The 144,179-nt window shown below is 39.6% G+C and overlaps 2 protein-coding genes across 2 annotated transcripts; both read right to left on the reverse strand.

The window, feature by feature from the left end:
* Positions 1-6,577: 6,577 nt before the first annotated feature.
* On the reverse strand, positions 6,578-78,607 carry LOC110196646 (guanylate cyclase soluble subunit beta-2-like). The gene is made up of 14 exons (XM_078146589.1): positions 78,541-78,607; positions 59,878-60,038; positions 54,222-54,321; positions 51,546-51,742; positions 48,522-48,633; positions 44,576-44,679; positions 39,391-39,607; positions 34,478-34,798; positions 30,478-30,626; positions 29,427-29,573; positions 27,133-27,287; positions 26,346-26,494; positions 22,326-22,421; positions 6,578-6,864 (listed from the first exon to the last, which is right to left on the reverse strand). The coding sequence occupies exons 1-14, from the start codon at positions 78,605-78,607 to the stop codon at positions 6,719-6,721; spliced, it is 2,121 nt and encodes a 706-aa protein (XP_078002715.1). The 3' UTR covers positions 6,578-6,718.
* A 34,062-nt stretch (positions 78,608-112,669) lies between these two features.
* CUNH13orf42 (chromosome unknown C13orf42 homolog) lies at positions 112,670-136,929 on the reverse strand. Its single transcript, XM_078146199.1, has 4 exons — positions 136,513-136,929; positions 116,572-116,719; positions 113,966-114,206; positions 112,670-112,844 (listed from the first exon to the last, which is right to left on the reverse strand). The coding sequence occupies exons 1-4, from the start codon at positions 136,927-136,929 to the stop codon at positions 112,670-112,672; spliced, it is 981 nt and encodes a 326-aa protein (XP_078002325.1).
* Positions 136,930-144,179: the final 7,250 nt, after the last annotated feature.

Genomic DNA, 144,179 nt, shown 5'->3' on the forward strand with positions numbered 1-144,179 from the left:
GCTATATAAATGCCAACTTATTTTATTATTGTTAGAGTAAGTGCTTGAATATTTACTCAGCTGAATAAGAGGTTCATTGCATATAAACATGTCATAATGGTGTTTATTGAGTCTGGCAAATTAATAAACTGTGTTTGTATCTGTCATTTTGTATTTAAGGCTTTTTTTTTATGCTGTTCTTATGATGTGTTAAAAACCCTGACAACATGGAATGAGTGCATTGAGAAACATTTTTAATAAAGATAAAAATGTTATGTTGATCAGTCAGTTGATAGCCATTAAATAATTGTGTATTTGGGGGGTTTTGATCATATAAACACCAACCTCAGTTCCTCCTGTTTTATTTCTCTTCCCCTTTATTTTTATTTTCTTCTCTCAGCAGAAGTCTGAATTTGGAGAGGCTGTGTCTTGATATAATGGAAAACTACTCAATAAAGAGCAGTCGGCACTCCTCCCAGCAATCTCACTATGGTGGTTGGCTTGTAACACCATGTTCTGGCTGTCTTCCCTTCCTACTGATTAATCCATTCTCAAGTGATTTATGTGTACACTTTCTTTTTGCTTCTGTCTCTGGGATTTTGAATCCTTTTTCATTAAGGAGTTTATCGATGGGGCAATTTAACAAAAATTTTGGTTTCTACCAATATAGAAATGTAAATGTGGAATATGTAAATGAGGAGGGCATTTGGACATTAAGAAATAGGCTTGCTCTTCAGCACTCATTGACTCTTAGTGGGTGTTTACTTTGAGGCTGCTGATGGGGAGAAAGATTGAGGTAATGACTGCAGGCCCCAGGTTTACAGATAGGAATTACAGCAAATCTCACCAAAACCAGGTCTGCACAGGCACGGCAGAAGAGGAAACTGTATGTCAAGTGACCTTTCTCTAGAGGTGCAGTTTCTGAATGACTCTTAAGGTTTAATTAACATATTTACTGAGTGACTACTGTGTATATGGCAGCTAGATGGTACAGTGGGTAGAGCGCTGGTTTTGGAATATGTTCATGAGTTCAAATCTAGCCTCAGACATTTGCTAGCTTTGGGGCCCTGGACAAGTCACTTAACCCTGTTTACCTCGTTTCTCATCTATTCAATGAGCTGGAGAAGGAAACGGCAAACCACTCCAGTATCTTTGCCAAGAAAACCCCAAATGGGGTCATGAAGAGTGAGACACAACTGACATGATTGAACAATAATTGTATATAAAGAATTGTGCTCAGCACTGAGGATGCTAGAAAGTTTACCTCAGATGTGGTTCCTGACCTCATGAACCTTACTGTTAGACCCACATAGGGATAATTCTAATACAAATATATATATATGTGGAGTCTATGAGCGGAGCAAGCAAAATGAGATCCCCTAGTGGGGAAGATCCTGACTGACTGGAGGATCTGGGAAGACTACCAAAGTTATACCTCAAGCCCCAACCCTCTTTTCTCATCTCCCAACTGATATTTAGGAGATAGCATGGATGGATAGAATTTTGGACCATATACTTCAGAGAATGAGATAAGGAATCAGTAAGGGTCAAGTATCAGAACTGTCCAGAAGTGGCTAGCTCTGTGACCTAAGCATAAATCACTTCTGCTTCTTGGCCTCAGTTTCCTCAGCTGTAAATGGATTGACCAGGCTCTATAGTCCTTATGTCTGTGAAGCTATATTTGTACTCCCCCAATCCAAATCAATTAAATGAGACTGTGAGAATATATATATACACATATATATGTGTGTGTATATATATACATATATATACATATATGTATATATGTGTGAATATGTTTATATATAATACGTTTAGATATATGTATGCAAATATATTTATATATGTTTAGATATGTGTGAATTTGTATATATATATGTAATTTTATATGTATGTGTGAATATATCATACAAATATACATATATATTTCTTTTTTAAAAAAATTTTTTTTGGCTAGGCAATGGGGTTAAGTGACTTGCCCAGGGTCAAACAGCTAGTAAGTGTTCTGTGTCTGAGGCCGGATTTGAACTCAGGTCCTCCTGAATCCAGGGCCAGTGCTCTATCCACTGTACCACCTAGCTGCCCCTATATATTTCTTTAATAACAGCCATGTTCCTCAAGCAATTCATCAATAAGCGTTTCCTAAGAGCTTAGTGCCAGGCACTGTGCTAGGCAGTGGAGATACAAAGACAAGCTGGAAAGCCTTTCAAGATTCGAATTTAAAATACAGAGATGCTTTTGTTCAATCAGGTGCCACTAGATCTACAATTTCGCCAGGGTCCTTGAGACCTCTGTGATGTCTACATACCCAGAAGGTATGTATATGCATGTATGTATGTATACATGTGCATATGGCAGCTGGGTGGCTCTTGGAGTCAGGAACATTTGAGTTCAAATTTGACCTCAGATACTTAGTACCTGTATGACCCTGAGCAAATCACTTAACCCTGTTTGCCTCAGTTTCCTCATCTGTAAAATGAGCTGGAGAAGGAAATGGCAAACCATTTCAGTATCTTTGCCAAGAAAACCCCAAATAGAGTCATGAAGAGTTAGACATAACTGAAGCAACTGACCCCAACCATATATGTGTATGTGTATTGTGTGAGTGCATATCCTCCATATATGTATATTATAAAGAGGAAAAGAAATAAGTACTGAAATACTTTGAAGCTTTAAGTTTGTAAATGGGGGCAAGGCGGGGGGGAGGGCAAAATAAAATCCAGATGCCTTATGAAACATTCGCCTATGTTTGAATGCACATTTAATAAGTTTTCTGATGCCTCTGTTACAAGGATGAGTTAAGTGATCTCGTTGACATGTCATTATCACATTTTGAAGTTAAACAGCTACAGGATCTATGAACTCTTAGCACACAGTTAATTACTTTTGGATTTTTCCATGTTCTTGAAACATATTCTATTTATTTAAAAATCCCTAGAGAGCCATGGGCTGCCTTTGTCACTGTGGCATGGCCAGTGGTGTAAAACCTCTCTACATCTGTCAGATTTCTCCATGTGAAGCCTAATTGCCTAATTTCCATTTGAAAGTACTGCCCTGACATTAAAACGACATAGACCCACCAATGATCACAATGATTTCCTGACACCTAGAAGGAAAGGGAGGGGTGGTGGTGAATAATTCAGCAATAAATATGTGTACAAAATGAAGCTTTGCCTTCAGAAGGGAAAAGTCTGAATTTATGGCTGCAGATGAAGTGTTCCTTGGGAGAGAAAAAAAAATAAGAAGAAAAAGAAGAAAAGGAGAAAGAAAAAGAATTGAGCAGATTAGCATCAGCATGAATCTACAGGGGCCAGATGGCTCACTATGGAAAGAGAGCTTTCTCCTGCTTTATTCCAGTAACCCTGACTAGCAAGTTGCAAGCCTGCTAACAGAGGAGAGAAATGATCTCATTCCTGAGCCCAGTGCATGTTTCTTCTTCTCTCGCTCATATACAACTTGAACTGAAGGAAATTTGGAAAAGGGAGAGTGAGAGAGATGGGAGGGGGAAGGGGGAAGGAGAGGGTTATTGAAAAGAATGAACAACTTTTACTCCGACCATGGGGGAAGACTACAGATCCAAGACAAGACTGAGCAAGGCTGAAACTGAGTTCTGATGTCCAGAAAGGATAAAGCAGTGACAGAAGGGAAGGGGAGGGAGAGGAGAAAGTATGTGGAAAATGCCAACTTTGTGGTTAACTTTGGCCTTCTTGATTTAATACCATGGGAAAGCCTAACAGAGCAAAGGCAAGGGGATAGGACATAGGGAATGGTGGGGCAATGCATCGTGCAATTCATTTCCCCGTGTAAAGGTACTGAAGGGTGTTTAAGGGTGCTTAAAAACCATTATGCCCATGTTTCCAGATAGGCTGGAGGTATTTGTAATAATCTGTGGGCTGCTATGCCACATTGGAGGGGGCAGGGCATGGCAGTGAGGGATATTTGACCAGCCATCTGTTTGGAACTGTATCTCCCAGGCAGCAGGGATAATGGCCCAACGCATGGAGAAGTGATGGCGATTTATCATTGCTGGGCAAACGGAACACAGCTCAGCTCCAAGACGGGAGGGAGAACTTTGACAAAGACTCCAAAGTCAGTTTCTGAACCCCAGTCAGGTTTCTGGGCAGTGGGCTCACTGCTCATAAACAAAATCTACTAATGAAGGTGGTGAAGAGTTTCTGCCAGCAGTAAAAGTAGAACCTTTAGCATAGGGGAGACAGACAAATCGGTGGAGGTTTTTGTTGCTGCTTAAAATTTATGGAAGACCACAAAGATGCAAACGCATCGTTCCTCAAAGTGAGTGCTAACAGACCTCCTTTGCACAGGAGCAATGATTGTTTCAATTTAAAAAGCCAGTTCTTGAAAGGAATGAAGGGGGACTATGAGTCCCTCTTTGGTCAAGATTTCCTAGGAATCTGACAGAACCATAGCAAGGCTGGGGAAAAAAAAAAGGCTTCTTTATTTTCAAAATGGCAGTTTTTCAATCCTCATCCTTCTTGACTTCTGCAGCCTTTGACACTGTTGATCAGTCTCTCCTCCTTGATAGTCTTTTCTCTTTAAGTTTCAGTGCCACTACTCTATCTTGGTTCTCCTCCTATCAATCTGACCACTCCTTTTCAATCTCGTTTGCTGGATCTTCTTCCAGATTATTCCTGCTAATGGTGTGGTATTCCCCAGAGCTCTGCCCTGGGACCTCTTCTCTTCTCTCTCTATGCTATTTCACTTGGTGATCTCATAAACTTCCATAGATTAAAATATCATTGCTATGCAGATGATTCTCAAATCTACTTACTCTAGCCCTAACCTCTCTCCTGACTTAGAGTCTTACATCATTGTACATCTTGAACTGAGTTGTCCCACAGACATCTTAAACTCAACAAGTCAAAACCACTCATTGTCTTTTCCCCAAAGACCTCTTCTTTTCTAAACTTCCCTATTACTGTTGAGGGTACCACCATCCTCTTGTCACCCTGGCTTACAACCTAGGTGCCATACTCAACTCTTCACTATTTCTCACTCTCTCTTATTCTCCAATATCCAATCTGTTCCCAAGTCCTGTTGATTTTACTTTTGTAGTATCTCTAATACGTATCCTCTTTCTCTCCCTTGACATTGTCATTATCATCACACAGGTAGAGACCCTCATCACCTCAAGTCTGGACTCTTGCAATAGTCTACAGGTTGGTGTTCTTTCCTCCAGTCTTTCCTTATTTAAGTTTATTCTCCATTCAGTTTTCCAAATAATCTTCCTGAAGTACAGATCCAACCACATCACCCTCCTCCTATTCAATAAACTTCAGTGACACCCTATCACCTCTAAGATATAAAAGGAAATTCTTTGTCATTCAAAGCCCTGAATCATTTGGCCCCTCCCTACACTTCCAGCATGCTTACACCTTATTCATTCCTACATACCGTGTAATATACTAACAATGGCCTCCATTCTGTTCCTTAAAAAAGACACTACATCTCCCAGTTCCATATACTTTCATCTTCATTGGCTGTTCCCTCACCCACCCATGCCTGGAATACTCTCCCTCTTCATCTCTGTCTTCTGGCTTCCCTGAAGTCACAACTAAAATCCACAAGAAGCCTTTCCCAGTCCCCCTTAATGCTGATGCCTTCCCTCTATAGATCATCTCCAATTTACTCCATCTATAGCTTATTTCTATGTAATTGTTTGCATGTTGTCTCTCCCATCAAATTGTGGGTTCCTTTAGGGCCAGGTCTTTCTTATGCCCTTATTCGAATCCCCAATACTTAGGACAATGCCTGGCACTAGAAAAGTGCTTAATAAATGCTTATGAAATGACTGACTTCCCAGGTCACTGATATTTAGAGGGCGTAAACATTGAACATACGTATTCCTTCACTATAGCTACTAATGACCCTACCTGCTCAACTGATTGCCCTGTTCAGGTCTAATTTTATTTTCACATCATGATTTGAGGGGCAGTTTGGCTGCTGGTCCCAGGTGGAAGTAGTGCTTGGAGGAGAGACAGGGACATGTCTTGAAAAACAGGCACCACCACCCTCCCTCCCGGCTACATGATACATCTTTGCTAACTCGGCAAAGTGATTGCTGCTTCTTTCCTTCTATTTGATTTTCAAAGCATCTCTCCGGCATTGTTTTTGTTCCATCGTCTCATTTTTTCCAAACCAGGGCTGGGAAAGATCATTATTTACTCTCCAGATTCTGGCTGGGCTCGGTGTACATCACGTGTTTACTATTAGCTGATTTACAAACTGACTGCTGGGCCTGGGTCTTTCTTGTGCAGCAGCCCATTTTCAACCACTTATCCAAAAGAAATTGCAAACCCTATGTCTTCAGTATCACTGCACTTTCTTAAGAACAAATACTTCAGTCTATTACTCAGGAGAAAGTTTCTCTGCAAACTCTGTAAGTGACCATGGGAAAACAATGCCTTTCTTTCTTTCTTTCTAGGAGGAGAGAGGGAAATGAGCCATCACATCTCAAAACATCATTTGGGAGATCAGATAAGTACTTGGAGACTAAAAACTTGGAGTTCCAGTTTTGAATTTAAAATTTAGAAGTAAATTTTCCTAAACTTGCAAGACTTTTTTATTTCATTTCTCAACTTTTACTCCCAAAGAGGAAGAGACAAGATAGAACTGTTGAACTGAAAAGTTGAAAGGAATTAGTTTTCTTTGCTGCTACAGTACATGAAAGTAAAAAGCAACAAGTTGGAGGGGAACGGGGGGGTCATAGATCATTGTCCTATTACAACAAAACACAGAAACTTGAGTGCATATTGTCACGGCCAAAGAGATGTGTGTTTGTTTGATCCGGACACTGCCGTTCATCACTTCTCTTCTTTGGGTTCTCTCCTTTGACACTGTTCTCCTCACTTGCTGATCTGTCATAGGCTAAAACAAAACAGAGGTGTGAAAAAATATCAGTCGACCCTCAAAGCAGTGAGCATAGCTATTCCACAGGGGGCATGATGCCACAACTATTGATAGTCCTTCCCAGGATTTCATAGTGTCCTGGGAGAGAGAACTCTTTCATAGCCAAGGTTGTTGGGCCCCATCTATGGTAATTCTATTGGGTGGATTTGATATCTTGTTAATGCAATATGTTTCTCTTGGCAAGGTCTCCATCATCTCATTTGTCAAGTCTTAATTTAATGAAAAGCACCACATTTCAAGATATAAACAGGCTGGCTAACTAACCTGTCTGTAAGGAAGGATAGGAGTTGCGTGGGATGAGGAAGAAGCTGGAATGACCCTGGAGATTGAACAAGGAGGTAGGGAGTCAGACTGAAGGAAAAGATCCAAGAAGTCAGGGAGGAGTTCTTAACCTGGAGTCTTTAAACTTGTATTTTTGTTTTGTTTTGTTTACTATTTTGAAATTTGTATTTCCGCATAATTGGTTTCCTTTCAAATCCCTAAGCATTTTAATTTATTCATTTAAAAACATTATTCTCACCCGATTGGCAAAAGGGTCCATTCCCCTCAAAAGGTTAAGAAGCTTTGATCTAATCTGAGGTTACTGTGTGGGTTTTCTTTTACAGTTTCCATTAGAAAGGCTAATTTGTGGAATTTTAAATTGATGACATTTCTATTTATTGCTACACAGTTGATACTATGAACACAGAGGCTATCTTATTTCAGAAGTTTGGGGAAAGTTCATAACTTAAAAACGGACATATGTGTATATGTTTATGTATGTATATTTATGTGTATACACACACACACACACACACACACACTCACCCATGCTAATAAGTATGATGCTCAAGAGTAGCTAGGTTGCACAGTGGTTAGAGTGCTGGACCTGAAGTCAGGAAGACTCATCTTCATGAGTTCTAATCTAGCCTCGGACACTTACTAGCTTTGGGACCCAGGGCAAGTCACTTCCTGATTGCCTCAGTTTCCTCATTTATAAAATGAGCTGAAGAAGGAAATGGCAAACCACTCCTATAGCTTTGCTAAGAAAACACCATGAGGTCACAAAGAGTCAGACACAACTGAAACAAGTGAACAAAACATAAGAGAATATGTTACTGCAAAGAAGAGATATAAGCATAATGCTTTGAGAAATTTGGGTAAAGAGCTGACTTTGAGCTGGGGGTGGTGTGTGTCAAGGAGAAGGTAGCACCTGACATAAGCTCTGAAGTGAGGAAGAACTTCAACAGGTGAAAATGCTGCTTCCTCTGCTCCCCTAAATTCCACTCCTCAGGCACAGTCTGAGCAAAAGCTCAGGAAGAGGGAGAGAGCAGACTAACAGTAGGACAAATGACAGTAGTTCATTTTGGTTTCAACATAAATTATATGAAGTGTGTGTTTGAGACAAAGCTAGAGTCAGATTGAAGAGGGACATCAATGCAAAGATTGACAGTTCATACTTTATTTAGTAGGTAAAGGGTAGCCATTGAAAGTTTTTGAGGAGAAGAGTTATCCAATCAGAGAGGATTAGGAAGGATGGATTGAATGGAGAGGGAATAGAATGGAAGGCAGGAGATCTGCTTAGAAATCTGGAGGCAGCTGAGGGGTGCAGTGTCTGGAGAATATAGTAAGAGCGTCCTTGTCGTTTGTCCTTCATTCTCAAAGAGGACTGTGGCATCAGGAAGGTGATGCCATGACTTGCCGCTAGTTAATTGGATTTAAGTGAGGGAAGTGTGCAAAGTTACCAGCCTGACTTACTCTTCTGGAGCCATCTGCATCCAGTAGCCAGATATAGATCAGGATGCCTGGAGATGGCCCCCAAGAAGAACTTCCTTACTTAGAGTAAAGAAGATGACTTCTGATTCTGCCTCAGACACTTACTAGCTGTGTGACCCTGGGCAAGTCATTTAACCTCTCTGAGCCTCAGTTTCCTCAGTTGTAAAACTGAGGTGGTAACACATCTACCTCCTAGTGTTGTTGTGAGGATCAAATGAGTTAACATATGTGAAGCCCTTTGCAAATCTTCAAGCACAAATGCAAAGTCTTGATAGCCCCAAATTTAAGAAAGCTGCAGTGAGAGAAGAAAGAATACCATTTCCAGAGATTTTATGAAGATGGAAACAACAGAACTTGGCGAATGGAAGTGTGATTACGTGTGGTATGAGGGAAGGATCAGAGAGGGTTCCTATGTTCTGGGTTTGATTGGTGAGATCTAGAATGGTGATGTCATCTATGGAAATAAAGAAGCTGGAAGGGTAGACAATGAGTGTAGCTCATGAAGGGGCAGAGCTAAGCAGAGATGGACAACCAGCTGCCTCAAGCCTATACTCAGAGGGCCCTTTTACAGTTGTAGCCATAACCAATATGCTGACAGCATTATCACCATCATTCTATTATTAAGCAGAATCTTATGCCATTTAAAAGAGATAGGAAGGACTATGTGGATTTTTTTTAATCACAGCAAATAAAACACTGCAAAATACATCAGGAGGCAATTTTTCCTAGTGAGAAGACTGGCCTCATATTCCCCTGGCTTGTTAGTAACTCAATGCCAGACAAAGAGATTTGGCTTTCCTTATTTTACTTAACACCTCTCTGCTTTAGCTTTTGTTTTTGTTTGTTTTACATATGTAAAACTGGGATAACGGATGCTTACACTCTACCTCCTAGGAATATTGAAGTAGTAAAGGAGAGAACATATAGGATATTTGTCCCACAAAATCTTCGTGAGGACAAGGAAATTAGCTGCCCTTTATTTTCTCTCTTTGATCCCCCCCAAACCACGGGGGGTGCCTAAAACAAATAAGCAAAGGAATACATCAAGTGATAAGTACCTGGAGTGCTAAGGAAGGAAAAGAAACCAGTTTCCTTACAAACCAAGAGATTTACTCCTTTATTCACAAGTCCTGTTCTCCTAAAGCACTATAATTCCTTTATACCCAATAATGACAATCATTGTTCTGGTGAAATGTGTTAAAAAGTCTTTATTAAGTCAGTCAACAAGCATTTATTAAGTGCTTGAAGCTCAATGTTATTAGGGGCAGCTAGGTGTACAGTGGATAGAGCTCCAGCCCTGGAGCCAGGAGGACTTGAGTTCAAATCCAGCCTCAGACACTTGACACTTACTAGCTGTGTGACCCTGGGCAAGTCACTTAACCCTGATTGCCTTGCAAAAGAAAAAAGAAAAACTCACCATTATTAAACAGTTTCACAGATCTTTTGGTCTCCCCTTAACTCAAAGCTTTTCTTTCATCTTTTTATTCCACCTGGTTTCTCATGTTCTCAAACTTTGTTTGGAATCACGAATTTATGCCTCTGGTCTCTATAGTGCATTCTTTGCTAGCTGGGATACTTTTTTAGTAGTTCATTCATATCTTCAATATCACCTTCATTCTTGCATATTTTCTTCTGTAGCCTTCGCATTTCCATTAAAATTATTTTCCTCTTTCCCGGTTCCCTTCCTCAGAGAGAAAAACTGAGCTATACAGGATTTGAAATGGAGGGCAAGAATGTCACCCTGATGACAGGATGGAAAGCTAAGCCGACCAGAAAAATTCATCCATGATAATAACACATTTTAAGTTTTACAATGTGCTTCCCCCACAACAACCCTGGAAGATGAGTGTTGCAGATTTTATTATCATTATTCATAGGCGAGGAAACTGAGGTGTTGAGAGGTTAAGTTACATGTCCAAAGTCACACGGGAAATGAGTGTAAGAGCTACAATATGAGCCCAGGTCTCTCTGGGCTGCAGGTCTAGCATTCTTTCCATTGCAGCTCATTGCTTTTCTATTTCATCAATGCCAATAGACAAGACACATAGAACTTGGTTATGATAATGATGATGATGAAAAACAAGATCCTCTCCAGATTTCTAGACATAATTGTATGCAGAGGTCATCAGAGTTCTCAGTTTCACTTTCCAAAATGGCAGAAGAGTTTTGCTATTCTCTTGGGAGCAATTCTCATTCAGTTTGCTTAGCTTCCATAAACTCATGGTTCAGACCCCAAAGCACTAGTGATTAATTCAGTAAGCATTTAGGAGCCTGCTATAACCAAGGTACCATGTCAGTGAAGAGGATGCAAAGATAAAAGTGAAACTTTTGCCCTCCAGGACCTCTGAGGAAATACAACACATTGACAGAGAGGTAAATACAGACCATATAAAAAGAGAAACCCAAAGTTAGTTTATGGGGTGAGTAGATATGACAAGATAGCATCTCAGATGAGCCTCGAATGAAGGTTGAGGTTCCCAGTGGTGGAGGAGAAAAAAAAAACATCACAGGGAGGAAGAACAGCAGCCTATGCAAGGTCAGAGACATCCTATAATTTGTTCCTGGGATAGGGAGCCACTGAAATTTATTGAGTATGGGGGGTGGAGTAACATGGTCAGATCAGTACTTCAGAAAAATCATTTTGGCAAATAAATGGAGGATAGACTGGAATGGGGAGAGACTTGTGGCAAGCAAACCAACCAGGAGGCTATTACAATAGTCTAAGTCAAAGGGCCACACTTGAGGAGCTAGAAAGCCACATGTGGCCTGGAGGCCGCAGGTTACCTACCCGTGGCTAGGCATGAGGTGATGAGGGCCACCAGGGTGGTGGCAGTATTTGAGGAGAGAAGGGGGTGGATTTGAGAGAAACTGAAAAGGTGGTTAGACTTATTAGAATAAATCTAATCCTTTTCCATATTATAGCCTTTAAAAATATTTTAAGGTAGCTACCATGTTCCCCTAGAGTCTTCTGTTTTCCGAACTGATATATATCAGTTCTTTTAAATGTAATGGTCCTTTATCATGTTAGTTTCCATCTTCCATGCACTATCTGGTATATCCAAAAATATAATACCCATAATTGAATACATTGAGCTACTAATGACTACTCTTTATATCTGAGGATTCAACTCATTTAAGTATATATTATAAATAATCATGTTTATAATGTTAACATTTAAATTATAAATTATTCTGTAAGTTTAATAAATAATCTCATTTATAATATTACTTTAATTAAAATAATTGTTTGTAATCCCGTTTATTGGCAATCCCTCAGGTAAATAAGAAAAAAATATGCCCTTATTTTCGTGTCTTGGTTTCGAGACTGACTCAACATCAGTAGGCACTAACAGAATTGGCCAGTCAGTGCAGTGAGAATTTTATGTGAGGGTTCATGTAGATTCCTGGAATGTTAGAGTTGGAAGGGACCATGTAGTCCCTTTAAGAAGATATTTAGAAGAGATCATGCAGTCCTTTATTTTATTGATAATGAAATTGAAACTCAGAAAATGAAAATGACTTTCCTAAGGTCATACAGCTAATAAATAGAAGACTTCCTCAACTTACTATTAGAGTATCTCTATCAACTGTTGCCTTGTCCCACACAAGCTCACTTCTTATTTTCTCAACATGACCCATTTGTTCCATCCAAGACAGTCCAGTCTCTACTTCCTCCCAAACAAACTTATTACACATCCCTACTTTCACGACTTTGCTTATGAAGGTACTTTTTCCTCCATCACTTCTCTGGGGTAATTTTCCATTGTCACTACCTGCACTACAAGAAAAGGTGAGGGAGGACATGGAACACGGAGAAAAGGGGAGAAGGAACCATAAATCTGAGGGGTGAGTTCTTTGGAGAATACAAGGGGGGCCTCCACAAGAATATAAGGTTTATAAGAAGACCACTGACAGTTAGTCTAGCAACTAAGACCCTAGTGACTCACACAACTCCTTTCAGAAATATCCTTTCCCACAAAAGTTCTACTTCTCTGTCTTACACTGGAATAGAGGTCACCCTTGGATCTTGAAGGTTATGCCAGAGAGTTCAAGATTTCCTCTTCTGGAAGGGCTTTGAATATGACTTTAGCAACAGACTGGACAAGTTCTCTGTCTGCTGTCTTGAGATCATCCTCACTAAGGCTGGAAAAGGTTCATTACTTTTCTGTATTAGATAAGACGAAACTTCCCTTATCTTCTATTAAATGCTAAGTTATTTGGCCATGAAGACCTATGAAACATAAAAATATCCTGGTGTTTCAGACAAGAAGTAACTCCCTGGAACAAAGGTATAGAGTTGGGAATGAGTGAAAAGATATATGGGAAGGAGAGACAATCTTGGTTAGCTAAAGTGTTGGGGGAAAAATCAGATAAGATTGCAGAGTTATATGGAGCAAGGAGGCAGTTGATGGAGACACTCCAATTGCCCATTAAACAACTCTGTTACTTACTAGCTGTAGGGCCTTACACAAGCCATTTTAATTTCTCTGAGCCTCAGTTTCCTCTTTTATAACAAGGGGAAGCTTGTCTAGTCTTAACCCTTTTTGTATCATGGACCCCTTTGGCAGTCTGGTAAAGACTTCAAATCCTTTCTCGGAATAATGTTTTTTTTTAATTAATTAATTTCTTTTTAGTTTTCAACATTCATTTCCATAAGCTTTTGTTTTAAATTTTTTTCCCCTTCCTCCCTGTCTCCCTCCCTGAGATGGTGTGCAATCTGATATAGGCTTTATATATACATTCCTATTAAACATATTTTCACATTAGTGGTGTTGTAAAGAAGAATTAGAACCAATAGGAGGAACCACAAGAAAGAAGAAACAACAAAACAAAACAAAAGGGCAAAAAAGAGCAAATAGTATGCTTTGATCTGCATTCAGACTCCATAGTTCTTTCTCTGGATGTGGATAGCATTTTCCATCATGAGACTTTTGGAGATGTCTTAGGTCAGAATAATGTTTTTTTAAAGCTCAAAATAAAATACATAGAATTACCAAGGAAAACAAAAGTATACTCAAAGTATTTTTTTTAAATGAGTTCACAGACTCCAGGTGGAGAACCTCTGGGTAACAGATCTTAAACTACAATATTCCATGAAAGTTTTATGAATCCAGACATAAGATCATAGAATTATAGATATAGATCTGGACAGGACTTTGTGTGCTTCTCTGGTGATTATGGAGGCATGGTGAGAAAGGGAGCAGAGAATTCCAAGAGAAGATGACTGTCCTATACTTACTTACATCCTTTCATTTCATGTATAAATCATTTATAGACCCAATTAGAGGGTAAGTTCCTCAAAGACAAAAGATTCTTCTTTTATGATTTCCCTAATATGTAACACAGTGCTTTGTCCACAAGAGGTTCTCAGGAAAAATGCTCGTTGAATTAAAGACCAGCCAGGAATGAAGCAACCTAATAATTGGACCATAGTCATCAACAGAACAAGATGTGTTCTAGTTTGCTCTTGGTATTTTAATGATGGTCATAAATGACTAACCTTGGATGCTAACTTTAATGGACTAAGGGTTCTTTTCATCACTGAGGGTGATTCATCATATAGGAAGAAATCCTTCATCCATTCCAAGATTTTTCTTCTTTCCAAGTGAATAAACCCACTTTAGGAAAACCAGGGGTTAAATCTTGCACCATTCATGGAAACCCTAAGGTTTTTCAGCTAGGGTAGCAAGATTAGGAAAACTTGATGGGAACCCTTATAGAGGCACCAAAAAGACTGATGAGAGGCCTTTGATGAGAGGACCAGTGCCCCAGAATTCCTCTAGTAATCTGGCTCCAAAACCATTCAACCCTGGCTAATTGGACAAGTCAGAGAAGGGGCCACTCTATCAGTCAACTCAAGAAGCAAGTAGCAGGAACCTTAGATAGTAAGTGATCGTTAAGCCCAATGAGGACTCATGGGGGGAGAGGAGGTATGCATGTTGTGGGAAAAGATCATCATGGGGAACTGCAAGAGGAGAGAGGATTTGAGAAGAACAGTTCAGGAAAATATTATGCAGCCAAGAAACCCCAAACTGACAAGAAAAAAAGAGACAGATACAGACAGATGTACCCCAAAACATGAGCATCATTTAAGAGGAAGATTGCAATTCAAAAAATATGTCATAAAAACAATTAGGATTAAGTTTAAGAAATTTCACAAGCAAAGTTAACCCACCATAAACTCAGATAGAGGACGGCACTGCCTGTGATTTATAAAGAGCAAATTTTATCCAGAAGGGAGTCCACAGAGGCCTTCCTACAACTCTCTCCCCAAGTCAGACTGGAACCCATTATTATAATAGCTCAGAGAATAAGTTAAGTAGACAAGTTGAAGTTTTTAAAAATACATTAACATGGAGCCTGATGGTCTGCCAAAAGAGCCTGCCAATATAGACAGCTGGAGGACTGATTTTTCAGTCAATCCTGAAAGGTGGCGGCTTGAATCTCTGAGTCAGCATGCTGACTTATCTACAACCCAATACTCCTGTTTAATTTTACAGGGTGACCTCATGAAGCGATACATCCAAGGACCAGATTCTTAATTCACTGAACAAAATGGCGCATGTTTGAAGTGCAGATGGGGCAGCATTTGCTCAGTCCATGTATATGCTTGCAGAGCTTACCTACAGAGTTCAGTGGGATTTCATGGGAGCTCAGATAATGCCTTTGTTTCCATTGTAAGTGAATAAGGGAAGGGGGGTGGCAGCATACCTTCAACTGACATAGAAAGAAGCAACCAAATACCTCTCTGTACCAGTTGCAGCCTTGGGTGCTGCCAGAGTATGAAGGCATTTGTTAGGAATGATGGTACTCAGAGTAACAGAGAAACAGTAGAAAACTCTATCTTGACTCTGCGGAGGGCCTACCCATGGAGAAGGAAGGAACCAAGGGATTATCATAATCTTGGCTTCCAGGTAACAACTGACTAATCAGGGCTATAACTAAGACAAGGTGACCAGGGTTTTGCCCCAGGGGGGAAAGTTGTTCAGTCATTTTCAGTCAGGTCCAACTCTTCATGACCCTATTTGGGGTTTTCTTGGCAAAGATACTGGAGTGCTTTACCATTTCCTTCTCCAGCCCATTTTACAAAGGAGGAAACTGAAGCAAACAGGTTAAGTGCCTTGCCCACGGTCGCATAGCTAGCAAGTGTCTGAGGCTGGATTTGAGCTCAGAAACTTGAGTCTTCCTGACCCCAGGCTCATTGCCCTATCCACTGCACCACTGAGGGTGCCAAAAGTACTTGCAGTGCAGAAGTAGATTTCAGTAACTAGTTAGTAAGATAAATTAATTAAACCAGGTGGTCTGTGGCTTTCCCCTGGCTGCTATTATACCTCAAGTGATCTTCTACCCAGTATCCTGACTTGGAAAGTCAATTTGTGGGCACATGTTGTATTTATTTCCTTGAGTGGCTTTTGCTGCCCAGGAAGCAAAAATTACTCATTACAACTCTGCTGCTAAGGTTGCTAGCAGGTTTGATTAATGAGATGAGTCTTCACTCACTCCCCAGTGGCCTTGAGATAGGGCTGGAGGCAGATCTCTGATGGTAGCAAGATCCACAGCCTAATCTTAGTAGTCCTTATCAGCTTGCCCCCCCCAGATGAGGCGGCTAGGTGGTGCAATGGACAGAGCAGTGGGCTTGGAATTAGGAAGATTCATCTTCATGAGTTCAAATACGGCCTTAAACATTAACTAGCTGGGAGTGACCCTGGGGCAAGTCACTTATCCCTGTTTGCTTTAGTTTCTCATCAGTAAAATGGGCTGGAAAAGGAAATGGCAAACCATTCTAGTATCTTTGCTAAGGAAACCTCAAAGGGGATCACCAAGAGTTGGACATAACTAAAATGACTTGACAACAATAAAATCAGTGTGAGCTCTTATTCTCAACATATTTTTTGGGGGGGATTTTATTTATTTCTTATTTGCAGCTTCTTGCCAAGAATGAGGCTCTCTGCAATGAGAGTCAAGGTGAGATGACTATAAATGAGTCCCCACCCCAAGCAGAGGGTGACTCCCATGTTCTGAACTGGCAAATTTTGCACATTCCATCCTAAGCAGTATACAATAGCAATGGTAGGGAATGAAAAGTTCCTAGTGGACACATTGCAGAGGTGTCAGAAGAGGGCAGAAAGCACGAGCCGATGAAACACTCAGAGCCAAGAGCAAGGCTAGATTCCATCACCAGTCACATCTGTCTACTGCAGGCCAAGTTTAATGGAAATGCCAGGATCTTAGCATCTCTGATTCAGCCATTTTTCAGTGTTCCATTTGAATGTAAGCTCCTTCAAGGTACGAATTGTTTCCAAATCTTTGTTTCTGCATCCTCATAATCTAGAACCATGTCTGACACATAAATGATGCTTAATAAAAGCTTGTTAAATTGAATTGAATTCTATTTCTGGGAGGAAAGTAGAGGGGGGGAAACAATCTGAACAACTGTGATTTTTCAATGGAAATGGGGAGGGAACAAACATTTATTAAGCTCCTACTATGTTCTAGGCATTGTGCTAGCTGCTTTTCACAAATATTATCTCATTTGATCCTCATAACCACCCACAGAGGGTAAGCGTTATTATTAACCTTATTTTACAATTAAGGAAACTGAGGCAGACAGAAGTTAAATAACTTATCCAGGGTCCCACAGCTAGTAAGTGTTCCTGACCCTATCCAGGCACACATCTTAAGGGACTCAGATCTCCTGACTCCAGAGAATGGAAAAAAAAGGCACCTGGGATACAGAAAATAGCCCTGAGATGAAAGAATATATTTCAATTCTTGCAGAATAGGACTGAGAATACAGATTTAAGAGACCTGGCTAAGCCAGGAAAACCCAAGACTTCTTAAGGTAAGGTCTCCTTTTTCCCTATTGATTGATTCCCTATCATACTTCCCACAAGAGCTTCTGTTCCAAACTTCTCCTCTCTTTCAGCTACCATCATTAGCCCTGCCTTCTCCCTCTCAGAAAATGGCTGCCATCTGCTGAGACTTCCCTGTTCTCTCCCATTTATTAGCCTCTTTTAAAATGCAATCTGTCCTCCTTTTACCAGAGCCATTTGTTGTATGTGATTTGACATTGAGTTCACAAGATTTTGACACATGCTTTAATTTTGCATCAGGAAGCTACTCATGTATCACACTGGACACTAGGTACAACTTGGACAAATAATTCAACAATTATTTATTAAGCATCTATGATGGTTTGTAAAGATGGCTAGATGGTGAAGTAAATAGAGTGCTGGGCCTGAAGTCAGGAAGACTCATCTTTGTGAGTTCAAATCTGGCCTCAGACACTTACTAGCTGTGTGACCCTGGACAAGTCACTTAATCTGTTTGCCTCAGTTTCCTTATGTGTAAAATGAGCTGGAGAAGGAAATGGCAAATTACTCCAGTGTCTCTGCCAAGAAAACCCCAAATGGGTTCATGAAGAGTCATACACAACTGAAAATGACTCAACAATTAAATCCACTCTGAGTAGTGTTCTTAACCAGTTTTGAGCTCCTCTCTTCCATGTAACAGGGTTATTTCTGTTACTGCCAATAACTGTTGACTCCCGTCTCACATCGTTGACCATAATGGCTGTGGCAAAGGCACTATTATGCACTGGAAGAAGTCCCAAGACATCTGGCTAGGATCAGGAAGAGTTGGACATGACGGAAATAAGTGAACAACAACAAATGGTTTGTAAATAATGGATAGGAGTTTGTGGAGAGTTGACCTGTGAGGTCCCCTCCCCAGATCTACATCTATAAATGTGCTAAGTGCTGGAGGAATCTGAACTTTGGATAAAACATGGTTAGATCTCATGGAGCTTATAATCTAGCAGAGGGCTAGACGTAAACATGAAAAGCTATAATGCACAGCATACATGCTAAGTGCATTAGAGAGTTAGAAAGTGGAGGTGAGGGACATCCAAGTCTAGGAGCAAGATGACTAGAGACGAGATGGGGGAGGGGGGCGGAATGAAGCATGGCTGGAGCAGCTGGCCTGAGATAGATCACCACACTCACCAGTCAGGACCTCAGTGGCCCCAGCATGACAGTCTGAAACTGAAAGAATGAAATCTTCTCTGGGACAGGAGGCAAGGCAATTAATGAGAAGATGGTGGGGAGCTCTAATGAGTGAGGTGCGGTGTAATGGATACACTCACATGAAAGAGCAATTCACCACTAAAATTCAGAACTGCTTTGGGTTTTAAGGTAGTTGGTCCTATGCCAGGTCACCTACTCGGGGGGAGAGAATTATTATCACTTATTAAGCTTATATTACGCGCCAGGCATTGTGCTAAATAATTTCACAAATATGATTTTACTTGATGCTCACTGGGAGATAGATGTTATTATTATTCCCACTTTATAGTTGTTCAGTTGTTTTTCAGTCATGTCCAACTCTTTTCAACCCCATTTGGGGTTTTCTTGGCAGAGATACTGGAATGGTTTACTATTTTTTTTTCTCCAGCTCATTTTACAGATGAGGAAACTGAAACAAATAGAATTTGGTGACTTGCTCAGGGTCACACAGCTAGTAAGTATTTGAAGCTGGATTTGAATTCAGTTCTTCCTGACTCCAGGCCCAGCATTCTAACTAGTTCACCATTTAGCTGCCTGCTACTAGTGGAAAAAAGAAAACAGAGGACAGAACTTGGGATTCTGCAAGCATGAGAATTTCACCATAGTGTCCCTCCTACTATTCCAACATATGATCTCTACTACCATAGATATATACATGAGGGGATGCCAAAGCCTCTAGTGAGTTTCCAATATAATTGCAGTGTGGACTTTGCTTTGTCTTACAGTCTTGGAGTTCAGATCATTTTTATTTAACGTGTAAAATGTATCAGCATAACCATTGTGAGGAACTGCTGCTGCTACTTCTGTTTAGCATCAGAAAAGGGATTTTGTTGTTGGTATTTCCAAACAAAATGGCACCAGACAAGCTATTTATAAATGTTTATAAACGCACACAGGGCAGAAGATGAGCTCCAAATCACCTGAGGCCCTAGAAGGATGAACAAGTACAACCTCAAGGACTATAGAATCTGAGAGGTTGTCTAGTTAAAAAAAAGGATATTCTCTATAGCATCCTCAAAATGTGGTTGTCTAACCTCTCCTTGGAAACTTCCAATGGGGGGGACAGCCTATCCCTCTTATGGATAACTCTCACTATTGGGAAGTTTTTCCTTATGTCAAATTTAAATCTGCTACTCTACCATTTTCACTCATTGCTCCTAATTCCGCCCCTGGGGTCAAGCATAACAAATATATAATAGCTAACATTTATATGGTGCTTTAAGGTTTTGCTCTGTGACTCTGTCTGTCTCTTCTTATTAAATTCCCACAGAAACCCTTTGAGATCTGGAGTTGCTATTATCCCCATTTAAAAGATTAGGAAGGGGCAGCTAGGTGGCGCAGTGGATAGAGCACCAGCCCTGGAGTCGGGAGGACCTGAGTTCAAATCCGATCTCAGACACTCCCTAGCTGTGTGACCCTGGGCAAGTCACTTAACTCCAATTGCCTCATATTAAAAAAAAAAAGAAAGAAAGAAAAGAAAAGATTAGGAAACAGGTGGAAAGGAGTAAAGTGACTTTCCCAGGGTCCTGTGATTAGTAAATATCTGAGGCAGAATTTGAATTCAGATATTCCTGACTTCAGGTACAGAACATTATCCACTGTGCCACCCAGCTGCCTAATAAATGCTTCCTTCCATTTGTCCTTCCCTCCCTCCTTTCTTTCCTTCCTTCTTCCCTCCCTTCCTCTTTTCTGTCCTTCCTTCTTTCCTTCCTTTCTTCTTTCTTTCTTCCTTCCTTCATTCCTTTTTTCCTTCCTTCCTGTTTGAAGACAGTTATCATGTCCCACTTCCCTCAGTCTTCTTTTCTTTTTGCTTATCATCCCCACTTCTACTTCAGGTGACACATGATCTGAGTCTGGACTTGAACTCAAGTCCTCTTTTCCTAAGCCTGGTGTTCTTTCCACTGTATCTTAAAAGGAAAAATCTCTCCTTTTGAGGGCCTTGGATACATTTTTGATTTCTGACCAAAATTACTATGAATACAGATATTTTCTCCAATAGCTTGGCTGGTGTCACTCTTCTCTGGTCCTAGAAATTCTCTCGTTTCATCTCCTCTGCCCAGATTTTGGCCAATGCTCTCTAAAGACTGTCTCTTATTCCTCCGCTTTTAATGAACCGTAATAGATTCCCCAGACTCCCCATCTTTTTCTCCTCTGCCTTTGATTTCTTAACAAACATCCTTTGGTTCTATGCAGATCTGCTCACAGAATGACACTATCCACCTTGACCTCACTGGGGCAACTGGTCTATCACATTTCCCTTCAGATATCAAACCTCTAGTGCTAGAATGGATTTCAGACACCATCTGGTCCAACTGCCTCATTTTTCAGATGAGGAAACTGAGGCCATAAAAGTAACCTTGTGCAAGCTTCTTAATAATAGAGATTATTTATATATATATATTCCTAGTGCCTGACACATAGCAGACATTTAATAAATGCTTAGTGATTGATTGCTCAAGGTCACACACCACATAGAGGGACTCACAACAAATACGTATCACCAGCTTTCTCTCTGTTTCATTCTCTTCCACCATCCTTAGGGACTCTAGTAGTCATACTGATGGCTGATAGTATGACCTCTCAGTTCCTAAGCTTCTTCAACAACCCACACTTTCTTCTTCACCTCATTTCAGCCCCACATGCACATGGGTCAGTCACTATTAGACCTCACCATCTCCTGGAATTAATTAAAACAACTCCAAGAGATGCTCATCAAAAGCCTGGTGATCTCCCCCTTTTCTCTCCATTCCCTTCACTTCCCCAGGCATTGACAATGATTAAGAGGAGAACTCAGGAAAGATGGGAGAACACTTAATTCTCCCCTGGGCAAGGGGGAGAATTGAGACCATCCAGCTCACCACTGGGGCAAGGGACATTGTAATGTTATTTTTAAGTTTTGTATGACAGCATAAGATCCGGAGGGAATAAAAGTGAGGAGGGCTTATATTCACTTAACAGCTGGGGTGGTGTTTGTCAAGGAGAATCATGTAGGTTCATTGAGTCAGGTGACTTTCATTTTGTGAGTAGGTGGTGAGTGAATATAGTTTTATAAGGATGTATTTGGAAGGGTCCAAGTGTCCTTTCTGGAAAAGGAAATGGCAAACCACTGCAGTATCTTTCCCAGGAAAACCCCAAATGGGGTGATGAAGAGTCAGACATGACTGAACAACAAAGAGTCCTTTCAGTATAAGAATCAGAGCCCTCCTTTGGACCTACGTCTAGCATAGCATCGTCATGTTTACCATTTCAGGAAAGGTGACAGACCTCACACCAGGAGAAGTAGAAAAACAGTCATGAAAAACATTCATTTGCTGATGAATCAGATCCCAAGTAGCCCTAGCTCTTGCTAAGGGCTATGTGTCTCACCTGATGAGTTCCCATTCTCTCTCTCTCTCTCTCTCTCTCTCTCTCTCTCTCTCTCTCTCTCTCTCTCTCTCTCTCTCTCTCTCTCTCTCTCTCTCTCTCTCTCTCTCTCTCTCTCTCTCTCTCTCTCTCTCTCTCTTCTCCCTCCCCCAGGATCTGTAAATTTGAATCAGCTGGTTTTCCTGAAGTGGAATAAAGTACCAGGAATATTTTGAGAGAAATCCTTGGTGTACTCACCATATGCTACATCAATGTTGGGGAGCAGATGCTGACTGTCTTCATACCTCCCAACAGCAACAGTCTGGCTGTCTTGAATTCCCAGAGCATTTGCTTCTTCTACAAAAAAAGCAAATGTAAAGAAACAAGTGACAATGTATACAACCTTTCTGTCTACAGCGAGGGATTCTGAAATAGTTGCCTGAAAAGTTGAGGTGGAAGGCTTTTCTTTGGCTCCCTGTAAACATAAGAACCCTTCCACTCTAGAACTGTCCTTCAGTTCAATTTCTTATAAGCCTTCAGGGGTGGCAAACCTGAGGCCACATGTGGCCTTCTAGGTCCTCAAGTGTGACCCTTTGACTGAATCCAAACTTCACAGAACAAATCCCCTTTAATAAAAGGATTTATTCTGTATAACTTGGACTCAGTCAAAAGGTTGCACCCGAGGACCTAGAAGGCCACATGTAGCCTTGAGACCACAGGTTCCCACACCCCTGGTTGCATATGGAGGGGTTGTTACTTTGGGGGTTGGATAAAAATACTTAATTTTAAAATGCTTAAAATTCCAAGACAGGAGATATTTAAAAGCACCTACTCGGGAGAATGAAGAGGGGAATGCTGTGGGTAATAAAACATGAGCCCTACTGTGTACCTTGACTATCTGCTTCTCCTTTCCCTCTATCTACCTTTTAGGCACAACCCACTGGCCATGCCCATGGGAGAAAAGGAATGGGGAGGGAATGCTGGAATTTTCTCTCTTCCTCAGCTTGGCAGCAGCCTAAGAAAAGGTGAGACTACTAAGGACGGGGGTCATAGCCACCTCTTTAGCAGTCACTCCTAGCTTTGGGGATCCAGAGCTGTAGGAGCTCCAAGAGGCTCATCGATGAATCATAGGAATGCTCATTTATACGGAGCTTTAAGGCCTATAAAGCACTTTATATGCGTCATCTCATACTGTCATCTCCATAACAACACTCTAAGGTAGTTGTTATTATCGCCTCTGTTTTACAGATGGGGAAACTGAAGCTCAGAAAGAATGACTGGCCCAGGGCATCACAGCTATTTGAAGCAGGATTTAAATTTAAGGCATTCTGATGCCAAGTCTAGTGTGTTTGCCTCACACAGTAAAGGGAGCCTTGTATTGACTGATTCAAGATGTCCTGCTGATTCAGGAAGGGATTTCACTAGAGTACAAGAAAGGCTCACTGAAATGATTTCCTTAACATCATGTCACCTTCACTCCACCCCAAAGAAAAATTAATGCAAAGAACTAGAAAGGACTTGATGACTACAGATGAAAAGCCTACATCCTAGACAGTTCAAACAAAGAGAAATCACTGGAAAGGCTATTATTATGTTGTATATAATACCTTTTATGTCCTTCCTCCCCATATCCCTACTTTTAAGAGACTCTGCCTTGCTAAGTGAAAAGCAGCAATGACCATTAACCATTGTCTGTTTCCAGTGTTTCCTTCCCCCTACTCCCCATCTCGCCACCCAAGCCTTTAAATAATGTGCTGGGGTATGGAATCACCCCCCATTCCACCCCAGGTTTGTAGCTCACATCTACTAGCTGCTCCTGAAATGGTTTCCATGGGCTCCAGAGCTCCCTGCAGAGCTCATTACCACTCTGGCCCCCTCTCCTCCCTTCTCTTCCTGATAGAGATCTCAGTTCCTCTTCCCCCAAGGAAGAAGTGTCAATGAGGTGCAAACCTATGGAGGGTGACACTGTTTTTCAGTTAGGGCTCAGCTCCTAAGCCCAGGCCATGAACTAGGGTCAACCAACACAATTTTGGTGAGAAAAAAAAATTGGGAAAAAATGTGAAAGGGAACATTGCAGCACCAGCCTAAATGAATCCTAATACAAGACCACCATCTCTACTACTATTTTTTCTCACATATCTCATTCAGCCACCTGATTTATCTATCTAGTTTTGAGTTAGGGATATCCTTCTTTCAGAAAAGCACCCTAGCCCAGTATATATTCAGAGGTGTGGTTCTGTGTGTGTTTCCAATTCAGGATTGTTGAACTTTTTATGAGGCAGCTAAGTAACACTCTGGATACAGTTGGGCCTGGAGTTGGAAGACCTGTGTTCAAATTTGGTGTCAGATGCTTAATAGGATTACAGTAGAACCAGTTATACTAAAAAACAGTTATCAAAATATTAAAAAAAAAAGTTCACAGACCTCAGATTAAGAACCTCTGGATAAGATCATTTCTAATGGCCCTTCCAGCTCTCAATCCTATGACTTGAGTCTCTCTTGCTTGTTTAGATCCTGGGGTCACATGGTTCTAGAGCCGGAACAGACCCCAGACTCCATCTAATCTGCTGCCCTGATCATTTTGCAGATGAAGAATAAGGAACAAACATGAGAAGTGGGATCTGAAGCCAGAGCCAATGCTTTTTCCCTTGTGCCTCAATACCTCACTGCATCTGGGGTCATCTCTAGTCATCCTGATTTATGTCTTGCCGCGGGACTCAGATGATGCTGGATGAGAGAGGGAGGCTGATGACTTAGTGATGCCTCACTAAGATCCAATTCACTTGCAAGTCAAGACATCACCCTCCTGATGTCATTGGTCCTTTGTGAGAGCAAAGGATGAACAAGCTCTCACTGAACGAGATTAATGTGACCAAGACACTGGAGTGTTGGGTTTGGTATGGACAAGCCCTGGGCTATCTCATTTGAACCTTACTGACAACTGATTGGATATAGGTGTCATGGGAGGGAGGAAAGCTAAGGAAGATACCAAGGGGAACTTAGGAGACCAGAAAGGTGGTGGCACACTTAAAAGAAACACAGAGCTTTGGAGAGACCCCTGCAAGTCTAAAATGGTACTTCATCCTTCCCTTATGTGGAGTGGCCTCCCTTTAAAAACAACAAATATAAGAAGTTCTGCTCATTTTGCTAATATTTGGGCTAAACCCCAGAGCATTTCTGGGGGAAAAGTTGCCAGAGACTGAATATATTAATGACTTAAATAAGGAACCTGTACACAGAGAGATGGCTTTTTATTAGCTTCTTCTACTGGCTAAAGATTCAGGCTTGTCTGAAGTAATCAGTTTATCCCCCTGGTTAGCTGCACCAGTTCAGAAAGGTTTAACTACAACAAAGTTCCCTGAGGTCAATGGGGTAGCACTTTATATTATATTACATGATATTATCTATTACATTATATTACATTATAGCATACATTACATTATATCATATTATGTTATATATTACTTTATATTATATTATATTATATAATATTACTTCATCATGCTATATAATTTTAATATTATATAATATTATATTATGTAATTATATTGCAATAGTATAACTCTTTACCAGATAACAGAGAATTTTGGGGACAACAGAGCTAGTCCACACCTTATAAAACTTTTTTCAAGGTAAAAGAGTCATAGGATCATAGATCTAGAGCTTTTGGAAGGGACCTCAGAGGACATCTAGTCCTGCCTCATCTTTTTCAAATTGTTTTGCAAATGAGGAAACTGAGACCTAGGAACATTAAGTGACTCACCTAAGATTAAGAGGTAGTCAGCACCAGAGGTAGGATTTGCACCCAGCTCCTCTGACTACAAAATAATAATAATAGCTATCATTTATATAGTGCTTACTATGTGCCAGGCACTGTGTTAAGCACTTTACAATTATTATCTCATTTGATCCTCACAACAACCCTGGCAAGTGGCTGCTATTATTATCCCCATTTACAGATGAGGAAAGTGAGGCAGGTAGAAGTTAAGTGACTTGACTAGAGTCGCACAGCTAGTAAGTGTGTGAGGTCACATTTGAACGCAGGTTTTCCTCATGCCAGGGCTAGTGCTGTGGGTACTATGCCTCCATCTGGCTGCTCCAGACTCAGTACTTTTTCTGCTGGACCACCCAAGAAGTTGAAATAATGAGTGATGGAGTAATTACATGTGTAGTCTATGTAAACACATGTACACAGAGTAAATATCATTGGAACTGCTCATAGACAAAAGATTAGCACTTGTCTGCTAATGGATAGTGCTGCTTACATAGTTTTCTTACCTTTATTTTCAAGGTTTTCAGTTCTCCCCATGATCTCATTTTCTGTGACCTGCAAATTCTGAATCAGGAAATAGGTGGTCATCTTCCCTTTCCCTTTCACTTCAATTTCACCCCTCTCAACGATCTCAAACCCATGATTTTCCAGAGCACTATAAAAAATAAAGAAGTCCATTATGCATCAAAGCCATCAGATGTGCAGGTTGGGCCATGGCACAAGTGTAAAGGATTGTCAGGCAGGAGATGCCTTGGAATCCGTGGCATATGCCAAATTACACATCCCTCTTACCAAAGGGCCCAAAGGAGAGGTGGAGAGAGGACAGGAATCTCATCCTTGAGAACAACCCTGTTGTTCCCATCACAACACAGAGTGATGGAGGAGGGTACTACAAGTGGCTTCCTACTAATCCTCTCTTCCTGACCACTTTCTGCCTCAAAGCTGGATCCTTCTTTTAAACAATCCCCCCTCTATTGAAAGAGAAATCACCGATGCAACACATAAGGGCATGAAATCATGTCTGAACATACCATTACTGTATATGGTTATGCTGACATCAGAACTTGTTTGATGCTTTCAAATCTCTCCATCCCTTTCCTCTGCCTTATCGGAGTTTGAAGTAGATGTTTCATTAAACATGTTAGATATAATATTGCTGGCTCCAAGAAAGATACAGTTACAGGATAAGGACAGAGTATGTTATCTTCTTTGTAATTCTATAAACCCCTTGAGGACAGGGACTGTGCTTTACTCAGGTTTATTGGAAGAATGAAGGAAGGGATGAATGGCTACCTGTATGCAGCGGGGCTGAGGTGTACTTTGTTGGGAAGCCCATGGCTCTCCATCCTGGAAGCTGTGTTCACTGTATCTCCAAACAAACAGTATCGGGGCATCTTGTCACCCACAACTCCAGCCAAAACTGGTCCTGTGTGGATCCCTACCCTGATCTAGAAAGAGAAGAATCTATTTAATCACAAATTACCTAATATTAGACACTTAAACTTTGTGAATTAGTTTTTGTCCCCACTATGAGATTATAAACTTATCAAGGACAAATAATTTGTTTTATATATCTTCATAACCACTACAGCACTTTGCACAATGACTGATACATCAAAGTCATTCAGTAAAGGCACAAAAGAGGTGCTTAATAATGTTTATTGACTGATTGGATAATCACTGAAAAATCAGGAATTCTCTGTAGGGGAGGACTTAGCAGCCTGCCTACTTCCACAAGATGTGACATCTACATGTAGAATGTAAGTTCCTTGGGGACAAGGACTGTTTTTCTTTTGTATTTGTATTTTTGGCATGTAGTATAGTAAATAGCACATAGTAGGTGCTTAATAAATATTTGATGTATTAAGTTGAGAGCATCTGAATTTTCTTCTTTCCTCTTTTGATTCCTCCCTCCCTTTGTTCCTTCCTTTCTTTGATACTACAACTTGAAGGCAAAGACTTTAAAGAGAATAGCAGGTTTAGGAAGTGAATAGCTAGTTAAGAAGTTGGTACCAAAAATAGAATTTGGATTTTTGGTTCATAGCTTAAAATACAAGAATGGCAGGCTCCTGGCCAGAAATGTATGGCCTCATAAGGACTGGTAAGAATGTCTTTGTGTCAGGCCTTGCTATACATGTCTGCACTCTTTCAACTGTTTTTCTTCTAAAATCCAGGGCTCTGATTTCAGCTCTGTTTATCTATCCTTGCCTTTCCCTCAAATTGCCTCTGACCTCTGTGTTTCATTTCAACTAAGATTATTTGGCTTATGTTTGTCTATAGCCACAAAAAATCCTCCCTCAAGTACACTCTGGTGCACTGGTGATTCTGCACTCTCGGAAGTTGTGCCAGCAGAACTCAAACCCTGGAAGATTCGGGGATTTAGAGCTGAAATGAATCTTAGAGGTCAACAAGTCTAACCCCCTCAAATTACAGATGAGGAAACTGGGTCCTGGAGAAGGTAACTGATTTGCTCAGAGCCATACAAGTAGTATGCCTGAGAGAGAGATTTGAATATCTTCCATTTAGGACAGGAAGCACAATGATTGAATTCTATAGCCATGCTCAATCCCCAAAAACCTTCAGTGGTCTCTATTCCTGCTCTAGAATCTATTGTGCTGTGTGCTGATGTCGTCATTTCCATAACCTTCCTGTCTAGCACTATGAAAAAGCTGAGCAGATGTTTCCATTAGTGACCAAGTGGTAGCAGCGAGGTCATCTGACTTTCTTACTACATTACTATCTCTGGTCCCTTTGGCTGCTGCCAGCTTCCTGTGTCAGGCCAGAACTGAAGATTATAAATCTTGATCTGTGAGAGACTTCAGAGGTCATGTAGTCCAACTGCATCACTTTACAGGTGTGGAAACTGAGGCCCAGAATGGTGAAGAAACTCGTTGAATGTAACATGTATAGTAAGTAGCAGAACTGCAGATTGAACTCAGGTCCTGCGACTCCAAATTTGGTGCTCTCTCCATTGGGCCGCACTGCTTCCTGAGCAATGCACATCCTCCACAAAAGGGAAATATTGATTTTTTTTTTTAGTAAATATGATCAACCCATGAATAAAATAAAGTAAATGTATGCTCTAAAACATGAAGTAGAAAGGACATGGCTTATGGTACGGTGGATAGAACTTCTTGATACTAGCCATGTAACCAAGGACAAGCAATTTTACCTCTCTGGGCCTCAATTTCCTCATCTGCAAAATGAAAGGATTAGACTAAATGACCCCCAATGTCCTTCCTAGTTCTAAATCTATGATCCTATGAGAAATAAGCCCTACATATCTCCAAATAAGAAAAAAGAACAGAGCTCTTCGATTCTGCCCTTGTTTACAGGAAATAGGATTCTTGCAGTGGAGTTACACAGAGATCTAAATATTCTCCAGTCACTTCCAAGAACCTAATTTAAGTTGTGGTGAATTTGGGCCAGCAACCTGCTAATTTCTCTGTTATTTGGGAGCGTGCTCCAAAGAGAGGGGTAGTCTGAACAAATCACACCGTTTCAAGACCTGCCTGTGCACCAACGAAGGAAATGCAATGCTGTCATGGAATGCTTCCCATCATGCTGAGCACTCATCTGCTTGGTACCTGGATGGGCTCTCTGGTGACAGGATTCATCACTTCTCTTGCAGAAATTCTCATCCCCAGGGCAAAATTAGCGACTCTCTGAGCATGGTTTTCCACAGGCACTGGCACCCCACCAACCACCATGTATGCATCGCCTATCGTCTCCACCTGGGAGGGAAAAGGGAGCCTGGTCAGCTTCTGTTTTTCACAAAAGACAGCTCGCATATTTCACCATTTTCCCTTGTATTGGTACCAAGGACCAAGTGACAATTTGTGACTCTTTGCTGAAGGGGAGGTGCAAAGGATATGGAGAGCCAACAAGGCCATTCTGCTTTTCACTGGGAACAAATCTTGGAGAAAATGAATTTCCTGGTGTGGCCATATGGTGCTCTACATTGAATAGCAAATTATGGGGAGTGGACCTTCTGCTAAACTGGAGGAGGAAGAGAACGCTCTCTGAGATTAAAGTGGTCTCTTCTAGGAGGCTCTTTAACTCTTCCAAGGCACAAGAATTACATTTGAGTGATGTGCTTTTCTTAGGTCTCCAAAAGGGGATCCTGACTGAGAGTCATAACTAATCATTTTAGTACCCAGTGAAAACAATAATAAATAGCCCTCCAAATCAACTTTGTAATTCAAGATTATTTCAGTTATTAAGAATGGGGAATTGGGTGTTATAGTGATTCATAGATAGATATTATGAACAACGCTGGTGATTAGTAGTTTCCTATTTTAACAAATTATTTTTGCCAACTAGATGCTAGGCTCCTAGTTAGCAACTAAATAATTTGGAAGAAGCACGTGTGTTAATTTTTTGTGTCCCCTAAATTTTGGCACACTTAGGCAAAACCCTGGTTGTGCTGTCCTACTTATGATTCTGTTGATAGAGTGAAATATCCTCATCCAATTTTTAAAAAAAGGGGGGAAGAGAAGGAAACAGAAGAGAAGGAAAGAATGAAAAAAAGAGAATAAAGGATGGCCAAGGGAAACTCATGGTAAACTACATACATTATACAACAAAAATGAATTTTATGGAATTTTAAAATCTACTACTTGGTATGCAAAATCTTACTTTGTAGACATCATGGACATTGGTTAACCGGTCAAATTTTGAGTACATTGAGTTCAACATATTCACTATTTGGATAGGCTCACAGGCAGCACATATATTGGTAAATGTCACCACATCACTGAAAAGAATGGTGCATGTTTTAAATTCTCCTGCAACAGAAATTGGATATTAGGTATCAATGTCTGAATAGTGGTACAATGGTTAAATATTCCAATATTAAGGCATTAGTTAAATTCTCTTGGAATACAATTCTTTTTAACAAAGTCTACTTGGATCAAGCATTAGTGGTTTCATGAGGGCAGAGGAGAGTAGAAGGAGAATGAGGAAGAAGAAAATGATGAAGAGGAAGAAACAAGCATTTATTAAGTGCCTACTGTGTGTGAGGCACTGTGCCAAGTACTTAACAAATATTATCTCATTACTTCAACCACAGGAGATAAGTGCTATTATTATCCCCATTTTACAGTTGAGGAAACTGGGGGAAACAGGTTAAATGATTTGCCCAGGGTCACATAGCTAATGTGACTAATAGCTAATAAGTATCTGAGGTTAGATTTGAACTCAGGTCTTCTTAATTCCAGGCCAAGCACTCTTTTCTCTGTACCACATAGCTGCCTAGGAGGAAAAAAGGAGCTGAAAGTAGAAGAGTGTGGGGAAGGGAAGAAGAAGGAGGAAACAAATGAAGAAGTAGTAATGGCGACACTGGTGATGACTTAGATGTGTGGGACAATGCTTAGGCTTGGCTGAAGGGAGAGCTGCTCTCCAGAGGGTCACATACTCCAGTCACCTGGGAACAAAGAGAGTGCAGCACAGGGCACATTTTGAAACAGAGGATCATGCTAAGAATGCAAGATGGCTCCCCAAACTGGTTGGAGGGTCATGTAACCTCTGCCCGCTTTGCCCAAAGGGCAGAAAGGAAGTACTTTCAAGAGCATTGAGAAAAGAATCTCTAAGTATTAATATATCCCTGTGCCCATTATGTTATAAGTACCTCTAATAATAAAGTTTCTAACAGCTAACTATGTCACTAGAATACATCAGCAGCCACAGAAATATTACTGTATGTTTTACTTGTCAATACCATTGTTCCCAAAAGTTTTCCCTTACTGAGCTGAGATTAACAAACTTTTATGTGTATGGTATGGTTTTTGACCCTTTCAAGTCAAGAAGGTACTATTTAATGTCCAAATTAATTCTACATATATTTTTATTAAATTTATTATTTCTACATATTTGTTTAATTCTACATATATTTGTTTATTAGATTTCTATTGATCCTTCCCTTCAAAGATGCAGTAGGAAATAGACCTGTGATTTCATCAATATAGAGAACTAGAGAAGGAAACTCTGCTACCAATGCAAATTACAGTCTTAGAGAGTTGTCTAGACACTAGAGCACAGAGAATATGAGGCACTTGCCCAGGGTTACATAGCCCATATATGAAGTGGCACTTGGAGGCAGGTCTTCCTGGCCCTGAGTCTGGCTCTCTGTCCACTGCCTCTCACATCTCTCCAAAGGTCTCAACTCAATGTCATCCAAGGCCTGAAAGAGCTAATGAACTTCTGAGAGAACCACCTTAAACATTGATCTAAAAACCCAGTTTTCTATTAAAATATTGGATTTTTAAAAATGGTTTGTTTTAGAAAAGCTACTGGCCTTTTTGAAACATTTCTTTTCTAATTTGAGATTTTTGTAACTGTGAGAAGCAAGTGATAAGAGTTAATAGGATCATAAATCTAGAGTAGGAATGGAGGCTATCCTCAGAGGTCATCTACACTTCAACCCTTCTTTTTTACAGAAAAAGAAGCTGAGGCCCAGGAAAGTTAAGTGACTTGCCTGAGTTTACATAGGTAGTAAGAATCAGAGGTGAGATTAGAACCCAGAACTTCTGATTCTAGTCATGCTCTTTCCACCACACTATATTGCCTCTCGAGTTACTAAGTCCTGATTGGATGCCAATTTCAGTTCACATGAGACCCGGCTAAGGGATTTTGAATAGAAATGGAGATGAGGGGTCATTTCAGATCTCTTTCCAAATAGACTACTGGAATGCTCCTGAATGTAGCATGAGAATGTTTTTGTGTGTTTCTAAGGGAGGCAGAATAGACATCTCTAGCCTCTTCTCTTCCCACCCTTCTCTAAAGGAGACTTTGGGGAAGCAGGAAGTTGGGGCCAGAAGCTGACCACTCTTCTCTTCTCAGAGAGAGGGGCATACAAATATATCTGTCTTATCTCTTAAATATTGTTAGTTAAAAGATACAATTTTCAAGTTCGAAATAAACTTTGGATCATTATTCATCAAAGAGGAAAGGAGGACCTCAAGCTTTATATCCAAGTCTTGACTTCCTTCCCAAATACCATTTCCACCACAAAATAGCAACTAGCAAAGATACTTATTTATCTACATTGATAGCAAAACAAAAATCAGAGAAAGTATAAATTGGAGATTATATGCCAGACAATACGGAATGAAGGAGATTTGGGTGCAGAATAACTTAGTTCAATCAAGAGAGAGAGTTCTAGATCTCACTCAAGGGGAGATATCCTGAAATTTCTAGTGTAGCAACATGGGGGTAAGGACATGATGGAGCCTGCCAACTCCTCTCATGTCATTTTCTTCCTACAGTCTTACTCTCCTTTCAGCAATCTGAAGTTGGATTAATCAAGGCTTAACATCATTCATCTCTCAAAGCTGGAGGCCAGAAGTAATCAAAGGGATGGTAGAGCCTGAAAAGGCTGAGACTTAAAGAAACAGACAAGACTGAAGAGATTTTTCTCTCTCTTCTCTCCAACTCTACACTATGCCATGTAGGCATGGAGTATTGATCTACACCAGTGAGGAAAGATTCTCATACCAATTAGCTTTATGACTTGGGTTACACTGCCATGGATACTTCTGATTCAGTTCAATTCAGCAGACATGTTAAATACTTTGTATTATATTATTATTATTATTGAACTTCCCCATAGTATTTTTTTATGATGCCCAACTCTAAATTGATGACCCTATATTATTATACCTCCTCATTGACATCAAATTAAGTAGGTGAAGAGAAATAAAGATGGAAAAGTTTCCTTAAGAATCATAGTTGTAAGTTGGAACAAACCCTAGAGTTTTATCTAATCTGACCTCTTCAATTTACAGTTGAGGAATCTGAGACTCAGAGAAGCTAAATGACCTACCCATCATCATGAGGAATTTAGTGGTACCCAGGACCTCTAGATCCACATTCAATGTTGTTTCCACTAGGAAACATTGTCTTGAAAAGAGTGAAAGTTTAGTGAGAAAAGATTCTACCTTGTTATTTACTTCAGTAAAACTTATTCTATTAAAGCATCATTTTTAATACTCTGAATTTGTAGTTTAGTGATACGAGAGGCAGTGTGGTATCATGTAAAGAACAGGGAATTTGGAGACAAAAGATCTGGATTTAAATTCTGAGTATGGTCCTTCCTACCTCCATGAGCTCAGGTACCCTCTGGACCTTGGTTTCCCCATTTGTAAAATGAGAAGATTGAACTAGATGATCTTTAAAATCCCCTTCAGATTAAAATCCTATCACAATATTAATCTTATCTGTTTTAATAAGGAGGTCCATGTTTGGAGGGAAAAAAAAAAGAAAAGACTGGGCAATCATCCTAATTCCTTTCTCCTAGTTACTCATGTTAAAATCTGAATGCTTGAGTCATGAGGCCATAAATAAGGCACTGTGCTCACTTGGTGGTAGTACCCTCATTGCAGTTATTTCCAAGGGGAAATAAATACTTGAGGGTTAAAAGTGAGATTATTTATGACAAATATCAAAGGCCTTCACCATCCAGGAATAACTTGCCCACCCAGATTCTCCCTGAGTTAAATTTGGAGCAATTATGTCATTTTCTATTCAACAAAGAAGGAAATTGAAACATCAATACGGTGCCACTCATGACCAGTCAGTGATAGAGTAAGCTTCCAACTCTAACCCTAAGTCCTTGCATGAGATGAATCAAATTCAGTACCTGCTGCTACCTTTTTGCCTTCTTTCAGCTGGTTTGCTATATGCTCAGGAAGCATTGCATACAACAATGTTTCCGTTTTCTTCTTTTCTATAGCTAAATGTTTGGAGAGGATCCGGAGCTCTTCTTTCTTTCTCTCAAGCTGGTTAGACAATTCAATTTCAGCCAATCTCTGCTGGTTCAGAAGTATAAGATCCCTGGTGGTATCGTGTCTGGCAATGTCAGAGATGTGCATGTTCCGCTCCTCCAGCTCCTGGAGGCTTCGGAGTTTGGGCGAGCAGAGATATATCATGCATTGCAGGGACTCCATCCAGATCATCTGCCCTTTGAAAATAGAACAGAAAGAAGCAATAATGTACTAAATGCCCACTACTGTTGGGAGATGAGGAGTACCACAAAGGTGAGCTTTCCAGGCAACTGACCCTTTTAAGTATTTTATAGCAATAATTATGAAATATAATATTTACTTCCCCAATTTATTAAATGAAGGCTCCTGAGCATAATTTAAACTTTTCTTAATGACAAGATTGTCAAGAGATGAGAGAAAGCCTGACACAGAGGAAAAAGTATATTGGGAGTCATAGGACCAGGGTTCAGAGCTCCACTCTTGCACGGATGAGATCTCAGGCAATTCACTTCACTTTTCTAGCCCTCCATTTTTTCATCTGTAAAAATTAAAAGGTTGGACCAGGAGATCTGTAAGGTTCCTTTTGACTTCTAAATCCTGGAAATGATTATGAACACTGTAGGATAATAAATTTAAAGCTAAAAGTGGACCAAGGAGCCATGAAGTCCAATCCCCTCATTATACAGGTGAGAAAACAGACCCAAAGCAGTTTAGTGACTGACCTAAGATCACAAATATCAGAACTGAGATTTGAACCCAAGTCCTTTGACCCCAAGTCTAATGTTACTTCCATTGTACCACCCTGCTTTTGTAATTCAGTGAATTCTTTGGAAATGATTAAAGGTTTGCTTCCATGCTAAATGGTTACATTCAATTTATGTTTTATATTGTATTTTGGTTTTCTTCTTCACTGTCACCTGAACTCCAGACCATATTTCTATCTATCGGGTATGTCCACTTACATGTTCTGCTAAATATCATACTCAGTACATTCAAATAAAATATTGTCCTCCCTCTCCATACTCTATTTTCTATGCTAAGACATAATAAGTCTTCTATTCACTCAGGCTTAATACTTTGGAATAATTTTTAACTTCTCCTTTACCTCTGATATCCTGTCAATCACCAAGTATTTTCACTTCTTCCTTCAAAACATTTCTCATAACTGTGTCTTCCTTTGCATTTCCACTGGCTGGTCCAGACCTGCATTGTCTCTCACATGAGTTTTTACAACAACTCTAAAGCCAGCCTCTCTGACCCCAGTATTTCCTGATGCAAATAATATATTTGGCTTTTCAACTAATCTTACTCAAACATCATTTTCACTAAGACATTTCTCTGCTTTGTTCAAAGTGGAAATATCTATCAGCATCTCCTACCATGTTGGATGGGCTATTTTTTTCCCTCAAACTATTCTTGAGTCTTTGTTGACTGAGGGGATTAAGGTTAAACTTGTTTGTGTGGCTTTCTATTCACCTAAATACAAAAAGCCATGAAGAACTCCAGCAGCAACCTGAGGGTTGACCAGCAGGCTACCATGGGCAACACAAAGACAGGGAATTATGTGTAATTGAATCAACATTCTATCTTTAGTTGAGTATCTTTTCCCAGTTCTGAATGTCTTTTTTCCTGCTAAGTAAATTTTGTTGATAATTAGATGGACTAATGAATATTTTACTTCATTCCTGTTTCTAGTTACCAACTTGACCTGATCAACCCAATCAGTCAGTCAGTGAGTATCTACTATGAAGCACCGTAGCTTAGCACTAGACTAAAGCTAGAGATACAAAAAGAGGCAAAAGAACTTACAATCTAATTGGGAGCTTACTATACTCCCTATTGTCTGCCTTTATTAAATCTAAAATTCCTTTTCCTGGTTTTCAAGGGCCTCTATAATTTATCCTCACTCACATTGCCTTTTCCATTTTATTTCCACTATTCCTCTAGTCAATGCTCCACCATATTATGAAACATTATGATCATTCTCACCTGTTACAAAGAGGCAGTATCATGTGGAAACAGCACTAAATTTGACACCAGAAAATTTGAGTTTGAATCCTGGTTTTACTTATTATTTGCCAATTCTTGGGCAAGTCACTTTCCCTCTCTAGTCTTTAGTTTTGTTATTTGTAAAATGAAGGGTTGGGACTAAATTATCTATAAGGTGTCTTTTAGCATGACTGTGATTCCATTTATGTTGTTCTTTCCACCTGGCATACTCTACTCCATGTACCCAAATTCTTTAAGACTGAAGTTACAGACCTCCTGAAAAACGTCCAGAAAATATAGAGCCTGGTCCCTCATTCTCTTCGATCCTCTCAGAAGATTATTTGGAAGCCATGGGCACAGTCCTTTATGTGGTCATAGTTTTTTAACATGTTTATCTTTCCTTAAGTCTTAAAACCCCTACCCTAGTTCTTTATCCTTATTATGGGCTCCAATGCCTTTACCCTCGACTCCTAATTTCTTTCCCAGATGATAACTCCTGTGTGGGCTACACTCTCCTCTATTCCTGACCTTGGGGAATTCACCTCCCACGGGGCAAATCAGTTCAATTCTACACTACTGTCTAAACTTAATTCCCTTGCTATGTTGCTAATTGTGCCTTGGACTACTCCCACTGTCTGCCTCTTTTGCTTCTATTGATTTCTATATCGATATATCCAGCCCTAGTTTCTCTCCTGAGCTATAGTCACACATCTCTAACTGCCTCTTAGACATCTTAAACTGAATGCCCCATAGATATAGCAAGTTAAATAGGTCCAAAACAGAGCTATCATCTTTTTCCTAAGACTCTCCTCTCTTTTAGACTTTTCTGTTATTGTTAAAGGCACCACCATTCTCCCAGTTCACAACCTTAATATCATCCTTGGCTGCCCATTCTCACTCATCCTACATATCTAATGTGTTGTCAAGCCATGTCATTCTACTCTCACAAATTCGGTTGTATATGGCCCTTTCTCTCCAGTCACAAAATTACCACCCTGGTACAGGCCCTTCTCACCTCACACCTGGACTTTTATAATAGCCTTCCAGTTGGTCTCCCTCTGTCTCAAGTCTCTCCCCACTGCAATCCACTCTCCACTCAGACACAGAAATGATTTTTTCAAAAACATAGGTCTGACCATGTCACATCACCTCCCCCCACCCACTCAATAAACTCTAGTAGCTCCTTATTACATCCAGAATCAAATATAAAATACTTGTTTGGCTCTTATAGCCTTTCACAGATTGACTCTTTCCTGCCTTTCCTATCTTCTTATACTTTACTCACTTCCAAAAACTGTATAATCCAGCAACAACTGCCTTCTTATTCCTCACACATAACACTCTATCTCTCTCAACCACATAGCTTTGCATTGGCTATCTCCAATGCTCTTCCCCTCTCCTCTACCCCTGTCTTTCCTGGCCTCCCAACTTAGCTCAAATTCTACCTTCTGCAAAAGGACTTTTTCCAGTCCATCCTATTGCTAGTGCCTTCCCTTTGAAATTTGTGATTCTTGTTTTTATATAGTACATATCTTGTATATTCATAGTTACTTGTATATTTTCTCCAGCATAAAAATAAGCTCCTTAAGGGCAGAGACTGTGTTTTTGCCTGTCTTTGCACCTGAAGCATTTAGCATGATGTCTGACACATAGTAAATGTTTAATGAAGACTAAACTGACTGACTGACTGAGTGGTTGATTGACTAACGGTGCTAGAAGGGATGTCCAAGGATTCAATGTCAACACTGAGGAGCCTCAGTGAGAGTCAGAAGATATGGGGATCATGAGAGGAATAGGTCCCAAATTAAAGGATGTTGACTAATAAAATATAGAATAAGAGTTCCAGAGGACATAGTGGAAGAAGCAGGCAGATACTGAGTGGGACATTGTGAGGGTAGGTTGAAGTAGATGAGGATGAGAGAGAAAGCACCCAATAATAAATTATAATAATAGCTTATATTTATGCAATACTTCCCAATGTGCTAAATATATTTATCACAACTGCCTTGAGTGGTTGATAGTATAAGTATTATTAATCCCATTTTATAGGTATGGAAACTAAGGCACAGAAATAATGGTAACATAGCTAGAAGAAACAAGTCTTCTATCTCAAAGCCCTGTGCTGCTTTCAAATGTTCCCATACATGTTACAATCAATAACTGTGGATTGATAGACTTATGTTTATTCATTCACCATGTTTCACCTCGTCTCACATGTGACCAGTGGTCTGCATTTGCAGTACATTTGACCGTGAGCAGGTCAGTCTATGGCCATGCAAAAAAGTGGAACTAATTGGTCTACATCCTGCTCCATAGTCAGAGACTGAATTGTTAATTCCACACTCACCAATATGTACCACAGGGGAAAACAGAAAAGACAGTGTGACTGAAGCAGTCCAAACCTCTATCACCACCAGAAAAACAAATTCGGAGTTCATGACCTATGAACTGTAGAAGAACAGAAGCATCTGGTTTGTACCAATTGTGGAGTGTTCATTCTGAAGACCAATAACAATCAAAATAATAATCTCTGTGTAGACCTATTAGAGTACAGAATTTTAGAATCCATTTACTTTACACACAGAATAAGGATGGTCTAAGCAAGGAGAGAAGTTAGTGCTTAACAGCTAGGTTTAATTGAGTGATCCAGAAAAAAAAAACTTTCAGTGTGAGTCCACACCCCACTTTCATCCAACATATAATGATAAAATTCTGTCTCTTCCTCTCTGATGAACCTCCTCAGACTCTGATGAATATGCCTCAAACAGACACGCAGAAGGGAATGGTGGTAACTCAATACCTCTGAGTTTGAGCGCAGGCTGTTTTTTCCATGCTTCTGGCATCATTTCTCTTCGAGTTTTCAAGACAAATTGACTATTGATAAACTTGCAGATGCTGAGAATGTTGAAGGTGACTTGGGGATGGATGATGGTGAAATAGTCATCAACCCGAATATCCTGGGTTTGGAGTCCTGGGACATATTTTTGAATGTTTACTCCAGCTTGCTTGACCCTTAGCTACTCACAAAGGACAAACAGAAAGGTTAATGAGTCAGGAAGTTAATTTGCAGTAAGAGTTCTTTCTTAGAAATAATATTCTAATTAAGCTTTATAACTCACTTACTTCCCCAAGGATAAAAAGCATCAAATAAAAAAAAAGAATCCTTGTGAAAGCAATAAGGATCTTTTTTAAAAAATCTGCAAATAATAAAAACTTTGAAAGAAAGAAAAGAAACAGGAAAGGGAAAAAAGATCAGTAAAACATAGTTGGGGTAAAAATAATTACTTAAGCCCAATTCTCCCCATCTAATTGTGCTGGGCACACGCAGTGTCCCCTCCAGAGGTACAGAATAAGATCATAGATATAAAGCTGAAAGGGACCAAGGAGGCCACTTAAGCTAGCCCCCGCCTTCAGCTAAGGAAACTGAGTCCTAGGAAGATTAAATATATTGCCTAAGGTCACAAAGTGAATAAAGGATCTGAATACAGCCACTCTGAGTCAAGAGCAGGTATTCTTTCTCTTGTACCATACTTGCCTCCCTGTTCTTTCAGACAGAGAAATTCTGTCACTTTTGCATAGATTCCATAGTTCACGCACTGGGTATAACAGAGCAAGACTGGACAATAATATCTCCATGGGAAGGTGAAAGTCCAGCTCAGGATTCATCAAAGACATTTATATGCAGGGTGCTTACATGTTTTCCCAATTAGAATGGAAGTTCTTTGAGGGCTGGGACTGTCTTTGCTTTCATATTTGTATTTTAGTTGGTACTTATATACATAATTTTGTATTTTGTATTTTCAGCACAGCCCAGTCTTTGCCATATAGTAAGTGCTGAATAAATATTTTTTTTCTTTCATTCATTTTACTGAGGAGATATCATATGCCCAGGCATAAAAGATAATTTATGGAGGGGTAGAACTGCAACAACTTGGTAGAAAAGGAAAAACTTTATGGAGGAGATAGAGTTTAGCTCTGAAGGAAGATGAAGATTCTGACAGGTAGAGACGAGGAAGAAGAGCTTTGTAGGCATGGAGTGGTGGCTTATGAAAGTACACGGAGGCAGTAGATATAATGTTAAATGTAGGAAATAGCTAGAAGTCATGTGGCTAACAATTAGAACATGTGAAGGGCAGGAAGGTGAAGTAAGATTGCAACTGTATGTAAGAGCCAGGTTGTTGGGGGCCTTGATTGTGAGAGTGAGGAGCTTGCATTTTATCCTAAGGCAATAATAGTGAGTCATTGAAGGTTTTTGAATGGGGTAGGGACTTGGTTAGATTGAAGCTTCAGTAGGAATAAAATTGATATATGTAACTTTGTAAGTGATCTCTGAGTATTTAATAATAGCTAGTATGAAAGTTGGCAAAACACTTTACAGATATTATCTCCTTTTATCTTTACGACAACCCTGAGAGGTAGGTGAATGAATCTCTTCATGAACAAATGTCATTCCATGTTCATGTATTTTATCCAAGGAATCTAACAAAGGCGAACCTTCAGAATCCTCACAAAATTCTGGTGCTTCACTACAATTATGGGGGGATTGGCATTTGGTTTTTTTTTTCACTTAAAAAGTGAATTTGTATTGTATTATTTGTAATGAGGATAAACTAAAAGCCTCCCTAGTAAGATCAAGTGTGAAACAAGGATGCTCATTTTCACTAACATTATTCAATATTGTGCTGGAAATCATAGCAAGAAGAGAAGAAAAATAAATAGGAGGAATAAGAATAGGGAACGTGGTAATAAAACTATCTCTTTTTGCAGATGACATGATGACATACTCAGAAAATTCCAAAGACTCAACTAAAAAGTTGGTTGAAACAATTAATAATTTTAGCAAAGTAGGAGGATATAAAGTAAATCCACATAAATCACCAGCATTCCTATATATCACAAACAAAGTTCTTTAAGAAGAGATAGTAAAAGATACCCCATTTAAAATAACTCTAGACAGTATAAAATACCTGGGAGTACACCTACCAAAACAAACCCAAGAACTATATAAAGAAAATTATAGAAAAAAGCTTTTATACAAATAAAATCAGATTTAAATAATTGGAGAAATATTGTTTATGGGTAGGCAGGGCCAATATAATAAAATGACAATTTTACCTAATTAAATTACCAAAAACTATTTTACTGAATTAGGAAAAAAATAATGAAATTCATTTGGAAGAACAAAAAGTCAAGTATATCAAAGGAAATAATGAAAAAAAATGTGAATGGAATGAAGTTTAGCAGTACCAGATCTTAAACTATATTATAAAGCAGCAATTATCTGATACTAGCCAAGATATAGAAACGTAGATCAACAAAAGAGAGTAGACATATAATGTATAGCAGCAAATAAACATAACAACTTTGTATTTGACAAGTGTAAAGACTTAAGATTTTGGGATAAGAATTCATTATTTGGTAAAAATTGTTGGGAAAACTGAAAAGCAATACAGCAGAAACTGGGCCTAGACCAAAATTGTACACCATATACCAAGATAAGGTCAAAATGGGTACTTGACCAAGATATAAAGAGAGATATAAGAAAATTAGAGGAACACGGAACATGTTACTTATTAGACTTATGGATAGGCAAACAATTTATAAATAAACAAGAAACAGAAAACAAAGTTAGGTATAAAATGGATAATTTTATTACATTAAATTAAAAAGTTTTTGTAAAAATGAGACAAACGTAGGCAAGAGCAGAAGAAAAGCAGAAAATTGGGGAAATATGTATAGACAATTTATCAGATAATGGTCTTATATCAAAAATATATAAAGAACTTTGTTAAATCTGTAGGAATACGAGTCATGCCCCAAATGATAAATGGTTAAAGGATATGAACAGGTAGTTTTCCAATGAAGAAATCAAAACAATTTACAGTCATATGAAAAAGTGCTCTAAATCATTATTGATTAGAGAAATGCAAGTTACAACAACCTTGAGATGTAATTTTACACTTACCAGATTGGCTAAAATGATAGGAGGGGAAAGTGACAAATGTTGGAGGAGATGTGGAAAAATTGGGACACTAATTCATTGTTGGTGGAATTGTGAACTGATCCAACCATTTTGGAGAGCAATCTGGAATTATACCCAGTTATTAAACTACCTATACCCTTTGACCCGGCAATACCACTACTAGGTCTATTGCCAAAAATGATTAGGTAAGAAGGAGAAGAACCTGTGTTCTCAAAATGTTTATAGCAGCTCTCTTTGTAATGGCAAAGAACTGGAAATTGCAGATTTATCCATCAATTGGGGAATAGCTGAACAAGTTGGGGTATATGATTATTATGGAATATTACTGTGCTGTAAGAAATGATGAGCTCAGTGATCTTAGAAAAACATGGAAAGACTTGCATGAAATAATGAAGAGTGAAATGAGCAGAACCAAAAGAACATTGTATAAAGTAATAGCAATATTGTTTTAAGAATGACTTTGAGTAAGGGCAGTTAGGTGGTATAGTGGATAGAGCACTGGCCCTGAAGTCAGGAGGACCTGAGTTCAAATTCAGACACATAACACTCATTAGCTGTGTGACTCTGGGCAAGTCACTTAACCCCAATTACCTCACCAAAAAAAATGATTTTGAGTGAATAAGTTGTTTTGACTATTATAAATGCCCAAATTAACTGTAAAGGACACATGAAGAACGCTATCTGTATCCTGAGAGGAGTATCTGAGAAAGAAGAGATCAAAAGCCTAGGGACATGGATGCCAAAGATTTAACTAAAAAACTCAAGGCAGATATCACTTGTTCCATCTACCTGGGCTACTTCACTGACCCAGTGACTGTCAATTGTGGCCATAGCTTTTACACAGGGTGTCCTATCCAGTACAGGGAGGGAGCCCATGAAACATTAACCTGCCCAAAACGCAGAGAAGTCAACAAATACAACGGTGACCTGGTGACCACAAGGAACTTGCAGAATCTGTCTGTCACTGCCAAAATGCTCAGCCCTCATTTACTACAGACCACTTGTGATCAACATGGGGAAAGGGAGGTCTTCTGTGAGGAATATCAGAGAATCCTCTGTGATTCCTGTTCACTAGCCCCAGAGCACAAGGATCACCAAGTTCTACCCTTGGAAAAGGCTGCTGCCAAGTGCAAGGAGAAGCTCTGGTAGATAGGGAGTATCTCACAAGAAGAGGAATTTCACATTGCATTAGACAGAATTTTTTTTAAAATTTGAAAATTGTTTAAAAAAATAAAAAAAGAAATTTTGTTTTGAATGGGACCTGTGATTTTGTGGGTACTGGGATGTCCTAGTGAAGAAACTTCCTCTGTCAAGGCAGATCCGCATCCATGCTGTAATTTACCTTGGAATGATGTCAAACTCAAATAGAAACAAATCTTGACTTAAAAACCACAAATTAACATTATCTACGTTGTATTGTATTTTTATTTGTTAAATATTTCCTGATTAAATTTTAATCTGGTTCCTGGACTCACTTGAGAGTTTTGTAAACCCTGCTGGCCCTCTGGAGCATTGTCTGAGATACTGAAAGATTAAATAGTTTTCCCAGGACCACATAAGCCAAGTGTCTCAGAGATGGAACTTGAACCTGTATCTTTCTGACTCCTAAGGTTAGCTTGCAAGCGACTGCCCCTTCTCCCCCTTCCCTTCCCCCTTCTCCTCTCCCTCTCCCTCTTTCCCTCCCCTCCCCCTCTTCCTCTACTTTCTGTATATGGAAAAACTGAGGCACTGCAGTATTACCTAATTTAGGTAAGGCTGAACACACAAGTCATACAAGTTTTAGCTAAGCAAAAACCCCTCACTAAGAGTTAGTGCTATGTGGTTTCGCTTTATGAAAAGCACCACTTAATTATTATTATTAAATTATTCAAATTTGATCATAATTATTAACAATATTATTTTTAAATTATTTAAAGTGCCACTTTTCATAAAGTGAGCCCTTTTGCTCTCACATCACCAGTAACAATCCAAAAGAAGGTTAAAAAAAGAGGGTTTCTCTTACTGTAGCATCAAAGACAATGTGGAAGGGAAAAGCATTGCAGAAAGTTTTCTCTTCAATCCAAAGCCTTTCTGGATACACTGGCTCAAAAATATTTTGTAGGTTCCCTGTAGGAGAAGGAAAACAAGTCCCAAGTTTCCCTATTAAACCTCTGCCACCTCTTTTTTTTTTTAACAGTAAAGATTGAAATGTCATTTGAAGGGAGGGTTCGGGAGCACTATAGAATCTCATTTTGGAAAGGATCTCGGAGGTCACCTAGTCCACAACCCCTAACCAAATCTTCATTGCTTTCTTTCACATCTGTAATAAGTGTAATAAGTCATCCAGCCTCTGATTGAAAATTTCCCATGGCGGAGAACCTATGGCCTCCTAAGGCAGCCCAGTACACTTTGGACAGCTTCTAATCCTTAGGGATTTTTTTCCTTAGGTTGAGCTGAAGTCTGTCTTTCAGCACAGGCAGCTGGGTGGTGTGCTGCCTGGAAGATCTGAGTTAAAATCTGACCTCAGACCATGACTAGCTGTGTGATCCTGGGCAAGTCACTTAACCTCTACCTGCCTCAGTTTCCTCATCTGTAAAATGAGAGTAATAATAGCACCTACTTCCCAGAGCTGCTATGAGGATCAATTGAGATAATAACTGTAAGATGTTTAGCCCAGTGCCTGGTACATAATAAATACTCAGTAATATAATAGCTAGCATTTATATACTGCTTACTACATGCCAGGCACCGCGCTAAGTGCTTTACAGACATTATCTCATTTGATCCTCACAACATCCCTAGGATGTATCTTCTATTATTATCCTCATTTTACAGTTGAAGAAACTGAGGCAGACAGGTTGACTTGCCCAAGGTCATATAGCTACTGAGTTTCTAAGACTAGATTTGACCTTATGTCTTCCTCGCTCCAAGCCCAGTGCTCTATCCACTGCATAACCTAGCTGCCCCTAATAAATGTTGTTGTTCTTCTTTTCTTCCTCTTCCTCCTTTCTTCTTCTTTTTCTCCTCCTTTTTATCCTTCTCCTTCTCCTCCTTCTTCTCCTTCTCCTTTATTCTTTCTCTTCTTCCTTATTCCTCTTCTTCCTCTTCCTTCTTCTTCTCCTCCTTTTCCTCCTCCTCTTTTCATCTTCCTCCTCCTTTTCCTCCTCCTCTTTTCTTCTTCTTCCTCCTCTTCTTCCTCTTCCTCCTCCTCTTTTCTTCTTCCTCTTCTTTCTTCTTCTTCTTCTCCTTCTCCTCCTACATCTTCTCTTCTTCTTCTTCCTCCTCTTCCTCCTCCTCCTCCTCCTCTTCTTCTTCTTCTTCTTCCACACATTGTTTCCATTTTTGCCCCCTCCCATGACAAAATGAGTCTAATTGTTCTTCCATATAGTAGCCTTTCTGCCACTCGGAAACACTGATTATGTCCACTCTCCCTAAGTCTTCTCTTCAGGCTAAATACCCACAGTGCCTTTTGACCAATCCATATAGGACATAGCTTCCAGTTCTTTCCTTGTCCTCTCTGAACAAGGAATGTGAGTATACAGTTCCTTAAATGGGAGGCCCATAATTGGATACAAAATTCTGCTCTTATGTCTATGCTTAAGCTCCCTTAAATTCACTTCTTAGTGTAAGCTCTTTCAGAGTCTCCAGATGGCCAGGGAGAATCTTTTTCCAAATTAAAACAAACAAAAAAATACTTGCTACTGGATTGAGAAGCCCTCCTGCCCCATGCCAAGTTTCTGCCCAGAGAAGAGGTTTGGGTTTTTTTTTTGGCTAATTGAATATCTTAATGAAAACAGAATTAGCATTGAAAATGCTGACAGAATAGATAATGATCGCACACGGCCCTGCTCCTGCTATTCAAAGCTGTCTCTGTGGTGCCTAGTCCAGCTTCGGTGACATTTGCCATGGGTTTTCTTTCTTTCTTTCTTTTTTTTCCTAGACTGACAGCATTGGGTAGCACATGAAATTTTAACCAACAGCCTACTTTGGCAGGGGGTAGCAATCCAAAACAGAGGCTTTTTGATATGAAAATCTTCTAGACAAAGGATTGTCAGTTGCACATTTGAATAGCCTGCCACGGATTGAAAGCCTCAAAATACAGCCATTTGGACTGTACAGACCTGCTCTCAAACGTATATAATCATGGCCATCAACATGCCCCATGGAGCGGTATGAAGTGCTCTCTCCTCTTAGGGAAGTTAAACTTGCATGTTTTATTCCTGTCTTTGTATACCTACCTCGTGCCTGGCACATAGTAGGTACTTTTTAAAAATGCTTGCTGATTGATTCCTACTGCCTGACCAGGAGGATCAGAGGATCATAGAATTGGGGGGCTGGCCTTGAGTTAATCTAGACATGGGTGACCCCTTGGCAGAAAGGAAAACGGAGGTCCAGGCAGGTTGGATAAATTGTTCAAGGTCACATAGCCAGTTAGTTCATAGATTCAGAACTGGAAGGGACCTTAAAGGTCATCTAGTTCAATCCCTTTACTTTACAGATGAGGAAAATGAGGCCTTGAGAGGTTAATTAACCAAGGTCACATCTAGTAATGATCTGAGGCAAGATTTGAACCCAGCTCTTCCTGACTCCAAGTTCAGCTCTCTACCTACCATACACAGTGTCCCCCTGGTTAGAGATAGGACTAAAATCCAGGTCTCCTTAGTCCATTTCTGCACCCTTTTCTCCACACTACCCTGCCTCACTATGATGAGACTTAATTTCCACACATTTTGCAACTGTCCTTCTAGAGCTGCTTCCCAGTATTCCATCAGCGGTGAAGATGGCCCTGGGGCTATAAAGGCAAGGGATATAGTACTGGGCAAGGCATTTAAAAAGCATTTTCCTAGACAGATATCAGGCTCCATGAGGACTCAATACTTGGACCTTTTCCTCAGAACCCTGAAAAACCATGTCTTAACACTGAACATGACTCTCTCCAAAGCCTCATCAGACATATGGATTGATTTTACATACACACACACATACACACACACACCACACCTGTCTATATGTATATATTTATAGGTATATATGTGCATATGCTATATATGTATGTATATATTTCATATATATGCATATATAATATCTATATACATATTATACATACTCCAGGCCCAGCACTCTATCCATTGTGATATGCATGCATGTATGTATGTATATATATATATATATATATATATATACACATACACACATATACATATATACACAAAAATATGTGTGTGTATGTGTGTGTGTATATATATATATATATATATATATATATGTATGTATGTATATAATCTCTGACACCAGATTACATATCTGAGGCCAGATTTAAGCTCAAGAAGATAAGCGAGACTCATCTTCCTGAGTTCAAATCTGGCCTCCAATACTTGCTAACTGTGTGACCCTGGGCAAGTCCCTTCACCCTGTTTCCCTCAGTTTCCTCATCTGTAGAATGTTCTGGAGAAGGAAATGGCAAATTACTCCAGTATCTTTGTCAAGAAACCTCCAAATGGGGGTCTTGAGATAGATAGATAGATAGATAGATAGATAGATAGATAGATAGATAGATAGATAGATAGATAGATAGATATAGGTAGATAGATATAGGAACCAACATAACTTATAAGTATGTATATGTATATATATATATATATATATATATAAAATCAATGTAAGTTGATTTTATATCTGTGGGTATATAGATGTATATATGTGTGTGTATATATATATATATATACATACATATACATATACATATATATAAATAAAAGGAAGAGAATATATATGTATGTACACACATATACACACACATATATGTATCTCTCTAAGTCAATCAATGATATCATAATGAGGGAGAGCTTTGCAGCTTAATTTCCTCCTCAGGGCTGTCACCCCCTGGGATAAGAGCCATTTCAAGGCCCAGCTGAGCCCCAGCCCTTGCTTAGATACATGTGGTGGGGATTAGTAAACAGACCACTCACCTTTTCCAAATATGACAATACTTCTCACAATATCCCAGTGGGATTTCTTCACTGGGCACACAGAGAGAGTCAAATATTTCTCCTTCATTCTCTGAAAAGCCTGTTCAACCTCCTGTAGGCAGGAAACGGAGAAGAAGCACATATATTTGATAAGGTCATTTCAGATGCAGTGATACTCCATATTCTCACTGCTTCTTTGTAGAGTAAGTTTAGAAGACTTAGAGATAGAATCTCATTCAACCTCAAGCTATTTGATTAGTAGAGGGAACGTGAGATACCAGTCCTATTTAGAGATAGTGCAAGGAATTTGTAGAGCAGGGGCACCAGAATCCTTACATGGAACCTCTGATCACGAGGCAAAAGTAGTCAAGTCTAACCCCACCTGCATCTCTAATGTGATGCCCTTGGTTGAATAGCCATCATAGTTCATGGAATTTAAATCTGTAAGAAACTTAGAGCTCATCTGGTCCAACCACCTGATTTTATAAGTGAGGAGGCTGAGAGAGTAAGAGAGCAAGAGACACAGAAAGACAGAGATAGTAACAGAGAAAGACAGAGATAGAGGGATAGAGACAGAGAAGTAAAGACACAGAGAGACAGAGAGAGTGCCAGGCATCTTGCTAAGCACTAGGGATAAGCTATAAGAAACCAGAATGGCCCCTACTTTTGAGACAGTCAGATTCTAATGGGGAGAGGAGAGTAACCTGCACAAGATCACACAGGTAGTGAGCGGTAAAGCTGAAAAGTGAACCTATATCTTCTGATTCTTCCTCCAGCAGATTTTTAAAACTGTAACACTCATGAAAAAGTGAAATCCAGGATGAAGTTTTCGTGTAAAGACTTTCACCAGAAGCATACTTAGGTTGAGATGGTACTCCATTCATCCAATTATTCTTTCACCCAACATCAGTTAAGTGCTGTTTGGGGAACACTGTTGTGATATGTAAGAATTGAAGTTTAGATAAACTATGGTCTCTCATAGATTTCAAAGTCTAGTAGGGAAATAGCCCCAAAATATACATCACTGCATTACATAGCATTCCAAGAGACATACATTAATAGGTTACAGAAACCAATAAAGCACTTTGTTCACATGATCAAAATTGAGCCTTGTAACAAATGCTGTGTGGTAAGCATTGCACACGTTAATCCCCACTTTATAGATGAAGAAACCGAGAGTCAAGAAACTAAGCAACGTGCCTACTGTCGCACAACTAACAAAAATCAGAATCAGGATCTGAAACCAGGTCTTCTTTTCTCTAGGTTTACATATAATCCATTATGTCATGCTACCTATATATTTACATGTTGTCTCCCTCCACAGACTGTAAGCTCCTGGAGGGCAGGGGCTGTTTTACTATTGCCTTTTGAATCTCAGCAGGTAATACTGTGCCTAATTAATTAGTTAATAATTGATTATTGAATGCCTAACTCTCAAAGTTCTATTTAAGGTTCAAAGGGGAAGATTATTACCAATGGGGTAAAAAGCACATGTGACCAGCCACGATATCTGTGTTTGCAAATCCCCCATACAGATTAACTGAAATGGGATTTACATTCCTCAAGATAGAAATCCTGTGAAGAGGAAATTATATTTATCTTGGAGCTTATACAACAGAGACACCCACATTCAGATGTCACGCTCATAGACAGTGGCTTATAAATTGATAACGTCTTATACCATGCAGCAAGAGGGGTAATATGATATATGGGAGATGTGGAACTTTGTAACCATTCTTCAGGTTATCATCATCATCATCATCATCTATCTATCATGATGATGATAGCTATTTTTGGAATGGAGAGAGTTGGGTTCAGATTCTGACTCTGATATTGGCTCTATCACAATAGGCAAATCCTACCACCTCTTTGAGATTATTCCTTTATCTGTAAAATGGGGATAATAATATTTATTAGGAACAGTGTATTACAGATGAAAGACTACTACATATGGAGTCACAAGGCTAGGGATTAAATCCTGCCTCTGCCATTCATTACCAAGATGATGATGATGATTGTATATTACTATATTGATATTAACATTGTTATTATTATATTATTAATACTATGATTTCACTATTATTTTGTGACCTAAAACAAGACATTTAACTTCTCTGGGTCTTGTTTTCCTGGTTTGCAAAATCAAGGAGTTGAATTGGATGACCATTAAGGTCCATTCTAAATCTAGACTCCTGAGAGCTTACTTGTACTGCCTACATCACAGAAGTGGTTTTAGGAAAGTGTTTTGTAAACCTTAAAGCTCTACATAAAAAAGGTTGAGAAGTGAACTTGTGATTCCCAGGTGAGGAAACTCCTACTACCAAGGCAGGTCACAACCAGCTCTACAACTTATTGTCTTAACTGGGGCACTGAGAAATTAAGTGACTTACCCAGGGTCACACAACCAGTAACTTTCAGGGGAAAAATTTTATTTTAGGCCCTCCTGGCTGTCCATCAAATTATATAATATTTGGGAAAATACTTAGCACAGTACTTAGCACATAGTAGACACCTAATAAATGCTTCCTCCCTTCCCTTCCTGCCCCCAATCCACTATATTGTATTGCCTCTCACTATATAAATATGGAATGTTATAATTATCAGAATTTTTTTGTGGCCAGGAAGTACAAAGTTCAAGTGGTCAGTCATATCCTTTTGGAAATGGTTCTAGACCTCTGGCTTGATCCTGAAGTCTCTAAAACTGACAGGAAGAATAGAGAATAGAGACCTGAGAGGTAGGCTTATGCCAACATGGCATGCACCGACTTGTATGTGGCAAGCCAACAGACACAAATTTGAGGTCCAGAGTAGGTTACCATGTCACTTACTGGATTGAGAAGTTAATAGGACAAAAATCCATTCCAGCCAGCTAGAGAAATGTTTCCTGTCCACCCTAACCAATACTACTAGGCACCATACTGAATCCATTCATTCTGTTACAGGGAGACCTAATAGACACCTAGCTCTGAGAAGACTCTCTTCATAGACGAGAAGGCACCATTGCCTAAAGAGCCCACTCAATACCTCTTGATCTTGCTTGGAATTTTTGCTTCTTTGGGACATCTTTGACCTTGCCTTTTTCACCTGCCTACCATGTTTCTGCACAATAAGAAATACAACATGCTCTTTCTTTCCAGTCCTCTCCTCTTCCTCACTCTTATTGAGAATCTCCATTGTCATATCCATGTTGAAGAAGTCTTTGGCAACTGCTTCCATGATGCCTAGGCCAGGAGAAAATACACTCATGAGTTATAGCTGATGGCAATTCAATTCAACATTGATTAAGCACCTACTATATCCAAGGCACTGTATGAGGGATTGGGATATAGAGACAAGAAGGAAGCAGTCTTTCCTTTATATGGAACTTACTACAAGGGAATTTTACGTGCACACAAGTAAATAAAAGGGAAAGGAGCAGCGAGTGGAGCTACGATTTCATTGAAGTAGGGAACTCCCAGATGTGCAAACTCCGTCTACCAACGTAGGCTTGCATCTACTCTGCAACTTAGTCTTAGATGATTGCCTAGAATACTGAGAAGCCAAGGGTACTCAGGGTCACATGGCCAGTAAATGACAGAGTCAAGACTCAATGCAGGTCTTCCTAGCTCTAAGTATGACTCTCTATCCACTATGTCAGACAGCAAAAAACATACAAAGTAATTTCCAGAGAAAGAGGGTGTTAACAGCTAGGGGTGAGGGCAGAATCAATTAACATTGCTTGTGGAAGGTGGTGTCTAACCTATACTTAAGATCACAGCAATAATAATAATATTAATATAGAATTTATATAGTACTTTAAGGTTTTTAGAGTGCTTTATAAATATTATCTCATTTGATTCTAATAACAACCCTGGGAAGTAGGTGCTATTATTATCTTCATATTACAGTTGAGAAAGCTGAAGCAGACAGAGGTTAAATGACTTGCCCAGGGCCACACAGCTAGTAAACGTCTGAGGCTGGATTTGAATTAGTCTTCTTAATTCTAGGCCTGGCACTCTATCCACTGTATGACCTCAGTGCCTAAAGGAAATTATATCAACAGACACTGGAAAGATAGGCGGGAATCGGATTGGGGAGATCTTCAAATACCAGGCTGATGATTTTTTAATTTTTTTCTGTATCTTAGAAGCAATTTGAGAACCACTGAAGATTTTGGAAAGGGAGGGAGAAGAAGGTATAACATGGTCAGATCTGCATTTCAGGAATATAAATTTTACAACTGTATGGAGGCTGGATTTGAGATGAAAGGTGTTTTTGGATAGAGAGACTCATTAATAAGCCACTGCAGTAGTCTAAGTTGGAGGTGATAAAGTTCTGACCCCTAAATAAATTACGAAATAATAAAGTCACAGCTCTCCAGAGGATCTCCAGAATTCATAGTACAGAGCCAGAATTCAGACAGGCCTCACCAATGAGAGGAAGTAACTGGTCAGTCGACGGCCATGTATTGACTTCATGCTATGTTCAGAGCACTGTGATGTGACAGATACAAACAGGCATGGAGGCAGTGAATGCTCCATCATTTCCTATTACTCTATTCCCTCAAGAGACTCATCAGAGTAAGACGACAAATGCTCAAGACTGATGAACACTCATGCTCAGGAGATTACCAGGAAAACAGAAGCAAAAGCAGACCCAAACCCTCTCCAATCTGCTTTGTCACTAATTTCAGGTCTTGACCTGACACCATGTTTCCAAAGGTTTATTGGATCAAGTATCAGACTCTGTGGCTTTCCATTACTGGATAATTCTTTGTCAATGCCTTGAGTTTAAATCAGTCTTACAAAGAGTCTCCAACAATTCATGTAACTATTTTTTTTAGCCATTCCTTAGAATTTTTTCCAACAAAATAATAATGATGCTCTAGGTTATATTTTTTATCGAAATTCTTACTCGCCTGTAGACTACTTTCTTTCAGACTTAAAGCTGTGAATCAGACCTAATATTCACATCTGGGCTGAATCTTGCACTTGAAGCAATGTACTCCAAGGTAGACTGTGATGCAGAAAGTACCATTAATCATATGTTGGGGAGCCTAGGACAGTTTTGTCACTTGATATCCTATTTCAGAATTTAAAAAAATTTAAGATAAAGTGTTTATCCTATCAAAATAAGAACCAGAGGCACAAAATCCAAGGACAAAATGATCAAAATGTCTGCTTTAAAAGTAATGCCACCTTTTGACACTAGGTCTTTAATTAACTTTAATTAAGGGCACATTTATTTATGGGAGAGATGAGGGCAGGTAAGAGGTGGCACCTGGATGGTTCTTTATAAAAATCCAGGATACCACCAAATGGAAACAGGAGGAGGCATTTCAGAAATGAGCACCATCTGAGGAAAGGCAGAAAAGTGTAAGGATGAAGACAGATGGCAATCTCTCAAGGAATATGGTTTAACGAGGCTTTGGGAGATGATGAAGTTAGATTACCAAGAGTTTATGGTGAGAGGTAGTTCCTAGTTTCAGAGACACTCAAGGATTCTTTTTTTTTTTAACTTATTTACTTAATTTTTAATTTATGAATAAAACAAGCATTTCCATGTGATAGTATAATAAAAAGATGATTGCATATGAAACTGCAAATCTATCATATATACCTTGCTATTCCTTTTAAATATATAATAAAGTTATGTAAATTTTTTCTCTACCCTCCCCCGCAAGGATTCAGTCCTCAAGAAACAGTCAACTTAATCTCCTACCTGGGACAATGTGGCACAGACCTCTTCTGTCAGAGTAGTAGTGAAGGAGCATTGTCCCATTTGCTCTTTTCTCCACTCTAAATGAGGGTGCGTTCATCGCCTAAGCGAAAAACAAAAAACAAACAAAAAAATTTTCCTCCATCAGTCTAATTTGTCCAAATCACCCTTTTAGACTTCCTGATTATATCACATGGTAGAATAATCCTAAAAACCCGACTCCTTTGGAGCATTGTCATCTCTGATAACACTCCTGTGCCTGGGTGATTTCAGGTCAGTGGTAAGATACCAGGAACCCTTAAATTGATCTCTCAGTGTTTGGGCGTACGGTAAGCTGTAATAGTCCCTCGACTTGGCAGATAGTCTTGTTCTGGCCTCTGAGAACAAGAATAGGTCTGGAAGAAGTGTCCCAAAGGAGAAATCATTCAGTGGCAACTCCCTTCTCACATGGAAAACTCAGGGCTACGTCAATGTTGGTAAGCAAGAATAATGAGAAAAAGTTGAGTCTGTTGGAAAGAGGACAATCTAGATAAATTAACACTTAAACATAGTTCGAAGGATTCTGGCTTCCTCCTGGAGAAAGCTTAGGGACTTGGGTTATAAAAAATGTCTAGCAATAGCACAAATTGCTATTAGACAAAAGGAAAAACACCTTGAATGTAAGTTTCCAAGGGAAGCTGTCGAATCTTTGTTGAAAATCATGGAACTGGGGAAGCAGCTAGGTGGCGCAGTGGATAGAGCTCTGGCCTTGGAGTCAGAAGGACCTTAGGTCACATCTGACCTCAGATACTTGACACTTACTAGCTGTGTGACCCTGGGCAAGTCACTTAACCCTGATTGCCTCACCAAAAAAAAAAAAATCATGGAACTGGAAAAGACCTTTAAACACACCATAAAATGTCCCTATCCTTTAATCCAGAGATTCTGCCACTAGGTATATTCAGTAAGGAGGACAAGGATAGCAAGAAAGGTCCAATCACTGTGAAGATGATTGCCAGATTTATATGCCCAGTCTCAGTATTTTTGCTGGGTTATACTCAGACATCTCCAGCTGCCTCTTGAATAGCCTAAAAATGAATGTCCTGTAGGCATCTCAAACTTAACATATTCAAAATAGAAATGTTGATAGAACAGTTGGGCAGAACTCATTTTCTGCCCCACCCTAACTAATAACTCCCCCCTTCTGAACCTCCTTATTACTGCAGAGGGAACCATGATCCTCCTAGGCACCCAGACTCACAATCTCACTGTCATCCTTGATTCTTTACTCACCCTCAAATTGTCAACAGTTATTAAACGCCTACTATGTGCCAGGCACTATGCTAAGTATTAGAGATACAGAGTAAGGTAAAGACAGTTCCTACCCTCAAGGAGCCCACAGCCTAACTGGGGAGACAACATGCAAGCAACTGTATGCAGACAAGATATACAAGATAAATTTGAGATGACCTTAGAGGGCATGCACTGGCATGAAGGTTGATAGGGAAAATTATTTTTGCAGAAGGCAGGATTTTAGCCGGGAGCTGAAGGAAATCAAAGAACCCAGAAGATGGAGATGAGGAAGGAGAGGATTCCAGGCACATTGTCTGGGGGACAGGCATCAGGAAATAGAGTGTGTTGTATGGAGAACAATAGCAAGGAGACCAGTGTCACTGCATTGTAGAGTATGTGGAGGGGAGTAAAAGCATAGGAAGGCTAGGAAAGTAGGAAGGGCTAGCTTATTAAGGGCTTTAAAAACCAAACACAGGTTTTAATATTTGATTCTGGAGGCAATAGGGAACTGCTGGAATTTATTAATTTTGTTGTTTGGTCATTTCTGACTCTTTGTGACCCCACTTGGGTTTTTTTTTTTTTGGCAAAGATACTGGAAATGCCTGCCATTTCCTTCTCCAGTTCATTTTACAAATGAGGAAACTGAGGCAAACAGGGTTAAGTGACTTGTCCAGGGTCACATAGCCAGTTAAGTGTCACAGGCCAGATTTGAACTCACGAAGATGAATCTTTTTTACTTCAGACCCAGCACTCTGTCCACTAGCTACTTCTAATTTATTAATGGGTGGGGGTGTGTTCTGCACTTCAAGAACATCACTTTAATAGCTTATCTCACATGTATAACCTGTTCCCAAACCTTGACATTTCTACCTTCATGACATTTCTCATATCCTTTACTCCATTCACACAATGACCACCATGTTGTAGACTCTTATTAACTCTCACCTAGACTAGGGCAATAGACTTCTGGTTGGGCCTGCTACTTCAAGACTCAGGCCAAATTGTTCCTTTCCGGGCAGACCTTTCTTGGCCTCCCCCAATAGCTAATGCCTACCCTCTTAATCTGCATATAGCTTCTACATATTGAGTTATTTCTTTGTGGTCTTCTCCATTACAAAGTGTACACCTAGAAGGTAAGAACTGTTTTTAGTTTTGTTTGTTTATTTTGCCTTCCTTTCTAGCCTTATCGCTTAGCACAATGTTTGGCACATTTAATAAATGTTTGTTGATTGGCTAATTGTCATTCTGTTAATTGTGTTCCTCACTCTTCTTATCTCACTTTGTTGAAGTTCATTTAAGTCTCCCTAAGGCTTTCTATATTCTTCATATTCATCATTTCTTATGGCAGAGTGGTATTCTGTTACATTTATGTATCACAACTTGATCCTTCTCCAGTCTTACATTTCCAACTTCCCATTGCGCATCTCTAACTAGATTATTGAGAACATCTTAAACTCATTATTTTTCATTCGGTCATTTTTTCATCCATGTCCGACTCTGTCCACTGTGCCACCTAGCTGGCACATCATATTTCAAATCTGAATTCATCATCTTTTGCCCAAAACCCTCCCCTCTTCCATACTTCCCTATTATTGACTGAGGTACCACCATGTTCCCAACCCAGGTATCAGCCTCTCTCCTTCCCTCTCTATCACCCTCTGTCTAATCTTTTGCCAAGTCCTGTCATTTCTACCTTTGTAACATTTTGCATATAAACTCTCTCCTCTCCTATGACACTGCCACCACCCTGGTATAGGGCCTCATCTCCTAATGCCTAGGCTATTGCAATAGTCTGCAGGTTGGTCTCCTTGCCTCAAATATCTCCAATCTGTCTTCCACTCAGTTGTCAAATTGACCTTCCTAGGCTTGACTAGGTCAAACACTTTGGACTAGTCACTTACTCCAAGAATTAGTTCATAGATATTTCTTCAATTCTACTCAAATTAACGAGCATTTGTTAAGTGTCTGATATGTCATAGACACTACACTAGGTTTCCAGGGTATAAACATGAAATGACATCACCTTTGCTCTCAAGCAGCTTTACATTTTGGAAAATGGAATTTATTAATCACCACTATGAGTCAGGCCCCCTCCTGGATCACTGCCTTGTCACGGCAGAGGGGCTTGTGTAACTAAATGAAACTATGAGCAATGCCATGGAAGGTTATTTAAGATAGGTCACAGTGGAGAGTTCAGACAAAAGGTGATCCACTGGAGGAAGGAATGGCAAACCACTGAAGTTATCTTTGCCAAGAAAACCCATGGACAATACTAAAAAGATAAAATATTTCCTACTTTAAATGCACAATGCAAAGATATAGAAGAAAACAAGAGAATGGGAAGGATAAGAGATCTCTTCAAGAAAATTAGAGATATCAAGGAAATGTTTCACACAAAGAAAAAAAAGACAAAATGGTAGGGACTTAACAGAAATAAAAGAGATTAAGAAGAGGTGACAAGAATATACAGAAGAACTATACAATACAGATCTTAACGTCACTGATAACCATGATGGTGTGGTTACTAATCTAGAATCAGACATCCTGGAGAATGAAGTTAAGTGAGCTTTAGGAAGCATTGCTAATAATAAGGCTAGTGAAGGTGACCGAATTCCATCTGAGCTACTTAAAATCCTAAAATATGATGCTGTTAAAGTGCTACACTCAATATGCCAGCAAATTTGGAAAATTCAACAGTGGTCACTGGATTGGGAAAGTTCAGTTTATGTTCCAATCCTAAAGAAGAGCAATGTCAAGGAATGTTCAAATTACCAAACAATTGCACTCCTTTCACATGCCAGCAAGATTATGCCTAATATTCTGCAAGTTAGGTTCCCCCAATATGGGAATCTAGAATTACCAGAAGATCAGGCTGGTTTTCAAAGAGCCAGAGGAACTAGAGACCAAGTTGCCAACATTCATGGTTTATGGAGAAGGCAAGGGAGTTCCAGAAAAAACATCTACTTCTGCTTCATTGACTGCACTAAAGCCTTCTGTGATCAAATCAGTCAATACTTAAATTAATTTAGATTATTCAGTGGAAGGACAAATACTGAAGCTGAAGCTTATATGCTTTAGATACATAGTGAGAAGGAGTGGGACTCATTGGAGAAGACCCTGATGTGGGGAAATATAAAAGGGGAAGGGAAATGGCAGAGGATAAGATGGATCGGTAGTGTCATGGAAGCAATCAACATGAGCTTGGACAGAGCTTGGGAGATACTAGAGGACAGCCGAGCCTGGTGTTGTACGGTCCATGGGGTCACAAAGAGACACAGTTTAATGACTGAACAACAACAACAACACTGTTCCAAGCACTTCACAAATACTTTCTTATTCAAAACTTGCAACAACTCTGTGAGGTAAGTGCTATTATCACCCCCATTTAAAGTTGAGGAAATTGAGACAGAGATTAAGTGACTTGCCCAGGGTGACGCCATTAGTAACTGACTGAGGCTTGATTTGACCTTGGTTCTTTATTATTTCAGGTCCACTGCTCTATGCACTTGGCCACCTACCTGACTCTGAGAGCTTACCTTCCATAAAGTGCCTATGATATGGACAACACCGTGTGTAAACACCAACATCTCACCCTACTCTCAGGAAGTGAAGAAAGCAATACTCTTTCCTGACTTCGTTCATATTAGCAGCTTAGCTGTGTGTATTCTCTGTTTGGGGACTGACAAAAAGGCTCACTGTAAGAAAACCAAACTGAAATGAATCCTCCCCTGATGGAAAGTTTTGGTTGTATAGAGAATGGTTCCCTCCATTTTACCTTTTGAAATATAGTTCTTTCTTCTTCAAAACATGAGGATACTAGGCAACTGCTTACCCTTTGATCTTTAAAAATATAAATGAACTCCAAAAGGAAAGGTCCCAATAGGGAAATTAGTTTCTTAACAGCTCAGCCAGTAATCCTGTTAGCTAATCAGAGTTGGACGGCTTCCTACACTGGCTATTGGTCCTGTTAGTTTCTCTTGCCTTTTGTCTGGCTACTCAACTCATTTATCATCCTCTTCCAGGCCAGCATCCCTAAAGAGAGAATCCAAAGTCCCTCTCAAATCTGATCACACTCTTGTCTTTGTTCTCTCTGTAAGCTCTCCCAAGGTTTAATTGCAAATCCAAACCAGTTCTAGGGGGAGAGATTTTTTCCCTCACCAGAAATTCGCTTTCCCCCAGTTTTTACTTTTGAATTTTTGATGTCCAGCTATAAAAAGACCTTAATTATTTTCTATTCTTTACTAACCTAATAAAGACTGCTAAATTATTGACATGATTTATTGACGTAGTGACAACAGGAGGAGAGCAGGGAGCTTACCCTCTGCAGATGTGTTCTGGCTAGCCATCAAGGACGTGGTTGTCAAGACACTCAAACCCAAAACTGTACCTGATAAGAGAGAGCAAGGTAACTGTGCAGGGCATCTAAATTTTCAATAAACTCCATCAGATTTCCTCCCAGGGTGCGTAACATCCTGTCATAGCCAGACATCTTGCAGAACTTAAAAAAGTATTCTCCAAACATCTTCAGAATAGCTTCCATGGAGACACCTACACGGGCAAAAGCATAGACCAACTTATCACTGAATACAGGGGAAATTATTGGGCTAGTCCATTTTCAGTGAGAGCCTGATACACTGTTTAAAACCTACATTTGACTTTCCTGGGAGGAACGTTTACGTGCTTGGGGAAAGGAGATATTTTTATAGGTTCTGTTTTATAATTTATTACTCTATCAAAGTGGTCATGATTATATAAGAAATGTTGCAAGCACAATCCTATTTTTCCAAAAAAAATTAATTTTTTATCATTCTGAGCTTGATAAATACCAACAAACACATTTCTACATGTGAAGAGCAGAAAAAGGGAATTGTTTATGAAACCATTACATTTTCACTATGCACAGATTGTTTTTTTTAAGTACATACTAAATTTAGCACATTAGTTCCTAAACTGCCCTACTTGTCTGAGCTTCCCACTAAATCTCCTATTCTCTCCTGTACATTTAAAAATGCTCCCTTCTTTTCTTTCTTTCTTTTTTCCTCTGCATCGCTACCACTATAGTCACCCTCCCTTTTAACAACAATTTTAGATATTGAGCATGTTCAAAAATATCTGTCTCATTTTGCACCTCTACTCCATCATCCATCTCTTTGTCAGTTTGTGGAAAACAGGTTTTTCTCAGTGGTCCTCAGGAGTCATTGTTAGTCGTTGCATTGACCTAGCCATGCAATTATTAGGCATATACTCAGAGATCAAACAGAGAAGGAAAAGAGCCATATGTACAAAAATATTTATAGCAACACTTTTTTATCATAACAAAGAATTAGTAACTAAAGAGGTATCCCGAATTTTGGAATGGTTGAACAAGTTATCTTGAATGAATGTGATGGAATACTGTTATACTATAAGAAATTATAAAAGAGCTGGTTCTCAGGAAATCTGGGAAGATTTGTATGAACTGATTTCAAAGTTAAGTGAACAGAACTAGGGAAATGATTTTTACAATGACTACAACAATGTAAAGAAAAACAACTTTAAAAGACTTAAGAACTCTTTTTAATGAAATGACCAATCATGACCCCAGAGGACTGATGCTAAAGAATGCTTCATACAAAGAGATTATAGACTCAAGATGCAGAATGAGACATATTTTTCAAGATAGACAATATAGGAGTTTCTTTACTTGACTATGTACATTTGTTACAAAGGTTTTCTTTTTCTTTTGTTTGTTGGTGGGGGAGGTAGAAAGGAGAGAAAATAAATGCTTATTAATTGAAAAAAATATATAATTTTTAAAAATATATTTATCAATTTAATGAGGATTTTGGGCATAGTTACAAATTGCTTCCTAGAAAGGCTGAAAATAAATAACTTCTTAGAACCTTAATATCTCTGAGAGTCATAGAAAAAAGTTACAATGATAGGAAGTCTATGGGTAGTTTTGTTCTATTTTAGTGGTCGTAGTTAAAACCAAAAAGGTGAGGAATACGGGACTATACTATGAAAGAAGGAAAGAAGAAAGGGAAGGAAGTCACTATTACATAAATATGATGACGTGATTATAGGCCCAATGGATAGGAGGAATAGGCATACCATGAAGCTCACTTTCATCTGAACAAGATAAAAGAAGATTGAAAACACTTATGCCTCTACACACACACACACACACACACACACACACACACACACACACACACACATGCATGCAAAATCATGATTTCAGATAAGGCTATGATAAACATAAACAAAATAAGATGAGATAAGCAGAGAAATTGCATCATGTTTAAAGATTATAGATAACAAATCAATATCACTACTCTGTGTTTAGGTATACCTAATAGCATACCATTTAAATACTTAAAGAAACAGTTAATCAAATTGGAGAAAGAAAATAGCAAAACTGCAATAATGGAAGACTTTAATGTAACTTCTTTCACACCTAGACAAATCTAACCAAAATATCAATAAGAAAGAAGTTAGGGACCTTGATAGAACTATAGAAAAATGAAAGATGATAGATCTCTGGCATTTACTGAACAGGCAAAGAAATAAACTTATGTACTCTTAACTGTAATAGTATCCTTCCTTACAAAAACTTACCATGTATTGGGGCACAGAGACCTCACCAAAAAAAAAAAAGGCAGAAAAACAGAAATTTTGAACACATCAATTACAAGGCAATGAAAAATTGTGTTGTATAATGGGCCCTTAAAGAATGAACATTAATAAAATTGAAAGCAAAAAAGACCATTGATTTGATAAATAAAGCTAGAAACTGTTTTTTTAAAAAAAAAAAACTAATAAAATAGATAAACACCTAGTGTGGTTTTTAAAAGAGAGAAAAACCAAGTTGTCTATATTAAAAATAAAAATGAAAACTTTTACTAATTCAAGATGAAATAAAGGAAATTATCAGAAACTAATTTACTTAATTACCAAGTTAATTAGTTGAACAGATTAAGTACATACCATATAGAAGCAGACAAACACAGTAGTGTAAGATTTGATAAGCCCAAAGACCTTAAATATTAGAAGAAAGATTCACTATTTGACAAAAAATTTGCTGGGAAAACTGAACACTCTAGTACATCCTCCACTCAATTGCCAAAATGATTTTCCTAAATTGCAGGTCTAATCATGTCTCTCTCTCTCTCTCTCTCTCTCTCTCTCTCTCTCTCTCTCTCTCTCACACACACACACACACACACACACACACACACACACACAACCTTTCATAACCTACCTCCCTTCCTACCTTTCCCAATGACACTGGCCTCCCTGGTGTCTCTTGAATAAGATGCTCCATTTTCCTACCCCAGGCATGTTCACTGGCTACCCTAAAATGCTCTCCCATCTTAACCTCTGTCTCTTGGCTTCCTTTACTTCTTTCAAACCAGTTGAAATCCTGCCTTCTACAGGGAGCCAATCCCTCTTCATTCCACTGTCTTCCCTCTGTCAATTATTTATTTGTTTTGTATGTAGTTTGTTTGTTGGTTTTGGTAAATAGTTGTTTGCATATTGTCTCCCTGCACTGGACTATGAGTTCCTTGAGGCCAAGGGCAGTCTTTTGCCTGTCTTTGCATTCCCAATATTTAGTGCAGTACCATATGGTAGGCACTTAATAAATGTTTATTGACTGCCTGTCTAGCTACCATGATAAAAATTACTATACATACTTTTACACATATAAATGCTTTCTCTTTTTCTTTGATTTCTTTGGCATATGGTCCTAATAATGGTATAGCTGAGTGTTTTGTGATAGCCTTCCTTCTATTGGGTAATAGCTAACCAAATGGTGGTATATGAATATAATGAAATACTATTTTGAGATAAGAAAGAATGAAATGGTCTGTTTCAGAGGAAACTAGGAAAACTACTATGAACTAGTACAGAGCTAAGTCAACAGAACTGGGAGAACAATTTATACAATCGTCACAACACTAGAGAGAAAAATAATTTTGAAAGACTTCAGAATTATGATCAATGAAATGATAAATCACAAGTCCAAGAGAATGATGATTGAAACATGCCACTCACCTGACAGACAAGTGATGAATTTAAGATGTAGAAAGAGACATATTTTTCAAATATGACCAGTGTGGGCATTTGTTTTACTCAACTATGCATCTACATATTGAAGGAAAAGGAGGATGGTGGGAGGGGCAAAAAAATTTTAAAAAGAAAAAAATAGCAATGAATATTTATGCTATGATACACAACACTTACTTCAATATAATTTATTGTTATGTGGTGGCGTTGCTCTGAATTAGAATTCAAGTAGAGCCATGATGCCAAAGAGGAAAGGAAATACATTGTTTCATCTTACTACTAAAAACTCTTTATGATGTAAGACTACTATTACTATCACCGTTATCAAGAATGAATAGGGAGCATTAATTTGAAAAAAAAAATAAGTTTTAGGTGCACAAGATTTAAAATGGACACCATTTACATTTTAAAATAATTATACTGTTTAAAACACAAATTTATGTACTAAAATAATTTTTTTTAAAAATCACAGTTGCTGGACCAATTCATAGTTTTACCAATAGTGCATCAGTGAGACTAATGAGCTTACTTCTATCTCTCCTTCAGTAATTTTCCTTGTTGTCATCTTTGCCAATCTGATAGGAATGTGAAGTGGGAACTCAAGAGTCATTTTCATTTTAATTTCTCTAACTACTTCTGATTTGGAGAATTCTTTTTATATGGTTGGTGATAGCTTGCTTTTTTCTTTTGAGAACTGCATTTTCATATTTTCTAACCATTTACCTTTTGGGGAATGACTTTTGTTCTTATATATTTGAATTGGTTCCTACACACACACACACACACACACACACACACACACACACACACACACACAAGCATATCTTAGATACCAGAAATTTATTAGAGAAACTTATTTATTAAAGAAATTTAGAGAATTACTAAAGAATTTATTAGAGAAACAATAAAGATTTTTCTTAGTCATTTTTTCCCTTTTCATTTTAGTTACATTGGAGTTCTGTGTGTGTGCAAAAACTTTTCCGTATTATGTAATCAGAATTGTGAATTTTATCTCCTGTGGGTCTCTCTATCCTTTGTATGGTCATAAACTCTTCCCCTATCCTTAGCTATGAAAGATACTTCATTTTTTGCTCTTTTAATTTGTTTATATCATGATCTTTTATATCAAGGTCATATATTAATTTGGATTTTATTGCAGCATATGGGTGGCGTGGACCTACTTTCTTCCAAGCTATTTGTCAATTTTCCCAGCAGATTGGGTTGAGTAGTTAAGGTCTTTAGTTTTACTAAACACTATGCTATTATGTTCATTTTCCCCTCATGCCCCACTTATGCATTTTTGGAGGTGTAGGTCAACACCCAACAATTTAGATGATTATTGCTTTTGAGGATAGTTTGAGATCCACCACTAACCCTGCCCCACCTCCCCACCCCCGGACTTCCCCATTCAGGGCACCACTGCAGGCTTCTGGCCACCCTAGAGCTTCCTGATCATGGTGCTGCTATAAACATCTAACCTACCGACCTTAGCTCTGCTGGCTTCAAGTTGTCTTTTTGTGAAGTCCTAATCTGGATGCGGGAGTTTGCTGAATTTCTTGATCATTATTTAACGTGGTACCCTTTTTAGATCATTGCCAGATTTAGTACATAAGTTTAAAAAAAGATACTTCAAAATTTAGGGACTAATTTATTAAATGTCACTTTCAGAAGTGAAAGTTAACAAGAGTCTATAGATATAGATACATGTAGATATAAATATGCATATACATACATATACGTAGGTAGTGTATGTATGTGTGTGTGTGTGTGTGTAGACGTAGATATAGGTGTGCTTTTAAACACATGAGGAAATTTTCTTAGGTGGGAAACATTCCTAAAACCGCATTGTAAAGGTAACAAATGTAAGATAAACTGCAATCTATTTGGACAATGTGATTTCACTGGTGCCATACTGTAAGTAATCTGGCCCCTTGTCTATATCCGGTAACTCAAAGGCAACTCTGGGAATCCCAAGGATACCAGATCTATAGACCTGGGCAGGGAATAGGGTGGAACCTAAGCGCCTATTAGAGGGCCTCCACTCTTGACTGAGGCTAGCTGGGTGGGCTCACCCCACCTTGGGTCCCCAGATACTTTAGGTTAGAGTCAAGGGTACCACAGAAGTTTTCTGCTTACCAAATAAGCCCCCTAAATTTCTTTTTTCGGGGGCGTGGGGCTAACACAGATCAGAAAGAAACCCTTAACATGGTCCTCACCAAGGAAAATCAGAAACCTGGACCTCTCAAGAGGCTTAGTTTCCCTAGCTAACTAGCTAGGTAAGGGTCACAGCATAGCCAAGCCTGCCCCTCCTTACTCAATAACTTTGGCCATGGTGCCCCCTACTGACTTGTTCCATTCAGCAGAAAGCCATTGATCATGTATTGGGCTCCAATTTCTTATAACACCACAATTGGGCAGGGGGAGGGGGGTCCTCCTCTTGGCTCTAAAAGGGAAGCATCTGAATAATCAGTCTGTTTTTGTCAGAGGTGAGTTACACCTTCCAAAAAAAATATTAGTCAGATGCTACAAACAAAACCAGTAAATGCAGGGGAGATATGAAGGGAAAGCAATTGCCTCAATTCCTATTTAACTGGTGGAGGCTCAGCCAGATGCAGACAGGAATCTAGTAGTTCTCCTATGCTACCTGACGACACTCCTAGGAGAATTGAATGGGCTTATATTAAATTCCTACCCAAATCCCAGCCAGTGCTTATGAGTCCCCGGGTGGGGGAACTCTTGAAAAGTGGTTTGTTCCTTCCTTCCTCCTTCTCCCCTCCCTTCCCTCCTTCCCTCTGTCCCCAGCTTGTCCAGGCTGAGAGAAAACAGCTGTACTTCCTGCTGGACTGTGCTGGTCTGAACAGGTGCACCTCATTACCTGCCAAGGAAAGCATATAGAAGGGGGGAGGCCTCCCCTGCTTCCTAGGACCTGCCTCATGAGGTGTTTGCTGACTGGAAGCCAGGTTAGTTTAAAGCAACAAAGATGGTCTGTGAATACAGAACTTTTTGCTTGTTTTTTTTTTCCATCTAGAAATCTATTTGTTGTTGTTCAGTCATTTCAACCACGTCTGACTCTTTGTGAACCCATTTGGGGTTTTCTTGGCAAAGATACTGGAGCAGTTTGCCATTTCTTTCTGCGGCTCACTTTACAGATGAAGAAACTGAGGCTTCTTTTTGATTCCACTATTTCTGGCAGTGATGCTGCCACTTGCCTAATCTGACATCTTCAAAACCTTTGTTTTGACTCTTCTCCCGTACCTCTAAAATCCAATCAGGTACCAAATCCTGTCTCCTGTACTTCTTTGTCAATGAAGAGGACTCCTCTCTGCCCTAGGACTCCCCAAGGCAATTCACAACTCCTCACAATTTAAACAGATGCTCTTCAAGAGTAACCATGACCAAAAAAAAAAAAAAAAGAAATCAACATTCTGTAGCCAACCTGGTTATGATCATCATACAGTCTATCACTGGAAGCAGACTTGAAGCCTTCCAAATTGAAGGTATGTCAGAGCAGGGAAAAGGACTTTAGGGGGGATTTAGGACGGGGAAAAGGACTTTGAGGATGGGAGGAGTTGTTTCAACTGAAGGATTAGAAAAAGCTTCATGAGTTTAACCTTAAAGGAAAAGGATTTCAAATGTCAGAGATGAGGAGAGAGTATATTCCAAGAATGGGAGAATTCAGAATAACATCAGAGAACGGTGAAAAGTCAGATTTCACTGAAATTTAGATTCTGTGAATTGGGGCAGCATAACATGATACTAGAAAGATAGGTTAGAATCAGACTGTTGAAGGCCTTTTGCTAGGATTTGGAGTTTGTATTTTTTCTACAGGTAAAAGGGAGACAGTGAAGCCTTTTGCTCTCTAGATAGGAGAATGATGTGGTTAAAACAACACATTAGGAAGATTATTTTAGCAGCTGCATGGAGGGAAGGTGGATTAAAGAGTGGAGAAACAGAACTCATATAAGATCCAAGTAGGAAGCCATGCTTGTAGTGAGATGAAGTCACTGGCTGGAGGAAATCTGGTAGTGTCTTTTGGAAATAACAGAATGAAAATGTTCATTTTGACTATTGTTGATATGTTGGGCAACTTTTGATGGAGACATGTCATCCTTGAAGCAAGTGTTTCTGCAACATGTTTATCTCTTTGGAGAAATGAGGGACACTTGGAAATTCCCAAAGGCAAAAAGAAAATTGTGAGATATTGGAAGTGACCAAAATACATACATGATCACACAGGCAACAGGTTCGCTATGTCTTTGTCCTCTGCTCTTGAGAGAAACTTTGTGTCTGCCATGTGAGGTACAAGGAGCATAAAGCCACCTCTGAGGCTTTCTGCCTATCCTATGGGCAAACAGCAATTTATTTTGAGAACTGGATTCCTAGGTTGCCATGGAGTGACAGGGATCAAGTAGTCACTGCAATTTGGCTAAGACTTTGGGATTGGAGATTGACAGGCAGTACAGGCTGTCATAGCCAGAAGCTGCAACTGGGATGTGACTAAGACCCCTGAGTCTAGACCAGTACTGTGGAGGTGATACCAACCTGGGAGAAAACTCAGCAACAAGAGCTTGAAGGGATCTCAGGTGATGGAAATGATCAATCATTGATTGGTGAGCCAGGTGTGGGGAGAATAAGCACCACTCTTTGGCTTTCCCTACGTTCCCTTCCTTGCGTGCAGCTCAAGTCCCCGACATGCTTCTCTTTCCTCCTTATTTCCTATCTATGATCTCTAAGTGAGTACAATTCAGAAATCTCCCAGTTGTATCCAAAGAACAAGGAGGGTAACCGGCAGGAGTTTCAGGAAAGAGTTGAGGCAAAGTGCTCTATATGGAAGTGCTTAATGTTTTCCTTTCATTTTTGTTAGGTTCAGCCAACCAACAAGTATCTATTAAGGGCTTACTATCTACGAGGTTCTAGGGATTTAAAAACAAATACATAATAGTCCCTGAATTCAAGAAGCTTTACATGACCACTTTATGGTGACTATCTGTGTACTGTAATTTCGGGGAGGGAGGGTGGAGTGGCTTATTCAAGTGAAAGAAAATTCCAGAGAGATGAGGTGGAGAAGAGCCATTGTTGTTGTTTTTAATATTTGGAGTAACATTTCATGTCATTATCTAGATAAATTCAGAATCTGACTAGTGTAGATTATAAACAACTCTGCACTGGGGCTCAGAACGATGAAGTACAATGTTTTAGAGGCTACCTTGTACATGCGCCAGAGGGACTCTAATGAGTCCTCTGGGCCAGTGGCTTGAGTAGAGCTCCACCTGGTGAAGAACTGAGATATTATATTCCCCCACTGAATAATTAACAGTGGCCTACCTTAGACTTAAAGAAAGCCTTTCTTTAGGTTTAAGAAAGGCAGCAGATGAGCCATCAGAGGCTGCTTACACTAATGCAAATGTCCCAAGTGTCACATAGTTTGTATACAAAGTACCAAGTGTCATAAACAATATTGCCAAGTTTTTCCTATCTTTCCTAATTTTATTCGTCTATGCAAACTTAGGAAAGCTTCCTTAGACTTGCTAATATTATCTTTGGTTTGGTTTTGTTGTCCTTGAGACTGGGTCTCTCTATCTTACCCAGGCTAGAAAGGCAGTACTTGACTTCATAGGACGGATCCCACAACTAGTTACACAAACACTTTGACTTGCTCCATTTCTGATGGGGGCAGGGACAGTTTGCCCCTCATTAGGCAGCCTAATGGCTCCTTGGCTCCAAGAGGCTCACTGTATTGGTGCTGGACTCACTTGATAAGCAGTAGCCCTACTAAAGCTAAATATTCCAGAGCTCTAGAAATCTATCAGCCTCAGTTTCCCTGGTAGCAGGGTTTACAGGAATTATCCACCATACCAGGTTGCTAATGTTATCTTACAGTTGAGTTAAGGCAGAAACTTAAAGAACCAGAGGTCATTTGCCTGACAAAGATTTCCTTAACTCCACTCCTCTTCCTCTCTCCTCCTATCTCACTGGACACTTGTATATCAGAGAGCATGTCTACTGACAGCCAAACATGCTATATTCATCCACAAACACAAATTCCCATGGAAATTGAATCCAAATAGCCCAGTTTGGTTTTCTTTTAGGATATTTTCATGCTATCACTTCTCCAGTGTTCTAATGAGAGAATGAACTAGATGGTTCATTACTACTTGTTCACTTTGACAGTTGTCATTTCCCATACAGAAATGGTCAGGCTTATTGCTTGAAAGCATTTGACTATTATATTCTTAGCAGTTATGGTATGGGTTGCCATAGCTATGGCAAATTACTGTGTGTGTGTGTGTGTGTGTGTGTGTGTGTGTGTGTTGTGTGTATTTTACCACTTCAGTTCACTAATAACCTACTTATGTGCTAAGTAGGCATTTATTCATATACAGAATAATTACTTATGAAATGCTCAAAGTGCCATCTGGTCCTGTCTTGAACTATGCTAATCAGAAAGCATCCTGTTGCAGTGGCCTTGAAAAACCTCAACAGCTGCTTAAAAGTAGTAGATTTAGGTCCCAGAGCTTTTTTTATGCCAGCAGAGAAGACAATGCAACTTAATTGTAATAATAATGATCCTTATAGCAGCTCTGTCTGTCGATCATAATATTCTTTATAGTTAACTGCATTGTAAATGGGTTTGAAAACCACAGAAATCAGATCTGTTCATATTCATCAGTCTTCTTTGTGGGGTTCAGAGCTTTGGAAAAAAGACATATATACATACTATTTTACATATAGCATTCACGACAACCCTGTGACATCAGTGGAATGCAACTTATAACCCATCTCTGACTTAGTAATTAATCCTAAGAAGTTAGCAGGAGCACATAGAGGTTAAGAAACTTACTACAGTTAACAAGAGTCAGAAGAAGGATTTGAACCTAGGCCTTCTTGACCCCAAGTCTTATACTCCATCTATTATTCCTCCTTTTGTAGATGAGGAAATTGAGCCCCAGAGAAATGATGGGATATGTCAGTGGTCTCATGGGCTATATAAGTGTCAAAGATGGGATTTGAACCCGGAATTTGACAGACTCCAACTCTAGCAGTCTTTCCGCTATGCTATACTATAATTTTCTTTAATCTTGATCACTTTTAAATCAGCTTAAAAGTGGAAAGCAAGAGTTCTCTTAAGTTTTATAGAAATCAATACTAGACAGACAAAACAGTGAAATAGCCATAATATCTTGTGGTAGACAGCTGGGAACAGAAGCCACAGGTCTTCTTCTGGTTTAATGATCTGCCCCCGAAAGCCGCCTGCTTCAATAATCCTCTCTAATAAAAGTGGTCTCAAAGACGTCACCACTCAGGTTGAGCCCTGATTTTTATTCTCCAAGCTCTATTAAAATCCATTTTTCCCATCCATGTTCGTGTGGTTACCTCCCAAATCCCTATTTCACACTTAATGATTTTTATCCTAGGCATAAAATCTTTATTTCAGGATATGAACTTTTATTCTAGATAAGAAAAAACACGTTTGTAGCACTAAATACAGCAATTTTTTAAAACTTAGACATTTGGAACCTCCCTTCTATCACCACCAGCTCCCCACCTGGGAATGATCCCTCTTCCCTCAAATCTCTCAGGCTACTTTTAACTCTTCCATGTATTTAATTATTCTATCTTGTATTATGATTCTTTGTGCACATACTGTGTTACTCCTTCCTTCTAACCTCTCTAATAACTTGGACAATGTAGGGTTGGTTTTTTTAAAAATTTTTATATGTCAGCATCTGGTGCTGTAACTTACATATACTGTGATTTATACATAGCTAACGAGCAATCCATTTTTGTTGATGCCCTGGCATCAACACACCTTAATCTAGGCAGGTAGGAAAGATCTTGCCACCTGGGTTACACTATCTCTGTATCTTTTCCTTACCTATTCATGTACATTGAAGAACAAAAGAGGGTTTTAGTCGAACAAACTGCAGGGAAGAGGGACTCTGAACCCCAGAGTTCATTTGTAGTTATTAGGTAAATAAATAAGAGTAAAGACCAGGTATAGTCTAGTCTTCAGAGATTAAAATCTGAAGTATACAGAGTGCTCACTATAAACTAGACTGAGGCCACCCTTGGAATCCTAAACCCAATGATCAGCAAGTTCAGTCCAAAGACAAGATTAAACCTGAGAGCATTAGCTAGCTGGGACAACTCTTCTTTTGTGATCTTATAAGCTTGGTGCCTAGGACAAAGAACTTCTGCTAGGGGACAGAAAAGTCCTCTAGCCAAGATTCTGGCAAGGAAGAAAAAGGCTACTCTATTAAGGAAAAAAAACAAAATAAAGCTGACAAAGACTACCTCTCCCACCTCCACAGTTTGAACTATCACTTGTCCCAAGGCTGAAAGAATGGCAACTGCTTTTCTAAAAGAGCCATAAAATCCTCTGGCTTTTGAATGAAAAGAGCTTGGCAGAGGCCACTCTTGTGAGGAAACTATAGTACTGTAGGCAAGGATTTCAACTGAAGACAGGAACTGAAAAAGCAGAGAAAAGCTCCATGTCCTTGTACCCAGTGGGACTGTGCTTGGAAGCCTCCAGAAGAGGCCATGCTTTTTGGAAGCCACCACTGAGTTGCAGAACCAGCAGGAGCAGCATGATGACATCACTAGAAGACATCAGTAGCAGTGGAAGTATGAGTGGCATTTCATGCATGTGCCCTGGCTACACCTGCTCCCTGTATGTATGCACTTCCATGAGTCTTGCTTGGCCACACATTTTCCATGTGCTTCCCTGCATGTGTGAACCCTTATATTTGTCCCTCCACATGTATACCTTGGCCACACATGATCTCCATAAGCACATCCTTGACTTGTGTCCCCAGTGTGTTTCCATTCTTCCCATTAATGCTTTTGATGTGTTTGTGGCCTTTCTTTTTCTTTTTTAAACTTTGTTACAAGGGGAAGTCTTGAAGGGAGAGGAGGACAATGATATAATCAGAAATGACTGTAATTTAAAAACAAAAGGCATCAACTTAAAAAGAAGGAAAGGTCTTCCCTTCTTTGAGTGATACTGGATGGGGGAGGAGAAAGTGAGGCTGGTGACTTTGCACAGCCCTCCTCACTTAGATTCAATTCACTTGCATGTCATGGCTGCACCTCCTTGACGTCATGGACCTCTTTGAGAATGAAGGACTAACAGCCACCAAGATGAACTTCCTCAATTTTTTTTAAAAAAGCACTATATTGCCAGCGCATATCACCTACCTAAGACCTGTGTGGAGCTTTGCATATAGTAGGAATAAGATTCACCCTGCAGGTAAAAAGTCTGAACTTGAGTCCCAGCTCTACCACTTATTAGCTACGTAACCATGAATGTGTCCCTTAGCCTTTCTTAGCCTCCATTTCTTCTTCTGGGCAGCCAGGTGGCACAGCAGAGCTAGGTGGTACAGTGGTCAGAGTCCCAGGACTTGGGAGTTCAAATCTGGCCTCAGACATTTGTTGGCTAGGTGACCCTGTTTGCCTCAATTTCCTCATCTGTAAAATGAGCTGGAGAAGGAAAGGGCAAACCATTCTAGTATCTTTTTCAAGAAAACCCCGAATGGGGTCATGAAGAGTTGGACACAACTGAAAAATAACTGAAAAACAATAACAAAAATGAGACTAGTTATATTTGTTCTACATCTCACAAAGTGGTTATGGGGACAGTGTTTTTAATACATTGAAGCACTATAAAAATGTGAGTTATTGCTGTGTGTTAGTAATGGTAAGAAGCATTCCTCCCCACATCCTCACTTTCACACACAAAGTGGGTACTAGCCCGGCTTCCAAATAATCACATATATGATTCAGTTTTTTAGCATGTCCTGCAGGCAGGGAACATTTACAAATGTACTACAGGGAGAAGTGTCCCTTCACACTGTTTTTTAGCTATTTCTTAAAATTCTAATCCTCAAATAATATTCCCTTTTTCTTTTTTTTATCAACTTTTTAAAAAATTTCTAAGGCAATTGGGGTTAAGTGACTTGCCCAGGGTCACACAGCTAGTTAAGTGTCAAGTGTTTGGTCTGAGACCGGATTTGAACTCAGCTCCTCCTGACTTCAGAGTCACCTCTATCCACTGTGCCACCTAGCTGCCCCTAATCCTCCCTTTTTCAGATAAACCATACACAAGCATTTGTGGTAGAAACCACAGTCTACCTAGTGAATTTCTGAAAAGGATGAAAAGAAAAAGGATGGAGGAAACAGGTATAATCCTCCAAGCCCTTTCTCCTTTTTCTCTCTAAAATTTCTCTTTGCTATCTCCAGCCTTTTTCCCCCCACCTTCACCACTCAAGAACACACATATATGTAAGAATCCCTGCTCTACATAAGAATCATCACTCTTGTTTCCATACTGCTTAAGATTGATGAAGTATTTTCTATAGCACATGTTCTTAACCTTTTTGTTGGCAGGCTGGTTCCCAAAATAGTGGGTTTTTATTTTTCAAATGGAAGGAAATGCTAACTTTCAGTTAGAAGTTAGTGAAAATGATGATGTCGTTTTCCCATCCAAAATGGGATGAACCACTGAATAGAACCACTGAAATCACTGTAGAAACTGAACTCCACTGAACTAGTGGATCCCAGTTTAAGAACTCCTGTAATAGAGACAAAAAATGGCTTATTTCCGGTGTCACTGTCCCTTCAAAGAAGTGTCCCCTTCTTTAGAAGATGGGAGAGCTTTACTTCTCTTGGAACCTCCTATGATTCCTAATAGTTGAGGTAAGCATCCAACGTGCACACTTTATTCTCTGAGCCATGACGCCCATCTTAGCCACAACTTGCTTTCGAATTGTCAGGGTTCTGGTGCCAAATGAACAGGGGTGAACACATTTCTGAATGGAAATGATTTTCCATGACCGTTCTATCCCCTGGATTTCTCCCAGTCAGAAGTCTACTTCCTTCTGTCAGCCTTCATTTAGGATGGCATTGCACAGCTCTGCCCAACTCCACTCCATTCGGAGTGCCTGACACAGCCAGACAAGAGCTCCTTAATTAGCACACTGATGGTGGCAACAGGTTGAACTAAAGCTGGTGTTGACAATGGTGGCAGACCATTAATGGCACATGCTTTGGTTTTGAAAGATTCAATTACTTCATCCCCACCCCTCTAAATTTCAAGAAGTCCTTTGGCCTCTCTCTTAAACAGGTTTTCTGTCGATTTTCTTTATCCGAAGAAGTCCAGGAAACTATAGCGGAGATACATGGAAGTAGCTGATAAGACTAGATGAAAAAGAAACCTGCTAGATCCAGAAGCTCTGAGTTGAAGTTATTTATTGCTTTAACAAAACAACAAAAAGATCAGTAGGTTTAAAAAAAATCACACGAAACAGAAATATGTTCAGTGCCTTCCCCAAGTATCAAGGGTGACTACTGCCTTCTGGGAAAGCCACCTGTCCCTATGAGACTCAGTATAGCTGGCTGACCGAATGTGTTAGCAAGAACTCATGCTTGATTAAAGATTATGCTTCCTGGGGCTGACTTCAAGTGCTACTTCTACACAAAGCCTTTACCACTCTCAGTTGTTTGTGCTCTCATTCCAAAATTACTGTGTAACTACTTTGTCTGTCTTTTTGTATTTACTTATCTGTTTACTTGTTGTTTGCCTCTATAACATATAAACATCTTGAGGTCAGAGATGGCTTTATTTTTTGTCCTTTTATCCCCAGTGCCTAACACAGTCTGTTGCACATAATAACAATAATAAATACTTGTTTAATGAATGGGTAAATAACCTATAACTAAACCAAGAGAAAAATCTAAAAACTTAGGGACTCAGCTTCCCAGAGGCATGATATCAACCCAACCACTGCAGGTATTCAAAAAAAAAGTGCTCTCTCCTTCCTTCTTTTTAGAACCTTCACTAACAAATACTCAAGTTTACCAGAAGCATAGCATCTGAAGCTTCTGACCCTTCCCACTCTCCTACAGGGGACCTTAGTTTGATCACATGCATGCCTTGTTTTCTTTGCCTTCTATAGGCCTTTTCATGGTCTCATGGCTCCTCAAATTCTATCATTCCTCCAAGTGTAGCTATGGAAAGTTATGTAGCCAATAAGGTGGAGAAGTAGATATTTTCTTCAGTCTGAAATGACAACAACAATAAATCACTTAAGCCTGTTTGCCTCAGTTTCCTCATCTGTAAAATTAACCAGAGAAGGAAATAGCAAACCACTCCAGTCCCAAATGGGGTCACAAAGAGACAGACATAACAACAAATGTGGAATAAAGGGAAATTGTACACAGAGACAGTTCTAGATCAAACTATTGAGAACGTAAATTTTGCCTCCTTTTATCATATCCATTGAACCTAAGTCTTCCTCCCATCCTCCACCGCCCTCTGCCATTTTTACCATGGTTATCTATTGTTGACATTGTGCTACCCCAAAATTTATTAATAGGAAGAAGAGGCAAGAAGATAGATGTTTTTCTTCTCCTAGGGTAAGATGTTATCCATGGAGGTACGACATTGTCTCAAAGGAGTGGTCCTCCTATGCACTAACTCCCAATAGATTAGATCCATTCTAGGATCTCCAACTCCAACTAAAGAATACATCTTCCTCCCACTGGAGTCTTGTTCATTGAGACCTCCATTGGGTGAATATTTGCCTCCTCCCTTTACTCCTATATCAATTCCATCCTGTGCTACCTCGCCCATTTTCTTCCAGTTTCATCTTCTTCCTCTCCTCCCAACTCTCTACTGAAAATTGGCTACTGTGTAGAAAGAGCACTAATTTTATTCTGGAATCATTGGACATATCCTTGCTCTACCACTTAATACCTGTGTGACCTGGACAGCTCACTTAACTTTCCTGAGCCTCAATTTCTTCATCTGTAAAATGATGGGTTTGGACTAAGTGGTTCCTTTCTGCTCCCTCTATCTGATCTCATGCTCAATCAGAAGCCCAAACAGGTAGTGTGTTGAAAAGGACAAGATTCATACACAATGATGGATGGCCCACTTACTGGAAGAAGTCCCTCACAAAAGCTGTACTTTTGTATGATAGGGGCCCAGTTCTCTTTGAACCCAGGTCCCCTTCACTAACCTATGACACAATTATCATTTCAGAATCAGTGACATTGATGGCCTAGGAACAATGAGGGTGTGTTTCTTCTCTACACGTGTGCCCCACCATGTGAGTAGGTTCCACTACATTTGTACCATGGCCACATGTGTTTGTTATGTATATGCCCTGATCACACATGTTTCCTGGATCTATGCCCCTCCATTCATGTTCCCTTTATATGTCTGCTTTTCCCCACTGATGGTTTATGTAATTTTAGGAGATTATGCCCCAAGTTTATGGGAGAAATGTTTTAGTACTTCTTTTCTCACTATATTAATTCATTAAATGTCTTTGCTTTAAACTAATCATGTTATCTCTCTCACTAATAAGAGTAAACACATTAGTGAGAGTTTGTGATCTGTGGTTTCTGATTGGATGAATTTGCATCCACTAAATCCTGAACCTTGGATAGCTTATCTAAGGGAACTTCTCTCTCTCTCTCTCTCTCTCTCTCTCTCTCTCTCTCTCTCTCTCTCTCTCTCTCTCTCTCTCTCTCTCTCTCTGTGTGTGTGTGTGTGTGTGTGTGTGTGTGTGTGTGTGTATGTGTGTTTGAGTGGCAGAGAGAATAGGACAGGACTGCCCTCACGTGACAAAGATAAGGGATATGATTAAATCAACAACCTGACTTAAAGGGAAATGATCAGCATAAATGGTCAAATATCAATAATATCGTAAGAATGATTAATGTAAATTAATTGCCATAGCAAGGAGACCAGACCAACCTAGAAACCTCCTCATCAAGCAAATACTTGCTCTCCTTGCCAAGTGGAAAGATATGGCAGCCAATGACAGCACCAGTTGACAACATAAAGTCATCTATAAAATTTTATGGAGAAGTATAGTGAAAGATTACAAGTAGTTTCACCTCAAAAGACAGGGAGAAGCAGTAGAAGAAAAACGAGCTTAAAAGAATGCTTGCCAAGACACTCAACCAAGTCTAACACCTTCACCTACTAGGATTAGTCAGTTGCCCAAGAAATGTATGTCCATAACACCATTTTGCTATGTATGCAGAGTAAGACTTGATTTCTGATCAGCTGAGAGACCTCTCTGAGCTAGGTTACTATGAAAGGCACACATTATGGAATAGAATATTGAGAGAGGTGATACATATATACATAGAGAGAGAAGAAGAAGAAGAAGAAGAAGAAGAAGAAGAAGAAGAAGAAGAAGAAGAAGAAGAAGAAGAAGAAGAAGAAGAAGAAGAAGAAGAAGAAGAAGAAGAAGATCTGATTATATAGTACAAGGGAGGCAGAGCCAATGGATAGCCTGTGTTGTCCGCTTATCTCAAAACATCAAGAGTACTTGAGGAAGGTCCCTAGTATGTTGGAGGGCAAGCTTATGGGCGAACATGCTCCAGATTTGCCTAGGAGGGACTGGCTATGGTAGGCTGTGATCTGCATGATTGGGATGAGTGACTACATAAAAGAAATTCTTTATCCATTGGTTAGCATTGGTTATACTGGAGTATCAAGCACAGAATCTACTTCAAAGATTTTAAAGACCATGGTGATAATAAAAACTGTTGTGATGTTGGTATTATGGTACTGTTCTACTAAAACAAATCAGTTTTACTAGAGTTGAAAAGGCCACTCCAGTACCATAACTAGCATGAAACATAATGGGGCTTTGCCCAAGCAAGTCAACATCCAATGAGGTACCCTTCCTCCTTGGGTCTCATGATCCGCCTTCATCCGACATCACCACACGGTATGACCAGGTATGACTGACCCACCACACCCCAAAGAGTCCCATGGCCATCATGCACCTATTGTGGGTTTGTCTTCACCTGGGTCAGACTATAGGCTCTTCCAGGGTCATTATACCAGCAGATTATCCTCTGTATGCTTTCTCCACACTCCTAACCCCTAACCCAAGAGCAACTATTTTTGCCCAAGGAGAAAATATCCTGAAATACAACTCTGAGTCACACCACCCCCCTCCTCTTTTTTCATACTTACCCAGAAGTTTGCAGGCTTCTTGAATCAGTTTGATTGTGATGGCATCATCATACACAGTATATGTCATGAAAGCATCTTGGATTTCTGCACATGATCTGAAATGGAAAGAATCATCTGATTTTTTCAGATTCACTTGAGTCTGGGCCCTAAATGGACCCTTTGGAATATAGTTTAGCCTCAGATTCATAGAATCTTTGACCCTGTAGAACACAGAAAAACTTATCATGGGTGTTGAAATATAAAAATGTGCTGGATAATAATGATAGCTGGCATTTATATATTACTTTAAATCTTGCAAAGCACCTAACAAATATTATTTCATTTAATCCTCACAACTACCCTGAGACATAGGTGTTATTATTATTACTATCCTCATTTTACAGATAAATAAACTGAGGCAGACAGAGGTTAAGTGACTTGCCCAGAGTCATACAGCTAGTAAAGGCCAGATTTAAAATCAGGTCTTCCTCACTCCAGATCTAGAGCTCTATCTTCTCTTCTACCTGGCTGGGTAATTTCCTTCTTATGAATGCTGCCTGTGTGAACAATTTAGCAGTAGAGAATATGGCCAAGAGAGAAGGAGGTATAAACACATATACCTCTTCCCCGCTGTTGAATGCAGAATCAAATGTGCTCAACTGCATGTGACAAAGTCATCTTTTCATGAAACAGTCAACAATGCAATAATGAAGCTCTTAGATGGCCCCAGTGAGGAAAAAAATCATCTCAGGATGATTCATCTATCAGATGAACAGGCACAAAAAGGTTGTTTAGATCCAGATCTAAATTCAGGCAAAAAGAATTTTTTTTTAAAAAAAGACACAATTGCCTTCATTAGATGAAAAGGAAAGTTTCTGATTCTCCCTCTGTCTTTTGGAAGGCCAATTTTAACAAATGAGGCATCGAGGCTGGGATTGATTCTAAAATTATTGAAATAAATTGGACGTGTCCCATTTGGCAATCAATAATTATACTTTCTGATGTACTCAAAGAATTATGTGAAGTTATAAAAGATCTGCTGGCAATTTTCTTCATGAGATCTCCCTGACCTGGCCAATTGCCCAAAGAATGGGCAGGGGGAAATGTAGAGCCCATCTTTAAAAATAAAATGCTACCTTAAGAGCTGTCCTTTACAAGGTGTCTTTCACACACACATGTTAATCATTTAATATTCCACAGTAGATATGACCATGGAGATAAGTTTGGTTTTCATTTGGTTGGCTTTGGGTTTTGTTAACATCATGTGTTGAGAAACAACATTGAGTGAAGCACAAAATAGGGATTATATATATATATATATATATGTTTACCTTAAGATATTGACCCAAGTCATGGAGGAAATACTGTGCAGAAACAAAAGAAAAGAAAAGAAGGATTTCCTATCCATATTGATGTCCTCACATTCTTCTAATTGCAGATAGCATTGTATTGTTGACATAGAGCCCTGGAACATGACAGACTCCTCAATGAAATTTGCATTCATTTGAAAGAGATTGGCCTAAAAATCCATGCTAGGAAAACTAAGTGGACAGAAAATACATGTGACCAAGATTACAATGTGCTGTTCGACAGGCAGTCTATTCAGTTAGTCCATTAGTGAGTGTGTATATGCATATATGTACATAGGTGTATGCATATACATATACATACACATACACATATATTGTATTTGGGAAAATGTACAGTGCTATATTAATTTACTTTTGGAATTGCTATTTATTTATACAGAAACTCTTTGTTTCTTTTTAGATTTATTGATACATTTTATTTTGACACAACAAAGATACTTTCTAGCAAGTATCTGAAGAAATTCTCTTATATTCCTCACTCCTTCACCACCCAAAATGAAAATAAAACAGTTCAATTGTTAAAAGAAAGGAAGATCCTGGAACTTTGGCAATGTGATTTTAACGTAATGGAGGGTCTGGTACCTGCATAGAACACCTGGGATAACATCTTTGCATTGCTGGGAGGCTGCTTCAAGGATAATAATTATGACATGTAAGACACTTGTCTCAGAAAGACTGGAACATTTATAGGAATTCTGTGACTGGTTCCAGTTGGCTAACCCCATGGTAATGAGGAGACTCTTTGCCTGCATAGTAATCAAAAAAGGCCTGTAAGATTCAGCTGCAGTCTTTTTGCTTCATTTGCTTCTGGGGGACTTCAGCCAATCCTTCTCTTATGGTGTCTGCATAAAGGGAGTGGGGTCTTCAACCCTGGGAGCTTTAAAAGGTTCAAAGGGCAAGCCACAGGAATTCAAGGGTAGGAGCCCAGACCAGGTATTGCAGTCAGCCCAACATCTATGCCACAGGGAACAAAGAATGATATTCTGAAGCAACCTTCTAAACCCATGCCAGCAAAATCTACAAAGAAGACTGATCTAGGAAAGACGCTATCTTTGGACTTGAACTTGGTGAGACTAATGCTATGTAAGAACTGAGTTAAGTTGGGCCTGTTTTGTTAGCCTTTCTCTGAAGTGATGCAGGAAGGGAGTATGCCCTCAAGTTTTTTGGGAGAAATCTTTGAAGGAATATCCCTTTGCAAAAACTAATTAACGTATCCTTGTTAAGTAGTCAAATAGGACTGGTTTTCTAGTTCTTGGTCATTTACAAATGGAGAGAGCACAGTTTATTGGCACCCAAGCCAATGGCAGTAGAGCATAGCCCTCCACAAATTCTTCAAAGTACCCTGAAATTCCAAGGGACTGACCTAGTGGGCCTGGCTCTGGAAGACAGGGCCATTTTAGCCTAAAAAATGACATCATCTTTGACTGGACTTTTGTTGCTTCTTCACATTGGTATTTTTATGTTGTAGCCATCGTATCTGTTATTCTTTTGGCTCTGGTTTCTTCATTCTCTGTCACTTGATACAAGTCTTTACATGTTTCTCTGAATTCATCATAATCCTAACGTACTAGGAATATTCTCTATTACATCCTAATAATAATGATTATGATAAGTAACATATACTGCTTACTATGTACGAGGCACATACTAAGGGCTTTATAATTATTATCTTATCTGATTCTCACAACACCCCTGGGAGGTAGGTACAATCATCCTCATTTTACAGATGAAGAAACTGAGCCAAACAGGAATTAAGTGACTTGCCCAGGGTCACACAGCCAGTGTTTGAGGTTGAATTTGAACTCAAGTCTTCCTGACTCCAGGCCCATAACTATGTACTGCCCTATTCAGCTACCCATATCATAGTTTGTGAAACCATTGCTCAATTGTTGGGCACATATTTTTCCAGAGTTTTGTTGTTGTTATTGTTAACAATGCTGCTATGAATTTTTTTTATGCATGGGCCTTTTCTCACTGTCAATAAATTCCTTGGGTATATCTAATTCCTGTAATGGAATCACTTGATCAAAGTGTGTGAACAATTTAATACTTTTCTTCAAACACCCATCTTTTTAACCATCGCTTATATCTAAGTGATGTCATATGGCTTTAAGTCATGAAAACCCATGATCTCAGAAGAGATCATGTTAATGATCCAAAATGTTGATGACATAAAACAGAAAGATCTATCACGAGTGAAAGTAAGTATTTTGCATGCAGTTTGGACAAAGCCAATCACCTGATTTACAGTAGACCTATGGTAAGTAGCCCAAAGGCATAGTATCACTGGATACTTCACTGCAAGAGCAATATCTTTTTTCCAAGAGAGGGAAAGCAGACACCTATGATGACGGAATATTACCTATGATGGCTTACATACAAGAAGTGATATAAAAGACATTATCAAAGATATGTATGACCAAAGAAGAGGGATATGCCAATCATGTAATAAGAGTGAAGGTTAATGATAGCCAGCCTGAGGTTTGCACCAAAATACACAAAATATTGAAATAACCAGAGGAAGTTGTTCCACTTATTCAATGGACAATCTTTGGGGAATATATAGAAAAGTATGCATAAGAATCACACAGCATAAAAATTTAGAGAGAAATTGCTGTTTGCACCAATGGAAAGTTCATTCACAATGAAGTCATCGAATCATCGAAAAAGTATTAAAGTTTGCACTGGATATTGGATAGATTCCCAAAGTGGATGATACCATCCCTTGGGGGGCACTGGACCAATCTGGGGGGTGGTAGTAGCCTTGGGTACAATTGGGGGGCATTGAATAAAAATAAGGGGGGTGGTGGAAGTATAAGGAAAGAAGAGAAGGGAAGAAAATTTTGAAAAACCATTTGTACATGTTTGATCTGTTGTATAACAGATTTAAAGTTGTAGTAATTACATTATTTTCCACCTTAACACACAAAATGCAAATAATAACTGATCAGTGGTCAAGTCTGCTGACAGGTCTTAACAAGTAAGTGTTGAGCCTGTTGCACACTGTCAGAATGTCCAGCATGCATGGGCAGGAACATGTGCCTGTAATGACTTGTTTACAATATAATACTGCATGGTTACATGATGCAATATTACATCATCAAAATTTCAATGCAGGAAAAAACCTCACAAATTTACAATAAATTATTAAATTTAAGATGTGACATTTAAAAATATTTTATATATTTTTGAAATGATGCAAATTTTTAAAAAGGGTTTAAGAAAGTAGATTTCCAAGAGGGTGTTGAGTAATTTTTTTAAAGTGGAAGTAGTAGGCCGAATAAGTTTGGGAACCTTTGAATTAGAGCTAAAAAATGATCTGAGAGGTCATCTAGCCCAACCCCCTCATTTTACATGTTAGGAAACTGAGACCCAGGGAGACTGAGTGACCTGCCCAACAAATAACAGAGCTGAGAATTGAACCTAGGTCTGACTCCAAAGCCAGTAGTCTTTCCATAGCACCATTTTGTCAATACATAGGGAACATGTAGTTCTATAGAACATGACTTCTAACTATAAGGAAGCATTCTCAGTAGTTCAAGAGCTAACAGCAGCATCATTCAGTGTGAAGTCCCTGGAGTATAACCTGATTCAACACACAGTACCAAGTACATTACCAAAAGGAAGGCCTTATTCACACTAGTTCACACCTCTAATTGATTATTTTCACCTGATCAAGATATAAGGGGTTAGCCTCTTGTCATTTACTTTAAGTGGAATGACTTGTTAATTACTTTAAATAATTTGTTGATTCAATATACCCCTCCCATTTATAAATGCATTAATAAATTAATCACTTATGCATTTATTATACATATGAAATTATGCATATTAATATTACAAATGAAAAAGCATTTATTAAGTACTACGAATAAGCACTGCGTTAAGCACTGGAGATACAAATAGAGGGGGAAAAAAGACTAAATCAGTCCCTTTTCTCAAGGAGTTCACATTCTAATGGAAAGAGATAACACATGAGAAAAAGTTTAGCTCCAGGATAGACAGAAAGGCCCAGAAGTCCTAAAGATGGGGGAGAGGAGTGGTAAATGGCAAGGACTAGGGGTCCTTAGACTATATAAATCAGATGTCAGCATCAGAGTTCAGAGAGAACATAGAGGCGAGGAGGGCAGCAAGGTCTGGAGGACTTTAGGAGGTAGTAGCAAGAAAGATGGCAAGGCTTGGTGGTCCTTGATATCCAAACCACGTGAGCAGTCAAGCAGCCCAGATGGATTCTGGGCAGTCCCTATTAGGGAAGATAGCAAAGGAGGAAGGCAAGAGGTGCTCTCAGGGTTGGTAGGTCTTCCCATCACCCAGCATCCCTGGTGTTGGAGGTTTATGCTGCTACCCAGTCATTGTGGATGGTGTTGAAAAGGTTCTTACTTGAACAGAAATCCAGTTTCCTTGAACTTCTGCCCCATGGTTCTAGTTTTGTCCTCTGAGTCATAGGTTAACTCGACTCCCTATTTTAACACAGCATTCTTCAGTTATATAAAGACATCTCTTATTTCTCCCATCTTCCATCTCTTCCTTAGGCTCAGCATCTTTTAACCTCAGTTTCATCATCAAACCTGCCCTGCCTTGGTTTCAGGACCAATATTGGGAATGAAATATGGTAATTGTCATTTGCCTATTTTTGTATCCTCAGTGCTTGGAACAGTGCCTAGAACATAGTAGGCATTTAATAAATGTTTATTAGAACTTTGAGAAAATGAGAAGCATTCTACAAATTCAAGATAATACTATACCAATAATGGAGGCAATATTGCATAGTGGATAGAGCACTGGATGACTTGGAATCAGGAAGACCTGAGCTCTAATCTTGCCTCAGACACTTACTAGTTGTGAGACCCAGCTCAGATCATTTCACCTCTCTCAGCCTCTCAGTTTTCTTGTCTCTAAAATGGGAGTAATAATGACATCTACATCTCAGGGTTGCTGTGAGGATCAAATGAGAAAATATATGGAGAACTCTTTGTAAACCTTGAAGTGCTGTATAAATGTTACTGTTATTTCTAGCTTATGACCTAGGGCAAGTCCCTCAACCTTTATGTATTTTAAGCAAATCTCTAAGTTGCTTGCTCACATTTTTAAAACATTCACTCATTGGAGAAGGGAGTTAGTGGAAGGGTAGATTAATGAAAATAAAATTAAAAATTAAAAATTAATAAAAAAACACTTGGTTTTGGAAAAATAAAAATAATAAACTAAAAAGAGGGGGTTGGATTCAATGGCCTCTGAGGTCTCTTATGTCTCTATTTTTATCATCTTCTGCTTTCTTGCTTTGTTCTAGTTTTCGTTTCTCTGTCTTTTCATGACCCTCCCCTCACTGCCTTGCAGTCACTGACAAAGAGGCTAAAACTCTAGAGAAAAGCTGGATGGGATGACTGGGGCAAGTCCAAGTCGATGGATCATAGATTTAGAGGTATAAAGGACCTTTGAGTTCTTCCAGATCAACTCCCTCATTTTACAGAAAGGAGAACTGAGACTCAGAAAAGTTAAGGAATTTGCCCAAATCCAGCCAATTAATAAGTGTCAGAGGTAGGATTTGAACCCAAGCCCTTTGACTGCAAGTCTAGGCTTCCATCCATAAGGTAAACCCTTCTCTGTTGGATCTGGAATTCAATACTGTTTTGTCACCCCACTCTTTCCAGGACCTGCCTAAAGGGGAAATTGGCCTTTTTTACCTAGCTGTCTACTTCTTCATCAGCAGAAGGGAAACACTGTAGGGAAAGTTCCTAATTAAAACTTGGCCTGTCAAAATTTCATCCCAGGGCTGCTGTCTAGAATACTTTGCTTCCAATGCCTCTGAGAATAGAGCAGAATCAAGCCATGGCCATTTGTAGCCATCTCTGGCCCCATTCATGGTCTTCTCATTCATTTCTGTTGAAGTATTGCAAACCTCTCTTTTCTGAAAACTGAACTTTGCCTCAAATATTTACTTGGACTTGTTTATCCGTTGTAAGTTGCTGGAATGCCAAACATGCCCAAACTGTTGTGACTGATTGCATGAAGATTTTCTGTTCTCAGTTATATCCTCTGATGTTTTTGGATATAATATTTTTCATTAAGGCATCTCCCACTCATCTATACAATCACTCAGATTGCTTCTATGAAGGGATATGCTGAGCCAGGGACACAATCAACATTTCCCAGGGTAATCAGTGATTTCAAAGCAGTGATAGGGAAAAGGGAAAGGACATGAAAAGACAGAGAGACAATAACTAGAACCAAGTAAGAAAGCAGAGGATCATAGAAATATAGCCATAAGGGTCCTCAGGGGCCATCAAGGCCAACCCCCTCAGGTTTTTTTTTTTAGTTTTATTATTTTTATTTTTCTAAGAACAAGTATTTTTCATTAGTCTGCTCCTTCTACCAACCTTTTTCCCCATTGAGCAAATGTTAAAAAAAAATTTCTGCATACATATTTACATAGTCTGGTGAAACAAATACCCTCATTAGCCATGTCTGAGAATGTTATGTCTCTTCCTTCATATTAAGTTCATTATCTCTCCATCTGGAGACGATTGGCATGTTTTATCTTCATTCTTTCTGTCTTTCTTCCTGTCATCCTACCTGTACTTCTCAGATCCATTTCCTAGATCTTGATCCCCTCATTTTACAGATGAAGAAGTTGAAGCCCAGGGAAGTTCACTGAATTGCCTCAGGTCATACGGGTAAGTAAACGTCAAAGGTGTGATTTGAATCAGGTCCTCTGACTTCATAGCCAGGCAGCAGTCTAAGAAAAGAAATATATATTTATATTGTGCCAGGCACTGTGCTAAGAGCTTTTTACAAATATTATCTTATTTGATCCTCACAACTTTGGGAGGTAGATGCTGTTATTATCCCCTTTTTAGAGTTGGGGAAACCAGAGGTTTAGTGACCTCCCCAGAGTCACACAGCTAGTAAGTATCTGAGGCTGGATTTAAAATCAGGTCTTCATGACCAGACCAGCACTCTAGTAACCACCAGCAGCAGCCTGTAGTGGAGGTACCACATATTGGCTGAGAATATTTACTTAATTGGCTTGATATAGGTTTTTGAACCAGGAGGAAGGAAAACTGAATTCTTCATTGGGGAGGGGGCATCTGAGCTGTACTTTGAAAGATAGAAAGGATTTCAATAGCTGGAGATGGAGGTGTGCAATACAGGTCATCTCAGCCAACATCTTTGGACTGACTTGGATTTTCGAAGACTTTCAGTAACAGCGAACTTGATAATTATAGCTCACTTTTTTCTTTTTTTTTTTTTTTGGTGAGGCAATTGGAGTTAAGTGACTTGCTCAGAGTCACACACAGCTAGTAAGTGTTACGTATCTGAGTCCGGATTTGAACTCAGGTCCTCCTGACTCCAGGGCTGGTGCCACCTAGCTGCCCCATGTAGTTCACTTTCACGTATCACTGTGTAGCTGAAAAAATGCTTTCCTCACATCAATTCTGTAAAGGAGATAGGGTGTGTCTCTTTTTAAAATGAGGAAAATGAGATGGAGAGTTCAAACTGTTTGTCCAAGGTCACAGATTGAAAAGGCTGAGATATCTTCACATCCCCTCCGTACTCTTCCCATCACACTGTGTTTCCTTTTATCTTCAATTTAATTCAATTCAACAAACATTTATAAAATACCTACTATGCATGGGGCGTTGCAATCAATGCCAGGTAGATGAAGATAAAAAATTATATGATTCATGCCCTTAGAGAACTTACTGTTTTGCAGAGGGATAAAACTTTCTTCAATACTTTTTTAAATTTGTAGAGGGAAGCTAGCAATAGGGTTGCTCCGAAGAAGAAGAAGAAGAAGAAGAAGAAGAAGAAGAAGAAGAAGAAGAAGAAGAAGAAGAAGAAGAAGAAGAAGAAGAAGAAGAGAAAGCAAAGAGGGTCATTGACTGCTTCTGTTCCACCCATTCTAGGATGGAAGGAAGTTCAGAAGGGAACAAACAGGACAGCTTTTAAAATAGCATGTTGAATTTACTCTGTCCTTTTAAAAAAGCAATCTGTACATAAAAGACTGTTGGTGTTACATATATTCGTTGGTGTTTGGTTCTACTTAGTAAATGGAAATTTTTTTTGTTGGTTTTTGTTCAATTTAGAATAAAAAAAGAAAAGAATTAATAGAATTCACTTGAATTTCAGGAGTGCAATTAGTAGCCTACAAATATAGCAGATGTGGGATGAACATGGTGAATAATGGAGGGTTAAGAGGTGATGCTATCTGATGGTTTGTTTTATACCAAATAAAATTGGAAGTATAAAGCATATGAATGTGCCTCACTCTGCTCAAAAGATGTGCCTTTAAAAATCATGTGTATATTAATTCTGAGTTCAATTTCAAATCTCATTTTCAACACAATGCAGAGCTTTTTATTTAAATGAACCACTGAAAGGAATACTTTTGTAATGCAAATAATGCCCTCCTTGTGTTTCATATTTTGGAATATCTGGGTTTTTTTTTTTCCAAAGCAGGGATCCAATAAAATGCAAATTTAATAGCTGACTGACCTTTAAATCTGGTTTTGTTTGTGGCTTAAAAATGCAGTTTCATTGAAATTTTGCAGTTTCTAACATCCTATGATTTAAAATTCCTTTTCAGGCTCAATTCAGAAGGGATTTGGCACATTTAGATTGCTGAGATAAAAAAGTGGGAGAGCTAGACAGCAGCTATCACCCAGTTGGGTTCAGTCTTTGTATTTATTTCTTCAAATTATATTATCCCTCTTCCAAGCTGTAGTGAAATCTCCTTTTTTACAAACTTTTAAAGTTCCTATAGTTTCCAGGATATCCTGTTTGTTCCCTCAGCTGAAAATGGTATGAGAAATCCTTTCCTGGTGTATCTCTTCCCTTTTAATGTAGTTTCAGCTAGTACCCAGCAGTGAAGCGCCTGCACCATCTACTGAAAAGGAAAGCTTAAGCAAAGTATTCTTGAAATCGAAACCAACTTGTAGAGAGCCAGGCAGAGAACAGCTGCTTTCCTTGGTGTCTTTGCTGGGATGGGCCGAAACAATAAACATTTATGTATGTGTCTATTGTGTGCCAGGCATTGTGCTAGGAGCTGGAGACACAAAGACAAAAATGAGACAATTCCTGCCCCTGAGGAGCTTACCTTCTAATGGGGGAAGGGTGACAACAAATACATATACAAGTATTTAGAGAATAAGGACAAAATAAAGACCGGTCACTAGGTGGCACAGTGGATAGAGTGCTGGGCTGAGAATCAGGAAGGCTTGTTTTCATGAGTTCAAATCCGGCCTCAGACATTTACTAGCTGTGTGATCCTGGCTAAGTCACTTAACCTTTTTGCCTCAGTTCCTCACCTGTAAAACAAGCTGGAGAAGGAAATGCCAAACCATTCCAGTATCTTTGCCAAAATAAATAAAATTTTAAAAGCCCCAAATGAGGTCACAAAGAGTCAGACACAACTGAAATGACCAAACAACAGCTACAAAGATAAGTTCTTTGAGGGAGTGAGGATCTAGCTATCGGGTAGATCAGAAAAGGCTTAATGTAGACACCAGCTCCACAGCTAAGTCACAAAGGCAATAAGGAATCCTATGCGGTGGAGATAAGGAGGAAGTACATTACAGGAGTGCAGGACAGCAGGTGCAAAGACATGGTAATGGAAAGACGGCATCTCCTACGTAAGGGCCAGCAAGAGGGACAGTTTGGCTGGAAAGCAGCATATGCAAAGGAGAATGATCAGTATAATGAGACAGAGGAAAGTAGGCTAGAGTCAAATTGTAAGGAGCATTAGAAATCATGCTGAAGAATTTAGAGTTTATAATTTATCCTAGAGGCAATAGGGAGCCACTATAGTTTATTAACTAGGGGAGAGACAAGGTCTGATCGGCATTAAAGGAAAATCACTTTGGCAGCTATGTGGAGATGGATTACAATGGGTAGAGATTTGAGTCAAGGAGGCCAGTTGGAAGACCGTTGTAGTAGTCCAGGTGAGGGATGATGAAATAAGGTGGCAATTGTATGAGTAGCAACTGGCATTATGGAGATTGAAATGAAAAAATTTGGCAACTAATATTGAGGAGCTGAGAATAATGAAGAAAAGTTAAACCTGGGAGTCTAGGAGGATAGTGATGCCCTTGACAGAAATAGGGAAATTTGGACAGTGAGTGTGTTGAGAGGGGAAAGGGTAATAATGAGTGCAATTGTTGATATGTTGACTTTGAGGTGTCTATGCTGTATATAATTTGAAATATTAAATAGGTAGTTAATGGTGCAGGACTAGAGCTCAGAAGAGAGGCTGGGCCTGCGTGTGTGTGTGTGTGTGTGTGTGTGTGTAGGAATCATTTGTATAGAGAAGTATAGTTAAATCCATAGGAGGGAATAGGTTCACCAAGTAAAAGTGTAGCAAGTATGGGTCAAAGGCAGGACTTAAATCCATGTCTTCATAGATCCAAGGCTGCTCAGTTCTCTATCCATTATACCATACTACCTCTGAGTTGAATAAACATTTATTAAGAAATCAGTGGTCCTACAGCCTGACAATCTGGGTTCAAATGCCAGTTCTGCCATAAATGGGGACAATGATGTTTGTACCACTCACTTCCCAGGATACTTTTGAGGAGCAAAGATCACTTAACCTAAAATATTTAGTAACCAGGAAAAGCTATAAAAGTATAAGCTACTATTACTTTCTATAGCTTCTTGCCTCCACAGGTTTGGTAAACAACCACCCCACGCACACACATACACACACTCGCCCTTGAAAACAGCTGCCTCACCAACACTTTTGTACCTTCTTCTGTTAAAATACTTACTTGAGGGGCAGCTAGGTGGCGCAGTAAAGTCAGGAGGACCTGAGTTCAAATATGACCTCAGACCAAACACTTGACACTAACTGTGTGACCCTGGGCAAGTTACTTAACCCCAATTGCCTAAAAAAAAACAAAATAAAATACTTACTTGAGTTTCTCCCAGGTCTCTTCACCAAATTTCTCAATCACGAGAGATTGCAGACAGGTGTTGATAAACCCATACTAGAAGAGAAACCAAGAAAAGGATGTATAATGAGGCACGAAAAACCATTTATAGACAACTTAATGGTTTCTCTTAGGGAAAGTGAAATGACATCCACTTTGGGAAACTAATTATACCTTTTCCTTTTTTCCAGTGAGTTTATTTGTTTAATAGCTGTCCTGGGACCCAGCTTCATGCAGACCTTGCAGCCCATGAGTAGTTTTGTTTCCATAGAGAATTTAGATTAACTAAATTTGAAACCAAATTATAATTAGAGAAGGGTAGGAAAAGGCATTCTGTGCTGATTAGATTTCTCTTGGAAATGGTAGTACTGGCCTGGTTTGAACAGTAAGTCCAAACTAGTTGGAGGAGAAGGTGAGGTGGGCATATGCATATGCGTTTAGGTGATCTAAGAAGCAGAGAGAAAACAAACATTTGCCCTTTTAAAAATTGAATGATGGTTTGGGGAGAGAGGGAGCAAACAGTAGAAAGGAGAACAAAGCAGAGCACCAGGGCCGGTTCAAAGAGGGCTCTTATTTGCCAGGTTTGCTTTTGAATCAGGATCACCTTTCATATTTTTTTTCATTTTTATGCCTCTGCTGCTACATCAGGGGAAAAAAAATAAAGACAGCATAGTCAGATGCTATGAGCATTTGGCAGATGTACCTCACTTTTCATAGGCATTCCTAAATGTGCAGAAATAGAATTTTGGTAAATCAAACTCTACAGTATTTTAAATAAGCATTGGGAACTTATCACAGGATCTGAGGTTTTGGGCTAGAAGGGATCTTAGAGGACATGAGTTCAACCTCATTCATTTTACAAATAAGGAAACTTAGGTCTAAGAAAGTTAAGTAACTTGACCAGGGTCACACAACCAGTAAGTGGTAGAGGTGGGATATGAATCCAAGTCTTCCTAACTCTCCCTCTCGCCTCTTTAGCCACTACTCCATACTACTTGGTATTTTCAAACACTTTTCCCTTCCCTCACCTCTTCTCCTCCCCACAAACGAATACTTTCAACAAAGGAAGAATATTTTTGTCATGTAAAAAATGCCATGTAATTTATCTGTTTTGTAAGGTTGAATTTTTCTATATGGATAGTTGTTTAAGGAGGATACACTTGTATTCAAGGAAGAGAGAAGAGCACTCTGAATTAAACATTTTGTGGGGTAAAAATTTTGCTAACTTTCCCATTCATCCTCCACTTGCACTCCCACGTCCCCTTCATCCATTCCACAGCAGTTAGTATTCCTGGTTGCATAGGCACAACAACTCTGTGAAGAACAAAGATACAACACCTGGTTTTTCCACCATCAAGAATTGGACACAGGTGGGGCAGCTAGGTGGGGCAGTAGATAGACCACTGACCTTGAAGTCAGGAGGACCTGAGTTCAAATCTGCTCTCAGACCAAACACCTGACACTCCTGTGTGACCCTGGGCAAGTCACTTAACCCCAATCGCCTAAAATTAAAAAAAAATTGGGCATAGAGGCAGCTTAGGTGTTGCACAGGATACAGCACCAGTCCTGGAGTCAAGAGGGCCTGAGTTCAATCCAGCCTTAGACACTTACTAGTTGTGTGACCCTGAGCAAATCACTGAAACCCAATTGCCTCAAAAAAATTGTACACAGGATTTGACAAAAGACGTTCTTTTTGAAAAGCCTCATTAAGGCATAGCCAGGTGGCACAGTGGATAGAGCACCGGCCCTGGAGTCAGGAGGACCTGAGTTCAAATCTGGTCTCAGACACTTCACTAGCAGCAGGATCCTAAGCAAGTCATTAACCCCTGATTGGCCCTCAGAAAAGAAAAGAAGATAAGAAAGGCCTCATTAGAAGTATACTTTCTTGAAATATGAAAGATGTTGACATGGACCCATTCCTGTGCATCTCACTCCCATGGCTAGGCTCTGGGGTCTCTCCTTCAGTTGTGAAGAATGCTGAGGGCTAGGGGCAGCTAGGTGGTGCAGTGGATAGAGCACTGGCCCTGAGGTCAGGAGGACTTGAGTTCAAATCCAGCCTCAGACCAAACACTTGACACTTACTAGCTGTGTGACCCTGGGTAAGTCACTTAAACCCAATTGCCTTAAAAAAAAAAAAAGAATGCTGAGGGCTCAGATACCTGACACCAGCTAGGGTATTGTCGTCAACATCCCCAGAATTGTTGTCATTTCCTTTTAGGAGTCACACTAGCACCCAGTGCCTCAACTCAAAGAACCAGGAGAGGGGTTCTTCACCTTGACCCAGTCAGTTCCCATTCTCTCTGTCGGCTCAGTCGTGGCTCACCCTAGGGCCAAATCCAACACTCCCTTCTCTTCATCCCCATGGAGCCAAATGACTCCTTGCATTCATCAACACCTTTTCAGCTTCCACAGTTATGGCCATGCCAGTGTCTATTCGAATTTGTGTAGTGGTCTGAGGATGGCTTCAGACTTGAAAAGCCTTGGTCCAAGTCCTCTCTCTCTGACTCAAAACTGGCTGTGGGATCATGGGCACATCATTTAACCACCCCCTCAGTGCACCAGACAACCCTCTAAGACTATGATTTACAGATAAATTTCTCATCTCCAACGGTGGGGGGAGAAGGAAACCTTCCATACTAGAGTTCCCCATAGGTAAGAATGAAATCATAGGTCCAAATCCCACCCCTCTCTCCCCTCAAAATGTATCAAGCTTTGGAAGGAACACAAAGATGAATGAAACATTGCCCTTGCCTTCAAGGAAGTTGCCCAGTAGCTGGAGACATTTAACACATGCAAAAAATCCATAAAATATAGGGGTTGTATTACTCTGTATGTTCCTCAGTGAATGGAGAGAAGTATTATGGGAGTTCAGAGAAAGAGACATCCTCTCTGGAAAGTAGAAATCAGGAGAGGCTTCAAGGAGGAAGTGGTGTTTACTCTAAGATTTGAAGAATGATTGGAGTGTTAATCATTGAAAATGGCTTGTGAGTGGGGAGCTTAGAAGAGAGAGGATCAGGAAGAAGGAATGGTGTAAGCAAGAGCCCCTAGACAAGTTGTGTTCTGGCAATGACTAGTGGGTCAGGTGGACTGAACTACACACCATGGAGTATTGTGGATATGGGAATAACATAAGATAAAACTGGAAAGGCAAATTGGGGTTAAGTCATGGGAGGCCTTATTCTGCAGGCAATGGAGAACTATTGAAATTGTTTGAAAAGTGGGATGTCATGATCAGATTCATATATTTGGAAAATTAATCCGATGACAATGTTAGATGGATTGAGGGGAATGGGTGGGAAGAAGAAAGAATATTCTGAAGGAGTGCAATTAGGTGCTAATACAATATTCAGAGAGAAGGTGAAATAGGCATGGTCTAGGGTGGTAGTTGTTAGAAAGGAAGCAATCCATAGATACTGTAGATACAGAATGAACAAGATGGATTTGGAGAATAACAGCATAATAGTAACAGCAAAAAAATAATAACTTACATATTGTGCTACATACATTTTTTTTCTTTTGTGGTATTCAACTCTGAGGCAGGGACTACAGATGTTTCTATCCCCATTTTAAAGATGAGAAAATGGAGCCTCATAAAGATTTGCCCACTGTCATACAGCTGGTGAGTTATCAACAAGAATTTATTAAGCACCTATGTGCCAAGCACTGTGCTAATCTGGGGATACAAAAAAAAAGGCAAAACTAGTCCTGCCCTCCAGGAGCTCACAGTCTAATGAGGGGAGACAACATGCAAACAACTATATATGAGCAAGATGCATACAAGATAAATTGGAGATAATCTCAGAGGGAAGACACCAATATTAAGGAGGATCCAGAAATACTTCTCGCAGAAGGTGGGGTTTTAGCAAAGAATTGAAGGAAACCAGGAAGTAGAGACGGATAAGAGAGAGTATTCCAGGCATCGAGGATGACCATTGAAAATGCACAGAGCTGGGAGGTGGTAGATGGTTTTTCCATTAACATTAAGAAGCCAGTTGCTGGACCATAGGGATATGGGCAGCTAGGTGGTGCCATAATGTGTAGAGTGCTGGGTCTAGGGTCAGGAAGACCCATCTTTGTGAGTTCAAATCTAGCCTCAGACACTTACTAGCTGTGTGACTTTGGGCAAGTCATTGAACCCTGTTTGTCTCTGTTTCCTCATCTGTAAAATGAGCTGGAGAAGCAAATGGCAAACTACTCCAGTATCTCTGCCAAGAAAACTCCAAATGGGGTCAACGGAGAGTCAGACATGACTGAAAAAGACTGAACAAGGTCTAAGTAAGGTATAAGAAGACTGGAAAGATAGGAAGGGGCTTTAAAAGCCAGACTGATCCTAGAGGTAGTAAGGAGCCACTGAACTATATTAAATATAGTAATATTTAATTACTTTGCTCTTTGTTCTAAGCCCTTCCTGGTGTCACTATGTCAATATAATTGGTTTCCTTTATCCTAAGGGATTTTATTTTATACATGTAAGAACCATATTCTAGGAAGAAGTCCATAGGCTTCACCAGACTACTAATGACAGAGGGGTGGTGGAGGTGGGGGGGCAGAGGGGATTAAATATGAGAGGTGGGCTATGAACCCAGTTCTTCTTGACACCAGATTCAGTGTTCTACCCACTAAGCCACACTGACTCTAAAAGGGGCTGAATGTAAGGCGGAGGGAGGAGTTGAAGATATCTGACATTTTTTCAACTGAGTAACCTCCAAACTGAGTAGCTACTATCCAGAAAATAGGACGTTCAAGAAATTTAGAGTTTTTAGCCGAAAAGGTATTGGAACATGGTGAGGAAGGGGAGGGAAAGAGATTTATTTGCAATTTACAGACTCAGAGAGTTGTCACACTGAGAGCTTAAGTGATTTAGTATCATAGAATTGTAGGAAGGGACCTGAGAGGTGATGAAGTCTAACTCTCTCATTTAATGGATGAGAAACTGAGGGCCAGAAAGGATAAGTGATTTGCCCAGAGCTACATAGCTAGTGTTGGAGGTAGAATTTGAATCCAGATGTTTCTGTCTCTGAGTTTAGCCCTCTATCCACTATACCATTCCCAAGATTCTTTGTCCAGATTAGAAGGTAGTATGGATCAGATACCTGACCGCCGATCCTGGACCCTGTTCCAAAGCCTGTCCTCTCTCCACTACTCCAGGTCATATCTCTGAAAGGGGCCAAAAGAGGTATCATAAGGAGTGACAGAACCATCAGTCTCTCAGGCCCTGAACTTTGCAGATGTTTCCTGGGTAATAGTTTTTCCTTGACTTTAAAAGTCCTTTTCCCCCAGAAACCAGGAAGTTGCCTACAAGACACTTCAATTTTTCAAAGTAAAATCAAGTCAGCAAGTATTTATTAAGTAAGCAATCAATCAATAAACATTTATTAAGCACCCCCTATGTGCCAGGTACCTTGCTAAGAGCTGGAAAGCCTCTACTGTCTTCCAGGCATGGTGCTGAACCATGCATAATATAATTATAAATTTTACATATATATATATATATATATATATATATATATATACATACATATATAGTGTAACTTATAAAATACATAGTTTATACATATATAATATATGAATAAGACACAGAATAAATAAAAAATTTCAATGTTTGGGTGAAACTTAAACTAAACAAAAGGCATTCTCCCCTTTAGCCCACCCTCACTTCTCCCTAAGCCCCTTACAACACCACAGATTCTAATAAATTCCACACTCTACCTTCCTACTGGAAAATGTCTCTAGAATTCAGAGATTCTTAACCTTTCTCGTGTCATTTCTTCCCCCCCCCCGCCCCACTGCCCCCTCCAATAGTAGGCCGGTGAAGCCTGTGGACTTCTTAGAATATGGTTCTTAAATATATAAAATAAAATCCCTTAGGATTAAGGAAACCAATTAATATGAAAAAGAAAAGAAACATATCAAAAAAAAAGAAATATGTATGTATATCTGTATATACGGATACATACATATGTGTGTCTATACACATATGCATATACACATACAATATATAAATGCATGCATGCACTTATTTATGCATATATACATACACACATACATACATATATTCAAGGCCCCCAGGCTAAGGATCCTGCAGTCTAGAGAACTTAGTGCTACCCCATCTGAGGAAGAAGCCTGAGGGAAAGAGCAGACTAGAAGAGCTGATTACCATGGTGGCTGTTGCTCTCGCTGCTGCTGCTGCCAGTTCTCACTGCTCACTACTTGGGCACAAAATGATAGATTTTCCTCATCCTCCTCCGACATTTAGCATCCCACCCATGAGAATCTTTTCCAACGCCTCAACTCCAGATGCCTAATGCCTATCAAGGGAAAATGGCCACACTCCATAGGGAAATTAGACACAGATCACTTTGTCGTACCCAACCTCTCTCCACGTGAAGGCCAACTCAGCACTTCTCAACCACCCAGAGGAACACTGGGAGGTCAAAAGGGCTTTGCTTATGAGGGGGTGAAAATGAGTGGGACTTATTGCATAATTAGCCCGAAGGGGCTGCTTTCTTGGTAGCTAAGACTCATGAGAGTTTCAGGTTGAAACCTGAAGAATCACTCCTTGGGGTAAACCCAAGTGGCAAAGCTTTTAATAGGCTTCATTCTCCCCACACAGACCCTCCCTCTAACAACTCTGGCTGAAAACAAATTGGAAGCAAGGCTTATATCCATGAAAAAAGGGATAAGTATGCTTTGTGATTATGGGGGGAGCCTGTAGTAATCAAGAGGTAGAAGGGAAATTAAAGGTCATCTAGTCCAATCCCTTCATTTTACAAATAAGGAAACAAAAGCCAGGTTTCCTTCCTCAAGGGTGCACAAAGCAGGGATTAGAATCCAGGACCAGATCCAAGCCTCTTTCCTCTAAACCTCAAGTACCTCCTTGTCAAGGCAACCCTACGTGCATGGTGCACTGGCCACTCTTAATAAGGCCAGTTAGATAGATGTAGCCCTTGTCCTTTCAAGATTTAGAATCTCTCCTCTCAATCTCTTTACATGTGAAGGACTCTGGGATTTACTTGGATCTCTCCTGACTGGGAGCTCCCTAGGTCAACCGCCATTCGGCTTGTGTGTAATGGTATAAAAATCCTAGTTGTTGCATGAGGCACATAGAGGTTAAATAGCTTTGCCCAAAGCCAGACAAGCTGGTGTCAGAGGCAGGATGTGAACTCATTTCTTCTTGACTCAAAATCTAACACTCTATCATATTGCCAAATTTTATAGCACTAGTTAATTCATCTGGGCAAGTCACTTAATCTGTTTGCCTCAGTTTCCTCATCTATAAAATGAGCTGAAGAGGGAAATAGCAAACCACTCCAGTGTCTTTGCCAAGAAAACCCCAAATGGGGTCACAGAGAATCAAACACAAGTGAAATGACTCAACAAAAAAGGAAGAAGGAATGGTGTCAGGTGAGGATAATAATCATTCTGTGATCATAGAATGCTAAAGCCAGAAGGGCTCTTGGGGTTCCACCCCCTTCATGTATCAGAGGACCAGAAAAATGAGGTCATTTATCCAAGGTTCCACACTGCTGCTGTTGTTTAGTTGTTTTCAGTTGTGGCCCCATTTGGGGTTTTCTTGGCAAAGATACTGGAGTGTTCATTTCCTTCTCCTGCTCATTTTCCAGATGAGGGAACTGAGGCAACCAGGGTGAAGTGACTTGCCCAGGGTCACACAGCTAGGAAGTGTCTGAGACTGGATTTGAACTCGGGGAGATGAGTCTTCCTGACTCCAGGGCCGTCAAGTCCAGGTTGTTGATTCTCAGTGTGTAGTGTCCCCACAAGCAATTATTAATTATCTTAGTTATTCCCCTCCATTTAAACCTGAGTCTAGAGGACCTAAACCCGGGGGTGTAAGTGCTGTGGGTTCATTTAGCAGCTGTTTTTGTGCACTCACTCTTTGCAAGGCATTTTATGAAATGCAGAGATAGAAGACCCTTCCATCAAAGAGTTCACAATCTTGTGAGTGAATGTTAGTTCACTTACTTACTAGTAGTAAAGGTAATTGATGTCTACCATGTAGAGATGCCTCGGTTGAGACTACCATATAATGAATATGGAGATCCCCATCTTAGAGAGAAGGAAAAAACAAAACAAAACAAAGTCTGGATTGGTCATTATGTAATATTTCTCATACTTCAAGAGTTAAACTCCCATGCAGGGAACCCAAGAAGACTCTTGCCTCATAATGAATCCTACTTTCTAGTCTTATCAAGTGGTCTCTCTTGTCCATAATGTCTTTCATTAACCCATTTTAAGGGTGGACACTAGTGGGTTATTTCCGATGGCATATTATTTTCCTCTTTGCTATTATTCTTTTTCTCATCTCTTCTGGCTCCCTCTTCCATCTGTTTCTTCCCAGTTCTCTTTCTGATGGTCAGTTCAGATTCTCTTCCCCCCTCCATTTCCCAGAAGCCAGTCTTGGAACTCCTGGGTACCTTTGTGTTACCAGCCCATTTTATTTGGATGCTCAAAGTTGATCCATGAGAGAGGGAGGAAGCTGACTCTCCAACACTAGTGTGGTGGCTGGGCCCTGTCCTTTTTGGATGAATTGAGCCTGCTGCGCTTCCAAAGAGGAGAGCCTGCTCAGTCTCAGACATCAGGCAGTGTATGCTATTTGTTACTCTGTAGGAGGAACATGTGGTCAGAGAGAGAGAAAAGGAACTGCAATAGGTGATTTCCATAATTATGCTTCCCAGTCCTTTGCAGTCACTCAACTGACATTGTGTCTTTCGCTGCCAAGTGCTTGCTCTCTCTCCCTGAACACACACGTGCGCACACACACACTCACATTGCACAATAAATGGATGCTAAAAATCCCCATTTTCTTTCCTGTGCAGCAGATGGCAGGTCTCAGCAACTGAGTGGAAATTAAGCTTTTGGATTTTCTAATAAATTTAAGCATCACACACACACAAAAAAAAGCCCGAGCTAATTTTGATTCTAATGTTAAATACCAGATGGCTTATCACTCTTAGAACCCAGCAGCTCTGTGAAAGTGCTCCATACCCAGGGCAAAATGGCCGGGAAGATGTCCCACAGAACACTTGCTTTGAATTTTTAACAACCAGTTGGATTCTTTAGTGAATACCATTTGTTAATAATATTGCATATGGTAATCTAGTAAACATCTCTTGTCAACTGAGTGTGTCCATCTACCTTGCCAGTTTGCTAATTACATCTGTTATACAACTAACTCACTTCAACAGATTGTTTTCCTCTATGTAAATACTCTCTCCACCAGAGCTGATTGCTACCTCTCCAGAATCCTAAGGTTTCATGAGTTGCTGTGGTCAAAAAAAAAAAAAAAGAATTCACATAGTAGACAGCCTTCTGAGATGATCCTCTTTGAACTTAGCTAGGTTGGTCCTCAGTCTGTCATCAGGACTATTCTTGAATTTGCAGTTTGATAAAATTTGTCACAGCTTTTCTTTCACTGGGATAGCCTTGGACATCTCAGGTTCACCCCCACATCATGGTGAAAAAAAGGAGTAGGACTTCAGCTATGGACCCCATAAACTACTTCTCACAATAGCCTTCGAACTTAGCCCTTTTTCAGTTTATGTGTTTGCGTTTTGCAGACACTGTCTTTAGCGGGGTGGGGGAAGTGGTGGGTGCTTTCTTTAGATATAAGCCCCTTTTCCCTTCCAGCATGTTATCAAGTCTTCCTGTTCTCATTTTTTCAAAGAATATTTTTTCACAGTCTCCTTTTGACCCAACCTCTTCGCAGAAAGTGAAATTTATTGTTTGAATCTCTTTCCTTAAACTATGTGTATACATATATATGCATATATATGTATATATCTTCTGATTTAAATATACCATACTTAGTATCATAGATATACTATAAAAAGGATCAATGAGACAATGTTGTCTACTATACCCATTTTACAGAGACGAAAACTGAGGCCCAGGCAGTAATGTGTCTTCACCCAAATGATGTATCAAAGGTAGGGTTTGAATGCAGGTGCTCTAAATCCAGAGGCTGAGTTTTTTCCACTGTACCGTGATGCTCCTTCAACATGGTCTGCATCAAATGCAGTAAAAGACACCTCTTGTCTCCCATGGAAGATGTTATTTGAGTAGGAATTCTTTTTAATTTTCTGTGGAATGAGGAGTCAAGAACTCCCTCCTGGACATGTCCAGCCATGCATGTTGTCTGCTGTCTCCACTCAACTCCACTGGGGTCATCATCTAAATTACCTTCCCGCCAGATAATCAGACTCTGCCCCTGGAACCTTCTTGGGCTTTGAAATACCAGATTTGATCTAATCTTGTTGGTTTCAGGCCTCCACAACTGTTCTTCCCAGACAGTTCCAGCCATTAACCCCATCTCTTTTCCAGTTCCCCATTGAGTATTATCTTTCCCTATTAGATTGTAAGCTACTTGAGGACAGTAATTGTCTGGCTTTTATTTACATCCTCAATACTTAGCACAGAGCTTGGCACATAGTAAGGGCTTTATTTATAAATGCTCTGTCTATCAATCTATGTCTAAAAGCATGAGATAGCAAAATGAGATTGCCAAGATAAATGTCCCCTAGTTCGAGAGAAAAAACTGAAATGAGAAAAATGTGAGAAATATGTATCAGAGATGAAGAGTTGCTCAAATAAATGACGCCCCAATCTTTTCTTCTTCATATTTCTAGGGACTTTCTAATCAATGTCAATGTTATCTCGCTCTTTGTTCTAAGCCCTTCCTGTTGTCACTTTGCTAAGTTCCCTTCTCTATCAAATTTTTTTTTTATCAATTTTTCATTTCTAGCCCTGGGCAAGGAAAAGGAAGGATTACTCGAAAAGAACTTCACCTGTTTCTTGGTAGTGTAGCCAAAAGAGTTCAGAATCTGGAGTTAGAAGCCCTGGACTGGAGTCTTGGCCCTATACCAGGGGTGGGGATCCTGCTCAACACCTTATAACCTAAGTGACTTTGGGCAAGTCATGTAAACATTCTGAACCTCAGTTTCCCAATGTGTAAAAGGAGACTAATAATACTTGTACTCCCTATCTCACAGGAGTGTTATGAAGTTCAAAAGGCTTTGTAAATCCCTAAATTCATGTGAGCTGTTATCATTCTATCTCCATCACAAAGTCACCCAGGGCCACCTTTAAGAGAATTACATGTAGACAAAACTGGGCAATTAGTAGGCTGTGAGTGTGCCTGTGAAATACATAAGCATGTTTATTTGTGACATGTTTTAATATTTGGGCATTTTATAGCCTGAAAAGACAGTCAGTCAAAAGTCTCGAGTTCACTTTTTGAGTTTCTAGAAGGGTTGTTTATCTTTTGAACTTCTATGACAAAGGCCAGCTTGCTTTTCTGTAGGGAGAAGAATTAAGAGAAGGCAATCAGAAGCTTGACCTGGAAGAAGAGATGTAAAGAATCATCTCCCTCTGGTTCTTCGGAGAGGTATGTTGAGAGGAGGTCCAGTCCAATACTCTCTGAGCCTAAGGGGCTGGGGGACACCACAACAACCCCCTCTCCTCAAAGGGCTCATCTGCTCTACAACCACACGTTCAGCCCAGACCATGTTTAATCATGGCCTCTAATGACAGCAGGTCTAAGTTCCTTTTTCTCACATTCTTTTGCTTATTAATATTTCATTCCAGCACCTCAGGGACAAATTAGCTAAAAATTAGGTTGTGACTCATTCTAGATCTCCCCAAAATGAAACAGGAGTAAAAAAAATACTCAATATAAAATGTAAATAATAATACTAATAGCTAACATTTTTTATAGCACTTACTACATGCCAGGCTAAGTATTTTACAATTACTATCTCATTTGATCTTTAAACAGCCCTGGGGAATAGAGACTATAATTAGCTTCAGATTTTTTACAGATGAAAAAACTGAGGCAGATAGAGGCTAAATGTCTTGCCCAGGGTCACGCAGCTAGTAAATGTTTGAGGCTGGATTTGAGCTTCCTGACTCCAGACCCAGTGCTCTATCCTTGTGTTACCTAGCTGACAGGAATTTCTATCCTGAAGCAAAAGAAATGCTAATGGACACAAAAGATTCGTAGTGCATATTGACAGAAAATTTGAAACAGGATTTAGTCATTTAAAACTACCATTGCACCCTCTCTGATAAGCTAATTTTCAAACTTCATCAGAATATAGAACAGTATGAAGGAAGGCTAATTAGGCATTTTATATTTCACCTTGGCTTTGCACTATCCAAAACGATGCCCATGTCTAGAAGTTAAAAGGGCCAGGGTTGGGCCAACCCTCTTGTCATTGGTTGTCTTCTTCAAGGACACTGGAGACTCTTCCTCCTTGCCACCAGATAGCTCTGACCTGATTGGACCCAAGACCTCCAGATCTCTCAGATTCACAGGTTCGGCTCCAACCCTAGACATATCAGTCTTGGGATAGAGATATTAATACAAGATCGAGAAAAAAACGAACATAAAAATGGTGGCCCAAACTCTGGCTCAGGCTTGCTTAAACAGGACATATGTTTTAGGTGCTATATGCTCATGAGCACATGTTAGTCTGAGTTATGGGACAGAGCCATACCACCCTCCCCCCCCCAATCTCCCACTTCCTTTGGGGGAAGTGGATGGAATCAGTCCTCACTTGATTCTCAGCCAGAATGAAAGCATCACCCTGAGAGTGTGAACACTTTCTTTAAAATATTCACCGAATCTTCAGCTTTTCTTGCTCAGTAGTGAACGGGAGGGGACTAGGCATCTCAAAGTTCAAATCTTTCAGCCAGTGCTGAGTTGGTGTTTAACAACCAGCTCTTGAAGAATAAAATACAAGTTTAATCTGTAGTATCAACATTTTCTCCATCACTTTTAAAAGTCTAGATAATCAACAAAACAATAAATCAAGCTCTAATTTGTGAGGTGAAAGCGCTCACACAGTTCAAGCTGACTCCAGGGAACCCCTCTGCTTGCTTTCACCTTTGAGTCACACAAATCCAGAAGCAGACCCCAAAGCACTGGAACCAGGCAAGGCAACTCTGAGTTTGCTCCATGGGGTAGCACTTGTCACTCATGTGCTTTGCAAATTGTAAAGCAATATATAAATACCAATTAGGCCTGTCCTAGAGAAAGATAATGCCTTTTTAAAAAATTTATATTTTGTGGAATAAAACAAGTATTTCCATAACATGGTATGATCAAAAATATGATTGCACATGAAACTGCAAATCTGTTATGTACAACTTGCTATTCCTTTTAAATATATAATAAAGTTATCATGTAAATTTCTTTTTTTTCTTTTTTTCCTTTTTTCCCCTCCCACCCTAGAAATGGCTATCCTAGACACAAATGTGTATGCATGTATGTATATATATACATATATATGTGAAATCATTTCTATTTCTTAGTCCTTTCTCTGGATGCAGACAGTGTCTTCCTTCATATATCCCTTGTAGTTAACAAATTGTTAACAAATAGTTAATTTGGGTGTTTACAATAGTCAAAATGACTTATTTGCTCGAAGTTGCTCTTAAAACAATACCGCTGTTACTGCATACAACATTCTCTTGGTTCTGCTCATTTCACTTTTCATAATTTCGTACAAGTCTACCCATGTTTTTGTAACATCATCGAGCCTTCTGAAAAAATATCTTTTTTCCAGCAAAGTCAGAAGTCACCTGCCTTTGTGTGTGTGTGTCTTTAATATTAAACCTGAGAATAGTCTTCAATCTGCAAAACTACTTTTTGGTTTCCAATCCCATTTTGTTGTTACATACAGATTGACAAAAATAAACTGGCCATATGACCCCCTGTCTCCAAGTTCGACACCAGATGGGTTTGACTCAGTTTTTTCAAAAGTGAACTATCTCCTTAGCACTGAGGAAACTCACAAAGGGAACTGAGGCACCCTCAGAAAGCATCAGCAGCCTGTCGATGAACTCAGTGCACCTCCAGCAAGCAACGCGAGGATGCCTGCAGCCCATCCACAGCAAGTCCCGTTATTAAGGCACACAATTAAGTGAAGAGAGCTCAGCCATCCTGCCTTCTGTTACAACTTCACATTCTTCAGGGATCAGCAAAAAGGAGGCCACAGATTCTTAGGGATCAAGCGCCACCATGTGGCCAGTGGATGGTTATACCAGCATTTCTAAGAAGGGGCTGAGAGCAGTCCTGCTCCATTATACCGCAGGCATCACTGCACCTGGCTTCTTAAACCTTAAAACCTTGACAGGCATATTTCCTTAAGGCCCAAAGGAAGCAAGGTGGTTTCCTGAAAGCTCCGTAGCCTCAGCCCCGGTTCTGGCATTATTCCCTGAATCGTAGAGTCATCACAGACAAACCACTTACCAGAGCTCCCATTTTCCTATCCGTAAAGAGGGGCAAATGATTCATAAGATCATAGATCTGGAACTGGAACTACGAAGGGAACTTGGAGACCATGTAGTCTACCTCCCCCTCCCCCCCACCAAATCCCAATGTTACATATGAGGAACTGAGGCCCAGAGAGGTCTTGGACTTTGGCTGAGGTCACACAGATACTAAGTAGCAGGGCCTGGATTAAAATCCAGATTCCATAACTCTAAAATCACGAGGCTTTTCCACTGTACCACATTGACTTCATTCATTCAAGCATTTATGAAGCACCTACTAAGTGCCAGGACTACGCTAAGTCCTGGGTATACAACAAAACTGAAATGACTCTACCATTGGGTGAACAGGATGGGATATACTAAATATAGGTTCTGGCAGGTTAAGACTAAAATTCCAAACTGTTAAGAGTTTCAGGATTCAGTGCACATACTGTGACTGAACTCGCAGGATTTCTCAGAGGAAAGCACTTTTTAAAGTATGAAGAGCCATGTAAACGGGTGTAATTATTAAATGTGAGTTAGTGTCTGATTCAGACACAGAATGTATGGAAGCATCATGGTACCGCAGCTCTTGAGTCGGGAAACAGGTTCAAGGCCTGCTACCTGTGTGGCACAAATCACTTCACTGCCCCGGCCTCAGTTTCCTAATCTATTAAAAAGAGAATAATGGCCTTTGAGATCTCTCACAACCCTAAATCTATGATCTTATCAGTACAACCCTGAAAGAAATTCTTTCGTACAGTGTCCTATTGTGCTAGAACCCGTCCAAGAGGGCAGGCTGAGAGATCTGTTAAGTCTATACATCAGGTGTAACTTTAAGGTAATGGGGCTGATGGGATATTAAACACATCTGAATAGATTCATTCAAGTAAGTGTTATATTCTTCAAAGCAGTCCCCTCGGAAGGATCCATACAAATTTCGTTGATGTGACCTCTATGCTCACCATTTAAGAACGGCCATCTGAGACTGTGGCACATTTTAAAGAGCAGATTTTTATGGTGGCAAATGGTCAACCTTTGAGGCTGAGTTTGGTTTTTTGAAACAGTTCAGGAAACAAATCTGATGGAAAAAAAATTGGGCAACCAATCTGGAGTTAATGAGGTGGGAAGATAAAGTTATGAGACAGAGTTCTTGTGTGACTTGTGAACACGTCCTAGAGGCAGGTCTGAAAGAACCGTTTCCAAAATGTTTCAAGCAGCGGTAACGTTGTAGGAATGAGTGGGTAGCCTCCCGAGTGAACTCTTTTCAAGGAACACTCATTTAAATGTGTCAGTCTCAGTACGTGTGTTAAAACATTTTATATCATTTTATAGCTAGAACTCATATATCACAGGGTCATAGAAGTATAGAATTCTATCAAAACACAGCTGATATTCACCCAGGATAGCTAGGTGGTGTGGTGGAAGGTAATGTAGGGACACCCAAATTAAAATCTCAGACACTGACTAGCTGTGTGTCCATGGGGCAAGTCACTTAACTTCTGTTTGACTCAGTTTCCTCATCTGCAAAATGGGGACAATAACATCACCTACTTTTACTGCTGTTGTGAGGATCAAATGAGGTAAGAATTGTAAAGTGCTTAGCATGTGGCACATAGTAAGGGCTATATAAACATTAACTGTTATTATCATTCATTGGTTAATGTCTTTCGAGAGTCAGCAAGGTCAGGTATGCTCTTGCATGTATTGCCACTTTTGTTTTCAACTCAGTTTACCTGAAAAGTGTTTTGTTTTTCCTTTAGAAGGAGTTAGTTCACCACCCTGTTTGCTGAGACTGGCAAACAACCAATTGTGTGAAGTTACATGAAAGAAAACTATGTGTGGAGTCAAGAGAGGCTTGGGTTCAAATTCCAGTGCAGTATAATGGAAAGAAGATTGGATTTGGAATTCATGCAGCCAGGTTCAAATCCCATTTCTGAAATTGGGTGTGTGACCTTAGACAAGACAATAAACCTCTGAGTTTTGGTTTCCCCATCTGGAAAATGGAGATAATGATAGAGGTACCAGCTTCCACCATTGTTGTAAGCAGTAAAGGAGATGATATCAAGCCCTATCTAAACCCTAGCTACTTACTATTTGGTTCTGCAAATTAATTGTTGGGTTTGTAACATAGACAGATTGGAGCAAGCCTCGTCACCCAGACAGGAATGGAGGACATGGAAATGGATGCACCTAGAGTGATTGATGATGCAGGGTCTTACTACAAAGGAATTCTACCAAGCTCTGCAGTTAGCCTCATCGGACCTGCTGGACACTGGTGCATTTGTAAGCAGCTCCAGGTTCCTAGGTGGTTCAGTAGAAAGAGCACTGAGCCTGTAGTCAGGAAAATCTGAGTTCAAATCTCAGATACATGCTAGCTGTGTGTCCCTGAACAAGTAACTTCACCTCTGTCTACCTCAGTTTCTTCAAATGTAAAAAAGGAAGGTAATAATAACACCAACCTCCCAGAGTTTTCATAAGGATCAGATGAGATAATAATTGTAAAGCACTTAGCCCAGTGTGTTTTCTTCCTTTCTTCTTATCTTCCTTCTTATTTTCCTTCCTCCTTCCTCCCTTTGTTCTTTCCCCCTTCCTTCTTATCTTCCTCTTCCCTTCCTTCTTTTCTTCCTTTCCCCCTCCTTCCCTCCTTCCTTCCTTTTCAAGATAAAACCACATTGTCCCTAGAATCTGTAGGACAGCCAGCATTCAGGCTGTTGATGTATGGACAGAAATGACCTTGGGGAGCCTTTCAATAAGCAGCTTCATTTTCCTTGGTGACTGGGGCCAAGTAAAAAGGCAGTGATGTAGTCCAAAGATGTCATGCCTCCGTCTTCCTGCTTTCTCACTGAGTATGGCTATGTGGTTTCTGTAGGGAGAATGGTGAGGTTTATTCAGGCACAAATTCAGCACAGAAGTCATTTTCGGGACCACCTAATTAAGGCAGGAATGGGAAGAAGCGGTGGGGCTGATGGCCCTGCTGGCTTTCCTTCGTCTTCCTTCTCACCCCTAGCTGTTCTGGTGTTGTCAACCAGGGAAGAGCTCGTGAGTGAAAAGCCTGGTTATTCCTGCTCCCACAAAGTTCCTGTGGGGTTTGTGGGACAGAGTCCTCAAAATGAGATTGGAGGATGACGACTCAAAATCAGGGATTTTCTGGAGTTAGTAGGAATTTCTAAGCCCTAGTCAAATGGAGTTTTTCTTGGGACTGAGGACCTCAAGGCTAAAAGGATCGAAATAATACATTTCATCTTAGCTTGAGGGGCTTCTTCTGGTTCGAGCTGGCTGCTTTTCTGAGTATAGCGACTCAGTCCTCTACTTTGCAATAAAAATACTACAGTTCTCCCTACCAAGAGGAAACTTTCTACCTATGTTAAGTGGTAATACAAAGCATTAGATAGCCTTGAAGAGGCTACATAGCCAAAGGGAAGGAAACAAGCATTTATTAAGCACCCACTAAGTGCCAGGCACTGTCCTAAGCACTTGTTTGATACTCACAACAACCCTGGGAGGTAGATGCTATTGTTAGCCCCATTTGACAGATTAGGAAACTGAGGCAGCCAGAGGTTAAATGACTTGCCCACAGACATACAGCTAGTAAGCTGAAAGCTGGATTTGAATTCAGGTCTTCTTGGCTTCTGTTCCAGTGTTCTATCCATAAGCTATCCAGCTGCCTCCCAGACAGTAGTTAAGAATCACTTGGGGCTATGATACCAATGGGCATGGGTGTGTGGGAGAGCAAAGATGTGATAACCAGAAGAGAGATATACGGTGGAGAGCCGTGCACCAAAATCACTAGAGGACATTGGCAGCTGGGAATGTGAGCCACTTTGGACATACACACACCCTGGCCACATATGTACCCCCTGCTTGTTTGCCTCATCCACACCATGTTCTCTGCATATACGCCCTCCCCCAGTGGTGGTCTAGTGATCTGTGAGAGAGCGGACTCCAGTGTGAATGAGGTTATCTTTTCCTGTCGCTTTATTTGCCAGGCTATTCGATTAAATGTCTTTTGTTATGAATTGCTGTGACATCCAGTTGGCTCATAAAAATAAACACATCACTGGAGGCCTGGGAGCTGACTTACAGAGTGCTGCATGGGAGAGGACCCCAGATGCTACAAATAAACCCTCATGTTAGATCAATTCAGAATGAGACTTTGCCTGTTGAGTGAGTTTATGTGGGCACTAAATTCCCCTAAGAAGGACAATGAGATAAATGATAAGGTTGAGAAAAGTAGAGTCATCTCAGCCCCAAAATATATTTGTTTGAGGATTTAAGCTAGGCTGTCATAATGCTATCTGCAATATGGTTAATGTGAATGTGGTCTCTGAATAGATCTCCTATGACTGGTTTATGCATGTGGAGTCAAGCTCAAGCTAGCCAGCCCCTCTGCCAGGGCATCTCTGTCCTGCCCCCAGCTGCATAGCAGTCCAATAAAGGACCAGGCACGGGCCATTTGAGTTAGAGGCCCCTGAGAGCCACCAGTGCATTTGAGAGCAGCAGAGAGACTTTCTAAGTGACAGTAGCTGGGGGAGGGGGGGGGTGGAAGGAGGTTTGGAGCTTAAAGAGAAGATTCTAGGAGTTTCTCCCTTCAACTTTTGTCCAAGGAAAGGCTTCCTTCAGGATTACTTTTGGTAGCTGATTTTGATGTACAATAAAATAACATTCTAAAGACAAACAACTTTGAAGTTAAGAATTAAGATCAATGCAGGCACCAGGCAGGAGTCCAGAGGTTTGAGCACAAAACATGCTCCCTGCTTCCTGACAGAGAAGTCATAGACTCAAGATGAGGAAGAAGACATTCACTTTTTGACATGCCCAATGTAGTTGTTTGTTTTGTGTGACTATACATATTTGTTACAAGGGTTTTTATTCTTTTTTCTAGGGTGGGGTGGGGGAAAAGGGTTGGGCAGATGACAGGAAGAAAAAATAAATGCGTGTTTATTAAATTAAAAAAAAATCTTCCTGATATTGTCCTGAAATTTGGGACAAAATGGAGAAGCTGAAACTACCCATCTAATTCAGTCAAGCAACTGGTGGATTGAGGGAATTGCTGGGGGGAGATAGAGGAGCACTGGCGAGTCAAACCAATGATCCTGGGGAATTAAGTCTTATCTATTCGGTGATGGTGCTCCCACCTGTGAGGATCCCCAAAGTCTTAGGGAACAGCATCAGTAGCTGAAATTCAGCACCTGAAATTTGTCATTGGTCTCATCCCCTCAGAATCAAGACACAAAGATCATCTCAGGGCATGAGTCTTCCATTTCTGCATCATGGGATTTTCATTCAGGACTATCTGTATACATTCTTACAGCAGGCAAATATACAAAACTTTAGAAGAAAGGGAAAAAACAGTTTCATTTCCTGTGAATAGTAGATGGGAAAAAAGACAACCAGGAGCCCACATAACCCCTCTCTTCCTGTTCTTTGTTGTTTTTTGCTTTATTTATAAAAGCAAACTATATGCAATACATCTTCTCCACGTGAAGTCCCAGTCAGTTTGGGCAAGATTGTGGGTGGAATAGCTTTGAAACAAAAGGAGGGTAAGATCTAGCATCAGGCGAATTTCGTTCAAATCCTCAGCCCTACTATTTGCTATCCGTATGCCCTCCGAGCTTCACCCCTTCTGGGGCTCAGTTTCCTAATCTGTAAAATGAGAGAGTCAGAATAAATGAACTCTCAAGACCCTTCCTGCTTTAATAATATTATCCTGGGGTTCCTGTTGCTTTGGTAGGGACAAAACTGAGACGAACAGTGATTTCTTAGTTACCATTCTAAGAAAATACTAATATTTATTAGGACATTAAGGTTTGCAAAGCACTTTACATATTTTATTTCATTTGATCCTCACAACAACCCTGTGAGGTAGGTGCTATTATTATCCTCATTTGCAGATGAGGAAACTGAGGCAAACAGAGGTTAAGTAACTTGCCCAGGGTCATACAGCTAATCCAAGGCAGGATTTGAATTCAAGTTTTTCTGATTCCAGGTCTATCACTCTATCTGCTATGCGAGTTTATGGGCTATGAATGACATTGCTGACTAATGCCTCTAAATCCTTCGAACATTTATTAATCAGAGGAAAATAAAATGTCTGGTTTCTTCAGGAATGTGTTAGTAAAAGCAACTATGTGTTAGCATAAGCAGTAAAAAAAAAACAACCAACAAAAACCCATCTTTGAAATTGGCACTCAAAAACAAAATTGAGACAAAATTAAAAACAGTTCCAAGAATTTTCTCCTTACTAATAGAAACTGCATAAAAAGCCAAAGAAGGCAGTAGATTGAAATGTAGATTAGTGCTTAAAAGAGTGAAAGGTGTTTGGGATCATACATTCAAATTCACAAAAATGAAAACTTTAAAAAACAAAACAAAACCCTGCCCAAGTCAATGTCATCTTTAGGACCCTGTGAGAGTCCTGAGGAAGTTACTTCTGTGCTCAGAACACCCTAAGGAGCGCTTGGCCCCAGGGAGATTAAAAGGAGGCCTTCTGTCCTGTCCCTTGCCCCTTGCCCAGAGCAGAAACAAAGGAAGGAGAGAGTTTAGCGTTAGTATATTCTCTGGTCCTCTCTGAGGCAAAGGCAATTAAAACATTGAATTCCTTTACTTCCCTATGGCTGGTGGGCCTTTGGGCTGCATACATCTTCTATGGATTTATTGAGTTGGAGGAGACTGGGAAAAGAGAATTAATCTTCCTTCCTACTGGTTCTCCACCCCCAAATATGGATCAGGGAGGGCTGGAGGGTGAACAGCAGTTATATAATAATGAAAAGACAACTTTTCCGTACAAAATAGAAGCATAGTTATTCTATGCTCCCTTGGAGCCACCAAAGAGAAGGAAGGGGTCAGCATTCCTTTGAACTCTAGCCAGAATGAAGAGGGAAATGTGGAAGAAGATCAGAGCTTGGGGGATAATTATATCCTAAATTTCCCCCCTCTGATCTGAGGGGCCTATGGAAAGAAGGAGGCCCCTCAGGGTACATGGTAAGGGTCTTTCTGGAAAGGGACAGTGGGAAGGGACGGCCTTAGCAAACTTTGCTTGGAGGACCAAAATTTAAACCTTTTTTCAGTAGATCAGAGGAAGGTTTCTTTCTTTGCACTTTGTCCTAGCCCAAGGCACTGTTGTTAATATCCACTTGGACATATAATGTGGCTTAGATCATTAGGCAGAACAAGAGAAAAATGATCAAGTCTAGCAAATAATGCATGAGAACAGTGAGTCTTCAAGATTGTGACTAGAGAGTTCTCTGGCCCCCAGGGAAACCAGGAGTTAGAGGTGTTCTTCCCCAAATGCATGTCTTCATTATACAAGCCATCAAAAAACTCAGGGGGTTCTAAGCAGGGCTATTTGGCAACAAGAGGGCACAAAGCCTTGGGAAGAGAGGGCAGGCTGCTTTGTGTATGACTCCATCCCAGGCCATTTTTTTTTGGTGGTTATTTTTTTAAAAGAAGCGTAAGTCTTTTTCTCTTAAACTGCCAAAAACACACCGTGCTGATTTGAGCATCAGATTGCTTCTCCCCAGAACACAGCTGAGGGACCAGGCCAGCTAAGGGGCAAGGGACCTAGGGCAAAAACTTTTCTCAGTACATAGTCTGTTGCCAAGGACTGTCAGAAAGGAGCCACTGTTGAGAGGGGACCTGTGTCTCGTAGCTTTCTTCTCTGGATGCTGCCATTGGCTCCAGGGAGAAGAACTCTGTATCCCATTCAGGCTCTTCATATGTTAGGCTGAAGAGAATCTGCTTGGAGGTCCCCAGGCTGGAGGAAAGAAGGCAGAGAGAAGGCAGTTAAGCCTGATTTGGGGCTGCCCTCTACCACCACAGATCCCAAGAAACCTTTGACTTTCATTGTTTCCTGGGAATGCAATGATCATTTTCTGAATGTTGGACTTTTCCACTGATCATCCATTGTTGGCATGGAGAGAGGGAAGTTATAGCCATGGGGGAAGGAAAGACTTAGAGTAAGACTTCAGACTCTAGCTAGTCCTCCGGGTGAGGCTGTTACTTTAAGGGGAAGGAAGGGCAGTGTAGAGACGCTGCTGCTTAGAGAGACAGCATGCTTTCCCGTGGAAAGATGACTTCAAATGGACATGCTGTCCAGTGGAAAGATCGCTGGACTCAAGAGTCGAAAGCATAGATAAAATTTCAGCTCAAGCTGTGTTTCTGTGGACAAGTAACTTAGCTTCCTCAACTCTCAGTTTCTCCATTTGTAAAATAGGATAATACTTGCCCAGAGTGGTTAAAGGGCTAGCCTCGGAGGCAGGAAGACCTGGGTTCAAGTCTTTCTCTGATAAGTGCTAGTTGTGTGATCATGAGGGTTATATTTAACCTCTCAGTGCCAGAGGAAGCTCACTGAGACTACTGACAGGGATGGAATCTGTGGTTTTACTCATGTAGGGAACTTCTGATTGAGAGGATTTATATTCTTCTAAAATTATAACTTACAGAAAAGTTGTTGATATGCGTCAGTGAAGGGAATTTCCACACTGGGGAAATACTGCTAAATCACAAGTCTAGAATTAAAAAACAAACTCCCATTCCTTACCTCTCAAGCTTGTTGTGAGGAAAATACTCTGAAAAAAACCCCATAAAAACAATGGGAACATAAACTATTCTTAGTCTTTATCTGAGGGCAGCTTAATGGTTCAGTAGATAGTGCTCTGGGCTTGGAGTCAGAAAGACCTGAGTTCAAATCTGCCCTCAGACACTGTGTGTGACCCTGGGCAAGTCACTTAACCCTCTTTGCCTCAGTTTCCTCATCTGTAAAATGAGCTGGAGAAGGAAGTTGCAAATTATTCTGGTTTCTTTGCCAAGAAAACTCCAAAATGGGGTCACGAAGAGTCAGACAGGAGTGAACAAGTCCTTTTCTTAAGTACTTACTCTTTTTCGCTGGCTTTGGGCTTAAATTTTAAGGTGTTGAAAGCACCCTCCACTGCCTTGGGCAAATAAATGGGATGCCTCTCCAGTCTTCTCTGAGTGCCAATGGTCCTCCTCTCAATGTTCTTCCGAAGATGACTTTCCACTATCCGAATGGTATGAGACGTGGTGTCTTCTGAGTGCCTTCGAGGGGCCCGAAGGATCCAGTTGGAGTGTAAGCTATGTTCCTGGGAGCTGGTGGCCACTGGAAGAAAGGAGGGGTGGTCTACAAGATGGCTCTCTGACCAGGCAAAGGTGAATCACAATGCGGGAATCAAAACATATGAAGACAGTAAAGAAAGGAGCTGAAAAGCTTAAGATATTTCCCATTTGGGGGCAAAAAAAAATGGATACCATTTATTGGTTACAAGGGAGTGCTTCTATGGGAGAGAGGGAGGGAGTAGGTGGAAGGTAACAAAGGCACCAAAAAAGGATAAAGAGTGTCAATTAAATATTAAGAAAACATACACTATGCACACAAATTCAGAAGGGGACAAAAACGGTGAGTTTGCTGTTGTTCAGTTACGTCCGACTCTTTGTGACTCCATGGGCCATAGCACAATAATACTCTCCGTGGGATTTTCTTTACAAAGATGTTGGAGTGGTTTGGCATTTCCTTCTCCAGTGTGATTAAGGCAAACAGAGGCTAAGTAACTTGCCCAGGGACACACAGTTAGTAAGTGTCTGAGGCCAGATTTGAGCTCAGGTCTTCCTGACTCTAGGCCCAGAGCTCCATCCACTGAGCCACCTAGCCATCTGTTAAAACTTAATTAAACTTAATGTATGCTTTTAATAAATTAACAGAAATTCCTAGTTTCATATACAATTCTCTTTTTTTGTATTTGGAATGTTTGTTAATTGTTAGGTTCATAAAAAAAAAATTAAAGTTAGAAAAAAAAGAACATTATTTCCAGATTTTGAGAGTCAAAATAAAGGTATAACTCTCTCAGAAACATCTCCATCGAACTCTAACAAATAACAAAATCTTCTCCAGATCTCAGCCTTAGGAAGTCCAGGGCAGGGGCACTGTTTAGGAACATTTTACAGAATCCAGAGGTGATCAGAATATCCTCCACATCGCCATGAAGGCAGAGGAGCAAAAATGTCAGCAAAAGAGTTGAATTCCCTTTGGGCATTGGATAAACTTCACAAGAATTGTGCAATAATCACACCAAATACTCCCATATCCCTAAATTGGTCTAGATTGAATTAAGACAGGAAAGAAAACACCATTTAATTAGACCACTGTTAATAAATCATATTTCAAAGCTGTTGAAAGGTAAATAGTAATTTAAAGTGAGCTCAATTCATCCACTGACTTCTGTCAGGAAAAGGCTAATAATATACCCTTCTGAGAGAAAAAAGATTGCCTCAATCTTTTCTGATACTGGGTAGTAGGGGGAGAGGGGTGGGGCAGTAATCCTTTTTAAATCCAAGTGCATGAAAAATAGTCCTGAACTTTGTCTATGGGAGGACTGTGGTTTTGCTTTTTTTTTTCCTTTTCTGTGAGGCAATGGGGTTAAGTGACTTGCCCAGGGTCACACAGCTAGTAAGTGTCAAGTGTCTGAGGCCAGATTTGAACTCAGGTCCTCCTGACTCCAAGGCCAGAGCTCTATCTAAAGCACCATCTAGCTGCCCCAAGGACTATGTTTCTATGGCAGCAGCAGATTGTGTTGGACCTGGAGAGACAGGAAGACCTGAGTTCAAATATGACCTTAAACACTTGATAGCTATATGCCTTGGGCAAGTCACTTAACCTCCATTTGTCTTGGTTTCCTCAACTGTAAAAATGGGATAATAATATCCTTCCAGGGTTGTAGTGAGGATCAAATGAGATATTTATAAAGTGCTTATCTCCCTGCCTGGTACATAGTAGGTGTTTAACAAATGCTTGTTTCCTTCCTCCCTTCTGCGTATACTATAGGTTTATGGATTAAGAGTTGTCAGAGGTCGCCTAGTTTAACACTCTCATTTTAAAAATGAGGAAACTGAGGCCCAGAGAGGTTATGACTTGTCCCGGGTCATAAAAGTAGTAAATTGCAGAGTTGGGATTTGAAGTTCGGCTCTCAAATCTCAAATCTTCAAATCCGTCGTTCTTTGTCTACTGTAATATGCTACTTCCTGTCCAAGTGGGTGAATGATATTAGTCTGTGGAAATGAGGGCAACAGTCAGTTATTTAATAAATAAGCATTTATTAAGCACTAATTATATACCAAGAACTGTGCTAAAGATATAGGGGAGCAATACAGCAGGAGCAGCCCCCAAAAAACCCTTTAAAACAGGGTCTGGTTTATTTTTTCTCTCATATTCGTAGTACCTCACACCATGAACATAGTAGGCGCTTAATAAATGTTGAATTGAATGGCACTGGAAGAAGAAGGATACGGAAGAGCTAGAATGGTAGTTGAGAGACTTGATGTGGGTGGGGCTAGCCAGGAAGCACTCTTAGGGTCCCCAAAGGGAAGATGGCAACACCAGCCTATGGCCTTAACCAAGCTCTGTTTCACCACCCACTCCATGTCCTTTGCTACCCAAAGAATTCCTTTTTCAATGTGTTAGGTGCATTTACCATCAAAGTCGACGTCTTCATTTGGGGGCTCTGCCCCAGGAACTCGGGGACATTTCTCTGTCTCCAATTCAGCAATGATGGAATCAAAGAAAGCAATGGCTTCCATTACATCTGCATTCAATCGTGGGGCTTTCTTCGGTGCTATTTTCTGTAATACAACAGAAAGAGAGGAGAAGGCACTGATCTACCATCATCCAAGAAGCTGAGAAAAAAATAACAGTCTCAAACTGAAATAAATAGTGAGTGTTCTATTTGCAAAATAATGAGATCTAAAGGATGCGTTTCAATAAATATTTGCTGGGGTAAAAGCAGGTATCACAGACTCACAATTCTACCAACTGAAGAATACCTATGTCTCAAGAAGAGAATGGGAAAGACATCCCAGAGCCTATAACTAGTAATACTAGCTAGCATTTATGTAGAGGTATACCTTGTTTTATTGCTCTTTGATTTATCGTTCTTCATATGTTTCTTTTTTGTTTGTTTTTTTAGAAATTGAAGGTTTGTGGCAACCTTGCATCAAGCAAGTCTCCATTTTTCCAATAGAATGTGCTCACGCTGTGTCTCTGTGTCACATTTTGGCAATTCTCACAATATTTCAAATTTCTTCCATTATGATTATATCTGTTATAGTGATCTGTGGTCAATAATCATTGATGTTACTTGTAATTATTTTGGAGCATCATGAACTGTGCCCCTCTGAGATGATGAGCTTAATACATATTGTGTGTTTTGACTGTGCCATCAACCTGGCATCCCAGCCTCTTTCCTATTAGGCCAACTACTAACCCTACAATGTCTTCTAGGTGTTCAAGTGATAGGAGGAGTCAACTAATGTGGCAAACTTCATCGTTATCTTATTTTAAGAAATTGCCATGACCACCCCAATCTTCAGTGACCACAGCAGCCATCACATCAAGGCAAGACCTTCTACCAGCAAAAGATTACAGCTCCCCGAAGGCACAGGTGATGGTTAGCATCTGTTCTCAAAAAAGCATTTTTATTAAGACATGTATGTTTTTAGATATAATATTATTGCACACTTAATAGACTACAATATAGTGTAAATATAACTTTTATGTGCACTGGGAAACCAAAAAAATTCATGTGATTCACTTTATTGCAGTGGTCTAGAATTGAATCCACAATATCTCTGAGCTATGCCTGTAGGACTTTAAGATTTGCAATGTCTTTACTTATGTTATCACATTTGACTTTTCACTGACCCTTCTCTACCAATGATTTACTAGGCCTGCCTAGTAAACAGTCTTAGTTGCCCTGAGACAGTTGGTATATTCCCTCCCCTCAAAAAGTGACAGTTTATGCCTTTTGAAGTATGCCGTTTCTTTAAGGTATACTGTTTTAGGCAGTCCTTGATTCATGGCCCCCAGGCTACTGCCTATTGCTTTGCTTGGGCCTTTTCCTCTTTGGATAACTATGAACTAGGATGCTGAAAGTTTTCCTTGGTGTATTAAATGGCCTCTCAGCCTCCTTGCATGTTAGATTTCTGTGCAGGCTACCGTTGTCACTGACAGAAGGAAAAGAGTCACTTCGCAAAAAAGTAGCTAGGAGAAAGAGTATTACAAAGCTTTATGACATTGGAGCTAGATTTGGAGTCGAAAGTTCTGAGTTGGTTTTGCAGCTTACTAGCTATGTAACCCTTGGTCAACTCTCCGAGCCTCAATTTCTACATCTATGAAATAGGTATCTCATCTATCTAATAGGTTGTTGTGAAGATCAAGTAAAATAATACATGAAAAGTACTTTGTAGGTGATGACATTTCAACATATTTCAGTTGACCTGGGACTTCACTGGTGCGAACAAGCCCTTCACTAGTGTGGATTAGACTCCCTCCATACTTTAGTAGAAGTGGTGTAATATAGTGTTGAGGTGGCTAGGTAGCACAGTGGATAGAGTGCTAGGCCTGGAGTAAGGAAAACTCATCTTCTTGAGTTCAAATCTGGCCTCAGACACTTATTAGCGGTGTGACCTTGGGTAACTTAACCCTGTTTGCCTCAGTTTCCTCATCTGTAAAATGATCTGGAGAAGAAAATGGCAAACCACTCTAGTATCCTTGACAAGAAAACCCCAAATGGAGGGTCAGACAGAGTCAGACATGACTGAACAACAATGTAGTATTATACAGTAAATGGAATGCTGGACTTAGGGTCAAGAAGACCTGAATACAAATCTTGTCTATGACACTTGCTAATTGTGTAGTCACCAAGTCATTTAACCTCAATAAGCCTCAGTTTTCTCATCTGTAAAGTGGAAATAATAGTATTGCCTACCTTTTGGGGCTTGTTGTGAAGTTCGGATGACATGATATATACAAATATAGGCAGACTTTCAGTGTTGTATAAATTTCAGTTATTGTTATGGACACCATGAGCTGCTGTGCCTGAAAAGGTCATTATTTCATAGGCAGTCTCCCAGCAGACCAGCCTCTGCAGATTCAGTTAATCTTATCCTCAGACATTGATTCTGACAAATACTTTATAAATTTCAGTTCTTATTACTGAATGAGTTGGAGTAACCAAAAAACAAAGAAAAAGAGAGGAGAGTTTTAATGGCTTTTCAGGAAAGGAGTATACAGATTAGAATACACCATGGGGGAATAAAATACTTTTAGTTGCTAGGTGTAAAAGTCACCAGTTCCACCAGCTTCTCCCAGTCCTTTTTAGCCTACCTCTAGAATTGTTTTCCTTGATAACCAGAGGCATTAGAAGCATTGAGAAGAATCTCCTTACCCCAGCTCCCTTGCAGTTTCATTAAGTGGAGTCCCCAGGACGACTTGAATTGAACCAGCCTAGTGACCCAGAAGTATGATAGGATTTTAAATGAATGTTTAGCCTTAACTTAAATAAGAAATTAGACTAAGAGAGTTGGAGTAACAGCAGGAGGGAAAAAGGGAGTTCAAAAAACAAACTTAAATGTCTAAAAGTTTCTCTAGCCAACTGGCTGGATACAGTTGACTAGGGCCTGAAATCACAAAAGGGCTAAATAGCCCTTGTTGCTATGCAATACAAAAACTATTAGACCTCTCCTTTAATGGTGGAAAAGTTCAAGCAGCAACTGGCCATAGAAAATATAGAAACATCCAGCAAAGAATAGTATGGAAGAAAGAATAGAACAGCACAGAGCCCTCATTCAGCAGGGACCATTAGAGGTCACTGGTGGCTTTCTGGTAGGGGAAGCAGAAGACTGAAGTGTGAGTTGTCCTGGCCACATTTCCCTGGCACGTGGTTCTTCTCCCACTGGTTGCAGGATCACCCATGGGAGAATAAAGCCTTTATAGTAAGAGGGAGGAGGAATCTTTCTTTTAGCATCCTACTAGACTGTTCAATAAAATGTCTTTTGGTGTGAGGTAATGTGTCCTCTGGTTGGCTAATAAAAGGAATGTATCAGTGGGGGCTCATGAGCTATAGTTTTGAGTGGTTCTTTACCCTTTCCCACAAAAAGGCCTTGAAACTGGGGCAGCTTTCAGGGGACATGAGGTGCTTTACCAATAGTAGTTCATAGTTATACATTGCTTTACAGTAATTTATCTCACATCAACCCCATGAGGTGGATGGTATTATCCTTATTTTACTAGGAGTTAAATGACCTAGTCAAGGTTGCCCAGCTAGTGGTGGTAGAGCCAAGATTCTAGCAAGGTTTTCTCATTCTGAATCTAGAATTTTTCCAGTATGTCTCATAACATCATGGGATTTATAGCATATATATAATGGATAAGCTACAATAGAAGACAAAAATAATAGTAATAATGATAATGACAATAATAATAATAATAGCTAATATTTATATAATGCTTACCATGTGCCAGACACTATGCTAAGCTCTTTATAATTATTATAGCATTTAATCCTCACAACAGCCCTGCTATTATTATCCTCATTTTACAGATGAGGAAACTGAGGCACACAAAGACTAAGTGACTTGCCCAATGTCACACAGCTAATATCTGAAGCTGAATTTGAACTCAAGTCTTCCTGACTCCAAGGCCCAGCTTTCAATGCACTGTGCTCCCTAACCACCTAAATAAGTAAATAAATGAATGAATAGATAGATAGATAGATAGATAGATAGATAGATAGATAGATAGATAGATAAGACAGAATCAGCATGTGAGGAGACCAAATGGGATTGAGGACATAATATAAATAGTTAAATCTAAAAAAATAAACAGAGGAAATGAGACTGACTAGAAATATTTATGAATTCAGGTTAACATAAGCAATTATAGATTTAAATTTTTAAAATTTCATTTGGGAAATGTAGTCTTAAAGCTGAACGAGAGTAAAAATTGTAGCTTGGCATGATGGGAAATGAGATGATAGTTCTCTGTGTGTGCATGTATATGTATATAAACACACATCTATGTATAAATAGGGGATAAGGACTGGCCTTGTGATTTCCTTGGTTTAGAAAGCTCCCAGTTAAGGAAACTTTCTACCGATGCATGTTGTCATCTTCTCTGAAATTTCTAGTCTTAAGGGGCTGACTACAGCAGGGGTGTCAAACTCAAATAGAACAAGCCCATAGTGACTTAGAAAATCATAAATTAGCATTATCTATGTTTTATTTTTTTCATTGATTTAAAAAATATTTTCCAATTGCATTTTAATCTGGTTTGTGCACCACTGGGGAGTGTTGGCCTCATGTAAGCCTTCAGCCCTCATGTTTGATACCTCTGGCCTAGAGGTCAAGCCCAAGACAATACAAACAGTATGTGTCAAAGGCCAGATCTGAACCCAGCTAGGTGGTTCAGAGTGCTGGGCCTGAAGTCAGAAAGACCCGAATTCAAATCTGGCCTTAGACACTTACCAGCTGTGTGACACTGGGCAGGTCAATTACCTCTGTTTGCATCAGTTTCCTCATCTGTAAAATGAGCTAGAGAAGGAAATGGCAAACCACCCCAGTATCTTTACCAAAAAACCCCCCCAAGGACAGCATGGTCCATGGTCACAAAGAACCAGACATGGCTGAGCAACAACAAATTTGTGGTTCCAAGGTTGACTCTGTATGGGCTCTGACATGCTGCCCCTCACACATGTCCAAATACATGAAATTCATATTTCTATGGAACTATTTTAAATAGATTGACTTGTTTTCTTTTATATTTGTAGAGTGTGCTCTTGGATTCAGACCACAGCTAATGACTTCTCTTTGTCATAAGAAAATAAAGAAAACATCGGTGAAGCATCTTTGCAGACATCGAAAGTTCTTTAGGTAAATTGAATCTTGCTTTAAAAGTCTACCCACAATTCCACACAAAAGGGGTAATTTGGACAGATTCCCTCCTCAACCAGATCATTTCCTAAGCATGTTTCATTGAATCATGAAACTGGAATAACAGCCTTTGGAGACATTTTTATTGGAAAAGGGGGGGGGGGAGTGAAACCATTTAAACACTCCAAGTTTTAAAAGCCAGCAGTGGTTTTACTGTAAGCCTGTTCAGATCCACTAGTTCTCATTTGCTGTATCTGGCATTCAATTATAACCGTGTTTCTGAACTTACGTCACAGATTATAGAACTTGAGAGCCAGAAGGGGACCTCAAGATGAGACCTTAAAAGAAACAGTGACTTGTCCAAGATCATTTATCTAATACGAGGCAGAGCCAGGACTAGGCCTTAGGCACAATGCGCTGGAACCAGCTCAAACCTGCCAGTGAGAGCTGGCTGTTAAATTTTCATTGTGAACATTTACACTTCAGAAATCAGCAAAACCTACAAATAAGAACTTGATTTTATTATTGCGTTCATTGCCTAGCGTAGACTTGAGAAAGAGGGGAAAAGTGTGAATAATGTAGATTACACTTTAAAATATGTCATGTATACATTTTCCCCCCAGAGAGCCAATTGTCAAACATTTGCCAGCACACCCCTGAACCCAAGTCTCCTGACTTTCTGTCTCTGTTCATCCCTTATTTTTGCTCCTGGCATTTCTTCATACTTTAAAAAAAAAGTTACTTTAATTACATTGAAATGTTACAGCTGCAGTTAAGTGATAGAAAAGTCTGTGGAGGATAAAGCAAACAGAGGGAAACATAATCTGAACTACTTAGGCTGACCCTACAGGGAAAAGAACTCTAAGTCCATAATTTCTTACAATGCTGGGAAGTCTCTGATAAAGGACAACCCCTTAACATGTTTTGTTTAAAGAAGATATCTCAATCAAGACAAAGGACATTGTGTTGAACCTGGAGTCAGGAAGACCTGAGTTCAAATCTTGCCTTAGACGCTTGCTGTCTGTGTGACCCTGGGCAAATCATTTAAACACTCTGTCTCAGTTTCCTCATCTGTAAAATGGGGATAACAATAGCCCCTACCTCCCAGATTTGTTGTAATGATTAAATGAGATAATATATGGAAATTCATTTTGCAAACCTTCAAGTTCTATATAAATGATAGTTATTATTAATCTTGCCTCCAGAGTATTCCATTTTAGCACCATAGGATCATAATTAGAGGCAGCCCCTTAGCTTAGAAGCAGGAAGATTTAGATACTAATGCTGCCTCAGACATTTACCATCTGGATAACTCTGGATAAGCTGATTAGTTTCTTTATCTGTAAAACAGAGATAATAATAGCACCTCCCTCCCTCAGAGGGTGGGGCAGCTGGGTGGTGCAGTGGATGGAGCTTGGAATTTGGAAGACTCATTTTCCTGAGTTCAAATCCCAGCCTCAGACACTTTACTAGCTATGTGACCCTAGGCCTAACCCTGCTTGCCTCAGTTTCCTCATTAGTAAAATGAGCTGGAGAAGGAAATGGCAAACCACTCTGGTATCTTTGCCAAGAAAAACCCAAAGAGTTGGACACACCCGAAAAATAACTGAACAACAAACCCTTAGAAGGCTGTTAAGAGCTTACAAAGCATTTGGCCAACCTTAAAGCACCATATCAATTGTAGCATTTATTATTGGAGATGTAGAGTTAGAAGAGCCCTCAAAAGTGATCTAATCCAACCGCTCATCTTATAGATACGGAAAATGAGGAGTGATCAAGTGACTTACCCAAGGTCATACAAATAGGAAACCTGAGTCTGGGTCTGAACCCCGGTCTCCTTATTCCAGAACCAGAGTTTCACAGAAACCCTGCCTCCATCATCCCAGTGGTTTGCCAATCAACCCTTCACTTGCCCTGGTCTATTTATTTTTAAATACCTGGAAAACTAACATTGGAACCAGACTCCAAACAATCCGAACAAATTGTCTTGTGTCAACTAGACCTGGCATGTGGATGCTTAAAGAAAACGAGTATTGATCTCTCACCTTTAGGAGACTTAACAAAAGAAACCAATAGGAGAAAGAACTTGGCCTTGTTGACTATTTACCCTGTTGGGTGGAAGCCAACTTTAAGTAACCTTGCTACTGTTGCTTCTCCAGATTCTTGTGAACCGCTTATAAATCATCTGGAACTATCCCTCGGGAGACATCTTTGTATGTAAACTTGTAACTAAATAAATCAGTGTCGGGCCATTGACCTATCTTCACATCTCAGCTGGGGCTTACCGCCTATATTGCCATCAGCCTTTGGGCTCTCAAAAGCTTGCCAGCCTGGCCTCAAAACTGCGACCCAGCCTATTGCGCCAAACATGGAACGTTTTACTGTCTTCCAAAACTCATTGGCTCTAAACCGATAGGCTTCAGGAGATCTCAGGAGAAGCTTCAGGCTTCTCATTCCCTCTCACTGTGTACCTGGTGCTGTTCCAGCCACACCTGGAAACTTAGACAAGTAAACTCACGAGCCGACCTAGAACAGACTGCTCTTCTGGGTCTACTTCAAAAGCCTCTGGTGGGCTACTCATCCCTTTATCATAATAAAACTTATTTCTCTTGGAAGAGCATTTGAATCCTGATTGTGACTGAAAAGTGAAAAATAGACAATCATACATCATTAACTGAACATTATTTATGCCTGACCAATCTGTACACTGAGGGGACAAGACTCCATTATTCAGAAATCAATCCTTCCCACAGAAAGATCTCCTCTCATAAATGGGTCATCTTTCCTACCCTCTTTGGCCAGACACATTGAGTCCAACTAATTTATCAGTCATCAGTTATCTGTAGCTGGATCCCCAGCACTAGAGTCATCTCAGTGGCATTGTGGATACAATTGGATTTGGATACAAGAAAATTTGAGTTGGAATCCTGCTTTAGACATTACTAGACATGTGACCCCATCCAAGTTACTTCACCTTCTCAAAATCTCAGTTTCCCCACCTCCAAAGTGGGAATAATCACACCAGACATACTAGCTTCTCAGATTGATCATGAGGTTCAAATGAGTTAATGTATGGAAAATGCTCTGCAAAGTTTAAAGTACCGTATAAATGCTGGTTGTTATTATGATAACAAGGCAGCTGCAGTGCAGAAACAAGACCACAGGATTTGGGAGTCAGAAGACTTAAGATGAATCCTGGGTCAGCTGTTTATTAGCTTTGGGACTATGAGTAAAACCACTTCCCCTCTCTGGGACTCAGTTTCCTCATTTATAAAATGGGGGCATTGGATTAGCTGCTCTCTAAGGATCCTTCTAGCTATAAATCCTATAATTATAATAGCTAAGGTTTTAGAAAGCACTTCCTATACATAAATAATAAATCTTAGTGGCATAGTAGATAGAGTGTTGGTCCTAGAGTCAGGAGGATCTAAGTTCAAATTTGATGTCAGACACTAGCTGTGTGACCCTAGGCAAGTCCCTTAACCCCGTTTGTCTTAGTTTCCCCATTTGTAAAACAAACTGGAGAAGGACACAACAAACTACTCTAGTATCCTTGCCAAGAAAATCCCAAAAGGGGTCACAAAGAGTCAGACATGACTGAAAAACTACTCAACAACAACAAAATATCGTGTGCGCACACACACACACACACACACACACACACACACACACACCCCTAGAGTCATCTGAGTTTCAAAATAAGCCTGTGAGGGAAGTACTGTGGACATGTTCCCATTTTGCAGAGAGTTGAAATGACTTTCCTAAGGTCATTTGGTTGTTATTTATTGGAGATGGGATTTGAATTCACTCTTCTGGATCCTTATATTTCTCTTTCCTGACCATCCCCAAGCTTACTTCAGTGTAGGTCATTTTTCCTTCCAAGCTATACTTCTGCATTTGTCCTAGTTAACTTCATTCTGTCTATTTCTGGCAACTTTTCCAGGTTTCCCCAGGGATATGAACTCTGTTCCTATCTCCCGTGGCATCTACAATGACTTTCCCTTCCTTTCCCAATCTGTTTTTATGCGAAAGAACTCACATTTACATAGTATTCCTAAATACTTTTCCCACAACATCTTACAGATGAGGAAACTGAGGCTTGGAGGACCTAAGTGACTTCCCAGTGGTCACATAACTAGTAAGTGCCAGAGATGAGATTTGAACCTGACTCTGCCTCCCAAGTTTAATGTTCTTTCAGCCACATCTACCCGCTTTTCAGGCTTTCTATTTATTATCCAGTTCAATGATGACATATCAAACCACGGAATTATGTTATTCAAAGCACATGCCCTTCCATTTCTAAGAAGTAACTCTAGGTGGTGGCCTTTAAGCTCTCTAAAGCTCACCTAGTTGGATTCAAAGCTGAACCCTTCCAGTCATGACCACAACAACCCAAATATATTTTGCTTTACAATACTTCTTTGTATGCACTTCATATGTAGGGATGGAGAATGGGGGGATAATAAAGGGCTGTGATAATGATGTATATAAATATACAATATAAACAATATACAATATATTGAACAATATAAAGAATTGGACAACACAAAGAATATACAAATGACACTTTAAAAAAGATACAGGAGACTAGAGAGGAGTTTGGAGGCAGTGGGAGACACATAGGCAGAGCAATGTTGGAAGTACCACGTAACATTTCATAGAGCAACAAGCTATAGGTTGTAGATTTGTGGTTTCCTGTATAATCACTCTATTCTGGACTTCTTTGTGTATGAAAATGTTTGTGTTCGTGGGTAATTTTCCAATTTGTTATAAAAAACTATTTAAAGGGGGGGGAAGCTGAGCCCTGGCTATTTAGTGTCTACATGGGCACAGTTCATTTGCTTCCAAAGTTGGGTGACCTTGAAGGATGGAATGAATGAATAGTCTCTTCCTTGTGATATGTCCTAGATTGGTGACCACTGAGCTTTTTCACTGTCCCCCCATCCCCTCTCCCAGCTCCTTCCTCTGCACCTCTACACCCACTGATCTTAGGATTCCTCCAAACTTACATCAGACCCCCATCAAAGGAAAGTATAACAGGGTCTACATACTGCCAAGAAAAGTGGAGAAAAAGGAATGCTTTTTGTCTGTTTTCTTATTGGGATAAAGGAGAATGTTTGTAGGGAAAAGAGACAATAGAGTGAAGTGATGTTGAAGTATAAGGTGACAGAGAGACGGGAACCCAGAGCGGGGGGTCATTGATTTAGATGTGAAGGGCCTCAGAGGTAGATGCTTGTTGACTTGTCCTAATGCAATGTTTATAGTATGGGGTGTCCCAAAGGTCTTAGTGCAGTCTCACTAGCTTAAAACTGGTAGTTTTAAGTTAACACTGATAAAACTCAACCTTAGGTTTAACTGCTAATTTATTTTAGTGCAGTTTTAAGCTGGTGAAACTGCACTAAGACTTTTTGGAACAGGCTGTATGTAGCCTGAAGAAGGAATAGAAGGAAACTCCTAGAGTCCAGGTCCTTGAGTGCGATAGCTGCAAAGATAACAATGGAGGGGCAGCTACGTGGCTCAGTGAATAGAGCACCAGCTTGGGAGTCACGAGGACCTGAATGCAAATCTGACACCTCAGACACCAACTGGCTGTGTGACTCTGGGCAAGTCACTTGACCCCGATTGCCTCGCGAAAAAAAAAAAAAAAGATGCTGATGAGCAGGCCCTCAGTCAAGACAAGACCCAAAGACCTCTAGTTCAACCTCTTGTTTTCTAGATAAAGAAACGAAAGCTTAAACGCTTTTTTTTTTAATGGGCAGGAGACTTTCCCATGGTCACACGGTTAGCAAGTATCAGAGATGGGGTTTAAACGCAGGTCTTCTTGACTCTAGATCCTTTGCTTTCTCCACTATGCTATACTATCTCTTAGTCGTTGTAACATACGTCAGAATAATTATGTGGTGCAGTAGATCAAGTACTGGGCCTGGAGTCAAGAAGACAAGTTCAAATTCAGCCTCAGATATTGATACTCAGACAGCTGCGTGACCTTGGGCAAGTCACTTAACCATTGTCTGCCTCAGTTTCCTCTGCTGTAAAATGGGGATAACAATAGTACCTACCTCCCACGTTCATTGTGAGGATCGTGAATGAGATCACAGTACCTGCTACATAGTAGGTGCCACATAAACGCTAGCTATTGTTATTACTATTATCAAGGCCTGGGGAGGATGCTTCAGGCACATCCAGTGTCCCTGTCAGCTATTGGAGGCTTTACAGCCCTGCACTCTGGGGTCCCCCCAGAATTTCCCTATGACCCCATAGTTAAAGGGCTATTTTTTCTAGATCTTGATATTTTGTGGGAGGAATCCAAGCCCTCGTGATATGCATTTTTGACATTTTCTGTTAGGTGGAATAAAGATCTACCTTACTTAAGGGACTTACGTTTATTTATTTTTTTTCTTACTTTGAATGGGTGTATGAGATCTGGAGAATTTTTATATCTGCACCTCTGGGAACCTAGACAAAAGTTATATCCAATCTGTGTTAGCCAAAGAGGCATGATTTAAGGAGTCCAGGGGTGGGAAACCTCTAAGACTGAACATATGAGCCCAGAGTTTTAGCATTCCAGTAAACAGGTTGTATACAAATAAAGAAACTGAGGCACAGAAAGGGAAGAAGACTTGCCCAAGATCAAAAGGCCAGTGAATGCCAGGAGATTGAACCACATGAACCTACAGCTTAGCATTCTGGTCCACAGATTACACACAGACAAAGAAACTGAGGCACAGAAAAAGCCTTGCCTAACCTAAGATCAGATGGCCAGTAAGAGCTATGTTGTAAACTTAGGTCTTCCGATGCCTTGCTCAGGACTCCTCTCACTGTATACCAGTATCTCTCTTATACAGAGGCTGTCAAGGTACTTCAGTAACTAAACTCCTCTAGATGGATGAGGTCCAAGGCAGGCATCAGCTATATTGAATTCACCTTTAGAACCAATACTGATGTGGGGAGTGTCCAGTGTCCATCCAAGACATTGCTTCTTGATCAATATTGCCTTTTCTCTTCCGCTTTCTCCCCTCCTATCTGGACTGCTGCCATGAGTTTATCTCTTCACTAAACCCAGAAGCCTGCATTCCATCTGCAGGGTTCTTAGTGTCACACTGAGCAAGGGGACAGTGTTCCATGACGCAAGGGCTCTTTCGTGCAACCCTACAGGCATCTCTAAATAGAATGGGCCTCTTCTTTGGCCGTATCGCATTACAGGCCCTTGTCCAATCTGCCATTCACGCTCAGCCTTCAGTGGTTTTCAGAATTGCCCCTTTCAAGCTTTCGCCTCCCCCTGCCCCCCACCACAGGTCTGCATTTCAAATTACCTTCTTTCACACACGTTAGAGCATACAGCTTTCCAAACCAAAGACCACTGGGTTTCTTGCCCAGATGTCTAACTTCTCCGGGACTGTCTGGATCCTCTTCCTAAGCTTGCTCTTTGCAGCTCATGCTCCCTGGTTTCACCCACTCTCCGAACCCTGGGCTCTTCCCTTCTCCAACACAGTGGGAGAACTAGTCAGGCCTGCAGAGCTGCCTCACGGCGGGGGGCCACTTGATGCCCTTGCAGGATCAGAGATTTAGAGCTACAAGAAGATTGTAAAGGCAATACAGTGCAACCAACTGCCTCATTTTACAGATAAGAAGACTGAGGCCCGGAGGGACAGTGACCTGCTCACGCATGGCTAATAAGTGGCCAAGATGGACTCCGACTCTGGCCTCTAATTCTAGTCCTGAGCTCTTTCTGCTCCCACACTCTGCACCGCACTGAGCATTTGCAAAAGGCTCATTGTGGTTCTATTCTGTAACTCTACCTCCTAATCTCATTACTTACCTGGTAAGACCATGCATACATATATGTGTATGTATAAACTCATGCTATTTCTTTCTTTTTTGAGACAATCAGGGTTAAGTGACTTGCCCAGGGTCACATAGCTAGTAAGTGTCAAATGTCTGAGGCCATATTTGAACTCAGACCTTCCTGACTCCAGGGTCAGTGCTCTATCCACTGCATCACCTAGCTGCTCCTGTTACTCTTTGTTTTCATGTTTTTCTCATCATTTACAAATTGTTTTTCATAGAAAATCATTGAGTCAAATTAGAAAGACCTGGGTTCAAGTTCTGCTTTTCTCTCTCTGTAATAGACCCAGGACAAGTCAATTAACCTTTAAATGCCTCTCCAGGGGATTTTTAAGAAAACAAGTTATTGATAAATTAGAGTCACATCAGTAGAAGAAACTTCCACACCAAGAGTTCTCTATACCAATGAACCCATAGATGTGGACCAAAAATAAAAACACACATACATAGACATAGACATAGACATAGATATAGATAGATATAGATATAGATATAGATAAGATATAGATATAGATATAGATATAGATATAGATATAGATATAGACATAGACATAGACATAGACATAGATATAGATATAGATATAGATATAGATATAGATATAGATATAGATATAGATATAGACATAGATATAGATATAGATATAGACATAGATATATACACATAGAAACCTATACATATGTACACAAACATCTGTGTAGTACCTGTGTGTATATCTCCTATACACACGTATACTACTATATGTAGTATATGTCATATACAATATAGAAGTGGCAGCTAGGTGGTGCAGCAGATAGAGTGCTGGGCCTGGAGTCAGGAAGACTTGTTTTCCTGAGTTCAAATACAGCCTCAGACACTTACTAGATGTGTGATGCTGGGCAAGTCACTTAACCCTGTTTGCCTCAGTTTCTTCAACTGTAAAATGAGCTGGAGAAGGAAATGGCAAAGCACTCCAGTATCTTTACCAAGAAAACCCCAAATGGAGTCACAAAGAGTCAAACATGACTCAAATGACTGAATAAAAATATGTGGTATATACTGTATACAGCAGTATACTATAAAACATTGAAAGCATAATATACATGTATGTACATGTAAACTATGAGTGTATGTGTGAGTGTATAATATGTGTGTATGTACCTATATATGATATAATAGACTATATGGCATATATAATATAAAACATATTATTTGTGTGTATAGTGTATGGATACATGTATACTACATAGTCAACTACATGGTATATAAATCTATAGTACATGTGCATATATGTATTCACTATAGATGTATATATGTGTGTGTACATACATGTGTATATATACATATGTATGTTTATGAAATTGGGGGAAAACAAAGATTAGCAGATTTAGTCCAAGAGATATTGTAATCTAATTGTTGTGTCTAGAAGAAAAACTCATGATGATAAAATCAAGAATTTGTTGAATATTAAAGTATATATTGGGTGTCCCAAAAGTCTTAGTGCAGTTTAAACTTTTAATAGCTTAAAACTACACTAAGATTTTTGGGATACCTTGTATACATATAGTCCTCATCAAAGTGGTGACTAGGTGGTTCTGGGTGATCTGATTGGGAATCCATTGTAACTTTAAAATATTTTCCAGTCATCAAGTCAACAAATGCCAGATATTATAAATTTTAAACATAAGGACTGTGAAGAGTCAAAGTAGAGTATTAATCGAAATTGGGTACAAATAATCAAAGAAAGCTTTCTGGAAAAGATGAGCTCTGAACAAAGTAATGGACTGGGGGAGAGAAGGCTGCTTGTCACATACCTCCCAGGGCACAGGAAGGAGGAAAAAAAAAACCTTCTCTCAGCCTCTCACCAATTCAACCAGATTTTTTTCCTAGAGAAAGGGAGATGGTGCCAACCACCAATGCTGTAATTTGGCTCCCCAAAAGCAAAAATAAAGAGAAGGAAGCGGGACAATGGTGTAACTGTTGGAGCGACCACAAGGTAAATGCTGATGATTCTGTTGTGTATCCCATGGGTTAGTGGAGTGGCCTCCCTACAAAACCCACAGTGTCCATCTCTATAATTTGCATGGAGTAGACTTTGAGGGGGAAAAAAATTGCTCATTGACTAATTTAATTACGTGAGAGAAAGGAAAAGAATGGGATCATGCTGGCAGACCAGGTTTAAAGAGTCTAGAGAAAAACATTCATGGCAGAACTTCCTGTGATAGTAAAGAAATAGTAATAAAGTAGGTACCTGTTGATTGTGGGAATGGCTAAAAAATTTGTAATATATGAAGGTATTAGAATATTATTGCACCATAAGGAATGACAAATATAAGAAATTCCAAGAGATATGGGAAGATCTATATGAACTGATGCAAAGTGAAGTTAACAGAACCCAGAAAATGATATACTCAATGACAACAATAATGAAAAGAGAAATAAAATGAAGATGAGCCCTGTGTAATTATGGTGATCCATCTTGTTCCCAGAGAAAAGACTGGGAGAGAGCATCCCTCTCTTTCCTAAAGAGGGGTATGGAATATTGTAAGTGATGTCAGCTGAATTACTGTGTTGATTGGTTTTCTTTAACTTATTTTTCTTTGGCTTGTTGGTGAGTACTTGCTGAGAGGAATGTTTAGAAATTACTATGATATAAAAGCAAAAAGGATCAATACTTTGATCCATTAATAGGCTGGATGAAACCTTTTCATTCCTCATTTCTCATATGTGACATGGTATGACCCAGGGCAGATGGCCACTTGGTCTATATCATTTAAAGTACTAGATCTAAGGAAAACTGTACAATAAATAAAATTTATCTCAAAGTCTCATTTAGCTCCTTTGTAATCCATCCATTTTTTCGAGGGATCAATGCCCTCATGACCCTTAGATATCTTAGTAATGTCCCCCTCTGGACAAGTGCAGCGACATGGAAAAATGGATAGAGTCAGAAAGTCCTGAGTTTAAATCCAGCCTTAGATACTTACTAGCTATGTGACCCTAAGTCACTATATTTGTTTACCTCAGTTTCCTCAACTGTAAAATGGAGATAACAATAGCACCTATTTCCCAGGGTTGTTGTGAGGATCAAATGATATATTTGTAAAGCTCTTAGCAAAATGCCTGGCACATTGTTGATGCCTAACAAATACTTACTTCTTTCCTTCCTTCCTCCCTCCTGCCATTTCTTTCTTCTTTCCTTCCTCCCTCCCTTCTTCCTTCTTTCCTCCTTGCTTCCTTCCTTCCTCCTCTCCTCTCTCCTTCCTTCCTTCCTTCCTTCTTCCTTCCTTCCTTCCTTCCTTCCTTCCTTCCTTCCTTCTCTGTCCCTTTCTCCCTCCTTCTGTCCTTCCTTCCTTCCTTCTTTCTTCTGTCCCTCCCTTCCTTCCTTTTTGTTTTAGAAATGTCCTAATTAGTTTTTTTGAGAGACAATGGGGTGAAGTGACTTGCCCAGGGTCACACAACTAGTAAGTGTCAAGTGTCTGAGAAAAGATTTGAACTCAGGTCTTCCTGAATCCAGGGCCAGTGCTCTCTCTACCCAATGCATCATCTAGCTGTCTCATTTTTTTAAAAAAAAAAGTGTGTGTGTGTGTGTGTGTGTGTGTGGTATTTTTTTTAAAGCAATGGGGGTTAAGTGACTTACCCAGGGTCACACAGCTAGCTAATAAGTGTCTGAGGTCAGATTTGAACTCAGGTCCTCCTGACTCCAGGCCTGGTACTCTAACCATTTTGTCACCTAGCTACCTCCCAAAATGTCCTGATTCATTCCCTGAATTATAACCTATTGATTCTGAGGTTCATTCTCTCAGGGACTCTGAAAGTTTGATAAATTAATTGGAGCTAAGCTTTTAGAAGTTCATTAATGAATTATTACTTTCAGATGATGTCAATATTTTTGCAGGTGATTTCCCACTAAAAATAGCTCTTCCTCAAGCTCTACAGCTCCTTCTGCATCTCTGGCATCTGTACATTCTCAAAGGTCATCATTACCACTGCTTAGAAAGCATTGTCTCCTCATCTCTGCTATTCAGAATGCTTTTCTTTCTTCCAGACTCAGCTTGAGTCTTAAGATTACCTTTTCTTATACTTATATGTGCGCAAGTCACATACCCTCACAAGGCTATAAGTTTTTTGAGGGCAAGAAACATTTCATTTTTTACCTTTTTAATCTCTAATGCCTAGTCCAGTGCTTGGCACATAGTAAATACTTCATAAATGTTTGTTCAATTGAATTAAATTGAACTCCTATAAGCCCCTTATCCTTAGCCAGGTGCAAAAAACTAAAACAACAGTATCTGACATGACGTGGACTGACTTATTCACAAAGTAGCTTTTGTCCATTTGGTTACAAATTACCAGTCTTTTTACAAAATATGCACATGCCTATTTCATATATATATATATATATATATATATATATATATATATATATGTGTGTGTGTGTGTGTGTGTGTGTGTGTGTGTGTTATATATATATATATATAACATATATATATACATATATGTGTGTGTGTGTTTTATATATATATATATATAACATATATATATATACATACATATATATATGTATATATATATACATGCCTATCCCTGTAACAGTGTCAAACGTTTTTTCAAGAGAACTATTAGCATATTGTTGTATCCTCTATAATGGGCTTACCACACACCATTTTGTGTTTTAACTATTTGTATATGTTGACTGTAAGCTCCATGAAGGAAAGGATTGCATCTTAATGAAGCTTTTTATCTCACCCATTGTTCTAAACACAGTTCACTCTTAACAACTATTTTAGTTAAATAGTTATTGAACCTGAGACAGGCAGGTCTCAGAACCTGTGACCTTGATTTTGCCATTCTGGAGCCCTTTCTAAAGTGCTTATCAGAACCTCAGGACATTGACAGTTTCTCCATGGAACATCAGAGGCTGTGAATGAATCTTGAAAAGAACACGGAGGATGGACACTCCCCACATGACTCTCAGGGAGGAGCTTTTTCAGTGATAGAATAATGCACTTAATTGAATTAATCGCAATTCAGTATTATTGGCCCTCTACTATTTGTAAAAGTCTAAGCTTGGCATGATGTGTGACATAATTATGAGTAAGATAGGATCCCTACACCAAAGAGCTTACAATCTAGAAAAGAAAATGAGGCAAGTAGTTACTTCGAAGCAGTTCACATAATTCAATTCAACAAATATTTATTAAACACTTACTACTACATGCAAGGTATTATGTTATATCTGGGAACTCAAAAATTAAAAACGAAATCTTTCCTGACCTCAAGGAGCTCATAATCTAAAAAGGAGCTACAAGGAACACCATGATGTGCAAACTGTCTTCTTTGGCCCCTACCAGCTGCTTCCCAGCAGACGACTAGCATGGAGCAAAGTGAGGTCATTTCTGAAGGATTTCCAAAGTTTTTATGTAATCTTCACTCCATTCCCCAGATTTCCTGTAAACTCTATCCTGTACCCTTAGCATGGTCCCTACTCCTAATCTACCTATTTCCCTTCAGAAGGACAGAGGAGGGAGAGAAAAAGGAAGAGGAAGTGGATTCCCTTTTGGCAACATATTGATATTTATCACTGCTGTCAATACTAATCAATTTTTTCTGGAAGGGAAATCATTGGATCATAGTTGTGGAGACACAATAGGCCTTAGAGTCCATGCAGTCCAACCGCTTCACTTTACAGAGGAAGAAACTGAGGTCAATGAAATTGAATAAATGTCCCAAGATCACAAACTTAGCATCAAAGGTATGATTTAAACCTAGGTCCTCTGACTCCAAAGTGGGCTCTTTCCATTGTAGCACACTACATCTAGAATGATATAGCAAGCGTGGCACCCCAGGAGGATACTGTAAGTCATTCTTTCTCTTCTAGTACAAGTGCCAAGGGACCTACTGGCCTATTCTCGGAGTGTTCAAATCATTCTTTGAACTGCTCATCTTTGGAGCTAAATATGGACAGTTTAAATTAGTAAGACTGACCCACAACACCTGAGATTTGGCAGTCAATCAATCAGCCATTCAACATTCATTCAGTGTGCGTTATGTGCACAACAGTGTAGAGAGTTACAGACAAAGTAGAAAACACAAGACCTACCCCAGAGTGGTTTATTGCCTAATCAGTGGGGTAAAGAGAAATGAAAATATAAAAAAGCATACAATAACAGATTCAAACCCATGCACATGATCGGTTTCTGGTCTACAAAGATGAATATGGGAGTGATGAAAGGGGTGATGCAATAGAAATCGTGTGATCTAGCATCTCTTTTAGTCTCTGTGTCCTCATCAAATGGGGATAATAACACCTGCTCTACCTACCAGTCCTTTTGTAAGAGCAAAATAAAACAAGGTTTACAAAGGCCATCTCTAAAATACAGAACATTGAATAAATTCAAGGCATTCCAACAATTATAGGTATCTCCAAATTTGAGTTCTCTTCCCTCTATGTACTGACTCTGGGATTCTATGTGAGTCACTGACTGTCTCTGTGTCCATGGAAATACCCTTAAAACACCTAGTTTAAAGAGGAGGTCTGAAGTTAAACTCTCTAGCTAGGTTTATATCATGACAAATTTGGATCCCTAGAAATATCTGATTTTATCTTAATTTTCACTTTTCATCCGAATGTTAGATATTGCGTAGATGCACTTATCTGTCTCTACTTCTCAAGTTTTAAAAAAATAAAGATGAGTATATCCTTCATTCCTCAGGTTGGGCGAAAGGAAGGAGAGTGTTCCGAAGAATAATTGGCAAGTGTTCAGAAATTAACTAAGTAAATAAACTGAACAGTGAAAGAGGAAAAATGGACAATGCTCAGAGGAAATCATGCCAGACAATTGGAAAGAAACTTATCTACCTATCATGGTGCAGTTGTGCCTACCTTATGTTCCTTAAGAGCTAATGGGCCAAAAGGCTTTTTTCCTCCATTGGAAGATTTGGAAGAAGTTGAAGAAATACCATGGGTGCGACTGGCCTTCAATTCATTGAGGCTGTTGAGATATTTTTTCCTCAGGGCTAAGAGGTCCTGTAAATACTGCAAGCAGTCTTGAGTCCGGGAGTAGGTCCATGCTTGATCCTCTTCATTTTGCTGGTAGTACATGCTGGTGTCAATGCTGGTGGTACTTTTGTATTTCTTTAAGGACTCACTGAATTTCTCTCCATTGCCTCCTACAACATATACAGAGCTACTACGGATCAGCCTTACAGTTGAGCTGGTTCCATCATAGTAAGGGCCTTCATCAGTCAGAGACTTTCTCTGAGTGTTGGACTGAAAGATGGAATGAATCCTTCTAAACATGGTGTGCTGCTTCCCTCTCTTGGTGACCTCTAGATGTCTCCCCTTCAGCCAGTTGATCTAAACTGGAGCAAGGCGGTCTGCTTCCATGCCTCTTCCTTTTACCAGAAGTTAGTCAGCCTCATGAGTCTCGGCATATGAAAACTCTTGTCAGGTAGTCGGCTGGAGCACGTGTCAGATATGAAACATTTCTATTTAATAACTAATGACAGCATGAACAATCCGAAAGCACCAAGTAGTGCCCAATAAGTGTCAAAGAAGACCTAAACATTTTTTGTGGCTTCAAAGAGATATTAGTGGAAATATCTTCTAGTTATCTTCCATCAAAAGGAAGCCAGAGAGTTCATTTCCGCTGCACTGTTCCCTTTCATTTCAGTCACTGTAATATATTGAGTACGTTGCCTGGATCAATTTTATTTCAGCTTTACAGGGCTGCATGTTCTGTGCTGACCATGGTCCTGAAGAAGTAATTCTTGGGTCCGAAATGAAATCCAGTTGGATAGGGATTAAAGACAGCACTAAGCTAGATCATAAGGAGTACCTGTTAGATGTATAAGTCATTCCACTAAGCTAGGATTGTGAAGGTTGGCATATGCAGCTTTTAGCTGCTGTTGATAAGTCCCCCACTCTGAGCAAGTGTTGGGCTGTCTTTAGAAGGGACTTGGTCATGTGCTATGGTAACCAGGAGATGTTAGCAGCTATCTGATACTACCCCATTGTTAAGGATTAGGTGGATTCAGATATCTAGATCTATTACTTTCTTAACAAAAGTTTCAATCAGCCAGAGAGGTGGCAAAAAGTATTGTACAGAAGTATTACTTTGCATGATGACAAGTGAATTCAAACCTAAAATAAATGATTTTTCTTGGCTGTTTTATAGACTAGAATTTTAAAGTTGTTTTCCATGAGTATTTCCATGAGTATCTCAAATAAATGATTTTTAAAAGATAGTCTATGTAATGAATGATCTTTGAATGTTTTCTATATGTTTTATTTCTCTTTCATAGAATTTAAGCCTATTTCCAAGACAGTGGCCAGAACTACTGTATCTAATACAGCTATTGATAATACTGTCTATTTTTACTATATTTACACTGTGTCCATGGAATCATACTAGACACTATAAGAACCAAAGACTATCCCTAGAGAGATTTAAGTTTTTAAATGTTTAATATTATTGGTATATTTTTTCCTTTATCACCTTAGTTTCCAATTATTTTTGTATCCCCTACTTAGAAAAGTAAAAAAAATTTTAAAATCCCAGTGCAGCAGAACTACCCAGCAAATCACCCAAGTCTAATGCTCTCTGTAATGTTCTACATGCACTTTGCAAAGAAGGGAGGCAGGTGCATTTCCTCTTTTCTCCTCCAAGGACAGGCTTGGCCATTACAATCACATAGCATTCAATTTCAACTTTTTGTTGTTGCTATTGTTCATTCCTTTGCACTGTTATTGTAAATGTGTATGTGGTTTTCCTGGTTAAGCTTACTCCATTCTGTATCAGTTCGTAAGTCTTCCCATGGAGAAATTTAAAATCTGATGTGATGATGAAATCACAGTATTAGGCCCTAAAGCAGTGCCATCTAATCCATTCCCCTGCTTCTTGAAATGGGAATGTAAACCATTAAGAAAGGAGCTCTAATTGCAGATACCTCATTATCCTCAGCACCCTTCAGCTTCTAGCACCCTCAACCTTGGTCATCATCCTTCCTGTTACAATCAACGAAGAAATCTACCTGTTTGACATCATTAGCAGATGAAAATTTATGGAATCATTTTGATTTTATTTTTACTGATTCCTTTTGGGTTTTGATCACCTTCATTTTTGAATATGTATCTTCTCCCTCCTCTACTTCCAGAGAGCTATTTTTTTTGCCTCTACTTCCTCTCCTCTAATTAACTTCTCAATCCTTTGCCCCTTGGTTTCCAAACTTACCATTCAAATGATACTTCTTTCCCCCAAAGTTACCAATGATCTTTGAACTGCCAAACCTGATGGCCATTTCTCAGTTCTCATCCTTCTTGACTTGTCTGAACCATTGAATACTATTGACCACTCTTTCTTCCTGGATACTTTATCATCTCTAGGTTTTCATGATACTACTCTCTCCTAGATCACCACTTACATTTCTGATCATTCTTCAGCCTCTGTAGCCTTAACTTAACCATCCCCTTAACTGTGGGAGTTCCCTAAATTTCTATCTTGTGCTCTCTTTTCTCTATATATTTTCTCGCTTGGTGACCTCATCAATTCCAATAGATTCAATTATCTTCTCTATACAGGATGACTCCCAGATCTATCTAGTCAACCCTACTGTCTCTCTTGAGTTCAGCCTTACCTTACCAAATGATTATTGGACCGTTAGAACAGGATGTCCTGTGGGCATCTCAAACTCAACATGTCTAAAACAGAACTCATTTATTACGTTTTCCCCAGGTTCCACCTTATCCCAAAGTTCCCAATTTTTCTTGAGAGCACCACAACCTTTCTGGTCTCCCATGTCAGTAATCTCAGTGTTACCCTCAACCCACACATCCAATTAATTAGTTACCAAATCTTGTCATTTCTACTACTTGACATCTCTGGACTCCATCTTTTTCTCAGTATTCACACAGCTACTTGTGGGAGAGTTGAGACTCTCATCACATCTTGTCTAAATTATTGCAAGAGCTTCCTAATGGGTCTTCCTACCTCCAGTCTCTTCCCTCTCCAATCCAAACTTCATATAGCTGCCAATGTGACTTTTCCTCAGTGCAGGTCTGATTGAGACATAACCCTATGCAGTCAATTCCAGTGGATCTTTATTGCTTCCAGGATCAAGTATAATTCCTGTCTTTGGCTTCTAAATCTCTTAATAGCTTGGACTCTACCTACTTTTTTCAGCTTCATTTTACATTACTCTTCTTCTTACGCTCTACAGTTGAGTCAAACTAGCTTTCTTATTATTCCTCACACATGACATTACATTTCCTATCTCCACACCTTTGCACAGGCAGTTCTCCATACCTTGAAAGTACTCCCTTCTCCCTTCTGCCTGGCATGCAATCCCTTACTTCCTTCAGTATTCAGCTAAATTTCTACCTTCTACATGAAGCCTTTGCTGATCTCCCAAAGTGCTAAGACCTTATATATTGTTCTTCATATACTTATGTATTTTATAAACTTATTTATGTTTGTGCTATTCACTGTCATTAGAATGCTAGCTTCTTAAGGACAAAAACCAAGGCATTTTTGTCTTTGCATCTCCCAAACCTAGCATCTGCCTGACAGATAGTAAGCGTTTAATACATTCAAGTTTGTTGATTGATTGAGAGAGCAAAAAAAAAAAAGAGAGGGAAAAAAATAATTCAGCAAAATCAATGAATGTATCAATCCTGTCTGACCTTGTATATTACATTCAACACCCATAATGTCCTATGTCTATAAGGGAAGGTGGTTAAAGTACTAAACAGAAAATTTGATTTTTAAATATAAAACTTAAGAGAAACATAAAAAGGTAGATAGTAAAGAGAAATCATAAGGGAGTCAAAGTTGAACTGTTTATATTTCTACATCAGTTGGTGATACTTGTAACTTTTAAAAACTTTGTCATTTTTATTGCAGTTATAAGGAGAATACATAGAAGGCATGGGTGTGAGTAGACTATGATGAGATGATATACAAAAAAAAATTAAGGGATAAGAAAAAGGAATTCACTAGAAGAAGGGAGAAGGGAAGGTTAGAACGGGACAAATCGCCTCACATAAAAGAAGCACAAAAGAGCTTTTATGCTGGAGGAGAAGATGAGGGGGTGGCAGGCAATGCTTGAACCTTACTCTCATTGGAATTGGCTGAAAGAGGGAATACTATACACACTCAGTTGGTATAGAAATCTCTCTTACCCTACAGGAAATTAGGAAGGGAGAGAGAAAAGAACAGGGAGAAGGCTGATAGAAGGGAGGACAGATTGGGAGAGGCAGTGGACAGAAACAAAACAGTTTTGAGGAGGGACAGGGTGAAAGGAGAGAGAAGAGAGAGAGAGAGAGAGAGAGAGAGAGAGAGAGAGAGAGAGAGAGAGAGAGAGAGAGAGAGAGAGAGAGAGAGAGAATAAAACATGGGAAAATAGGATGGAAGAAAATACAGAGTTAGTAATCATAATTGTGAATTTGAATGGGATAAACTCACCCATAAAATGGAAATAGATAGGAGAGTGGAATAAAAACCAGAATCCTACAATATGTTGTTTATAAGATACACACTTGAAGCAGTGATACGCACAGAACAAAAGTAAAGGGCTAGAACAGAATTTATTATGCTTCAGCTAAAGTTAAAAAAAAGGCAGGGGTAAGTAATCATGATCTCAGACAAAGCAAAAGCAAAAATAGATCTAATTCAAACAGATAAGCAAGGAAACTACATCTTGCTAATACTAAACACATATGCACCAAATGATATAGCATCCAATTTATTAAAGGAAAAGTTAAATGAGTGACAAGAGGAAATAGAAAGTAAAATTATACTAGTGGGGGACCTTAAATTTCTCCTCTCAGAACTAGATAAATCTAACCAAAAAATAAATAAGAAAGAAGTTAAGGTGATGAATAGAATTTGAGAAGTTGGATATGATTGACCTCTGGAGAAAATTGAATGGGAATAGAAAGGAATATACCTTTTTTCTCAATGATATATGACACGTATAGAAAAACTGATCATGTATTAGGGCATAAAAACCTCACAATCAAATGAAGAAAAGTAGAAATATTAAATTTATCCTTATCAGATCACAATATAATAAAAATTATATTTAATGAAGGGCTGTGGATAGATTAAAAATTAATTGGAAACTAAATAATCTAATCCTAAAAAAGAGTAGATTGAAAAATGAATCATAGAAACAAGCAATAATTTCATTAAAAAGAATGACAACAACGAGACAACATACCAAAATTTCAGCATTACTTAGGGGGAAATTTGTATCTCTAAACACTTATAAAATAGAGGAAAAGCCCATCAATGAATTGGGCATGCAACTAAAAAAAATCGAAGGAGAGACTAATAAAATTGAAAGTTAAAAAAAAAACCATTGAACTAATTTAATAAATTAAACTAGGAGCTGGTTTTGTGGGGAAAAAAACAATAAAATAGATAAATGATTGGTTAATTTTATCTAAAAAATAAAGAAAGAAGAAAACTAACGTGGTAGTATCAAAAATGAAAAAGGTGAATTAACCACCAATGAAGAAGAAACTAAAGCAATTATTAGGAACAATTTTGCCCAATTATATGCCTATAAATCTGATCATCTAGGTGGAATGGATGAATATTTACAAAAATAGAAACTGCCCAGATAACAGAAGAGGAAATAGAGAATCTAAATAAACCCGTGTCAGAAAAAGAAGTTAAACAAGCCATCAACGAGCCCCCTAAGGAAAAAAAAATCCCCAGGGTGAAATGAATTCATAAATGAATTTTACCAAACATTTAAAGAACAATTAATTCCAATACTATGTAACATTTTTTGGAAAAAATATGCAAAGAAGGAGGCCAACAAAATTCTTTTAAAAACACAAATGTGGTGTTGATACCTAAACCTGGAAGAACAAAAACAGAGAAAGAAAACTATAGACCAATTTCCCTAATGAATATTGATGCAAAAATTTTAAATAAAATATTAGCAAGGAGATTATGGCAATATATCATAAGGATCATAGACTATGACCAGATGGGATTGATACCAGGAGTGAAAGGTTGGTTCAATATTAGGAAAACTATCAATATAATTGACCATATCAAAAAACAAAACCAATAGAAATCATATGATATCTCAATAGATGTGGAAAAACCTTTTGACAAAATACAACACCCATTCCTATTAAAAAAAACAATAGAAATCATGGTAATAAATGGAGCTTCCTTAAAATGATAAGTAACACTTACCTAAAACCATCAGCAAGCAGTGTCTGTAATGAAGTTAAGCTAGAAGCCTTCCCAATAATATTAGGGTGCCATTTTCACCACTATTGTTTAATATTGTACTAGAAATGCTAATTATAATAATAAAAGGAAAATAAGTTGAAGGAACTAGAATAAGCAATGAGGTAACAAATCTGATACTTTTGCAGATGATATCATAGTATACATGGAGAATCCCCGAGAATCTAGTAAAAACTCATTGAAATAAGTAATAACTTTAGCAAAGTTCAGGATATAAAACAAACCCACATAAATCATCAGCATTTCTATATATTACCAACAAAGTCCAAGAACAAGAGATAGAGAAATTCCGTTCAAAATAACTGTAGACAATATAAAATACTTGGGAGTCTACCTGCCAAAACAAACCCAGGAACTATATGAACACAAGTTCAAAAGACTTCTTTTTCCACACCAATAAAGTCAGATCTGAACAGTTCAAACATATTAATTGTTCATGAGTAGAGTGAGCCAATATAATAAAAATGACAATTCTATCTATATTAATTTAACTATTCAGTGCCATACCAAACTAGCAAAAATTATTTTATAGAGCTAGAAAAAATTATAACAAAATTCATCAGGAAGAACAAAAGGCCTAGGATATTAAGGAAATTAATGTGAAAAAAAAGGAAGCTAGGTGGCCTAACTATACTAGATCTCAAACTTTATTATAAAGCAGTAATCATCAAAACAATTTGGTACTGGATAACAGATAGAGGGTGGATCAGTGAAATAGATTGGGTTCACAGTGCACAGCAGGTCATGACCATAGTAATTTAGAGTTTCATAAATGCAAAGATCCAGCTTTTGGAACAAGAACTTACTATTTGATAAAAACTACTGGGAAAACTAGAAAGCAGTTTGGCAGAAACTAGATTTAGACCAACAATTTACAGCATATACCATGATAAGGCCAAAATGAGTTTAGATTTTGAAATAAAATGTGATACCCTTAGCAAATTTGGGGAACATGGAATAATACATTTGTCAGATTTATGGAGAAGGGGAAAATTTTTGACCAAACAAGAGCTAAAAGGCATTATAAGATATAAATTGGATAATTTATACTACATTAAATTAAAAAGGTTTTGCAGAAACAAAACCAATGCAGCCAAGGTTTGTTTGTTTGTTTGTTTGTTTTTTAACAGCTAACATTCTTATCAATATCACACAAGCTTCTCAATTAAGCAAGTCACAGAGGTTTGGGTGTTAAGAGTAACCATTTGGAGAAGGTAGCCAGTGTTAAGAAGAACCAATGGACGTCTAGCACAACTTCCCAGTCTAATAGTTACAGTCA

The sequence above is a fragment of the Phascolarctos cinereus genome, unplaced genomic scaffold (genome assembly GCF_003287225.1).
Source record: "Phascolarctos cinereus isolate Bilbo 61053 unplaced genomic scaffold, phaCin_HiC Scaffold_726;HRSCAF=1367, whole genome shotgun sequence".
NCBI classification, from domain to species: domain Eukaryota; kingdom Metazoa; phylum Chordata; class Mammalia; order Diprotodontia; family Phascolarctidae; genus Phascolarctos; species Phascolarctos cinereus.

Excerpts from the sequence above, each read along its gene's own strand:
- LOC110196646 (XM_078146589.1), bottom strand. The coding sequence starts at position 78,607 with ATGACATATACTGTGTATGATGATGCCATCACAATCAAACTGATTCAA. Across the intron at positions 44,680-48,521 it reads TATTGTCATATTTGGAAAAG|GGAACCTACAAAATATTTTT; the intron begins GTGAGTGGTCTG and ends CTTCTCCTACAG. Across the intron at positions 30,627-34,477 it reads AGGCAAAAAGGTAGCAGCAG|GAGAATTTAAAACATGCACC; the intron begins GTACTGAATTTG and ends TTTCTGTTGCAG.
- CUNH13orf42 (XM_078146199.1), bottom strand. The coding sequence starts at position 136,929 with ATGTTTAGAAGGATTCATTCCATCTTTCAGTCCAACACTCAGAGAAAG. Across the intron at positions 116,720-136,512 it reads TAGCTCTTAAGGAACATAAG|AAAATAGCACCGAAGAAAGC; the intron begins GTAGGCACAACT and ends GTTGTATTACAG. Across the intron at positions 112,845-113,965 it reads CCCAAAGCCAGCGAAAAAGA|CCTGGGGACCTCCAAGCAGA; the intron begins GTAAGTACTTAA and ends TCTTTCCTCCAG.